This window comes from Centroberyx gerrardi, chromosome 8 (genome assembly GCF_048128805.1).
Source record: "Centroberyx gerrardi isolate f3 chromosome 8, fCenGer3.hap1.cur.20231027, whole genome shotgun sequence".
Taxonomy (NCBI): domain Eukaryota; kingdom Metazoa; phylum Chordata; class Actinopteri; order Beryciformes; family Berycidae; genus Centroberyx; species Centroberyx gerrardi.
In genome coordinates this window covers 24,633,752-24,764,783 of record NC_136004.1, presented here as the reverse complement: position 1 = coordinate 24,764,783, position 131,032 = coordinate 24,633,752, and the positions used below count along the sequence as shown (strand labels likewise).

Sequence of the window (131,032 nt, the reverse complement as noted above, 5' to 3'; positions counted from 1 at the left end):
TTGGGGCGATATGGTTCTTTGGGATAAAAAACCAAACCCCTCCATAGTATATATTGTGCAGGCTATACAAGGGCAGATGAACAAAAACACAATGCAGGTGTCTAAGCAAAGAAATGCAGAAATGGTTCTTTAAAGAACCTTGGTCCTTTGTGGAACCAGAAATGGTTCTTCTATGGCATCACTCCGAAGAACCATTTTTGGTTCCAGTTCGCCCCTCTGTCTGGTGGGTCCACATGACAAGGGGATGTGTTAATAAGCCAGGGTCCCAAAATACTGGGTGTTTGGGTGTCAGGCTGAAATAAATTAACAGCCCGAATCCATAATTGCAATATGGTGTCCTCTATTAAAACACAGTCGCCTCATTACTGGCTTTGCTAATGCTGAAGTTTGTTTGCATAGTGATAACACACCGACACAGAGTGATAAAAAACACAAAGTGATAAAAGGTGGCGATTAATAGCAATAAAAGACGCAATCCATAATCTGTGCAGGTAAGATAAAAATAAATCAAAGGGCTTATGAAAACATGTCACTTCAAAACAAACAACAAAAAATCAAGATTATTAACTGAGACATAGTTGCATTGGATAACAAAATCTGAATGGCAACAAATATTTATATCATTTATTATTGAATATAAGACTTTTTTTCCCCTTACCAAACTATTTAGGGCCCATAAACTTAGGAAAGCCAACTCAGCGACTTGTTCTTTTTCTTCTCCTCAAAACACATTTTTATGAAGAGGCTTTATTTTAATAATGATATTTATTTTATTTATTTTAATTTGTGTTTATTTCCTATGTCTTGTTTTGGATTTGATCCATTTTTACTTCATTGTTCTTGTTTCTGTAGTTGTCATTTTATTGATACTACATCCTTTTGGTTTTTAGTATTTTTATGTTTTTTGTTAAGCACTTTGTAACAATGTTTTGAAAGGTGCTATATAAATAAACTTTATCATAATTATTATGATTTTTATTATTATTATTATTATTAGTTTTACATGTATTGTGAGGCTATAAAAGTTTTGTCTGCAGCCATAATAAGTCAAACCTATATTTTAAAGTCCCAAGAAATGTGAGGAAAACTTATAGTATTTTCTAGGTAAACTCTAACAATATACTGTAACAATATACAGTATATGGATATATGTTTTTAAAATATATATGGCCAAATAAAATGTGAGCTGGGGCTTTAACCTCTGTTGTAGGACAGGAAGAGCTAAGCTGACCCTTTTTGACATTTTGAATTTATCTCTCTCCAGTCTTGTCCACATCCAGGTAGAGAAAGTTACATTAAAAAAATACTGATTATCTGTTTGTTACCAATGTTACTGTGTGCTACTAGTGTTATATCAAATGTCAAATACAACTAATTGTTACATTTATGTTTACATTTTCATAATAGTTCCACTATTTCAGATCTTATGATATCTGTATATTTCATAACACTGTGTTTATACATTTATACACATATACATTCAGCAAAGGTATTCACTTATATTTACTTATATATCTTATCTTTAGTGTATTCTGTTCTGTCTATTTGAGCATTGTCTAATTCTGTGTTTTGCCTTATGTGTGGTTTTTCAATGATGAATTTCCCACTTTTGGACAAATTAAGTATTGTCACCACTATTACCATTAAGTTAATCTTCTTAAAATGTAATTGGTAACATTGGTAATTGTGTTCTGATTACTCACAGTTACTTTTGTATTACTTTGCCTGCGGAATTACCTCTAAAATCTACAAAACTTTAAAATAAAACTGTATTCCAATTTACAGACTGTAACCTGAGTACTGCTGCCATCACTTATGGCCAGGAATAAACATAATTTCAATTTGTGTGAAAAGTTTATTTCTATATTCTTGCAATCTTTTTTTTCTTTCTCTTCAAACATGTCAGACTACAGTTAGAAAAGATTTGAAATCAGATTCCTTCCTGACTTATTTAGTCTGTTAAAGCCCAAAGTATTTAATGAGACTTTGAAAACCTATCTATTAGTTACCAAATTCTTTTGCAGTCAAATCATGATAATTCTGCTATATTTAATCTGTTAAATTACTCCCCAATGCTGTCCACAATGCAGCACTACAGTTACAGTATATATGTGACTGTGGTACATGGTACAGTTTCAGTATATGTGATAACTTATTGTAACAGTATATGTGATTCACTGCTAGCAGGCAGCCGGCATACGGCTACATCTGCTCCTATCTTGGTAATGGCCGCCTGGCTATATTCACTGCTGCTGGTCTTTAATAGCGGGACGAGGGGACAGTTAGCTGGCGTGTGTCGACGGGCGTTAGCATCGGCCAATGAAAAGGCCATCTGAGGTGAATTAGCATATTGGCATCAGGCCTGGAGACAGAGAGAAGCTGTCAGGGGAGAGGGTCCTAACGACAGGTCACTCCGGACCGCCGCACATTACTATAACTCTTCTACTCTCTCTTTTCTCCATAATGATCTCCCTCTCTCTCTCCTACTCTCCCTCCTTTTCCTCTTCCTCCCTGTCTCTCTGTCCTTCTCACTCTCTATTGCTGTCTCTCACTCCCTTGCTCTTTCTTTCAATCTGTCTCTGTCCCTTTCTCTACCTTGTAGCTCATTTGATCCCCAATCCTTTTCTCGATCTCGTTCTCTATCTCTGTTTTTTTTCCCCTCTTTCTCTCATTCTATCTCACATCCATTTTTTCTGTTTCGCTCCTCTAATAGAGCCTCCACCTCCATGTCCTCCCCACAAAGTGTTTTTTCTCCCTCCATTCCTTCCTTCGACCATCTCTTTTGCACTCTTCTTCTTTCCATTGTTCCTCCCTCTCTCTCTCTCTCTCTCTCTCTCTCTCTCTCTCTCTCTCTCTGTTTAATATCAGGCAATGATTCACTGCTCTGGGGTCAAACTTTATCTGCCCCCCTGGCTGAAGTGAATTGTCTCTGCTCTGTCCTTTGAGTAAGGTCCTCTGACGCAGCTCATATCATCTCCAATCTGCCATCCGTTTTTATTGGGCCGAATTATTATACCTTATTAGCCATTATTAGATTTTATCACGGATTCAAAACAGGTCAGTGGTTCAGCCGTTCTGGCCTCCTTCCCACCGTTTCTCCTTTCCAATTCCCCCTCTTTCTCACTTTCTCTCTGGAGTCCAGACAGAGAAGAAGTTTGGTTTTTGACCCTGGCCAAAAAACTTCTTGGACTTTTACAGGAGGTTAAGTGCATTGTGATAGAGAGAGTGGCCCATTTAGGCTCATCTGGCTGCTCAGCAATAGAGATTAAAGTGAAATGGAAGTTAACAAAATGTGTCATCGGCTTTGACTCCGAGAGTTTGTACTTGGAATTTTAAATCTCATGGTAATGTCAAAACATAATGATTGGCAGTGTTACAGAGAAAACCTTATAACAAAGATTTGGCTTAATGGCACAGCCTTGGATTCCCTGGCCTTTTCAGTTGTGTCCAAGTGTAGAATGAAAACACAATGTGATTGGGTCTTGGCCTGCCAACATCAGGCTAGCAAAGTCGGACTGCTGTGAAACACTTGTATAAGCCTGTGTGTAATCCATAGATTTACGAAGTACCTTTTTAATGTACCTAATTTTGGTCTTTCATTCCATTTTGTTTACCCAATTCTTCTTAAATACTTGTAACAAAGTTAATGGAGTAGAATTTTACATGCAGGTCTCAAACCGCCACTGTGACATAAAGATGACTTAATTTCATGTGTGTCATTCCCTTTACTGATGCTGTCATGGTTTTTAAACTCTGGAGACCCACTTTTCCAAAAGATTTTTCTGTGTGACACAAATCTGAGTTTTGTGTTTTGTGGGCTTACCCAAACCTGTTTTCAGCTACTAACTCACTGGTGTACAGTTGTTTTTTTCACCTATTTTACACTGAAGGGACTTGGGGAGGTTTTGGCCAGTAAGTATTGATACTAATTTGTAAAGCGTAATTTTGGAACCCATTTAATCTTCCCATCTTAGCGTGTAAATCATGTCTTTGAAAAACACTGATGTAAACCACAAAAAGCATGGTTGTGCATGGTCTGATCGCAGCTTTTTTGTGCTATAGATGAAAAATTGTTAGTGATTTCTTATGCGTTCACTATTGATAACTGATTCAAAATAATGTGTTTCCCCATTATCTTGCAAAAACTGCCAAACTGCCAATTTAGCAGCACAAAAAACAAGTATGAAACTGAGATTGGAAACAGTTGCTTTCAAGGAAGAATAATCATGTAGAACTATGAAAGACTCGTTTGATTGATTGCTGCGTTCATCAGTCGCCAGAAGTCTTCCCTGCCCCATTGAGCAATTGAACTAAACGAACAAGGTCATCCAAAAGAGTCATTCTTTGTTCTGAACAAGTTTGCAAGAGTCAACTTCCAAAAGAAAAAACCGAGTTGAAGTTTCCATCGTGCCTTTGTGTGGTAGGAAGGTGAAAAGGTCTCTTCTAGCTCTGGGCTAGCAACTAGCAGGATGAAGTTACACAGCCTCCAGTGGGGAAAGACGTGTAATGGCATCAATCATAATGTACACAAACGCAGAAGCAATGTGTGCATTTTTAGCAAAGTGGCTTTTGTGTTTGGTATAGCAGACTGGCGATGACACGGTACAAGTGCGAAACCCTATTCAATTTCTATTAACAAAACAATAAAAAAACATTTTCTGTGGTTGCTTTTTATGTGTTCTAATAATTTACGTGAAATGTATATGGTGTAAATAATTTGTCATCTTTTCACGGTCAAACAACAGCAGGATCATTAAAATCCTCTCTTGCACAGAAGTTTGCTAGCTTGTTAGCATTTTGTGACGTCCAGATAATTCAATTATCAGGATCATGCAGTTGTTTGACACAGGTGAAAAGGTTATGGGCAACTATCAACACCATATACATTTCACATAAATTATTAGAACACAGAAAAAGCAACCACAGAAAATGCCGATTTTTTGTTTTGCCCATAGAAATGGAATAGGGTTTCACACTTGTACCGCACCTTGTAGGTGGGGCCCATTTGAAACTTCATTCTTATCTATTGGTTTTGACACTGTGATAACCAGAAGGTGGTCGCAGGTTCAGTCCCTGCAACAGCCACTGTGTCACCCAACAGCCATGAGTCCTGTCCAAGTCCCTTCAGTGCTGGTTCAGTTAGGCTTGAACTGTAAAGTGCTTGTATGAATGTTTGCGTGATCCATCAAAGTGTACAAGTACAAAGTACGGCATTATGTGTGTTTGCACGCATGTGTGTGTGTGTGTGGGGCCTAAAATGTGTATGAGAGAAAAAGAAAATAGTTGAGTTTGCAGGGTAGCCCTATAGTGAAAGGGTGTTGAATTACTGTACACTTCCTCAGTATCAGTTGAGCATTAACCTCACAGTACACTCTACACTGATTCACTCTACATCAGTGAATATCAGACCAGTAGATCAGTGTTTTTCAAAAAGTGGATGTGGACCTAAAGATGGCTCATTAAAAGATAGAAATAAGTCCTGAAGTTATTGTGAAGAAACCGATATCCAAATCTATTGTCAAGGTTCTGTTTTTGAGCCCTTCCCAAGTCCTTAGGCTGAACAAAATACAACGGGCTTATAGGATAATAGCTGAAAAACATTTTTGCTTGATTAGCTAACTCAGTAGTCCACAGAATGAATTAACAAAATGAAAAATAATGAATCATTATTTTGAAAATGTAGAGCCCCGGAACAAAAAGGTTTTAACACTAATGCACTAAATAGCGGAAGAGCATTTGGCAACAATGCACTGTTCTCTCGTTAGCGTTAATTGCAGCTGTGACAGCGGTTAAAGGCAAGGTCCTCCTCTGACTCCCAATCATTTATCTCTCCATTACGGAGAGCACTCTGGGTTTTTATTGGCGTAATAAAGACGATCTTCACTCCCACAAAAAGCCACCTGACCCCTGGGCGCTCCAGAGGCCCATGGCTCCCTCTATGTATTCATCATGTTCATATTCATTCACACACACACACACACACACATGCATGCATGGCAGGCACGCAGGCAGGGATGTTGTTCCTCAGCATCACTTGCTTACTGTTGTCTTTAATTAAGAAAACAAGGGGGGATCACATTAATGAACAAGGGACCAGTGTCTTCAGTGTGGATGTGTTTTTGTGTGAGTGTATTTGTCTGGATGTATATTCAATAAATAAGAACAAACCTGTTATACCTTTTGTTTTGAAACCATTCATTTTCACAGATATTAAAATCCAATGCGGAAATATTAACATGTATATCACACGGATAACCAAGACTAGAAAGAAGTTTGAGGTTGTCCGATGGTAAATCTAATCCATGTATACCCTCTAGTGGTGGAAAGCATTACAATCTACCAGGAGCTGCAGAGGAAGACTTCTAGTAGTGAGAATGGATGTTGTTAATAGTGTTCGCACTGCAGGCTGTTTTCTAGTGCCGTCCAGTTGGGCAGGATGCGAATGTTTGACGCTGTGCCTGTTTTGCCAAAATAGCTGTTGGTTTCCTCAGGTGCGTAAGTTCAGATGAATCATACAACAACATTAGATGACAGAGGAACCTGCGGACTGATTTGCTAAGGCATAAAAACGCCTCATAAAAGGAAATTATCCAAAATGTTCAGAACATGCAGCTGGATTCATAAATGTACAATAAGTCGTAGATAACCTGCTCAACAAATTGTAAATAAGCCTTCTTCAGGCCAGAACTGCTGATCAGGGAAGAGTGAATTTCCAATATGTCTAATACAATCTAGTTTAATGATGGGACAAAACTGAAATAAAATAGTGTGTGAAGTAATGTGTGTTGAGGCCATGATCCATGGGCAACATTAGGCAGCAATAGCAGCAGAGTGTATTACTTTCATCAGGGGTGGGGATTGACAACTGGGACAAAATCAATACAGATAACATACTGTTGGCCATTACTATCATTTCCCATGTTTCATTGCCTTAAAAAGGTTTTAGCTAGTTTGACCTAGATCAGTGTCAGTGCCCAGATCAGAGCTGTCCAGTTCAAATCAGATGAGTTGTGTGTCTGTGTGCATGCATGTGTGTGTGTGTGTGCGTGTGTGCGTGTGTGTGTGTGTGTGTGTGTGTGTAAGAGCGTGTGCCACTGCTCGCCCCGGACCGCCTGCTGTGCAAAGGTCAGTGGGTGTTTGAGGTGGTCGGTGGTGTCAGTGGGCCTGGGGCGATCCTGTCTTTGACCAGAGGTCAGCTCTCTGAAGGCAGCTTATGCTTATGTCATCATAGCCACACTTACAGAAATCATAAAACAACACACATTTCAGTACCAATGAGTTATTACCAGTGTTTGTCCAAAACAAATGTTCTTGGCTGTGGAAATAGCTGGAAGTAGCTTAAAATCTATGATATGCTTGATGTATGTTGTTTTTTTTTCTGTATTTTGTCCTCTTTTGCTCTGTTTAACACTTAATTATCATCCTGCATTGTTAAAAAGGCTTTAGAAATATATGTGACCATACTTGACTGATTTAGATCAGTTGCCCAAATGCTAGGGCATGGATGGCTGAAATGTAACTTGGGTAGTGGGCTGGGAACCAAAAACAGTATTGTACATTGATTATTCAAGTAAATACAAAAAAAGTTAAAATTCTACCCCAGATATTAAAATGTATTGTATCAATATAAACCAAGTATAGGGTATTATCACCCTTTGAAGGCCCAAAAAGTGAAGGGCCATATTTGTCTCCCTGGTAATGTGGGACACTGGGGTGCATAAGACTACAGACCATAAACTGTAAGAAAGCCCAATCAAGACATACTTAAAGAGTATATATAAACTCTTTAATTTTCAAAATATCAAGTGGTAAAAAAAATGAAGACACTAGTTTTAGCTATTTCCAGTCAGGAATCTACACTGGGTTTGGGTTTATATAACTTTTCATGACTCTGGCAGAACATTTCCATGACTTAAAAAATCTGTCCCAGAATGTTTGTGGCTTGAAATTCATTATGCGTCTTCTGAATTTATCCAATTTTGAATTTTTATAATTTTAAATAACAGTAACATAACTTATAACACTTAATTGCTAATTTACAATATAAAGCCCCTGATCTATACCTGGTAAGGTAATTTTCATGACAGTTAGTTGATATACATTATACACGTTCCAGTGTTGATGTAAATTACCCTGAGACTGTTGTCATATTCCACACAGTGTATAATCTGATGTGATCTTGCAACACACAGTCACCCTCCGCCACACTCACACAAATCCACACCCGAGTTCACATCATCCCACCCATGCAACACAACTAGATGCACACCAATGCGCACCATGCAATGGTAGCATTAAGCTGATTCTGAATGCCACCCACCCACCCTCCCATGGTCACTGTGTGAATGTGCTCAAACGTGTGTGTTACGTGCGAGCCTATTGTGTGTGTGGACCCATGTGTATAACCTTTTTCCTGACTGCAGGCGGGGGCGGTAGACCAGTGATGCAGAGACATTAGCCTTTAAAAAACCATCATTGGCACATCCATCACACACACACAGCTCTCTCCAGAGATGCACAGAACACAACTTCAACAGGTGAGTGGAAAATTCTTGTCCTCTCACCATTTGGCGAGACGCTGCAGCTGTTCTGAGCAGTGGTGGAAAGAGTACTAGAATGTCCTATTCAAGTAGAGGTACTGTTACTTTGCTAATATTTTACACAAGTAAAAGTACAGGTGTAAAAACCTACTTAAGTAAAAGTAAAAAGTAGTTAATTTAAAATGTACTCAAATGTTACTGAGTTACTTTTTTAGAAAAGAGAACATTGTTACATGTGATCTTTTCCATGCAATTCTAAAAGGATTAGAGGACAGAGTTCAAGTTTGATACTTTTAATTTGAAAAATAAAGTGCACTAAGTAAAGCCAGATTCCTCTTCTCACTGTGAATGGCTCCACAATTGGCCAATTTATGATGGTCCAGTTTCTGTTGCTATTTGCACTCTGTAATGGATGGAGTCAAATTACTGACTTAAAAAAAGAATACTCAAAAAAGTACAAGTAATCATTTTCTCTTACACACTTACATACACATGAGATAGCCAGTTGGATTCATTGATGCATAATGTTGTACAATGTTCCTATTCTAAACACTGCTTAACAATGTACATGTCAGGAATTGTCTGCAACCATATTATAGGTATCTATTTATTTATTTATTTTTCTCCACTGAGGCCTTGGGGTGGGGGGGTGGGGGGGGTGGTTGTTCTATGCTGTCAATGTTTGTTTTTCTTTTGTAAACTGAAAATCTATAAATAAAGTGTTTAAAAAAAAAAGTACAAGTACACAAACAAGCTACTCAGTTACAGTAACAGGAGTAAATGTAATTAGTTACTTCCACCCTTAGTGTTGAGAAACATCTAAGTTATCATTTTTGTTTTACTGGTAATGAATTCATGTCATGTTATGCATGAATTGTGGTTTTCCTGCTTCGTGTTTCATGCTTTGGTTGTTTTGATTAGCCAAAATATTCATTTATATTCTTGTTGCCCAAAGGAATATGCATATGCATATTCTGTGTAGGGATTTCACACTGGTGGTGATTTCTCATTGAGAAATAACAATGTGGCTCCTGGGGAAGATCAGGGAGAGCATGGAGAACATCCCCCTAGAGCTGAGTCGTTATGTGGGGAAGAGTGAGGAGGATCTCTGCCTCTCCCCCAGTCTGCACAACAACATCCTCACCCCAGACAAGATCCCCGAGTTCTGTCTGCCGCCGCGCCTCTGCAAGAGAAGCCCTCTGCTGGCAGCTGAGAGACCTCCACCTCACCTGTGCAGCCAGGTACGCAGGAGCCCCACTCCTTCACACACTACACATGTTAAGACGAAGGATGTGGGTGCTGGAAGTCCAGTGCCTCGGAGGGCTAAAAAGAAGCCGTTGCCGTTCTCCGCAGAGGGATACGGCCTGGCAGGGATGTATGAGAGCCCAAACACTCGCCGCAAAGAGTCTCTGTTTCACTCAAAGCGTCCTGCTTACGTCTTAGATAGGCGTAGTCCTATAGCAGCACCCAAATTGAAAAATGAGAGAAACCTGCCCAAGACAACCTCTGGATTCTTCCCTCTGTTTTCATGCAAGAGCCTGTCAGAGACAGGAAGCACAGAGAGCGAAACACCTTCCTCCGATGACTCCTCTCCACTTGGCTCCCCTTACAATGCTAATTCCTCCCTCTCCATGTTTTCAGACAGTGGCTCTCTTAAAGGGGCATTGTCCTGTTCTTCACTAATTAGTACCAGAGAGGAGAGAGGGAGGTGGAGGAGGAGGGGTTCAGCTTTAACAGGCTCTCCCAGTAGCTCAGAGGGAGGCTCGCTCACCCTGCGCCCACCCATCCTCTTCCCACTGGATGCTCTGCACTGCCAGGAGCGGGTCCAGCGTGAGCACATCCTCCCTTTGCCGGCGGGCCACGGCAAAGTCCGCCTCGCCGCCGAGCACACCGCGTCCTCCAACGCCTCTTTCTCATCCCTGTCCACGGTCCGGGTGCGCCTGGTGTCTGTGGAGGGCCTGAGGGACGACGACGACCGACGACCTTTGAACTGCACAGTGAGTGTGTGTCTGATCCCGGGGAAGCTGCAGCGACAGGAGAGCGCCATCATCAGGAACTGCCGCAGCCCCGTGTTCAATGAGGATTTCTTTTTCACAGAGCTCAGTCAGGACAACCTGCTGGTGCTGGAGCTCAGGCTGAAGGTGATGGACAAACCCAGTACTGGGACACTGAGGCGGGGGACCGTGATGGGAGTAATCAATAAACCACTGTCTCAGTTACTGCCTCTGTTAAATGGGTAGAGGAACACACGGTCCATTTCACTGAAATTCAAAAATACAACTGCCATACAACTTATTTTGTGTGCCGTGGACCATTAATTTGATGGGAAGGCAGCAGATAATATGTATAGTAAGAGTATGGTGTTGTAAGATAATTGTAAGCGTATGAGCAAAGCTGGGTTTGGAGAGTGGGGTTGAAGAGAGGGACAAACACTGAGACAAACACTGAGTCACTAGCCCAGTTACTGTGTCTATGAGTGTGTGCTGGGGAGAGACAGATAAAAAAAACAAAAACAGAAAAGAAATCTGTATCTATTATAAAAATGTACATGTTGCAGCTGTCGTGCGAAATTCCCTTCCCTGCTTTTGAACTACTAACCTACAAGCACACAGTATTTCAGTAAGTTGTAGGCAGCATAACTAGTAGTCATAGTGTACATACTATTTTCTTCAGAATATTTTGAGTATCGCTTTTAATCTCCCACCACATGCACCTACATACCAAGGCAAATTCCTTGTATTGTGAAAACTTACTTGGCAATAAACCTGATTCTGATTCTGATTCTATGAGGCCTGACACAATTTTTTGAGGGAAAAAAAATGCTCTTTCAAGCAAGCTGCAGCAGCCACACTGCAGTGTGAACAGTGTCATGTCTGTTAGGTTAGCTTGCTCTAAGACCATGAACAGACAGCTATTTTAGATCTGCAAGTCAAATGAGAGATATTGAGTTGTTAGTTTACATATGACCAGATACAGGTGCATGTGACTTATTACTGTAATCGGTTATCTGCTGAATACTGGCCTTTTGGCTTTCAACATCTGAAGGAATGGTTTAATAACAAGCTGAAAGCCTGTAGCTCTACTGTAGCCCACTGGCTGGCACACACAAAGATTGCTGCATTATGTTGTAGGCCCTGGGCCACCATGTGTGAAAAGAAATAAACAGATAAAACTGCATTACCTTTCCAAGTAGGCTACACAGTATACAATTCAAATAAGCCTCAAGGAATTCTCCATTTATTTTCCCTTTGACAAACACAAAATAATTTCTCATGAACAAGTAATGGCATGAAGTTTAGCAGAACAGTTGCTTTTGAAAAAAGGGTGGTAAATTATTACCTACAATAACATTAACTGCAATGAAACTAAATTGAAACAAAAATATTTTGTAGCACCGCACAAGTAATTACAATCAATGAAGGCTTATTCTTTTGTTATTTTATATTGAAATGGAATCCCTGTCATGTTTAATTCAATGTACTCTGTAATATAATTTTAGATATTAAAAATCCCTTTGGAGAAATTATGCCTTTCTCAGTACTTTGTAATGCTACTTTGTAATATTGATTTTAAACTGTCATAGAGTTTTGTCAAAGCTTCTTGTAGTCTGTAAGTCTAATGTGTAAATGAGGTTAACTATGTTTACAATCTGAAATGTATCAACTGTTTGTTTGATTTATGCTACAACTACGACTACTACTACCACTATTACCAGTGATGCATGCAGTGGTGAATAAGATGGGCAAACTATGACTTCAAGTGGTGATCATAAGGTATCACCACCAATATAAACAAGAGTCAATTTTCAGAAAAGCATTAATTTATGCTTTTCCCCTTAAAAGACCCTACCTTTGTGTGAAGTGAACATCAGAGAAAAATGAAGAAAGGTTGAAGAAAGTTGTTGTTTTTTTTTAACAAAAAAAGATCGAGGGTAGCCTATTTATTGTCCTCCATCCCACCCTTTTACCTGTTCCACACTTCCCCAACTTTTCAACAGTGAGCATATGGGGAGGGCATGACGTCACCGCAGGTCACGTCGAGGCACCGCCCACCGCAGCGACGGGAAGCGAAGCAGCAGCTGTCATCATCCAGTCCACCGAATGTAAACATGGTGACAGAGAGGTGAAAGAAACGGCAACATGGTCTTCGAAAGCGTGGTGGTAGATGTCCTCAATAGATTTTTAGGGGACTACGTTGTCAACCTTGACAGCTCACAACTCAAGCTCGGCATATGGGGAGGTAGCTAAACATCTGAATCACGATTTGTTGTGTTTCTTAGTGTACTTGCCCGCTCACCAAGCTAGCTAGCTAATGCTAACTTACGTTAGCTAACAGGCGTGTGTGAGAGGGTCCTGCAGCTGTCAGCGTCAGTTTATCTGTCCAAAACCGAGTTTAGCTGTCCGGTGTGGACTACAGAGCGCACTCGATTGCCTATAGCTGGTTAGATCAGTCAGCTTTGTTAGTTTCCTAGTGAACCTAGCTGATTTGCTACTGCTAGGCTACTTGCTCAATGCTTTCATGTTCAGAGCTTCAGAAAGATAAACAGGCAGTCCGAAGGGGTCACACCCTTTCACACACAGCCAAGTTGTGACTTGCCACAGTGTTTCATTCAGAGTCCACATTACCAGCTCTACCAGAAAGTCAGAGACACAGGCAGTCCCATACACCATATGGCGAAAGGAGAGGATTAGAGGAAAGACGTCAATGGTGTCAAAATACCTTCCAAATTCAAAGCTTAATGTTGTCACTCCAACAGTCAGCAGTGTTTGGTTCATCTGAGAAGTAAAACAAACGTGCAAGAGTGCAACAATTACAAATGATACACTAAGGTCACAAATTAAATTCCAGTGTGGTCCTTGATTGTAAAAAAAACACCTGCTAGCCTATAATGCAATAAAGGCATGGTCAAACCTGTATCAATTTCATGGCAAATATTCATGTGTTGCTTTTAAGTACAGTCTTGATATAAGGCTTTGCCAGGCAGTGTGTTTTGCCTGTTGAGTCTCAGCCAGTGGAGTGATATCGCCTAGTCCAAAATACAACGCACACTCTGCACAGTAGGTCTCTGGTGGCCTATAGTAATGATTGGTACCTGATGAATGGCCTTAATAATTGATGCATCAGACAACCCTAACTGTTGACCTAAGCCAATAGACAAAGACCAAAGGCCCCCTATTTTGATAAGACCCGATTTCTAGTAGCCTTGTAACACAATACTAATCTATTTGACTTCACGTGATTAGTGAAATGTACATAGTAAAAATACACTAAACAAGTATTCCCTTTGCCACAGGTGATGCTATTCTCACAAATCTTGAAATCAAGGAAAATGCCTTGGTAAGTTGTAATAAAATGCTTTAATCGCAATAATAATAAGCACAATAATATAGAACAATAATTTCATGATGGTTTCATATTATAATAATTGAATGTTCTTTTTTTGCAGAGTCAACTTGACATTCCTTTTAAAGTTAGAGCGGGACATATAGGTGAGGTTCTAGTCACTGCTCTCTGACACACTTTTCTTCCGCTACAGAAGAACACTTTCACTTTGTGTTTCTTTTAACAGGACGGCTAGAGCTGAAGATTCCATGGAAGAACCTTTACACCCAATCAGTGGAGGCGACACTGGATGGTGTTTTTCTCCTGATAGTTCCCACAGCCAGTAAGATCATTCTCTATGTCCTGCTAACTACAACTATAAGATTAAGTACTATGGTAGTCATACTGATTATAGTGTGTACTGTTAATACCTACTGTTTCAGTGAGGGTTAGGTGAGGTCATGCGGTGCTTGAAAAATACCAACCTGCTACATGACAATGCCAACACGATTACTCATGTAACATAGCATTATGGCAGTTTTTTTTTTAAACACTACAGCTCATTTGGTAGTATTTTGCACAATGTCAACTCATTCAGACTCAGAAAAAGAGAAAACAAATGCTAAACAAATTTCAAATCCAGTCTTCTGATTAACAGGCACAACATAATTTAACACAGTAGTCGGACAATGGAACTCTTTCACTTGTTCATGGGGAACTTAACCTAAACACTTTTGTATTGTGTGTTCATGTGTGTTTGTTTCGGTATATTCTGTGTGCTGTGCAGACATATAATCATTTATATTGACCCCCTTCTCTCCAGGTATAAGGTATGATGCAGAGAAGGAGGAGAAGCAGCTGCAGGAGGCTCGTCAGAGGGAGCTGCAGAGGATAGAGGAGACCAAGCAGAAGGCTGCCGAGCAAGGTCAGGGTTCAGCTCCAGCGCAAATTAGTTTGTGTGTGTTCAGCGTGTGTGTGTGTGTGTGTGTGTGTGTGTGTGTGTGTGTGTGCTTTTGCGCACACATGTTTGTGCTTGTGTACCTGCATTCCAGAGACTTTTTTTTTCACAGGTTTCAGAGACATTTTTAGTTTAGTTGTAAAAGAGAATGGGCAGTACACTTTAAGCATTTTACTGCTATGTCAGTTAGCCTAGTGGTTCTCGACCTGGAGGTCGGGACCCCCCATGGGGTCGCAAGATAATTTTGGGGGTTCGCAAGATGATTTATAGGATAGAAAAAAACATATTTCTACTATATACATTTATTATCATATTTCATTTTCGGATTTTTCGCTAATTTTTGCTTTTTTTTCTTGTAAAACACTGAATAGTTTTCAGCCTCTAGGCCTCCTCTGATAATGAAACAACCTGAAAAGGGAAAACTAATCTTTGGTTGAACTGTTCACTACCATATGCAGCCTGTGATGGGGGGGTCACGAGTGGGTATCGTTTCATTTTAAGGGGTCACGAGCCAAAAAGGCTGAGAACCACTGAGTTAGCCAGAAGGGTAGTAAACAGCAGAGAAAGTAAAAAGCAGACAGAACACAGTAGTGTGCAGTAGATGCAACAGCATAGCAGGAGCAGAGATTTGAAGCCATGCGGTCACGGTTTGTCTGGCTGCGAGGTCCTGTGTGATATTTTGGAGCAGCTAAGCCCACAGGTTTCACACATTTATATTTCCTATTTCCTATGGTTTGACACTGCTGAGCCAAAACACGCTGATCTGAGCTGTTTTGTGTGAGCCTGGTGGCAACACATCCACCATGGTCCTGTGCTGAATACTAAGAGAACTGTGTGAATAGGACTTCTGGCTAGTGGTTTTTGGTCCTGAAGTGGAAAACAGTGTTAGGACCTTGCAGTTCATCAGAACAGTTTTTGGGAATAATTGCAGTAAGATAAAAAAAAAATTGAGTTCAGTAGGTTTCATGTATCTGTGTACTGTACTAAGCATTCAAATTTTGAGTCTGTCAACTGATTACTGGTAGGGTGAAAGGATGTAGTGTTTGTGTGTGTGTGTATGCATGCATCCCACTTTGTTTAATTGCAGTTTGTGCACCTGTTGAATTACTCGATATAGTTTCATGTTGCCACAAAATATCCCGTCATTGTAATATCATATTTGTCTGTGTTTTGACAGAGAACCCTAAGATAGAGAAGCAGGACACCTTTGTGGAGAAGCTGGTCACTCAGGTCATTAAAAACCTGCAGGTCAAGATCTCTAACATCCACGTACGCTATGAGGATGATGTGAGTATTCAAGCTAAGTTACCTTAGTGTATGTAGAACAAACGATATATGTGAAAAAAGAGGTAAAAAAGCTCAGCGTGTTCAGACATGATGTCCATATAAGAACAACATGGATCATGCAGACAATAAAAAAAAGTAGCCTTAACTAGTCTATAGCCTTAGCTCTTTCTTTCTTTCCTTTTTTCTCTCAGGTCACTAATCCCAATTGTCCCTTGTCATTTGGAGTGTCACTGAAAAACCTCAGCCTCCAGGTAATGTGTTGTGTTGTCCCTACAGTCAGATAATATGATGTAATAGACAATTAGCAGTTAAGTTGTATTTAATCTTTAATTTAACTTAATTTAATACATTTCATAAATCAAGTTAATCTATTGAAGGTCTTCCTAACTCACTGCTTGTGTGATCTCACAGACCGCTGATGAGAACTGGAAGCCTTGTCTTCTGGATGAGAAGGCCAAGCTTTTCTTCAAGGTTGAAGTTCAACTACTATTTCTGTCAGCTACACCTGTATTTTATAGCCTAAGCTTTTTATTACCGAATTTTGCAGGAAACAGACACCAGACACAGAAAACTCACATTTTCAAAACAGCTTCTCTTGCAATCTAAGCTGATAGAGCCTTTTGGTTACTGGGAAAGGTAATCAACAAAAAGTACCCTGTTTTTTAGGGTAATAAAATACCCTAAAATAATAATAATAAAGTCTACTTCATGTTGTAAATGTTTGGGAAAACCATGACATAACATAGTTCATACATAACATTTAGCAGCCTAACATGCATCATAACTTCATACAAGTTTAGAATTATACAAATTATCAAAAATTCTTTAACTGTTGAATTTGTCAACAATTCATTTTGGGGACCCATTTTATTCTACTGAGTCAATTTTGGGCACAGACCCAGACACTGAAAACCATTACTGCCCTCAGTCATTACTGCTCAGCTCAATATCAGCACCATGGCAAATAACTGCTCTACACTAATTACTTTGTGCTTTAATTCTCAGCTGGTTCAGTTAGACAACTTGTTTGCCTACTGGAACGTCAACTCGGTGCTCTTCTCCAATCACAGTCCAGATGAGGCCCTGGTGAGTCAGCATGTTATTACTGTGAGGCAACAGGACAGTGTTATGCCTTGTCTCCACTGGCTGATTTAGCCCTGTCTCTCTCAAAGCCAGAGTCTCTCTTATGGCAATGCATATCTGTTTCACAAATAAGTGATTGGGAGAAGAATAAAAAAAACTGACATTTCTCTTATTTATTTTGCTTAATTTGTACACTCTTGTCAAGAAACTAAATATTGATTTGCGATGCACAAATGTTCTCATTATTTTCAAATCTGGCTTATTTAGGCCATTCTGCTAATCAATGGAGATGCAACCCAAACCATACTGTACTAAGTCTATCCGCAGATGGGTTGAACAAGTTGATGGAGACAAGGCAATAGTCATAATCTCAATGTGGGCCTGTAGAACAGCGTTAGTCAGCCTGTCATCATTATTGTGCAGCAGAATGGTGTTAAAGTAAGAAATACAGTATGAAAGCCTTTTTCTTAGATCCTTGTATTGCCTCTAACATTTTTCTCTCAGAAATTGCTGGTGAATATTGGAAAGAGACTTCTGCACACCCAGATCAATGCTAATTTCATTGACCATTCTTTTAAACCGCAAAAGCACTTTGCCAGACATAATGGATAAAAGGATTTGTGGATGGGATATTATAATAGTTTCCTTCAGTGATCGACTCTACATCCGTTTATTTTTTAAAGTGTAAATGAACCATCTCTTCCTGTGTGTTTGTTTCTATAGCGATGTCTCCAGAACAGCATGGCGGTCCACAACTCTGTTCCCGTCATCCATGACTTCAGTGAGTGTCGCACTGTCATCCCCTTAGTTAGAATCAGAGCCATCAATTCAGAAGGAGTTGGGCATTTTGGGTCAGCAAGGTCCCAGTAGCTCCTAATGCTTTCTGGTATTATGTTCTACCCTTCAGTGTTGCATCTATATTTTTGGTTACAATGCTTGTGTTTATGCTCAGACTGTGGACCACTGGCTTTGTTGTGAATGCATTTAATTTGCACATCAGATGCTTTTTTTTTTAATTAACCAGATTTTGACACTTCCCTTCAGCCTGCTCACATTGAAAAGCCCACTCAGGCCACCAAATGAAACCCACCCACAGCCACCTGTCACTTGCACTGGCATGACATAAATATTTTGCATGTGCAAATAAATTATGTAAGCTAACTAAACACTGACACGACATCATGAATCAAACAAAATTCAATACTCATATGCTGATTTGCACCAACAGTACAATGTGTGAATCATGCAGTTTGAATCACCACCACCAACGCTTTTTAACAATCTGGATTTTGTTTTGAATATCAATCATAAGCATATGCTACCCTACCCTAACTAAAAATGTAGGTCTGTTTTCCTCCAATGGAAACATAAAGCCTTTTACAGCCCCAAAATACATTAAAACATCATATGTTCAGTACAGTTGTACATTATGGTTTCAATGTACCAGGATTTACACTTACATGTATTTTCTTGTTTCTTGTCCACAGTTTTTCGTCCCATCACAGCAGATGCTAAGCTGCGGATGAATCCGAGGTCAGATGTGGACTTCTCCTCTCCTAAAGTGGATCTGGTGGTCAATCTCAGTGAGGTGGCCATTGAACTCAACAGATCACAGGTAGGTGTGTGTGTGCGTGTGTGTGTGTGTGTGTGTGCGTGCGCGTCTTTGTGTACGTATGTATGTGAATGCCTGGTCGAAAGAGAGCTTTGTAAGAGAGAGAGGGAGAGAGAGAGAGAAGGTAAAGAAAAATGAGATGAGAGAAAATTAGATTAAACTTAAAAGAGGCAAAGAGTTAAAGAAAGAGTTGCTCAGTCATAGCAGCACTTCTGTCTGTACTTGGTGTCATTGATTATCTGCTCACTTTCTGCCCTCTCCAGTACATCAGCATTCTGGAGCTGCTGGGCTCAGTGGATATGATGTCACGGAATCTGCCATACAGGAAGTACAAGCCCGAGGTCCACGTTCACACCAACGCCTACATCTGGTCAGAAAACACTGTATTATAATTCCACCGTTCGCTTTTGGGTGCTAAACACCTATTGGTAGTTGTCATTCACACTCTGTGTTGCATCTCCTCTCTGATCCATTTGACCTTTTGAATTAAAGTGATGTCGAACTTTGGTAGTACCTTGGGTTGTGTTGCTTCCTGGCCATGATATAACCCCAAAATCGGTGATTATCTGTTATCTGTTTCTCGGTGCTCCATGAGAGGCGATTGGAGAATTGCGGTTTTTCCTCTCCATTGTACAGCGAAACAGGTCTCAAAAAACATATGCCGATGGAACAAAGAAAATAGTATGTTTACCAATAATTGTAAATAGGCAAAAATTAGTGAGAGGCGCATTTTTTATGTATTCAGAATCTACTTTATCAAAGTCCTGTCTCCCATCTTTTTTGCTTATTTACAATTATTGGTAAATGTATTATTTTCTTCGATCCTTTGGCACAAGTTTCCAATGATTTCCTCCAGATTTTGGTGTTACACTTGTTCAAACTGAAATGTTTAATAAACATAAAGAAAGCAATTCACTTAAACACAATTCAGCAACATGACTAGCTTTTTATATATATATCTCGAATCTGCTTTGTTTGCATTCATTTATGTGCTAGAAGTGTGATTTTGAGACCTGTTTTGCCATACAATGGCAGTGAATGGAGAGAGAAAAAAAGCAATTCTCCAATAGGCCCTTTTCACATCGTCATGGTAACAGCTTCCATCCTGAGAAACCGGTGCATTACAACTTCCTGTGGCAAGTTTCTTTTTGCGACTTATTGACAAACCAATCCAACAAAAACAACAAAATTGTAATGGTTACTAGCACTAGATACATAATGTAACAAATTTAAAATATTGGGCAGGTTGTGAAGCAATTTAGTGAAGAGGAAGTTGTAATGCACCGGAGAAACAGAATGTGAAAAGGGCCAATCGTCTCTACCGGAGCAACAGTAACACAGAATCGCCGATTTTGGGGTCATGTCACGGCCAGGAAGCTACACAACCCGAGGTTGTGTAGCTTCAACATCACTTTAAGTGGTAGCGAGTGTGCATGATACTGTTGGCTGCCACCATTTACACTATAATTACCACTCGTGTGATCAATGTTCAGTTGTACTCTACTACTAGCATCCTTTATTGGTACACGCTATTGCCAATTGTTAATTAAATATAGTCGTAATTAGGGGTTCAAGCCCCGAAGGGACTGGAAGCCCTATTGTGCTGGTTTATTATTCACTATTGTTCTTCCACGTTGGCGCAAATTCCCATGAGTTGGTACATCGCAGAGACATCAAATTTGGCCCAATGACAGATATTGGTAACCATTATTAGGTCCAGAAAAATGAACCCAATCGGCCTGAAGGTGGCGGTATAATTAAAGGTTTTACGTTAAAGGCCATAACTTCCACACCGTAAGTCTGATTTTCACGAAACTTGGTCCATATTATACAGGTGACCATACTCTACAACTTTGCCATTTGCACACTCAAGGTCCGCCTGGAAAGTTTTTGAGATATTTTGAAAGTTTTGAAAAACACATTTTTAACATCTCCTCTTACACCGTTTGACTGATCACCACCAACATTTTTATGTAGCATCTAGTCCTATCTCATTAAAAGTTGTTAAAAGGTTGTTGATATCTACTGTCGTTTTGAAGATATGAATTTTTAAATTTGAGAGAGAGCGTGGCCTGTCAGCTAAATTGTCGTAACTTCATGACCGGTTGTCCAATCATCACGAAACTTTGTGAACCTGTTCTGATATCATCAATGACCATGTGTGCACAGCTGTTTTAATCTTGAACAGTAGGGGGCGCCACAAATGCGAAAAGTTTATATCTCGTAATCGGCTACATGGATTCGTACGAAATTTGGTTTGCACGATCTAGGGTCATGACACAGTCGATGCATAAAATTTGGTAATGATTGATTAAAGTAGGCGTGACTTATTACAACGAATCTAAATTTCTAGACATTTCACATTCCAAAATTCAAAAAATCTAAATAAATCACCCGTACGTCCTAGAGAGCTGAAATTTTTTCAGCACATCCACTGAATTGTGACAAAAGTTTGCCTCACTGCAACCTATGGTCAATTCAGAAGTCCGTCACTCTATATTTTTCAATATATGCAAAATCAATTAACATCTATATCTCCACAAGTCTTCATTCATATGCTACCAAAATTTTTTACCAAAGTTTTTCAAAGGGTGTTCAGATCGGTGAATCCGCAGTGATATTCAATATCTTGCTGTAATTTGTACTGTAGTGCACAACATTTTCTATTTCATCTAATTTTTAAACAAATTTCACCAAAATATTTGACAATACACTCGAGAAAAGCAGGTTGATGTGTGTGTGTTGTCCCCAACAGTCAAATTGTTGTGAATTTTTTTAGTTTTGTGACATCCCTCTCTCTACCTTCTGCTTGTGAGGTTGGTTTGGCTTACTGGCTCAGGAGCCAGTGGGCGGGGTTGGAGAGGGCGTCAGGAAACTACCTGCACCTGGGTAGTTGTGGCTTCCTTGTTAATATCCCAGTTTTGCACATGTGATGTCATTGTCTCAACTTGTGAGACGGTGTGTGGAAACCATGTCTCCCCAGTGGTACATTCAGTAAGTCACCTTCTCTGGGGATACAAAGGTCCAGGGTTCGAATCCCCAAGTGGCCAAGTCCTACTTGCCAACAATGTAGCAATTCATGCATGTGGTATGTAAATAAATAAATGTAATCAATTTCAATTTACATGTCAGTACCATTCAGAAAAGGCTTGAACCCCTTTCATGGCCGCTTGCGGCTATATTTTGCTTTTGCTGACTGTTTCTACGTGTCTCTCCCTTCCAGGTGGCGGTACGTGATCACAGGCATCCTGGAGGTGGACGTGAAGCCCCGTCTCCACATGTGGTCGTGGGAGCACATCCGCCAGCACCGGCAGACGGTGAAGCGCTATCGGGAGCTCTACAAGGCCAAGATCACCAACAAGAAACCCAGCGAGGAGCAGCTCAAAGAGCTGGAGGTGGGACAGGAGGAGGAGGGAGGTGGACAGGGAGGGGTGGAGGAGGTGGAACGGGGGAAGGAGAGGAAGACGGAGGAGGAGGGTTGATGGGAAATGAGGTTGTGGAAGGAGTTGGTTGGAGGCCGGAGTAAAAAGAAGTGTCCTCCATAAATTGATTATATTTGACCAGCTCGCCCAGCTAATCTTACCTGCCCAAATAAGTTTTGGTATATTTATTTCTGTTGCTGTGATGCACTAGTCTCCTGTTCTAACCTGCTGTTTATTGTCGATGATCAAATGATTTTATGCTGTCAGACACCGAAAGTTTGTTATTGAACTACGGTGACCATAATTCATTGCACCTGTGCCCATACTCGAGTCGCACTGACAGCGTTGACATACTGAATAGAGAGGAAAAGTCTGAAACTTAGCCTCTACAGTGTTAGCTGACTATTATACTCCATCTAATCGCTAGTTTGGTGAAGCAAATATGAGATATTGTACAGCTAATTATAAATGTGTAACCTTCCTAGCATGTCATGTCTTTCATAGACACATTTTATCCCAACCATAGCACTAGGCCTATTTTATTTTATTTTTTTATTTATGGCATCTCAGTCTTCTATGGTCTGTCTTCTGCAAGCCTGTTATTTTGGTACAATGTAATTACTTGCTACAAAAACATTCAGTTTCCACCTAATCCAGTATTCAATCCTACAAAGAGATTGAACTGAATTTTAAATCAATATTTTATTTACAGGAACAAATTATGCCTCTCCTCCTCAATTTATTGGATCAAAACTACCTTTTAGCTGAGGTCTATTCTTATTTTTTCCCCCTCAGTCTCCCAGTCTCTCCTCTGCTCTGCAAGCATAGTCTTTTCCTGATGTGATTGATAATGGACATTAAGTAATTGATGCATTCCCACAAGGAGTAGCCAGGAGCTGCTAAAAGCTCTAATCGATACGTCTTCTATCTCTTTCCTCAGGAGCCTGAGAGGACGCTGGATATTTTTAACATCACATTGGCCAGACAGCAGGCTGAGATGGAGGTAAAGCTTGCTGATCAAAGATACAGTTTCTGGATCTATATGATTATCTGGGTCTTGCCCTCATCTTTCATGTTGTATCTCTATCTCACATGCAGCTACAGTATGCATGTGCATGCACACAGACACACACACACACACACACACACACACAAAAATATCAATCTAGTATCACCGTTGTGTCGCAACACAATTTCTCAGCTCCTTGTTTAGCTCAATTCTATTTATTATTATTATTATTATTATTAATATCTTTTATTGTTAATGTCATCCAGAGTCCTTGTATCTCCAAAATTCTACTTTTCAACTTTTTCGTTTTTTCCCCCATTTAATGCCCTTAGATTTAAGAAATATTTAAAAATTTAAAAAAAGGATATATAATGCCTCTTCAGGAATCTGCTGCCATGTTCACACTAATAAACCACATGACCATGCCAAAGTGATAGAAGGCCGAGCACTAATCAACCAGTGTTAACACCAGTTAATAGCAGTTGCAGCTTGTGGTTGAGGTTTTGGCTCAAGTGTTATACTTACTTACTGAGTCTGACTTGACTTGAGTCTTGTCTCTCAACAGCTGGTTAGAGATTCTTACCTAATCATGGCTTCCCTGAACTTTGCAATAGACTGCTGTTATATATGCATACAGTGTTTCCCATAGAATGTTACATTTGGGCAGCCTGGCCAGCTAAATTAACAGCCTACCAAGTAAAGTTTTGTTTTTATTTATTTATTTATTTATGTTTATTTTTATTTAGCCTTTATTTTACCCGGAAGTCCCATTGAGATTCAAAATCTCTTTTACATGGGAGACCTGGCCAAGAAATGGCAGCAGGGGTTACACAATAAACATACAATAAAATAGAAAATACAGAAATAGTAAAATATGTACAATAAAAAAAGCTCACAATTTAGATCAGAAACAGGAGCACACATCTTTCATAAGACTGTGAATAGTTTGTTTGAACTGATTTAGGGGAATAAAATGGTCAAGCTTGAGATTGTTCTAGGACCAGGGTGCAATAATGGATTCATTTTGTTGTGCCATGATGCATTAAGCTGGTGATTCTCGCTGATTAAGTTTTCAAACAATCAAGATTTAATGCTGCCAAGTGCCAAAAGCGGTTTAGTGAACTACAGTGACTATAATTCATTGCTCGTATGATGCAGTGCATCTCTGCTCCTTCGAGTCGCCGTCTCTGTGCTGCTGACACAAACTGAATGGAGAGACAGTTTAAACGTAGCCTCGAGAAGCAGATGGAAGTATAATAGTTCCCGATGCCACTGAAGTAAACTGACAACCTGTAGGAAACACTGTATGCAGTTTTGTGTTTTAATAAATTTGGGTGTCAGGGTAAGACATTACATTTCTAATTTTGTCCCAGGGTGAAAAAATTGGGAGCTCCTGACCTAGTCTTTTTCTTCCCCAGGCGAGCAAGGCGGGCCTGCGTATCTACCGTCCAGGGGTGAAGATGGAGGAAGAGGAGTCTCCGGGTTGGTTCAGCTGGATGTGGAACTGGGGAGGAGAGGCTGATGCACCGGTTAAAGACATGAAGACTGGAGGTAGGATATAGAAAAATAGATATCAGGATATCGGGAAAGACACACAGACCAAGAATAATATACATGTCTGGGAAAATAAGATAGAAGCAAACTGCTTCAGTATATTTTTATAATAACAGTCTATCTAATTAATAAGTTAGCACAAGGTTAGATGGAAAAAAGGTTATCAAGCTAATGCTTTTCTTATTCCTCTATTTCTTGCAATTGCATTTACTCCCTCCTGTCTTGCCTCTGTCTCAGGTTTTGATGAGCTGATGACCTCAGGTGAGAAGTCCAAACTCTACACTGCCATTGGATACAGCGAGACCGCTTGCAATCCCAACCTGCCAAAGGATGTGAGTCACTACCTTCCCCAAGACCCAACCACCAACTAATATTACACTTTTCTCTTTTCACCCCACATTATTACTAAAATCAAACTCCTTATATTAGATGCATTGATTATGTATCGTTAACATATACACATACACATGCACATAAAATATGTGTAGTCATAAACTCTCATCATTTCTTTGTTGTAGTTTGAGGACATGAAGGTCAACTTCCACATGGAGAAGCTGTCTGTGTCCATCAAAGACGACAAGGACAAGAATGAGATCATCAAGCTGACTGTCGGAGAGCTCATGTCCATGCTCACACAGAGACCCGGAGCACAAGCCATCAAGTTTGTCCTTATTCTTCCGCCTAAAGCCTGGTTTCTCAGACTGGGGGTCTAGGGCTGTTGGTCATGAGCTTTTGTCTCTGGTAGGCCACTGCATGGCCTTGATAGTGCTAATATGTTTTAAAGAGCCTCGTCTCTAGGGCAAAGTATACGTTTGTGGTTGGAACATGTGCTGTATATGCTAGACGATTCTTTGGTGATCATAACAACTGATATGAAATGACAGTTGACACATTATTTCATTATATCTAAACATGTCTTAAAGAAACCCATCATCACTGGATAGACCTAGTTAGGCATTTATTTGCCCAAACCTGATGGGCTGATTTTGGCTGAATTTCTCACTTAATTGCTCGGGAGTGAGGCAGCTCAGATTAGAAAAATAATGCTAAAAACAACTGTTATCAGCCAATTATCATTAGAACATATCATAAGCGGTTTCTGGCATTAGTAGAGTTTTGCAAACATGGGAGCCACCCTCGAGTTGAAAGAAAGCAGCACACCAATAAAGTAATAAAAAAGAATATAACAAAAAAGACGTCACCTCATTTTCACCAATTTATTTTTTGGCCATTTATTTATTTTTTGCCTGGAGCCACCCTGTTGCCCCAAATACCAATACTAATATCTCCTCCTTCCTCCTCCTGGTGGTTCTGACATTCATTTTGTTTTTCCCCTCCTTCATCCAGACTCACAGCCAAGCTCAGCCTGTTCGAGGTGACGGGCCTGGCCAGTAACCGCCCCGCACCCACCCTCCTGTCATCAAGGAAGGCGGCCACAGGAACAGGCACCCCGCTGCTTAGCATCCTGTTTGAGACCAACCCTTTGGATGAGAGCGCCGACCAGCGCCTCCATGTAGAGTCACAACCCCTGGAAATCATCTACGACGCTGTGAGTGGTGTGTGTCGGTGTGCATGTATGAGCATGACGAAACATGACAGGGTACATGTCATATTTTTTCTTTGTGTGTGTTTGTCCCCGTAGGTAACAGTGAACAGCATGTCAGCGTTCTTCATGCCCCCTGAAGACCTGCAGCTGGACGAGCTAACCAATGCTACGCTGATGAAACTGGAGCAGTTTAGAGACCGGACATCGACTGGTCAGTCACACATCCATGTATCCATGTATATGATATATCAGGGATAGATTTCTAGCCTGGTTCCAGCCCTCCAAAGCACCAGTGTTAACGTTGGTAATTCCTTGGTTTCACTTGTAATTCACTGTGGATATTCTGGCATTTTGATTGGGTTATTCAATTTATGGGCAGGGCCTTGATGATGGCCTAATCAAACAGCGCAATGGAAGAAACTCCATAAGCAATTGTAGATGAAGATGTAAACAACAGTCCTGCAATAGAAGCCACAATTAAAAAGCTAAATATATCTTCTCTAAAAGTCGAGCAGTATACACTTTCAGGAAAAGGATGCTTTTGGTATCTTGCCAACAGACTCTGCTAAAAGCTTAATCTAGTTCAAGTTTATTTATATAGCGCTTTAAAAAAAGTGCTTTACAGAGATTGGTTATAAAAGACAAGAATACAAATGCAAGGAATAAAACAAGACAAGAATAAAAATGCAAGAAGAATAAAAACACGTAAGATTTTTCAGACCCAGATTTTTCAGGGAGACTATTCCACAGTTTAGGAGCTGCTATGGAAAAGGCCCTGTCACCAGTTTTCTTTAGCCGAGACCGTGGAGGTCCACGACAAAGGTCCGCTAGCCATCCCACTAGTGCATGAAGACATGGGTAGAGAAAGGCCTACTGTTATGGCCGTGTCTCCCTGGAAGCACTCGCTACTAACAAACACATTCATCACATTGCACATTTCTTATCAGCACACGCAAATGCATTTTCTCTTACAGGCCAGCTCTCAGTCACTGAATCGGCCAGACTTTGGTGTTGTTATTGATTTGCTGGGAGTGTTTGCTGAAATTGCAAGCTCTTTTTCCACAATGCCCTGCGGCACACCGATGGTCTTACGCACATTCCACAGGGCTACATGATCAATATGTCATGTTGTGATTTAGTGATGCGCATTTAAAAGATTTTTCTTGATCGACTCAAGTTAATGAACAATGATCGATGTTCAGACAAGTTTGATCAACACGATTAGTACGATAAACATTTGTTGATCGAATTTCATGAACTTTCATATTGTGATTATATTGAAAGATACAATGTTTGCAGTATTATAGTGATAGAATTTTAATCTTGCCCAGATGTTCTGAACTGGCTACCTTCCAGTCATATGCCGACTGATCTTATATGTACTGACTACACACTGTAATGTTATTGTAATGGTGGTGTTGCTGGATGTTGTCATCAAAACACAGGAACTTCCGTAGCTGAACGTATTTGATCTGAAGGCTGTTTTTTTTTTTGCTGTTGTTCAGCTTGTGGTTATTACTGATATGTCATTGATGTTTTGTTTTTCAGGCCTGATGTATGTGATCGAGACACAGAAGGTTCTAGATCTGAACGTGAACCTGATGGCGTCCTACGTCATCGTTCCACAGACGGGCTTCTACGATGCCACTCAGAACATCATGCTGCTGGACCTGGGACACTTCAAGGTAAGAAAGGGTAAAGCTTTGACATGGGCCTGGAAATTTGAACCCCGCACAAAAAATTTGGTTCAAATCCAAACTGAACCCCACTAAAAAGCCTTTATTGTCATGGCTTCAAACCAATGTTGTATTGTGTTGTCAGGTGTCCAGTCAGAGCAGGAAGAATCTGCCCCAGCTGTCTGTGGGCAGCAACATTAAAGACATCATTTCCAGAGCCTACGACATCTTTGACGTACAGCTGAGCAGCCTGCAGTTTCTTTATAGCAAACCAGGTACACACACACACACACGAGAGCTTGCACACATCATGCCTCTCACAAACAATGTCTGCACAGACTATGCAGCACACTAGTGAATTCCCCCCCCCATAAATACTAATTCAGAGCACTGAAATAAACTGAATTGCCATACAAAGGTTTATATGTACACACATTCTGTAAAGTCCACTTCGACTGGAAAGCCTGTTAGCTGCACCTTGTATAAATAAAGAAAATAACACACGCAACTGAATACATTTTCTCACTGTTGCATTATCTGTTCATTATACCTGTTTACTAGACAGGTTTGCCTGGAAGTTTCACACTGGGGAAAATATTTGACCATCCATACACAACCTCACAACAGGAGTTATTTTTCTGTGTGTCTGTGTGTAGAATAAAAAGAGATGTCACTGAACATAAGCTGGTAACTGTTTTTGTCCTGTGTGTGATAGATGGGGACTGGAAGAAGGCCCGTAAGCAGAAGCAGTCGTCGCTCCACATCCTGGAGCCAGTGGATGTGAAGGTGTTGTTCAGCAGGGCCATGGTCGTCACAGACTCCCGCATGGCAAAGTATGTTTGGAGTGTTTCCACCTACGTACATCCAAAACTGTCAAGTAGTCTTTTTGATCCGCACTGAATGTGCTTAGAATTTGTATAATTGAGTATTAGAGGGACGATCTGCTTATCTCACGCACGATACGATTCGATATGCGATATGGGGTCCATGATTCGATACAACCACGATACGATGTAATAAATAAAAGTTCAATGACAACAAAGTATGACTGTCCAGAATTAGGTTTATTTCTGAGCCACAAATCTTTCTAGCAATGGCATTGGCTTGCTAGAATGTAAACAACAATTTAAAAATATTCTGTTAAAAATAATAGAATTTCCATGGAGAGCTTCTCATTTGTGATTACAACAGCAGAATAAAATGGAGCGAATATCGTGATTCATTCTTCTGCCACGCGATACTTATTGACACATTTTTGTATCGTGATATATTGAATTTTGATATATTGTCCCATCCCTATTGAGCATAATTGATAGTCATTTTGAGAATGTAATCCAGTGTGTAAATGGAAGACACCCAGACACACGCACACACACACACACACTTCTGACAGTAAGGATGTTTGGCAGTCTTTACTTTTAGAAGTGACCTTTTTAGGCTTAAGTTCAAGATCATAGGTTTGTATGTGCATCTATGTGTATGTGTTTACGTGTTTGCATATGCGTTCCAGGTTTAAGATCTCTGGAGAGCTTCCTCTGCTGTCTCTTCGTATCTCCGATGATAAGGTCCGAGGCGTTCTGGCGCTGATAGAAAGCATCCCACTGCCTGAGAGCAGACCTGCCCCACGCAGCGCTGCTCCACACTCCACTCCAAAGGTAAGAACGGCAGTGTTTCCCCGCAAAAAGTGCTTTTAATGTGCCTGTTTGGGAAATCAATACGTGGTGGACCTTTCTGAAATTGGGGTGGGTCACTATAAAAAAAAAAAAAACAAGCATTGGTACGCAAATACTCACCCACACCTACAAATTTATCACAAATCTATTAATTGACGATGTGCTTTAAAGGTGCAGTACCACACCAGCTTCACATCAGTAAATAAAATCATTGCTGACTGTGCCATATTTGAGTGACTAGTTTGAGTAGTCACTTGAAAATTTCTCTGTTAATTATGAACAAGAAATATATCCCATTATGCCATATAGTACAAACATCTGTTGTAACTCTTAATAGAGGATGCAGGAGTCTTAGGGACAGAGGAGAAGCAGTTCATAATAGAACAAATGAATATTGATTGATGATTAGAATGTAATTTGATAAAAAAAACAATTAAATGAATTCAGTGTGTTATTGTGAGCGCTTTCTGTTGGTGTGACATGGTTGGGTGTTATTTCCCCTTCAGCCAAAGCAGTCGTTCACCCCCCAGCTCACGCCCAGGAAACCTCCTAACGTAGCCGACCTGCGCTCCTCGCTCATTTTCGACTCATGTGAGACCCTCAGCATCACCTCATTAGGTGAGACTTACACACACACACACACACACACACACGCTCTGCACACTAAAACATAATCTCTATCTCTTTCCTTCACTCTCTGCACCCCACATGTGCTCAAACACACACACACATTGTGCCAAATACCTGTATCTTTAACATTGTATGTGTGTGTGCCTGTGCGTGTCGGTGTCTGTCTTTTTTTCTGTGTGTGTGTGTGTCTGTGTGTGTGTGTGTGTGTGTGTGTGTGTGTGTTTCTCTGTGTGTCTGGCCACCCCCAGGTTCTGAGGAGGACTTGTTCTACGATGCTCCCAGCTCTCCCATCGGTGATCAGCCGTTCTTCTCGGACAATCCCAGCCCGCTGCAGCGCTCCGACTCGTTCAAGAGGAGAAGTCTGGTCAAGAAGGATCCTCAGAAGAACATGACCGACTTCCTCATGAAGTTTGAGATCAGTGAGGTACGGAACAGTCAGAGGGGCTTTCCATTGCTGACCCAAGCTAATACCCAAGTATCCCGTGCAGGATTATTAATTAAATATATATTTTAAATAGGGATGGGATGGTATATCGAAATTCAACGTATCGCAATACAAAAATGGGACAATACGTATCGTGGGGCAGAAAAATGAATCGCGATATTAGCTACGTTTTATTCTGCTGCAGTAATCACAAATGAGATGGTTTGCCCATCACAATTTCACAAGCTCTCCATCGAAATTAGATTATTTGAATTTAGTAATAACATTTTTAAATTGTTGTTTACATTCTAGCAAGCCAGTGCCATTGCAGGAAAGATTTGTTGCTCAGAAATAAATATAATTCTGCCCAGTCACAGTTTGTTGTAATTGAACTTTTATTTATTCATATTGTATATTGAATTGTATCGTGAGATAAGCATATCGTCCCATCACTAATTTTAAATATATATAATTTTTTAGGCTTAATTGTCCTTTTTTTTTCTCCTCCACGTCGTACTCTATTCACTCTTACTCCTCCTCCTCCCCCGGTTTCTGCTCCCCCGTTTTTATTCTCGTCCTGTCCTTCCCCTTCTCCTCCTCTTCATCCTCTTCTGTCTGTCTAGTTGTCTGTGCAGCTGTGTCGTCTGTCCGGGGGTCAGGAGGTCACGGTGCTGCACTTGGACATCGAGGGTCTGGGCACGGAGCTGGAGCTACGCACCTTTGACATGACATCATCCACCTTTCTTCGAGAGATCTGCCTCAAATGCCCAGAGTACAAGGGTCAGTAGATGCTCACAGAGCTGTGGTTCACATCACTTTTAATTCATTTCAGGAGATGGATTTTCATCAAAATTCAAATATTGACTAAACTTTTGTGAGGAGAAGATTGTCATTACTAACTTTTTAATAAGCAATTGAGAATTTGTCAATAGTATTGGTTGCTATTGGCTGCTGTTTGTAGTTCTTATGTTTTATTTACTTGTTGTCTGTAGATTCTGAAGAGAAGGAGGTTCATCTGATCACCACTCTAGACAACACAGAGGATGACAAGCTCACCCTGGAGTACACTAAGGTACTTGTGATACTGTACAATACATGGAAATAGGAGCCATTCGAATGCATTCCATTTCATAGTCTCAAAAAGAGTCAGTGTCCCAAACAATTTCCATCCTCAAATGGTGTTGTTGGGTAAGTAGCTGACTCAGTGAGCATTGTGTGTCTTTTCCAGGCTGATAAGAATGGTCCCGAATTCAAGTCTCAACACAAAAATACAGAGCAGCTCATCAAGGTGAGGAAATCGCTCAGTAATTAATCAGAATTGGTCAAGTAATAAGATTTAGATGCTCTTATGTTTTTCTTTTTAACTATGTCAGGTATAGTCAAGAAAAATGAGGTGTTAGTTTATGCTGTATTCTGTTCTGTATTCTTATATATAACTGATGATAACAGTGAAACTTCAATATTTGAAAACCAAACTTAACTTTATCTTTATCAATTCCATTTCTCCACTTCGTGATTCTCTCAAATTAATAATAAAAATAACAATGAGACAAATTGTACTGTAGCATTTTTCAAAACACAGTCACAAAGCACTTAACAAGGTAGATGCCATTCTTTCTGCTCTTCCCTACTGTGCCTAACTGAGTATGAAAAAATGAGTCTTGGCATCCTTTAGTGTTATAACTTTATATTCCCCATCAGGTGAACTTCTCATCCCTGGATATTCATCTCTATACGGAGGCTCTCCTCAACGCCATGAACTTCCTCAACAGCCTTGTTCCTCCATCCACCAAGAAGGAGGGAGGGCAGGAGGAGCTTCCCACCATCCAAGAGGAGGACGAGGGAGAGGGAGAGGGGGAGGAGGAGGAGAAGAAGGAGGAGTCTACTGTGGCCAAGAAACGTAAGTTACTAATAGTATTGTTATACCCTGTTGTTATCTCACATTTTTTAACCTCATTGTTATACTAGTAAGATCAATGGAAAGCTAATAGAAATGTTTTGATGTTTCATAAAATGGTTTTGATGTGTTTTGTGCAATGTCAAAGGATATATCAAGTTAAGTTGATCGATAATAATTAACCCTGTCAATGCTGAGCTATTTCTCTTCATCCCCATAATCTCTTCTCGGTCTTGTTCACCTTCTGTCTCTCTTCACTTGTTCTCTTTCTTCTCTTTCTTTTCACCTTTTCACCCCAGCTTCTAAGAAATCAAAGTTTGAAGACGTGGTGAATCTGCACATCAGAGCTGATCTCAACTGTCTGAAGGTTTTCATCCGAGGACAGAAAGCCAGGATCTCAGAGATCAGTATTGAAGGTACAGAAGCCTCCCCCCCCTGCCATGTGGTCTGCCTTATTTGGGTTTCTCGTAATTGAGGAAGAAGCTTATCTGGATTATTGTAAACAGGATTTGGCATTTATATCCACCAACTCAAAAACAGAGTACTTAAGTATCCACCAAAATTGTGCGAGTGCAATCAATCAATTATCAGCAGCACACTGATTGTAAGCTGCATGCCAGAATCATCACATTTAATAAGCCCTAAATTTGTTTGTGTGTTTGCGTGTGTTTGTGTGTGCATGTGACCAACAGTAATTCATGCATCCACCCTGTTTTTGTCCCAGTTACCACTTCTCATCAAATCCTGAAGGCAATATTGCCTACCTCAGTTGCCTCAAAACGTTGTGTAATGTACAATGGTCTTAAGGTGCAACAATTTGCATCAAGTTTCTTATTTTTGAATTGCTCCACAATGCGTTGCACATGTCAAGTATGCCATCAAGTGGAAAATACAAATAAATGCTTTATCAGAAGAGAGAGAATTTATGTGAGTTATGAGTTTTAAGATTTCCAACCAACAAATGTTGTGATGTTGTAACTCTCCAGGTCTGGTTTCTGAGGTTCTGATGAGGAAGAAGGAGATGGAGGTTCTGGCCAACCTGAGGAACATCATCATCCTGGACTGTGACAAAGAGGCCCTGTACAAGAAGGTACGGTCAGCAATTGCAATGCAGTTTTCCTCTTACTTGTCCCTTTGTTCTGAAAATAATCATATTCTATCCCCGCTAGTCCTTAGCATTGTATTTTTTTTTTTAATCCCTTGCACTGTTTTTTACTAGTTGTGATTCTGGGATTTTATGAATGTTGACTTATTCTACTGTTGCACTTAGCACAAGTTGTTCTGGATAAGAATATTAGCTTCATTCCTACATTCTAACTTTTAAATTGTTAAAAAAACAACAACCTGCGAACACAGCTTGTAGTGATTTGGCATACAGTACTCAAGAATATACAATAATTTTGATTATGTTCTTTATTTATATAGCACTTTTTAAAAAAATCAATGTTACAAACTGGTTGATATTTAATAAACATCAAATGACTGATGATGCCATGTCAATATATCAAAAGTTCTGTAGTAGACTTCCTAGGTGTAGCAGCCAATTGACCATTCAGTTATAGCTCTATCCATTCTAATTCTGTTCTTGCTGTATTGTCTCTCATTTTCCAGGCGGTGTCCATAGCGGATAAGGAGGTGTTTGCCTTCCGCATGGTGAACTATACAGATGCAACAGAAGGAGATGCGTATCTGGACATGTGTAAAGTAGACACCTCTGTCACGCTGACTGTAGGATGCATCCAAGTCATCTTCCTCAACAAGTTTGTCTCCTCCATACTGGTAAGAATCTACGCACACATCCACACCATAACTAAAGAGTTTATAAGCGGGTCTTATGTCATTCAGTTTGCCTATGCGGGTGTTCGTTGTAGGACCCAACAGATGTAACTGGTTGTAACCCAGTTCTATTTTAACATGCACAAGCTTTGTCTATGTTTTTAACAATTTCACCATGAAATAGCCATCTGAATAAAGGCTTTTAAACTTTTTGCCAGAAGAGTGCCTTGGGCCTTTCTTCTTTTTTGACCTTTTGTGTTCCCTACCAAAGAGCACCTTCATCACACCTGTTTGAACTTCCGAGCACTCCGGACCTTTTCTTTCTGAACTCACAAAATTGAGTTTTGGCAAATTACATATGGTAATTTTATAGATATTTTCATTTTCTGTATGTTACACCATTGAAAGAAAATAGCAAAAAAAAACAATATGTGTGTTCTGGTCCAGGGTTTGAACCGGAAAGAGTAAGAGCAATGATTCATGTTAAATTATAACACTTTCAGATTCCGATCCATAAATGATCCATAAAAATTTGTATTAGTTGGGACTTAATTCACACTATAGTTTACATAAAAAGTGTACTGATCTTCTCTCATTAACTTTCTATTGAGGGATATTCACCACATATTTATACTTAGTCTTTTATTGTGTTTTTCAGTTTTCTATTACAGTAGATGTCCTGCTTTCCCATCTTATGACATAGAGGACTGTAGTGTAGATACATGTTAAAACTTTCATTCTCAACTTCAGTATGTTGCCATTTTGAAACAAAATCATCTTTGTAACCTACATGTTTCTTTTCCCCTTTTCCCATTTCTTCTTCCTCATCCCTGATTCAACTCCCATTCCTTCCCGTCCTACGCTCTTTCACTGGCCCTTTTTTCATCAGGCGTTCATCAATAACTTCCAGGCGGCTAAAGAGGCCCTGGCTGAGGTGACAGTCCAGGCTGCAGAAAAGGCGGCCACAGGTGTGATGGAGCTGGCGGAGCGCAGCACGCGGATCGCCCTGGAGGTCCACTTCAACGCACCCGTCATCTTCCTCCCCCAATCCTCCTCTTCCACCAATGTCATTGTAGCCGATCTGGGTCTGCTGTCCGTCAAGAACCATTTCGTCAAGGAGCCGTCCAAAACCCACGTTAAGATCCCGCCCGTTGTGGATATTATGACAGTGGGACTGAGCGACCTCAAGATGTATAGGTGAGAGTGAAGCTGTCTTTAATGTCCCCATGAAATGAACTCCCATTACTTTTACTTCCTGGAAAACACAGTATATTTAATGGTGACCTCATGCTGCACCAGTAGGAGTACATATACATTTCTAACCAATAAAATAAAAAAAAACATCAGATTTTTGAACAATCCCGCCTCTCCACCCCTCCCATCAAATAAAACTGCCTTTCTCTCCCTGACTCATATTCTCATACTCATAGTAAAGATGCCACTTCATGGGGTCTTTAAGATTAAATGTTTACTTCCTGAAAGAAAATGTTGTTGCTAAGCAGTAAAAGCCAATAATTTGTTTTGAATTACAGTATTTTGACTGTAATTCTGTTGTGTTGCGCTTGCTTCCAGAACGACGTACGAGGCGGGACGGTTTCAAGGAGAGACCCAGCTGTTGAAGCCGGTCAACCTGGACTTGTCCATCCAGAGAAACCTTTCCTCCACCTGGTACCACAGCATACCTGACATAGAGATCACTGCTCATCTCAAGCCCATGAACGTAAGTAGGGGATTGGCGGTGCGTGCGGTCGTGTGGTAGCATGAGAATTACTCACCAGCTGTATGTCTGGGTGGCAGCGTGTGTGTGCTTTGTGCGTATTTTGCCAGGTAGTTTTTATTCTAGCTGTGTAATCAGGGACCGTTTAGACCTGGGATGACAGGTGAATGCAATTAAATTAAAATGCTTTTCTACAGAATAGAAAAGCAGCAGTGTTCTGGCCCTTAGGACCAGAGTTGAGGACCATGGGATTAGGATATCGACTGCCCTAGTGTTCGCAGATTCGTACTAAACATGAGTGTTACACTTTGACAAATCAAACCATAGTATGATGCACTCCCAACAAAACACAGTAACATCAGGACTGTGAAAGAGCCTTGCGTCATTAGTGTTTTCCATGCATGTTAATCAGGAGATGTGCAGAGTTTCTCAATGTACTCTGGGGAAATGTGTACATTTGCCGGCCCACAGGTAAACACATTTACTGACTAATATAAATAGTGTTTTCTCATATTTACTGTAATGTCTGCATGTATATTTGGCTCAGAGTTGGTTTCTATCTGCCTGTTTGTCTATACTGATAACTGATCTGTTAGGGAATAAATGTAAATCAAGAAATGCCTTCCCGAGTATAGTACAGTTCAAACACGTGTCTGTTCCCGACAGCTGATCCTGAGCCAGGATGACATGACGGTGGTCCTGAGGACTCTGAGTGAGAACTTGTCAGAGACGTCTGACGCCGTCCCCCTCCCAGCTCCTCCGCCCTCCGCTGACCCCTCCTCCGACACCTCATCCAACAAAGAGTCCCAGGGCTCCGGAGCCACAGGACCAACCAGCAGTAAGGGGGCTGGATTTGTGTGTGTGTGTGTGTGTGTGTCTCTTCGGAGTTGTGATTGTGTTTGTCTGTGTGTGTGTATGGGCGTACTTGTTGAGTTTTAGACATAAGAACTTTATAGGGAAATTAGTAAGCTTTTGTCAGTCCTCGCACTGAAAATGGGACAGTTTAGGTCACAGCTGGCTAAATGATAGGGTGAGGATTTAGGTTAAGCATGCAGTAGAGGTAGTTTGTGTGTTTGTGTTCTTGTACCTTTACCTTTGTGAAGACATAACTCAGTGTCATCACAAGGATTTAAATATTGAATACTGATGTGTGCTGTGTGTGCGCTGTGATAACTCTTACTGTAATTGTAGGTAACACAGTGGTGACGGCTGCTGTTGTGGAGACCCAGAAGAGCAGCAAGCTGAAGAGCACGCTCAAGTTAGACTTCAAGTTTGACTCCATGACGTTGGTCCTATATAGCCCCAATGGGATTGAGGTAGCTCACACACACACACACACACACACACACACACACACACACAAACACACAAGTATGCACACACAGGCAGGTGTGTTGGTCCTGTGGATGACTTTATTACTGATACACAAATCATTCTGACGCTGACTTAACTCCACTGTTACACTCCTTTCCTTACACACCCGAAACCCTTCAATATGTCTAGAGCTCTCATCAGCTTTTTTTTATGTAAAAGAAGAAATCTGCATACTAATAAACACCAAAGACATCAAGTAGGGTATGAATTGTTGAGTTCCAAAAGTTGAAGCATGATCAAATAAAAAAAAACCAACTGAACAATCTCAGTCCACTAAATACTTTTTTGAATGCTTGAAATGTGTTTTTACGCACAGACTGGCAACTTTCTTGCCTCATTCCCCCACACCTTTACACCCTTTTTACAGAATTTCTCTCACACACAAGAGTGCACAAGAACAAATTAATATGAACAGGAAAAGAGGGTCATATCTGTAGGACAGTTTCAATGCAGATGCAATGAGCAATGCATTTGGAGAGTGGCTTGTCGGCGATTGATATGAAACTCATTTTGATACGCTATAACAAATTCTTTCTCTGATTTATTATTGGCACAAATGTGGAATAGTCACTTCAGAATGTGTAAAGTATTTTTTATTGGTTTTTTTTTTATCCAATTAATTTCTCAAGGACAAGTTTCCAATTCAATCTCCATGCACCATCATCCTAAAAAAAAAAAAATTAAAGGTGCAGTCAAAATACATGGAAAGGGGAAAAGTCCACTGCTCAATTTTCCGCCACACTGATGGGAAAGACAAAGAGGCCAAGGTTCAGAATAAACTTGTGTGCAAGCAAAGGCACGCTCAAAATCCCCACATAACTTCCGCAGGTCAAAATCCCCACATAACAGGCCCCATGTGTTGTGATCCAGGTGCAGCTGCTGGACTCTCGTGACGAGCAGCTGAAGCTGGCAGAGTTCACCCTGGGCACCATCTCCACCTCCGTCCACATGTTCTCTGACAGCTCCATGAAGGCCTCAGTGCGTCTGGTTGACTGCCTGCTGGACGACAAGAGGCCCAGGGTCAAGATGGTCACCCCAAGGTACAAGGGACACACGTGCACACATTTGTCAATACAGACGCACACATTTAAACATACATCTGTCTATGTAGGCACACACTCGCACGCACACAGACACATGCACTTGTGTACACTCGCCTCTCAAAACACACAAAACACACACATCACTGGATGAAATTACAATATTCAGTTAAAATTATACATACACTGCCAGTCAAAAGATTGGACACACCTGATTGAATGTACTATGTTTTTCATTATCTTAAAGCCATTTGATCTAAAGGCTTATGCTTAAATGCTTGAAATTTGTTTCTTAGACAAATATAAATAGTGAAGTTGATCCTATGTATGAATTTCTTTCCAAAGCCTTTGCCTTTCCATCAAGGCAAAGGGCGACTACTTTTAAAGAATCTAAAATATAAGATAGTTTTGATTTAACGCTTTTTTGCTCACTGCATAATTCCATTTGTGTTATTTTATAGTTTTGATGTCTTTACTATCATTCTAAAATGTGGAAAATACAATGTGTGAAAAATGCAATGTGTCCAAACTTTTGACTGGTAGTGTACATATATATCAATTCAAATTACAATATATGGCATCTTAAATGATGACACATCAACTCCATCTCTCCCCAGAAGATGGTGTAGCATGTCAGCTTGTGTAACTCAGTAGAATGTGACCTCACTGAAAAGACAGATGGTGGAAAAGAAATTGGGCTCATCAGTGCCACACAGTAACACGTAATGGTCATATGTGAGAATATAATGGTGCACAGGTTAAATTTTATCTCTCTGGAAGAGTGTGTGAATGGTGATTGCACTTACAGATATGGGGTGCTTTCAAACAAGATTTAATTGTCTGCCTTTCTATTGATCTCTGCTCTTTTACATCTCTTTCTCTCCCTCACACTCTCTCTCTCTCTCTCTCTCTCTCTCTCTCTCTCTCTCTCTCTCTCTCTCTCTCTCTCTCTCTCTCTCTCTCTCTCTCTCTCTCTCTCCCTCTCCCTCTCCCTCTCCCTCTCCCTCTCCCTCACACTGTCTCCCTACCCCAACCCACCCATTTCCCCTCCAGGATGATGGCGATGCGTCCCGGTGCTGAGCAGAACATGATGGTGGAGGTGAACTACCATCAGGGCCGTGACGGCACCTCTCTGGACACGGTGGTGCAGGATGTGTACCTGTGCGCCAGCATGGAGTTCCTGCTCACCGTGGCGGACATCTTCCTCAAGGCCTCCCAGCAGGGTTTCGCTCCTGTGCCTCAACCCAAGACCAGTAGCGGAGGGGGGGATAAAAAGAGCGCTGCCTCTGCTTCTGCATCTAAAGAGTCCAGTGGGTTGACAGTTCCAGTTTCAATTTAGTTAGCTGCCACTCTTATCCAAAGTGACTTTCAGTTGAACAGGAGAAAAACAAGCTCTAATCAGACACAGCCAAGTGAAAAGCAAGTGGAAGAGACAACAATAAAATTCTCTGTGAAAGGATAGAATACTTTTTTTGTTTTTCGTTTGAAGAGATGCATCATGAGTTTGAAAGCTTACTTTGACTTTCGGAATGAATCCGAATTAAATCAGTTCTATATTGAGTGTAGCTGTTTGTCTATAGGGAGATTTATAGGGTGTATATATATGTGCAGAAATAAATAAATATGTTGCATAAAGAGATTATGCATACCCTGTACTCAGCTTAGGACTTATGTCATACCGTCTCAACCATCTTGTTAGTCTCTGCTATAAACTGGTAGCAGACAAAAATACATATATATGTTTTTTTTACAAGATGTACCTGTAGTTGCGTATTTCTATATTTGCATCTCTTCCATCCTCCCAGCTAACCTCAGCTCACATGTTTTCCTCTGATACTCTTTGCTGCTCTCAGCTGCAACTGCAGCGGCGGTGTCGAAGATGGAGATGAACGTTCTTGTGCGGAACCCGGAGATCGTGTTTGTGGCGGATCTGACGCGCGCCGACGCCCCGGCACTGGTGATGACCACGCAGTGTGAGCTGGTGATGAAGAGTGACGCCGAGGGATCGCTGATGACCGCCGTCATCAAGGACCTCAAGGTTAATCTTTTGCACTGTAATGTAATAAAAGCAGAGTATTAAAGAGTAGATAAATGAACTTGTAATGGCATCTGAGAGTAACATCCGATGTAGATAGATAATAATGTAGATGATAATCTGTTTTATTCTGTTGCTGCAGGTGGTGGCGTGTCCCTTCCTGAGGGAGAAGAGGAGACACAATGTGACCACAGTGCTGCAGCCCTGTCAGGTGTTCTTCCAGAGCACCCAGACCCCCACCTCCCCTCAGGCGATGGAGGTCTGCATCAACGCTCTCACACTGAAGGTAGGTCTTTTATTACTATTACTCATTCTGTGTCCAGTCAGTCAATCGAGGAAGTTGGATTTCCTTCACATTCAAATAGGATTATTCCATCCAGTATCTAAACAAATGATTGAGAATGAATGCCTTGTTGTTAGTAAATGAAGATGAACTGACTCAGTTGATCCCAGCCTTGATTACTACTGCTGGGTATTCAACAATAATGTCATTGTAACATAGTCATAGTGTAGTAATAGTGGCACTATACAGATTCCCACCTCACCTCAGGCCATCAACAGTTTCATACAAGGTTTGTCTATTATTGTGACTACTGGTTGGTATACAGCCATTTAATTGGAAAATGTAGAAAGGGCATCTGCTATTGATCTATGCCAATTTCTTCTCAAAAAATGATGAGATATGCAGCGAAAGAAAACCGAAAGATGAGCAGAGAAAACCTCCATACTCCTCGATTAAGGTCTTTCTGTAGTCTAATGAGTTTTTATCTCTGTAATCCGCCTCTCTGCCCAGGTATCTCCGATCATCATCAACACAGTGATCACCATCCAGTCGGTGCTGACGCCCGCAGCGGAGACGCCCCAGGAGCTGGACAGCCCCGTGCCCCCGGAGCTGTGGGAGAGGCGGGGCTGGAAGGAGCTCAAACTCTGGTTCCTGGAGGAGGAGGGGGACGAGGACGCACAGTCACTGGCCCCGCTGATACCACAGGGGGAGTCATTACAGGTAATCCAGCACTGTTGGGACTGAACGGATAATATTCAGAGTATGTGATATGATGAGAATTTTGTTAGAATAGTCACTGACTCTATAGTTCTACAGCATTAAGTTAAAGGATTATGCTCCAATCCACTTACCATGTGTTGATCATGATAGGACTCTGTGAATACCTTTTGTTCTGATTTCTTGCGTTTTTTATTTGTTACATTCGGTCACATTTATATAATGAATCCTTTTTGCAGTGATATTTTAGATTTCACATGGGCAAACAGGTATTCCAGCTTAGCGTATAAGAATGGGGCGTTTGATTCCGCACACTGTTCATCCCTGCAGATGGCCATCAACTCTATCTGTGTGACTCTGGAGGCAGGAGTGGGGCACCGCACCATCCCCATGCTCCTGGCCAAGTCCTCCTTCTGTGGAGACGTCAAGAACTGGAGCACACTCATTAACCTGCGCAGCCAGCTCAACCTGGAGGTAACCCACAAACACACACACACACACACACACACACCCTAGCGCACTTATGAGCACACAAATCTACTGGCTGATGTGGGCATACACATTCACATTATATTTTCATACTTGTCAGGACTTTGTATTGCATTAATTCCCTAACCCTAACCTTAACCCTAAGTTCTAAAAGCCTAACCCTAATTCTGACTTTAACCTTAACCTTAACCTTTAACCATTAACTTTTGTAAAATAGCACTTTGCAAAGTGAGGACCAACAAAATGTTTTCACTTTTGAGTTTTTTTCTAATCTTTCCATTGTCTTGATGACATTTGGTCCACTCAAAGACAGAAGTGCATGCACACATTTTTAAGATGAATTATGATACACAGTTGTTATTTACAGTTGATGTCTCACATTGCCTTTATTCATGTCAACGTTTACCATATGTACACTCATTGGTAGCAGCCTATCTGAATATCAGACAGGCTCACCACAAGCTCATGTTTCTATATAGGAAATTGTGGTTTGTGTTGTGTTGTACCTTTAGGTTCACTACTTCAATGAGGTGATGGGAGTGTGGGAACCACTGCTGGAGCCCTTAGAGGACGAGACTAGAGACGGCTTCAGACCTTGGACACTGGGACTGAAGGTACACACACACACACACAAACACACACAACACACAAACACATCACACACACACATGCTCAGTGCACGCGTGTCTAACCATCTTACCGTCCTGTAACCAGATGAAGAAGAAGCCAGTGAAGTACACAGGTATGTCAGATGAGGTGGATTACAATGTACCGGACTATAAGACTGTCATCATCGTCAGCAGTAAGGACCAGCTCAACATCACGCTCTCCAAGTGCGGACTGGGCATGCTGGGTAACCTGGGCACGGTAAGGAAACAGCAGTCAACGGGTTAAAGGGGAATACCACTCAATTAAAAAATTCACATATGGACATCTGAGAGGGGGTCGTGGTTGGGAGAGGGAGGGGGAATCATGATGGTGGAATTGGAGGGAAAAAGGAATGGATGTTATTGTTTTATATTTCATCAATATTATCATCATTCATGATTGGGACACTCCTGTCATGAATAACTAACCCAGAGCTATACAGCTCGGCCTGTGATTAACCTGTGATATCCATTAATCTGGAGTTGCTTTGTAAACTGTGAATGGGAAACTTGAAATTTGAATTTCTTCAAAAACACATCTTTTTTCTGTTGAAACTATATCAATTATGAATACCGTATTTCCTCTAATATTGGCCCGGGCCTTTATTTACCTCAACTGCAGAGGGTACCAGGCCTTTATTGGAAGCAGGCTTATATTAGAGACAGGCCTTTATTTCTAATTCCCTCTGTTTGATAAGTATATTTGCTCCTATTTTAGTACGAAGCCTCCTTGTTTTCTGATCTGCTTCTGTTACGGTACGTTAGGTAGACGTTTTTTTGTTACTGCAATGCATTACGATAATTACGGTAATCGACGACGGCATGCTCCAGAGACTTCCGCTGGCCGAGCCATCTTGTGGCACTTGTACGTTACTACAAACTACAGTTACAAACAGGCACCAGCAGTTTACCCGTATCCACCGTTGTTTGCATGTAAGCTGAAGCTAACTGAAGCTAACTGAACCCGGGCACCGATGTGTTCCCGGTGATCCGGCCGAGATTTCGGCGGGGGTCCGGGGCTTGGATCGGGAGGATCAATGCGGGCCGTGGGCGCGGTGGAGAGGCAGCGGCGGAGAGAGGAGACGGACACAGTCCAGCCATGTACTAGGTTTTGACCTAGTTTTTCCCCCCGGCCTGTATTTGAGGCCGGCCTTTATTTGTTCGTGTCGACCACGGCCCCGGCCATTATCGGAGACCCGGCTTTTAATTGACTACAGGCCACTATTGGAGGAAATACGGTAAATAATCTATGCTTATCAACGGAAGATCTCCCTTGGTTCTCACTTAGTAACCTTTACCTTCTCTCTTCTATAGTTACTATATATATAACATTACAGATTATAGTCTTAGTTCTGTGGGTTTTGAGGAGAGCTGTTCATGTTCACAATTATTGATTACACGGTCCTACATCAAAGGGATATCATGAATTTCTGAATTATTTGGTAATCCCCTTTAATACCTCATCTTGTGCATGCGTATACCTGTGTGTACCTGTGTATCTTCATGCTGTTGTGTCTCCCCAGGCGTTTGCGGAGGCTGCCAAGCAGACAGCGGAGTGTTTCCAGAAGGACGAGGCTCCGTTTGTGGTGAAAAACCGGCTGGGCGTGCCGGTGTCCGTCCTCCACAGCGAGATGTTTTGTCCCATCGACCGTCAGAGCAGCGACCGCACCGTGGAGCTGCAGGACGGGGAGAGCCTCAACATGGACTACTCAAGAACCACGATGGACTCCGACCAGTTCTCTGCTATGACCTCCCTGAGTGCCAAGGACTACTTCATACAGCCCAGTAAGTTACACCGGATACGCATGTACATATATACATGCAAACAGTCAGATGTTGGTTTATGCATCACACACCACTGCCAACACAGTCTACTTGTATACACAGACTAGACTTAATGTGACTTTTATTAGTCCTATGCTAAACTAAGAATTAATTCATGTGTGCAGTCACTCTCAATTGAACCTTTTAGTATTAGAGTCAATAATGACATAGTAATATACTGACTTTTGAAGAGAAATTGTTATGTACCTGATGTTGCTTTGTCAGTATTTCAAAGTGTGACTCTAAAATGCGACTGTTTTGTTTTTGTTTGTAAGAAATGGCTTGAGATAGCTAATAAGTTCAATAGTATTCAAAAGTGAGTTTTACTTTCATGCCAGCAATCATTTTTTAAGAGTTGGGGTCACTATTTTTAGATAGTGGATATTTCATTTTGGAATGAAAATATTAATTTCTATATATGTCCATTTACACAAAGAAGTCTGAATGAGAAACAGTTTTGCCTTGCATACTGTAAGCTGTCTGTGTACAAAACAAATCAAACAGAAAACCCTAAAGCCAAATACACATTAACTGCATCTTATTTCCTCCGCTCTCCCCAGCTCCGGTGGGCCACACATCAGCCTGTGTGATCCCCCTGATCAAGGTGGGCCGGGGGTTGTACAGCGTGATGCACAAAGACTCGGGCGTCACTCGTTTCCTGGTCTGTCAGGTCTACTCTGTGGAGGGCAGCAAGTACATCAAGATCCGCTCTCCTTTCCAGGTGCATCGATCATCTCATACATTCTTAGTGAAAGTATCCATGGTTTTAGAACAGGCTGTACTTTGCGGTTAGGTGGCAGCAAATACATCAAGATCTCCCTTCAGGGTGCATTGATCCCCTTCTGAATCCCTAATTGACTTCATCCTTCAATTTTAGGGAGATACAAGGGAAAGTAATGCCAAAGCCTCAGATGGTACAGATGAAGGGCAGCATGCACTGTCTTCCAGATAATACCAAACTCACACTAAGATAAAAAAAAAAAAAAAGGAATAAATAATGATAATAAGCACCAGCCCTAAGTTAGATCTTAATGGATCAAATAAGAATAAGATTACAGTTCGAATTAAAATACCGAATACATTTTCCTTTTTCTCATTCTCTCTCTCCTTTCATGCAGATCATCAATCATTTCTCGATCCCATTCAAAGTGTTTGAAGGGTCAACTTGTCTGGGTACATCTCTCCCTACTGAGGAGTTCTGCGTGCCTCTGGACTCATATAGGTGAGGAAAACACACAAACAAACCCTTACATCCACACACATCTTCATGCACTCATCCTTATGCACACACACACACACTCTCTCTCTGTCTCTCTCTCTGTCTCACTCTCACTCCCTCTTTGCCTTTCTCTCATTCACACACAAACACACACACACTCCTTCGCCTCCGTCCACTCTCTGCTCTCTGCTGCCCTCTGCAGGTCTGAGCTGAGCCTGCAGCCAGTAACGGAGGAAGACACGGGCGATCAGGGCGAGCAGTTCGAGTGCTCTGAGGGCTTCAGCTACGAGGACATTAGGGGCCAGGAGCCCGGGACGCGCCTCCAGCAGACCTGCCGCCGTCGTGGAGACCAGGCCGGTGTGCTGATGGTCAACATCGTGCCGCTGAGGGACACTGTGATGTCCACACACACCGGAAGTGTCGGGGAGAACTTCGACGAGCCCTTCGTCCTTCACCTGTGGCCGTCCATCTTGCTACGCAACCTGCTGCCTTACCCCATCACCTACAAACTGAAGGTAGGATGGAACATACGAATGGGCCAGTTATAGTGCTACTACCACTAGCCGATAGTGTAACTAACAAAAACAATGGACGGCATACAGCTTGTGACATACATCCAAGAAAAATAAATCACTGTCATCTGTAATTTAAATATTTTGCGTTAACTTGGCATTGGACGTTAGCTGGACAGTTAGCTTAACTGCTAAATGGACATATCTTTCGTTATGTTAATATTACACCACAGTGAAGAGATTTAATTCGCTTAATTAGTAACTTTTTAACTTGATGTCAAAACAAAATAATGTTTGCTGTTGTAAAACATCACTTTCTCGCCTTTCAAACCTTTAAACTATTGTAGAACGTGTTGTTGTGTTTTGATTGCATATGAAATGCTTTGTTTAATAGTAAAGTTGCATGAACCTCATGCAACGTGCAACTCACCAACTCAACCGAGTTGCATGAATAGTTTTGCTGTGTAACGCCTGCCTTAGACTTGCATTAGTCACATACCTTTATGTCTCACGAGAAGCTCAAATTAAAGTGAGGAAAACAGCTTCACCTTCTCAATGTCACAATTAATCTTGTGCTTTCTTGGCAAACCAAAGTTCACATAAAGATTGCATAGATCTAATACTTGGGATTCATTGTTTTACTCATTGTCCCTCTCTGCCTGTTGGCCAACAGGACAGCGGAGACTCCGCCCCTGAGGCCACTCTGAAGCCGGGCCACTCTGCCCAGCTTCACACTGCAGTCATCAACCAGTCGAGTCTCGCTCTCTGCCTGCTGGACTACTTGGCTCAGGATTGGTCTGCTGAGTACAGGTCTGCCTTCCGTCTCATGCATCATATCTATACTTACTCGCCATTTGTTATTGTTTTGAATATGTTGCCATGAATAACATTTTTGTGGCAGAGTAATAATTTTTATACATTTCATTGATATGCTCTTACATTTATATTTTACATTTTAAGCTGACCCTCTTATCTAGAGCGACTTAAAATTAGTACAACAGTAGAATACGCTAATATTCCTCGATCACCAAAATTACAAGCAACCAAAAGAAATAGGAGACTAGAAAAGAGAGATTTGATTCAGCGGGCACAGGGCAATGTGTGGTACTTCTTGAAAAGATGAGTTTTTAGCCTACAACAGAGGATGAGGAAGATTTTTACCATCATCCTCATTAGAAAAAGAACAAGATGTCCATGAAAATCACCTTCATGTTGCCTTCTGCAATTAAATTTCTCTTGGGGTATAAATAAATGATCTTGTCATACAGTCTCCGCGGCGAGCAGGAGGAGATCACCTTCATCGTGTTCCAGTCTCTGCGAGAGGAGGAAGAAGAGGATGGAGAGAACGACGGGACGGAGAGGAAGAGGGCTGAGCTGGACATAGCGGTGCATGTTAAATATGACCCGGGACAGACAGAGGTGGCTATCCATTCACCTTATTGGATGGTGAATAAGACGGGCAGGTTGCTGCAGTACAAGGCTGATGATATCCACCGGAAACACCCGCTGGACTACGAGATGCCCCTCCTCTTCTCCTTCAAGCCTCGCAACTTCCTACAAAACAATAAGGTAAAGGCCGGTCTGATGTTGGACATCAAGCCAAAGGTCATTTAAAGAAAAAAAACCCTATTAGTTTAAAGTAAAATTCACATTTTCCCAGTGTGAGTTTACTGTATCTGTCAACCTATGGCATCGTCTGCCCCTCTTGAATGTGTAATTGACAATAGCATTCTCGCTTTTTAATCAGACTCTTAAAGTATGTATATGTTACATATATATATATATGTATGTGTATATATATATATATACTATATATACTATATATACTTTATTTTTAGGAGGACCAAGGACCAACACAACTACAAAGATATATTTCATGCACTACTGCACTAGTTGCTCTGTATTACAGTATTTTTGTGCTGTTACCTAGTTTCCAATATCTGTCCAAACAATGCAGAACAGGGAAAAAAATATTTGTCATAATATAATATTTCTCAATATATGCCAATGTGTTTGAAATACAATTTTATGAGGACTTAAAAACTGAAAACTACAAACATTGTACCAAATTGAAATATGGCTTGAAGTCACCTGGAAGTCGATGTGTTTTTGTTTGTACTTAGGAATACTGAGGTGTGCATAGAGTACACACTGTCTCTCTCCCTGACCCCTCTCAGTTGAATCTTACTATATCACTCTTCGTACTGAATGTCTGATCTGTGATTGCGTTCTCTTCATCCCTCAGGTCCGTCTGATGATCTCAGACAGCGAACTGTCAGACGATTTTTCCCTGGATACCGTCGGTAGCTATGGCGATGTGAAATGTAAAGGCAGATATAAAGATTACTTGGTAAGATTTTGCCAACGACGCTTTAACTTTGAGACTTAAAACCACATATGCTTTGATTAAAGAGCCAGATTTATGGGATGGAATTTTACTGAGTTAGTAAGACAGCTTTTGGTATTTATTGGTATATATTATTGGATATATTGGTACTTTAAGAAGTAATAATCAGTGTAATTCTAGAGACTATGGTGTGTTTTATTTGTTTAAGTATCATTGAGAATGGGTAGCTATCCCAGAAGTGTAACAAACAATACAACAGCAAATTCAGTTGATTGCTTAATTATCATGTTTTGGATTTGTGTGGTATCTGTCTGACTTCAGGTTGGTGTGAAGATAGACGCCAGCAGTTTCAGTCTGACCCGCATCGTGACGTTTGTCCCGTTCTACCTGGTGGTGAACAGAACCAAACACTTCATCTGGATAAGTGAGGAGGGACAGGATCACTGGACCCAGGTTCAGCCGGAACAGGTCAGAACCAAGTCTGGGAAGCTCAGAAACAATCCAACATAGTTTGCATCAGTGTTTCCCCTACAAAGAAGTTCAGAGACTTGATAAATATTGGCCAAAAGGATAGGACATTATGGAAAAGTTCTTAGCTAAGACTTTAACCTTTTTGAGGACTGCGTTTTTGAAATACTGAATGATGTATAACATTTTCAGATAAAACCCTTTCTGTATTATTTATGGTTTTGTTTTATTCCATGTTTAGTCTGCTTTTCCGTTCTGGCCCGAGAAAGACACCAAGAAGCTCAAGATCAAAGTGGAAGGTTGTGAATCGCCTCCTCGGACCGTTGACTTCACACGGCCAGAGAACTGCTTACTGCTGCATCTGGACAACACCGTGAGTGGAAGAGTAAACACACACGCATACACACACACATAAAGATAGTTGTGGTCCCATCCTACATGGGTGTTGATATATTGAAAAAAAAATAAAACCTGTCATTTCACATCAGGTTCCAGGCTAACAACATTTAAGAAATCCTAATATATTCCAGTATGTAGACTGTTGTTGGTGTCTGTTTTCTAGCTGGGCGGGATCACCGTAGATGTGAACCTATCAGAGCACTCGGCTGTGATCCGTTTCTCAGACTACCACGACGGCGCTGCCCCCTTCCTCATCATCAACCACACCAAGGACCAGATTCTGCAGTTCTACCAGAGGTGAGAACTGAAGATTGCCTTCCCTTAAACCAAATGCTTAATGGGTGGGATGCAAAATGGGTGCAGTTGAGGGAGAAGACAGGATAGAGGGTGAATGGTGAGCATGAGGGGGATGGAGCATGTCATGAATAACACCAAGGACAGGTTCTTAAAGTACCACACGTTTGAGAACAGAAGGAGAAGGATCAAGGTAGGAGGGCGGAGGAGGAGAGATGAACTTATGGAGAAGCAGGAGAGGGGAAGAAGGCAGGGAGAGGCTGAAAATAAACAAAAAATAAACGGAAAATGGAGATAAAGGGATGGCTGAGGATGGATTGTCACCACATACTCCATTTTAATTTAGTTGGATTACGTACTTATATTGTCGATTACTAAATCACCATGTACTGAACTAGTTATATCTAAATGTGTTCCCATCCCTAGATATAATACAACTGAGGTGCCTTCAACTAGCTGTTTGCAGGAAATTCTGTTTTCTTGGACCTGTCAGTAATGCAATATTCTCAGTGTCCCAACTTTAATTTGAAGTCAGACATCAACACAATATGTAAAACTATTCAAAAGTATGTTTAACGCCCTCCTCTCCAGTTTGTGAATGCCTGCAGATAATATTGGCTAGCATAAATACATTTGTTTATGTGAGCAAACAGTGAGCAAACGTTTATGAACAAAATACCTTGTGAAACGCATCTTGGCTTGAGGAGAAATCCTGCAGGTGAGAGAATAAGAAGGCGCTTATCTCTACGCTTTGCTTTACACAAAGATCTGGCATAAGCTGTTGTCAGGGCTGGTAAAGGGCAGAAATAGTGTTTTTATTTCTGCAACCGATCACAGTAATTTAAAAGGCATCCGGTTGCAGCCATATGGGACACAGAGGGTGTGGCAAAGGGATAGGGAAAATACCAGTCAGCTAACCAGTTGCCATCTCTTGAATGGAAGTAGAAATCACTGTTCCCACATGAATGTTCTTGTAAGTCGAACATGGGGGAGGCTCAAGGTGTAGATCTCAACCAGAGGTAAAAGAATAGGGAGGAGCAAGACAGGAGGGAAAAGGGAAGGCTGAAGACAGGAACAATCAAGTGAAGTGTAAAATCATCAAAGTATAAAGTTTTTCCATCTGTGTTTTATGCTTGTTACTGAAGCTTCTGTATTTCATTTTCATTTGAGGTTTTCTGCTTAGTGTTGACACATTTTTTTCATTTCATGTTTTATTTCAGTGTTATATTTTGTGTATTACTGTTGAATGACAATACTTTTTTTTCTCTTCTTGCAGCTACTTTGACATTTTGGTTTGTCATAACCTAGAAAGTTTGTTTATGTTGATGGCATTTTGTTTTGTTTATGTTTGTGTGTTGTGGGTCACGCAGCGGGCGGAGAAACTCCACGTGGGTGGCTGACGAGCTGCTCGACCTCTCCTTCTCAGTGGAGGAGGACAGGTAGAAAAATATCAGGAGGGGAAAACTGCTCTGACACACTCTGAACTCTGAGAGAGAGAGAGAGAGAGAAAGAGAGAGAGAGAGAGAGGAGTAATGGGAGGGGAGAAATGGGACAGAGAGAAACAAAAAGTGAATTTTCTAGAAGTGCCAAATAATATACATACTGAAAAATACTAAAGCGTAAAGTGAGGACACTCTGATATAAGATGGCATATACACTACCAGTCAAAAGTTTGGACACGCCTGATTGAATGTGCTATATTTTTCATTATCTTGAAGCCATTTTGATCTAAAGGCTTATGCTTAAATGTTTGAAATTTGTTTCTTAGACAAATATAAATAGTGAAGTTGATGCCTATGTATGAATTTCTTTCCAAAGCCTTTGCCTTTCCATCAAGGCAAAGGGCGGCTACTTTAAAGAATCTAAAATATAAGATAGTTTTGATTTGTTTAACACTTTTTTTGGTCACTGCATAATTATGTTTGTGTTATTTCATAGTTGTGATGTCTTTACTATTATTCTAAAATGTGAAAAATGGTAAAAATAAAGAAAAATGTGTGTTGCCAAACTTTTGACTGGTGGTGTACGCAGTGTTAGAGAGAGAGAAGAAAGGAGGAGAACGATTGGCTATAGAGGAGACAATTAATGGAGAAGTGCAGGGAAAGGAGGAAACACACACACACACACAAATGATTTCAAGTAAAAAGAATGACACAGTCACTACCAAGTGTCAGCACACTGAGTGCAGAGTGTGGTCAGATTGAGATTTCAGGTAACCATAACTATCGGGAGACTGCTTCAGCTCTGATTTGGATTTGTCTGTGTAATCTGCTCCTCATTCTTACCAACATACTTTTGACACTTCTTATGCATATACAGTATGTATCATGTACTACAGTATGTATATGTTACAAAACTCTTAAAATAATGACTGATTAAGTCAATTTATCTTCCATTTTGACGCTTATTACAAAAAGAGTAGGGCACTCTTTCTTAAACTATTTCTTTAACAAGGACCCAATGAAGGGCCCAAATATAAGAGAAGTATTTTTTCATGAGCTTTGGTCCCAGGAAGAGACCTATTGGAAATTCCTATTGGTCAGGTTTTTTCCTGTCTGAAAAGGTTTAAGAATCACTGTAGTAGAGTAAAAAGGAGCAGGTTAGACATCTAAACCCATTTATTACTATGATCCTTTGACCCCCTATCAAGTGTTTCATTACCTTTAGATCTGTTAGCTTTGGCTGCTGCTGATTGGATGGGATTCTGCCGGTGGAATCACACCTCTGCTTCCTGCAGTAGTTCTGTCGAACGGGCGGACTTGATCTCTCATTTCTTCATCCTCATCTGTATATTATGGCATCCCCACTTCCTCTCTTTCTGTTTTTCCATTTTCTCATGTTTGCCTTTTCTCTCTGATTAAAGGAGAGGTATCGGGGACTTTTGGGTGATTGGCCATTGTACTGGAATATATTGTCATGACAACATATGACTATTTCTGTCTGTTTATGGGAATCGTCTGTGTGCTTTGTAGAATGTCAAGCGGGTTCTTTGGATTTCATGGCTCTCATGACAGTCGATTCTTGGTGGCTGGGCTCCGTTATGTCGTCCTCTGTTTCATTGTAACTGTCGTTTTCTGCTTACTGTTGTCTGACGTGTTTGGAAAATTTTTCCTTGGTTTTTACTGGCTGTAAGTTTGGTTATGTCACTGCCTAATATGTATCTGTATGTGTGTGGGTTTTGTGTGCGTGCAGCTCTCAGAAGGAGACGGAGAAGGAGGAGCTGGAGCCGGGTAAAGCTGTTTACTACACCTGGACCGAGCCCACCGGGTCCCGAGAGCTACGCTGGAAGTGTGGCAGCTACAGCGGGGCACTGAGGAGCGAGGAGGTACTTTGTCTGAGGCAGAATAACAAATTACAGTTTCAGGGCCGTATTTACTAAGCGTCTGCAGTGGTGTTAATGCAGCTGCATGTGTAAAAAAGTGCCGATTCTTATCTATTAACCTGTAAGCACAAATATTTAGCATTTTGAAATGGGGTTTACACTTGGCATGGGACTTGATGCAATTAATATGTGTTTTGAAGCGTGGCAGTGATAGGGCTCAAATGGAGGAAATTGCGACTGACTTGATTTGCATAAGTGCTCTTGATAAATCAGGGTCCAAACTGGAGAAAGATGCGCTCGTTAAGTTTTTGCACATGGTAGTAATTAGCACACCGTATATACAGCCTTCACACTCATCAGAATATCTCAGTGTTGATGCTTCATGATGTTGAGCTTTAGATCGGTGTGTTACATCCATAGGGTATGAGAAGCAATCAGCTAAAAACACTGTCAAATTAGTTTCTACTGACCTTAAACCTCACATATCGTTTTATTATTGTTCATTTATTTATTTTTACATTTTCTAAGAGCAGGGGCAATGTTGTAGTAGCGCTGGACCGCCACTGCTGAACAAATGTAGGGCCAAACTGCAGCTGTTGTGGCGGTGATATGTTTTACTTAAGGATCTGTACGTGTATAGTTGATCTAGTTCATTTATTTTTCTGCCTTTGTATGTTTCAGGACCTAAAGTTGCGTTTGTTGTAGGATAATTACAACTGTAGACACACTTTCCACTTTGTCCTGTGTTTTAGAGATGAATCTCGCTCATGACGAGACTGTTATTAGATAGAAAAGAAGCTATGATAATAGTTTTTTGTGTGTGTGCATTCTGTAGGATCTGCGTGAGGACATGAGTGATGAGGGAAAGCTATTCCTGATCTCCTTCTATGAAGGTAAAGTACATGATAAAAAAGCTCTCCTAAGTTTTTAATTATCTTAACGTTTGTTTTCTTTTAATCTGTGTTTAGAACTATGTGTAGAAATATGGAAATGTGTTTACCACTATGTTTTATCTTGGGCAAGGAAGTCACTTACAGAATCCAGGTTCAAGCCCGTGTTGGCAAGCATCTTTCCTGCTGAAGTGTCCGAGAGCAAGTCACTGAATCCCCACCAGCTCCAGTACGGAGCCAGAACAGTGAATTTGGCATTTTTCTTCCTCTTCTCGTCAGTTTTACCAGCAGCCAGTATTCTTCCCAAAATATGCAGATTAGATGCAAATCACGCTCCTCTGCCCTCGACACCAAAAGAGTGACAACAAAACTGTCATTGAAAAAAAAAACTTTGAATGAAAAGATTGTGAGTGCATGGTCAAAACATGAGCAAGGGTGTTACATTCAGTTCGTTTTTTATGCCAAGTTTTTATTTTTTGATGCCAATGTTTTATTTTTCAATAAAAAAAATTTCAATGCCAAGATTTGTTTTTCTATTACAATAAATACTATTTTCAATGAAAGTTTTTCAATGCCAATGTTTTTTTTTTGTTTGTTGGTTTTTTTAGTTCAATTTTTGTTTTCAATGCCAATTTTTTTCAATTCCAAATACAATGCCAACTCTTTTTTTTTTTTTCAATGCAAAATACTAAAGTCACTGTTCTGACTCTGACTGTTCTGTAGTGGAGCCTGACCTCTGACCTCGCTGAAGTGGGGAAAGAAAAAAACGGAATTTCCTTTATCGGATTAAATAAAGTCTCATATTACTATCTAATGGTTTGGTTTTACTGTTGATGTGAAGGTCTCCAGCGCGTGGTGCTGTTCACCGAGGAGCGTCGCGTCTACAAGCTGCTGTGTGAGAGTGAGAAGGCGCAGCTGGCTGAGCAGGAAATCATCCTGTCGCTACAGGATATGGGCGTGTCGCTGGTCAACAACAGCAGCGGCCAGGAGGTCTCCTTCATCGGGATAACAAGGTAGACAAGCATGAATACATGCATCCACACAAATAAGTGCTACCCATACATACTTACTTATGGCAACCTAAGAATCTGCAAGAAACACAAGATACACACACACACACACACTCAAACAAACACCATGGTCACTCAAACATACACACTCTCTGTCTCTAAGAATACACAAACACAGACAATGTGACACTTAGCCAAACCTTCAAAACTCCATATTTTTTGCAAAATTACAATGTAATTTCATAATACAAAATATAATTCCATAGTAAAATATAGAGAAACTGATGATACTATTTTCAAAGGTATATTGTCACCAGTTACAATCTAAAGCAAAACATGCACTCTTGCAAACATAATCATAAACACATGTACATTTGCATGATGCTTGGCCATTCCTGATTGGTGAATTTGTACAGACTGCATTCCTTTGTGCCGTTCTCTGCACAGTTCTGATGTGGTGTGGGAGTCGAAGCCTAAGAAGAAATCTCGTTGGAAGCCTCTGAGCACTAAAGACGCTGAGATGCTGGAGAGCAGCTTCAGAGAGTACATCGAGTCCGGGCCCATTGACAATGACATTGTCGACCTGGACAACAGCTTCCAGGTTAGAGGCCCAATGTACTGAACACCCAGTCAGTCCTTTTCTTCCACTGGATTTCACGGCTCCCTTCACAAACTTTCAGCTATATTCATTCAGAAATTATGATCATAACAGCAGGAAAATTGCCCTTTTACAAAAACAAATAATTTAGACAAGGATCTCCTGAATTCATATACAAATATAGGGCCAGTGTTTACAATGTTTATCACATTAAGCTATCATATTTATAATTATATCACAATCAAGTATAATAAAATACATAAAAAATAACTATTTAGAGCTGCAAAATGCATCTGGACAAACACAGATCACCTACAGCTCCCATTTTGTTTTTATCCTCATAAGCATTTGGTCTGTTTCAATTGGTAGCTTTCAATCAAAAAAGTTTGATTGAAAGCTACCTATACATACCGTTAAACTTGCATCAAAGGGGCATCCTGGTGGCTCGGTTCACTCTACTTTGAACTGTCTAATAAAAGGCAAAAATGCCAAAAAATAATCTTAAAAACTTGCTTCAATATGTGTGATTCCTTCTTCAGTGTATGTGCAGTTTAATCAAATACAATGACCAGGCATTTATTAGAGACAGATGTTCATTTGTATTTGAGGTCAGGTGTTTATTGGAAATGTTGTGTTATCTGTGTTTGTCTCCCAGGTGTCCTTTACTCCCAATGGCATGGATATGCGGATGATGCTGCCGTACGACGCTCCTCTCAGGAGGAACTTCCTGCCCGGGGTGAAGGTGGAGTACAGCGTCTCACCGCGACAGAGCGCCTACCGCGTCCAGATCAACCGCATACAGGTGAAAAGAACGAGTCGTTTGAAATGGAAGAGAATATCTTCCTGACAGAGGTGAAAATGGATCACAGTATCAACCGTATCCATCTTCCACTTCCTTTACTCTTACACTATTACAAGTCGGCCCGAAGTTCCTTCCCTCAGAACTTGTCCTCGAATGCATCTCGAGTCCTGAGAGTGTCAGAGAAACAAATTCTTAAAATGTTTTCTATTCAACCTGATAGCCTTAATAATAATAATCTTTTCCTCGTACAGATCCAGAATCAGCTGCCAGGAGCCATCTTCCCCTACGTCTTCTACCCCGTAAAACTGCCTAAGTCCGTCACCATGGACTCAGGTCAGTCTATCCGCCTCATATATGCTGTTTAGATTAGCATTATGCGCTGTTGTATATATGCACCGCTTCAGTCTGTAATATTATTTTTTATTTTCCTTTTTCTTGCAGAACCCAAACCCCTGACAGATATCAGCATTGTTACCAGAGCAGCGGGACACTCTGATATCTCTCGCATCAAGTAATTATTTTCTCACTGTTTCCTCCTCTCTCTTGTTTGCTTTCTCTCATTTTTTTCTGTCACACACTCTCTCTCTCTCTCTCTCTCTCTCTCTCTCTCTCTCTCTCTTTCTCTCTCTCTCTCTTTCTCTCTCTCTCTCCCTCTTCCTCTCTTGCTCTCCCCCACCACTCTTATTTGTCATGAAGCACTATAAATTTGCTCCTATCGTACGCTATTTTGCCACGTGGTAATGATCCTATTACATTGTACATACCTTAGGCTTGGGCCGATATGCAATATTTTCTGAATATCGCGATATTTTGTGAATATCACAATATTTTTTGTGATATCGAAGCAATTGTGCAAGCTTTTAAACTTATAAACCTGTAATCTACTAGTGGCAGGATAGTAAAAAAAACAAAAAAAACTGACTGACTTGTTTTCTCAAGTTGGCTCCTAAATGGCTGTTGGTGTGTCTGTCCACCTCAGGTACTTCAAGGTGTTGATTCAGGAGATGGATCTGAAGGTGGATCTGGGCTTCCTCTATGCCATCCTGGACCTGTTCACCCCAGAGAACGCCAGCACCATGAGCTCCGAACAGGAGGTCAGTCCACACACACATGCACACACACACACACACACACACACACACACACACACACACACACACACACACACACAGTTATACTCCTGAGGTTATTTATGAGGTTCTATGACCTGATACAAAAAGGCTTTTTAACAAATTTTCACTATAACAAAGTACTGCACATCACTTTTTTTATTTTCTTCTGTTGTAAGTTAATACATGCCTTTTCAATATTTTGAAGGGTCATTGAGGTCCATCCTGACTTTTGTGTGTGTCTTTGCCTTTACATGCATATTTATGTGTGTGTGTGTGTGTGTGTGTGTGTGTGTGTGTGTGTGCTTGTGTTGTTCCTCTAGGTGGAACTGTTTGAGAAGGACATAGAGTATTTGATGACAGAACTAAACCCAGTCTCTGCTGCTGACACTTCTCCTATCAGCCTCTATGAGTACTTCCACATTTCCCCCATCAAGGTATGTATATGTGTGCATATGTGCACACACACGTGCACCTGCATGCGTTTGTGTGGGTTTTTATTATGTCTCTATTTTACAATAGCCCATATGAGTCCGTGACTTCAGTGCATCCTCCAGAGGGAAATGGTCAAATACATGCAAATGTTTATAGCAGTGTTTACTCTATTCATTTTCATTCATTATTCCATATATTCATAGAAAGTGAAAAGTAATATTATTACTTTTTCCACAATTGAGTAATGTAACAAATTACTGTTTCAATTTCAGTAATAATATTACAGGTATTAATCAAGAAGAGAATTCAATTCAGTTCAAAAAGAGATTATCTAAGAACTATTTCCCACCACCATCCCCTGATTTGTTTTGATCATGATTAATCATCCTCCACTTTTAGTAGTTCGCAGGCAGACCCTGAGCTAGTCCAACCTTCATGAGTGAAGCCCGTATGAAAAAATGTCACAAAAGTTTACTTTCTCTGGCTGGAGGTATTCCCACTACTTTGATTTTATTGAGCAAAAGGATGACAAGAACATTGGACATTTACACTCTTTGGTCACCCTGATTCACACTAAAGTACACAGGCGAGGCAATTAAGTTATTTGAGAGTGTAACAGAAAAGTACACATGGTGTAGTGAATAACTGCTCCCATGGAGTAATAATTAAAGTCATAATATTAATTATGGAATGAATAACGACTAATAAGTAACAAACTACTTGTCTTGTCCATCACTGCAAAACAATTGCCCGCAGTGCTTCAAAAATTGCGAAATTAAAAAATTAGGACTTGAATTTCCCCCCAAAACAGAAACAAGCATGAAGGCAATGTAATGGAGTATCCAAATAAGAATATTTTGTTCTTCTTAAAACTTTAACTACAACTTGAACTAAAACCGTCTAGATCCGAAATTGGGGCATAAACAGAAAATAATAAAAAGCCATAATGAATCCAAATCATCCCCAAACACCACAAATAGATATTGGCAAGACACCGGTATACAATATATTACTGTTGTGTATTTAACACTAGAAGTAGCAATAATTAATCATGTTACTGTATTTCCAGCTGCACCTGAGTTTGTCTCTGAGTACGGGAGGGGAGGACGGCTTGAAGGAGAAGAGAGACAAAGAACTGATTCCTGTCCAGTCCCTTAACCTGCTGCTGAAGAGCATCGGAGCCACGCTCACCGATGTACAGGATGTTGTCTTCAAGTACGGATGCACACAAACACTCAGATAAACTCACACACAGGCATTCACTTAGTCCTTTTTATTTGTGATTTGTTGTGGGATAAATTCAAACACAGCTATTTGTTCACATCCACATCACTGCTTCTGATTCTGTCATTTATTTCAGGCTGGCCTTCTTTGAGTTGACCTTCCAGTTTTGTACCACCCAGCAGCTACAGTGGGAGGTCGTCAGACATTACTCCAAGCAGGTAACACACACACACACACACACACACACACACACACACACACACAGACACACACTTGCATGAACAATAATAAGGCAATAGTAATCCACAGACTGCAGTGGCCCATAGTGTATCATGTCTTCTCTCAGGCCATCAAGTATGAATAGGTGCATGGACTGGACATCAACTCATCTAACTAGTCGCTACAAGTCCTCTTACCAGTGTCCATGTATGTGTATCTCAGGCTATTAAACAGATGTATGTGTTGGTGCTGGGTCTGGATGTCCTGGGAAATCCCTTTGGGCTGATCAGAGGACTGTCTGAGGGAGTGGAGGCCTTCTTCTATGAGCCCTATCAGGTAGGAATACAATGCTAGTGCTGACTAGCTGGGCATACGTAACATAATGCTACTGTGGTGTGAAAACATAACTTCCATTTTGGTGTTTTACTGTTTTTGTTACTTAAGTTGAATGTTTACATCATCCTTTATTTGCTAAAAACATTTCAGGACCGCAGAGGTCCTCAAAGGCCATTGAAAACCTACTGTATAATGAAGATGGATGATCAGTTTTACATTCAACAGCAGCGATATCATAAAGTAAAACATGAAAGTTTGCATTGTCATACAGTGGTTTAAAGCAGACTTAATGTGCCATTGTAGCTGAATTTCAGCATTAGGTTTGTGCCGACATTTCTAGCAGTATGGCTACTTAGAGTCCTGCTAATGTGAACATACAGTAGCTCGATGGCTCCTTTACCTGTAACTGTTCTCTGGGGTTTTATAGGGAGCCATCCAGGGGCCGGAGGAGTTTGTTGAAGGCATGGCTCTCGGGGTGAAAGCTCTGGTCGGGGGAGCTGTAGGTAAGAACTGGGCTTTGTCAGTATTCATCTTCTGTATTTATTCTTCTATAATTGCTCTTCTTCACCTGATGTACCATACCTTAATGTAGGCATTTCCATGAACACTGATAAGTGTTAATATTTGGAATAATCAAGTATTCTATTTTTAAGTCGGCCCATGTAAACATCATATTTTTGTACAATGGCCAGACTAGGGTCTTATTCCAACTAGGAGAAACCTTAATAAGATTTCCTGGGATATATTGATATTATCCTGGATACAGCTGCATGTATACACTTTATCCTACATATTGTTGGGTTTTGGTTTACCTGACAATGTTCAGAATATTGTGTTTATTCCTTTACATAGGAACAAAATATGCAGATAAGATGCATGTAAACAGTTTATCCCACATGACACCTTAATAATAAGTTATTATCCAGAATAGTGTGCATGGAAACACATTTCCTGCAATGTGTTATTATCTAAGATTTGTAAGATTTACAGAGATTTGTATCTGCCTCCCAGGGGGCATAGCGGGTGCGGCCTCCAGGATCACAGGTGCCATGGCGAAGGGCGTCGCTGCCATAACGATGGACGAGGAATACCAGCAGAAGAGACGAGAGGCCATGAACAAGCAACCGAGCGGCCTGAGAGAGGGGCTGACCAGGGGCGGAAAGGGACTGGTGTCTGTACGTAGGACCAGAGGAGACCAGGACAGAATTATAGAGGAATATGAACTAGTAATACCAGTGTATAACTCAGTGATCCTGTGGTAGAGGAACAAACAGACCAGAAACCTAAGAGAGGTTGCTTTTTACTATAACCTGTGTTAATCAGCAAAACCTGTTGTGTTGCCAGAAACATACCTTTGACCCTTGTTTTGAAATGTGTCTTGTTTTCCTCTTAGGGATTTGTCAGTGGGATCACAGGGATTGTTACCAAACCCATAAAAGGTATGTTGAGTCTCACACCTCATACAAATTTAAAGGGTGATGAGGAGGGGGCAGGGGTGTTAGGAGACACCCTCTAACTCTCATATTACTGCATGTCATATGTCCTAGAAGTACACAAATACATCACAATTCCCAAAAGAGATTTAAACCATTAGTGGGAGCAAGAAGCTGTAATTTTATTAAAACAAATTTATGAAGTTGCTAATAGATGCACATTAATGTCAAGATTTCCAATAGGATGGATGTCTTTCATTATAGCATGACTACATAATTTGATTTTCAGCTGAGTAAGTGAAAGGGCATAATACACTCTAAAAGATAAAGAGACTAGCTTGGCCTAGACCTACAGAGGCTCTTATTCAAGAGATCTTCATATTTTTTTTTCAAGATATGTGATGATGTGTGTTTGTTGCGCAGGTGCCCAGAAGGAGGGAGCAGCTGGCTTCTTTAAGGGCGTAGGGAAGGGTCTGGTTGGAGCAGTAGCCAGACCTACAGGAGGCATCATAGACATGGCCAGCAGTACTTTCCAAGGGATCAAGAGGTGTGTGTGTGAGGGTTTACATGCATTTTCATGTGTGTGTTACATGTGTGCGAATGTGCATGCCATTGTATACAAATTGTCAGTGTGTGTGTTTGCACTCAGTGGCTCTATAACGTTTGTATTTGTATCAAAAAACATACATTTGATTTGGATGTGTGGTGGTCTCACAGGGGGGATGGGACAGCAAGACATAATACAAAATGGCTTGTATAACACAATAAGAACATAATCACTTATTGCATACTGTTGCACTTGTACAAGAAAGCATTCAAGTTCAAAATGTCATCCCATCTCAGTAGCTAGTAGCCCCCAGATATAAAACAAAGTGTAAAGCCATATGCAAAGAAGAGCCATTTTGTTTAAGGTGTGCCTTGGGCCTGTGTGTGTGTGTGTGTGTGTGTGTGTGTGAGTGTGTGAATGTGAGTGTTTGTGCATGTAGGCATACTGTGTGCTCGCATCAGTAAGTGTGTATGCATGTGTACAGTGTATAGTCTGCTTTTGTGTGTGTGTGTATACAGTATGTGTGTGTACTAAACAGCTACAGTACTGTGCAAAAGTCTTAGGCACCTTACATTTTTAATATAAATTTTGTCTTAGATGTTTATTTGTTTTCTGCATTAGTGTGTCAGTAAACTGCTCTTTATAGTAACTTTTTTGATATTTAGAAACTTTTCATTTCATTATTTTTGAAAGCATCTTCGCTTTACGGAATCTTTTGTACATGTGCCTGAGACTTTTGCACAGTACCGTCCCACAGCGTAACGTGTTTGTACGTCCCGTCCCATCATCAGGGCGGCAGAGACTTCGCAGGATATTGAATCTCTGCGTCCTCCTCGCTTCATCCACGAGGACGGAGTCATACGACCATATAAGGAGAGGGAGGGCCTCGGCAGTCAGATGCTCCAGGTAGGGCAAAAGTCTCATCATCAGCCTGGCTTCTGCTAGTAAGACCTGGGCAAATATGTGTATGAATATTCAGTCAGTTTTCAGTTTTCACTTAACTGAAAGCAGGACGGCTCTATTTCACCTTTGCTTGAAAGGGATTTTACTATTTCTGAGGCTGTACAATGAGATAAATGAAGCGTCCCTCATGCACTTTAAACAAAAACATTTTAAACCGTCTTTAAATTTGCCCAGGTCCGCTGCTGTTGTGTGTCTACCTTGTGTATTTGTGTGTGTGTGTGTGTCTGTGTGTGTGTCCACTTTGGTTTCTCCCAGGAACACTTTCTTTTCATCCTCATATCCTCTCCTCCACACCCCTAATGCATTTTCTACACCATCCTTCCTTCAGTCTACTTGATGTTAATTATCGCTAAGCCTTTTAGCTATTTTAGCTGTTTTATTGGCCTTTCATGTTTATGGATTCAATAGTTTGTGATTCAACTCAACATTCAGTGATTAATCCACTTCCATGGCTGTATTTGTTGTTGCAAGGAGAGGTGGAAGTAAACACTCACAAAGGCAAAAATAGAGAGAAGTGCAGGGACACCCACAGTTCCAAAGCAGAAATTGACATTTATTGAGACTAATTATACAGATGTTGTCACCCTGTCTTGGTGAAAATGTTGTATTTTATTGCATCAGAGCAATAGTTGTGTGACAACCTCTCTGTTTTTGCCCTGTACTTCTAGTCAAAAAACATTATTGTTGTAGGGCCTTGTGATGTGTATCTGGCTTTGGCAAATTGTGCTATTATTTGGATGCAAGTATTGTCCTTTCAGGCAATAGCAAAACTGCCTGTAATAATGGCAGTGACTTGGCCAAGTTTATTGTTGATTAGCACATTAAGTTGAGTGTGAATGAGAGCCTGTGTGTCAGTAGCGTGTTGCTTGTTCTTGTAGATTTTACTGTAGCTTAGAAAAGGTTTTAAATTGACTTCTGTGAAGCTGTGAGCCTTAACGTTAACGTTATGGATCAGCATCATAGATGTTCCCCTCAATCCCCTTGCTGTAGCTGTTGAGTTGAACCTTTGTGGCTTATTTGGCCTCGGGCTGTATTTATCTTTTGACGATATTGAAGGATCATTTTGGTGTTTATTTAAAAACAATTGTCCAAAGACCTGTTGACCTGACACTGACATCTCAAATCATTGCCGACGTCACTCCACAACATCGCAGTGTGCCTCTCTGTACCACTTGAGAACCACTAGAGTAGATGAACGTAGCCCAGAGATGAACGGGTAGAAACAGGCTTTATTCCTCTCTCTCTCTGCTCTGACCTCGGCTCTGTCTTCTCTCTTGTCATGTCCACAGAGGAGATTGGCCTTCACTGAATGGAGTAGAACTGCCACAGAGGCTGAGGATGATGATGATGAAGGCAGCTAGGAGTGAATTGCTAAGTGCTAACCCTAGCGTAGCGTAGCGTGCTTATGCTTTGTCCGTCTAGTAGTCTATACTGGTGTTGTGTTCTGCCTGGTGTCTGTCGATTTGCGAGTGCTCTCATGGGAGATTTGAACAAACCAAAGAAAAGCCTTTTGAGTAATTAATTTCTGTCCCGGCCAGAGATTTGTTTTTATGTATAATTATAATTTTGGCTGTTTATTAACTTGAAATGTGTGTTAGACTTGACATTTGTGTGTGTCTTTGTGAAAAAAAACCCATATGTCATTCATTTGTTATTTAACTCCAGCACCCCCCCCCCCTTTTTTTTTGCCTTTCTTTTTTTCTTTCATCATCTTCATACACTCAACAGAACAGATCTTTCCTGTTGTTGATAAGCTTTCCATGAATTGGCAGAGGTCGAAAAGCCAAGTCGGATAGAATTTCATAGAACTGGGCTGAAAAATGGAACAGCAGCTCAGCATGTGTGCATTCATCAGATGGGATGCTCTGCCCCTCCTCCTCTTGGCTTCTCTGATCTCTCCCTCTCTCATAAATGTCTGTTCTCTTCACTCTGTCAGTCGTTCACTGCCACCTATCACTGCCCTCTTGTCCTCAATAAAATGTCCACATTAAAAAGTTTTTCCTTGCATTGTCTTTGATTCATCCCACCTTTCCCTGTCACCTCGGCAACATACATGAACACTTGTCAAGACCGTTTTTAGTAGAGTATGTTGTTGCACAGGTATGTATCCACTCGTGTTGCAGAGGATGATGGGATAGAAAATGATTTGTATAGCATGTGTATAAATTTCCATTTTAATTTGTGAAGAAGAAAAACACACTAGTTCTTGCACATTGGCATTATCTAATAGAGCATTGACACCTAGACATTCACCATTTAAATTGAATTCAGACGTACTGTATAATGTCGAGGCTATTTTTCGACTCCTGTGGGTCTTAAATGATTCAGTTGCTCTCTTTCTCTCTTCTTACAGAAAATTGAGAATGGCCGTTTTGCCAAGTATAGATACTTTGCCCATGCCAAGGTCAATGAGTCCGACTTCCTTATGATTACCAAGAGGTGAGTGTGTTTGTTGCGTGACTGAGTGCGTTTATAAGCACACAGTATTCTGCTCATATCCAGCTCATATAAGGTTGTATTTAAGACAAGCAGTTTATATCGTCTTCAAATCATGTTCACAAACATCCATGTATATGTGACTAAAGAAAATATTGTGAAAATCGTCACAGAAAATGAACCTATGCAGACCACAATTACAGAATAAGGTGTATAGATGCCTCGGATATATTTTTCAAGTTCTTCTTAACCAGGTCTAGAGCTTATCTGGGCTATTGTAAATGATATTTCTGTGCTCCTACTCAAAAGCTACAAAGGTAAATAAGCTAGTTGAGTATCCTGAACAGTAACAGGATAACAGTGTGCATGTAAACACACTCGGTATCGCTGTTTTACTGCCACACACTGTAGAATGTTCTTTCTCTTATTGTTTGTGTATTTTTAACCTTGATTTATCCATAGAGAGTTTGCTGAGAATGCATTGCTCTTTTTCCACAGCGGCCTGCTTCACATTCATAGTTAACACTCATTCGCACCTGGGAGCTGCCCAGTACAATAAGGGTGGTAGAGGTTTGCACATCCAAACTAGATTTAGGCAAGGTGCTGGATGAAAAGTCATGAAAAGTGATTCCAAAAAGGGGATTAAAGCTCCTTTCTAAATACTTTATTCAGTACAGTACAACATTTCGACCCAAACAGTTTTTGTCTTTTCCCAACCAATTGAGATCATCACTTATCCCTGTTTTATGTGATCTATATGAATTTGCCTCTCTTTCTGTCAGTTAGCCTGTCTAAGCACAGTGTGTCTACAGTTTATCTCTGCTGTGTCACTCGTATATTCCTTTATCTGTGGTCTCGTCGGAGGGGATTTTCCTTGCTTAATATAATCTTTGTTTCTGCTCTCTTTTTTTCCAGGGGTATATTCTTTGTGACCAAAGGCACGTTTGGCCAGCTGACCTGTGAGTGGCAGTATCTGTTCGATGAGTTCACCAAGGATCCGATGATCGTAGAGGACCGGCGGCTTCGCATCGAGGCGAAGGTACAGGAAAACCAGAAACTGTCATTCTTTTCGTCTGGAGACCAACATTTGCAAAATATTTTTTTATGAAGAAATATACATAAGCTGCTACACAACAATGTCACAGTGCTTGATTCAACTTACTACATTGCAGAGACTTGGAAAGGCCTTGGTATGGCCAGAAGTGTTGGTATCTAAAGTTCATGTATCAAATGCAAGTAGCTTCAGATACCCACTTCATTCAGTATATCATGGAGAGCAAGTTTAATCTCATCCTGACCCAGTCTTTGACAAACACTGGATGAAATCATTCTGGCACAACAGGTCATCAGTTGCTTTTTATTTGGTCCACTCAGAGCAAATCCACACTGCAATTCAGCAGGTGAAATGAGATGATTTCTGTCAGCATGAACCATGTTCAGGAGAATTAAAGATGCCAGTTGTGATTACCTTCCTGCCATATTCTGAATGAATTGTGTTGAAGAGAAATTCACTCTTATCCATGCCTCCTCTTAAAGATCAGTTCAGTCAATATTCAAATGAATACATTAGCCACAGCCATAGAAGCATCAGCTTACCGTACTTTACGTCTCTGTTTGATCGGACTCACCCACACAGGAAATTCACTGGTAGCCATTTGTCTCTGTTTGTCCCTGTGTATTCATAGTATTCACAGTCAGTGCAGCTTAAAGGGGAATATCACTTAATTTCAGAATTCAGGCAACACTTCTGTCACCTCTTAAAACCTCATAGCTCCATTTTATAATCTCCTACATTTTATAATCTCCTTTTTATTAAATTTCCCTTATTAAATCACCCTTTGATCTGTCAGGGCCATTCAAAATCCATTGTAGAATATAAAAAATCCACAGATAGCCGTTTATAAATACAGCTGCTTTTTAGTAATCCCTGAAAAGTTGACTTTGGGGTGAAACAATATCTCATATTCTACCACAAGGTTTCCAGCTTTGACTGAGCTTCCCTCATGTTCATAAATGTTGATTGGACTGTTGTGGTTTACAGCAATAATATACATGACTTCTGGTTGGTGGTATTCTCATTGTGTTTTTATGTTTTGCAGGAAAGAGTCAAGTCAGTCTTCCACGCCAAAGAGTTTGGGAAAATCATCAACTTCAAAACTCCTGAGATAGCCAAGGTAAGCTGTCTATTTGTAGTATCAAATTCACCTACTCATTTTTTTTATATATATATGTATATATTCAGCATTTCATTTTTAATGAATAGTTTGTTGAAGAATTGCATGTCTGTGATTGATATCTATGTATTATCTGTTTGTGCCCACTTGATTATTTATTCACTCATCCCCTTCCATCTAACATTTAAGCCAGGGATTGGTGCATCCAAGCTGCTTACCCCAGTTCATAGAACAAGGGACAGTTAAATTAGAGTTAGTTAATCATTGTGGTACAATATGCTAATATGTGTTTTCATTTGCTTACAGTGGGTTCTTACCAAGCTGGAGGACGCAAGGGAGAGTTTACACAAATACTGACAAGAAACCAGCACCAAGAAATGATAAAAACTAAACGCACAGCAACACACTCACACTCACACTCACACTCACATTCTCACTCTCTCACACACACGCACACACACACACACACACACACACACACACACACACACACACACACACAATGTGCCAGTGCCTTTGTTCTTTTACTGCATGCTAGTTTTGTTTACCTCCATTTATGACTAGTGGTACAAACAATGTTGTACTAACAGTCAGTCTGTTAGTATGTGTGTATGGGTGTGTGTGTGTGTGTGTGTGTGTGTGCGTGTGTGTTAGGGAGTGAGGGACAGAGTGAGTGAGTAGTTATGTGTGTGCATGCTTATAGCAGTGCTATAAATGTTTAATCAAGGTGTTCTCATCGACTGGTGACTTACATACATCTTAGAATGCATTGAACCAAACTTAGTGTCCTCATGCTCTGATTGCACTTCTTGTCCTTTTTCTCACATGTTTTCAAACACAGATGATTGTTTATGTCTTTTTCTGATTTCTTTTACAACTTGACATTGTAGAAAACTAACCCAAGTCTGAGTTAAAGAACACATCCTCTCAGTATCTGCGTCAGTGCCGAATGCTGGTGCAGTTGGTGCATTTTAAACTTCCTAGGCTTTTCCTTTGCAGTTGTTCTACTAGCCATGTTCAGTCAAGCACACATTAAGTCACTAATTTCAATTATTTGAACATATTTCAAATTGTGTTTGACTGTAGAAACTAGTCTGTCTGTCATTTTGTATTCAATTAGCATTGAGAGATGCAGCTAGTGAGACGTGGCAGAAAACACAGCTTGAATAACGGCTAATCAACCATGTTTGTTGTAGCACTGTTGATAACCTTAATGTGTTTTACACTAGTTTATTTTACTGGGTTATATAAAAGGGAAAATGTCTTACTAATTAAAAGGTTTGAGTATGGCTTTATAATATGCATAGTGCAAGATCTACTGTCCCCAAAACCCCTGTTTCATTTTACTTCCCTAAAGTTTTTCTATACGTTTCTGCAAGATTAAGACTGTTCAGTGTGTGATTTAGAGACGCATGCTATTTTTATACTGTACTGACATGTATCAATCTGCTGTATATTGATCTAAGATAATACCATATGTGTATATATCAATCCCCACACAGTAGTCTGTATTATGGCATTGCAGATTGTAATTTTGTGATTTTTATGTTTTTATACCGCTGGTATGTAATGCCAACTATGACAAAGAGTTATGCAGAGAAAAGTATATTTAAAAAAAAAAAACTAATGCAATTATTATTATCATCAGCTGCTATTTACTCTGACTTATTTTAAAGGTTTGCTTTTGGTTTTGGGTGCATTGCAATTAATGTAGCTAAATGTTTCTGTTGCCTTTATTGTTTGTCATTTATCTTTTCGGGAAGCAACATGATCACTGCAGTGGCTTGAATTATTTTGCCATTTTCAGAAAAATAAAATATCTTTGTTTCAAATAAGCATGTTTTGTCACAGAGCTTTCTGTCTCTATAGGTTTCTTAGAGAATCTTTGTCTCCCTTGTTTTCTCTGTTTTACCTCAGAAAATCTCAAACACGCGAAAGCACTTTTCATTAAACAACTATAATTGTTTATTGAAATTTACCATAAATACAATTTCAATTTCTCTTGAGAAGAAACAACATAGAAAAGAACATATTAAACTCCAAAAAATCACTCTCAAGATCAACAAGTTTGTTTTTCCAGTAGCACAACTTGGATCATATTTACATCTAAAAGAAGATAAACCTGAGTGGTTGTCTTGTCTGTGTTGGGTAAACAAGGCACTTAGGGGCAAACAGGTATGTGGCTCACTGTTTTATATGGGAAAGTACAGTGTCGTTTCTACACAATATCATATTGGAAAGTGTCAAAAAACAAACATCAGTCCAGTGAATTCTTATCACATACAAGCTATTGTATGGACTGAAACTATCTTCAATATTAGTTGAAGCACTAATGACAGATCCTATTTCTGATTGGTGTATTTGCAAAAGTGACTAATAAAATATGTAATCCACACAATAGGTCTATGATAAATGGGAGTTATTTTCCACTAATTTTCCACATAAATACACCTTGTAAACTGAGGCAACTAACATTCTTGCTGCTATACAGGAAAGTACCATTTTCTTACAGCAGATCTCGTGAAAGATTGGAAGGAAACATTTCCTTTTCACAATTTTTGTTACTACTCCATCCACTCCAAAATAACATACAGGCGTATGATCTCTATCAAACATGGCAAAGGTCAAACTTAGGTCAAACCTAGACAGAATCAGTAGTTTGGGTATGCCTATTACAACATGCTCATATTCTCGTTTTTGGCTGGATTTATACAGGCACAAAAGATCTTTTTTTAAAACTGAAAATCTTTAAAGCTTTGTGGCAAAGAGCTGATCTTTTCCCTGGCTGTCTAAACATGGAGAAACCACATGGAATCTGATTTTTCTCTGTTCAGACAGCCATGAAAAAAAGCTCATCTCCTCTCTCCCTCCTTTCCCCATCTGATCCATTCTTACACTCTCTCGTCTCCCTTCGTCTCGTCTCTCCTTTCCTCTCCTCTCCTGTCCTGTCCTCTCCTCCTCGTTCCTCTTCACACCAGGTTGAACTCTTTCAGGTTGTGCCTGAGGATGGTGTCTTTGACAGCCACAAAGACGAAGCGGATGTTTTCTGTGTCTGTGGCGCAGGTGAAGTGGGCGTACAGCGTCTTCTCCTTGTCTGGGTTTTGTTCCTGGTACATCTTCAGGATGAACTCTTGTGCTGCTTTAGGATCCTGCTGAGCTCCTGCAATAAAGGGCTGATTTTATTTCACTTTCAAACCAATCAAAATAGAAAAGAAAACTGCTATTTGTTTGATAAGGATAGAACATTAATCTTTGGTTATTCTGTAGTCTACTAGATGGGATGTGACAAGGAAACGTTTTGAGACTCAAGAGAGTGCAAAACACAATATAAAAGCAAACCAATATCTGAGATGCATCATAAGCTAAGCTCTGTTCATCCTTAACTCACATTTGGCTGCACTTATACTGGAGGACAAAATCCAATCTTCTCATTTCTCATTTTTAAATGATGATTGATGAGTAAATTAACCTTTGCACACCTTTTATGTGTAAATAAGTTGCACATTACCAAGTTTCAGTTTGCAGCTCTAAAATAGTTGAAATGAATCAAAGGACTCATTAATAAAAAGGAATCAGATTTGATCTTAGAAAATGTAGAAATCCATATTAACATTTAGAAACCTTCTCAAACCATTATAACCTCGAACCTTGAGGTAAAAAAAAGGTCCCATCTCGATGCCAGCTCAGGTGTTCAAGTGACCAATAGATTATGACAAAAATCCTACACTATTTCAGTCAATTTGGTCCATCAGTGAAGAGCTGCTCTCAGATGGTTATATTGTGGGAGCCCAAGGTCACTCATGTGTGTTCAAATTCCTAATGCACTTGTGGAACCAGATGGTGAATGGTACCATGAACAAAATGTCAATTCACATAATTGAAAGTTTCCTTACTCAGACTAGAGACTGGATTGGTAAACATTTGGCCTATTCAGTAATGATTTACACATTGGATGAAGACTAATGGACTGATGACTAATGGACTGTCAGCTGTGATGCTCAAAGGCATCCTGCTCAGGAATGGTTGGTAAAATTTGTCATCTTTCCAAAAAGACAACAATTTTGTTTCAAAGGGCATGTTGGAAGGTGACTCTAATCCTTGCACATTTTGCAATGTTGTGATGTTGTCTTGTGCCACACGCATGACCAATTGATCATAAGATCTTTGGCAAAATGAGTCATCTAGTGTCTCCTCCAGGTCATAGTAATGATAATGAAGAAAGGACTCAAGATACCTCACGTTTTCCTGTTAACAATATTAAATCAGATCTGACTGTTCGAACACAAATCCCGTGGCCCAATATTGGATTTGAGGCGCATGCAAATCTCATACTCAAAATCCGAAAAATATAGATTTCAGAATCAGAGAGCCTTCCTGAAATGAATGAATTCAGGGAAGTCGTCATAAATGTACTATTATAAACTCACTGCCAGTGTTTTACTCAACGCCTCACACACACACACACACACATACAGTACCTGTGAATTCAGGGAAGTAGTTGGCTACGTGTGAGTACATGATCTTCTCCTGAAGGATGTCAGTCTTGTTGAGGAAAAGTATGACGGAGGAGCGTTGGAACCAAGGATACGTGATGATGGTCTTGAACAGCGCCTTGCTCTCCTCCATACGGTTCTGACATCCACATGCGGCACAGAAATAGGTAACAGTGGGATTGTTGCTCATGAAATATTTTAAGGCACCAAAGTCAAATTACAAGCACACTACAAGAGCATTATTATCCGAACACGATGTGCTCAACAAGGGTGTTTTTAACTTAAGATCTGCTGCTTTGCAAGTGTAGTCCTGGGCTCAGCCAGTGATGAGCTGAACTCTCACCTCGTTGTCGCACTCAGCCAGGACCTGGTCATACTCGCTGAGCGCCACCAGGAAGATGATGGACGTGACGTTCTCAAAGCAGTGGATCCACTTCCTCCTCTCTGACCTCTGACCTCCTACATCCACCATCCTGCCACGCCATCAACCAAGCCCAACAACAACAACAACAGGAGAAAAGTCCTGAGTTTTGTCTTATTTATCTCTTTGTCTTATTACCTTAATTCAATATTACTTAGGAGGCTGGATTTACACAGGAATAAAAGATCACATTTTTATTTTGAGGCACAGATCTGCGTCTGGTTTTCCCTGAAGCCTCTTACTGTTGTCTTTGTATGTTCACTCATTATCAGTGGTGGAAAAAAGTGGTAAAAGTAAAAGTAGCAATACCACAATGGAAACATACTCATATATACTCAACATATTTTATGAGCTTAACGTATGTTTTGCATGTAAAACCTTATTCTGCAAAGTAATTAGTAACTACAGCCAAAAGTACAATATTTCCCTCTGAAATGTAGTGGAGTAAAAGTATAAAGTCTCACAAAATGGAAATACTAAAGTAAAGTGCCAGTAATTCAAAATTGTACTTAAGTAGAGTACTTCAGTAAATGTACTTTCCACCTCTGCTCATTGTGCTGTAGCTCACCGTGTCAGCAGCACCAACATGCTTTAACCTTTTTACTGTGTTACAGTATCTAAACCGCTAAAATAACATAAGTGATGCTTTTCTCCTCACCTGAAGATGACATTCTCCATGTCAAAGGGGTATTCTATGATGCCGGTAGTGGGCACTCGGACTCTAAGGATATCCTGCAGGTCGGGGACATAAGAAGGCTCTGCGATACGGTCCAGATCAGTAAGATAACTGAAACATATAGAGAAGAGAAGAGAAAAGAAGAGAAGAGAAGAGAAGAGAAGAAAAGAGAAGAGAGGAGAAGAGAAGAGAAGAGAAGAGAAAAGAAGAGAAGAGAAGAAACACAAAATAGCAGAATTAGGAGAATTCTGATGATTTTGTGGCTGTTTAAACAGGCAGAAACCAGATGGCACCTGACTCAGATTTAGATCAGAATGTGCAAAATCTGACATCTATTGGTTCACACAGCTGTAAAATGATGTGATGTGATCATACGAATGAATATCAGAATGAATATCCATAGATGTGGAATGCATACAATTAGCCTTGTCTAGTCAGTGAACTAAGTATTGATACAGTAAAGTAATGATTGATTGGTTTTGATATTTAAGGGACACAGTGGGGGAAGAGAAATCCATTAGAAGAGAGCCAGCTGTTTATCAGAATTTCTATTCAGGGCTCAGCTAGAATAGCACACAAATATTGTAGGTTACACTGCATCTGCATTGACAAAAAAGCAACTGAAAGCTAAAAACGTTGTTAGACTTTTTTTTATCAGGATCATCAATATCATCACAAAACAATGTGGATCTTAATAAATACGGTACTCGTTATTTGGGAAACCACATGCTAGTACACATCTATGTAGTGAAGAAGTGACATATCTATGTACTCACTAATCTGCAGCCACAGTAGCCTACTATCTAAGCACTCACTATTTGTCAGAGCTGGGGAGAGTAGTATCTCTGTGTGCTCATTATTTGGCAACTGATAAAACGGTATCTATAGTATGCACATTATTATTTGGCTGTATCAGCAACAGAGAGTACCTCTATGTACTGTCTATCTGGCATCTGATAAATGAGTATCTATAATGCATATAATACATTACATAGCTCTATGTATTCACTATTTAGCAGAGAGAGGAAGAGGTTGCATGCAATCTCTATTTGTCAGTCTGAGAACCAAGGGTATCCATTATTCAGGAGCTGGCATTTTCCCAAGCTAAAGTAGTAACTCTAATAGGTCTGATGTATTTGATAAAGCTATAGTTGTAACTCTAGCATGTCCAGTGCTCACTATTTGGTGGAGTCGGACAGCTGGTACTCTCTGCGTCGGTCGTAGCACTCCTGCACTCCTGTGTCCTTCCACAGGCTCCTGATGGCCGCCACCAGGCTTTGGTCTAAGTCGTCCACCTTATCCACCTCCACCTCCAGGACAGAGTTTGCATAGCTCTGTGGGGACACACACACACACACACACACACACACACATATATGAAGACAATTAGACCACCACCACTTCTCTTTTTGGAAATGGGCCAAGGAGAGGAAAAAAGCGTTAATGCTGGCAGATCTAACAGCACATGATAGCTACTCCTGTATTTCTCTGGATGTGTGCATGCTGAACATTTGAAATGTTCTTCCATAGTCAAATATAACAGGCTGCCTGATGCTCATTATGGGTTATTGTTTCACTTGGACTTGACTAAACAATTCAGGGATGCAGGGGATTGGATCCAGGCAGGATGGCACTCTTTCTACTACAGCTTGATATTTATGTTCAGATTTCCAAAGTTCTCTCACGGCTGTTTGAATTCAAATAGAAAATCCCATTGCCAGCAAAGTACTGGGCAAATTACAAGGTTAATTTCTCTTTGGGCAAATTTCTTCAGATTCCAGTTAGACTGGGCTCAAATCACCCGGCCCAAGTCAAGTCCTACTCTTTACCTGGTTCTGGGAATCAGAGAAGGATATACTGAGTGTCTCCATGGCTCGGATCATGGACTGCATGGATGTGTAGATGTTCTGGTAGACCAGTTTGGCATAGCCTTTCTTGTCTTCCTCTGTGTAGCCTCCTCCATGGATAATCCTCATCTGTTTGATAAAGGTGCTCTTTCCGCTCTCTCCGGTACCTGGGGGACATAGAGAGAATAAATACAAATAATACCTTTTATATGTGACATACTTTTACTAAAAGTAAATATTAAGGTGCTACAGAGACACATGATGAGTTATTTTCAAGAAAGGTGTGTTTTTATGTCCCATGGAGAGGAGGCTGGTCCTAAAGATGCAGTCAAACAGGATGCTGCAGGTTGCCAAGCCCTGATCTTTTATGCTAACGAGACAAAAGTTGTAGCTGCTCTGTTGATAATGTATTGCTGACATAATGACAGCTACTCTGTTAGAGAGAGAGAGAGAGAGAGAGAGAGAGAGAGAGAGAAAGAGAGAGCACACATTGCATCTATATTCATACAGAAGAAAAGAATAGAATCTGCACACTGGTTAGCTTCCAATACAAAATGAATATATTAACACTGCAGTAGTTCCATTTCAAGCTCTCTGCTCTTCATCAGATGCTCATTTCCTCTGCTTGAGTGACTTTTCTGTTGGATATGCACATTTTTAACCGCTGACCATCTACATACACACACACAACTGTGAGCTCACCCCTAACACTTCTGTTGCGATGCACACCTAGGCCACATTTCATTCCAGAGGGCTAATCCCTACGCCCTACACCCTGTGAAGTCACTTCCCTTCGTAGTGAAAACTCTGAAGGGCCGCAGGGAGTAGGGTTTCCAAGTAACGGTCGTTTGGAACGCCCTTTGACGTCATTTTTCGGGGCCGTCGCATATGTGTCAACAAGGCAGACGCTCATCAGTGTTGTGAGACTGTCCACTGTCAATGGGACAAACTACTTTCACCGGCCATTTATCGGTTTTGCAGTAAGTTATAAACCTGCTGCATAACTCCCATAAAGTAACAAATTATTGTAATGATATGGTCAATTTTCTAGCTACTATTTTGGCTTCAGGTCGCTACCGGTCGCCGCCATTGTTGTCGTCATTTCCTTGATTAGGCTTGTGACGTCGCAAAGAATTGTGGGAGCAAAGTGACCATCGCCTGCTCACTTTGAAAACGACCGTTACATAGGGCCTTTTGAAGGGGCGAGTTTTACACACTTTGGATTGGAATGCCCTTCAATATGGCGGCGGTGTGCGTGGCCCTCATTATGTTCACTTTAAAGTGAAGAGCCTTACATTTTGAAATACAGCCCTATATTTCTGTGTAGGTTGTGTAAGAGTCAAATTCTAGCAAACTTTTATAAACAAACAAATAAGTCCCACTGCTATGGCAGCTCTTGATTACTAACTTGTTGGTGCAAGGATACTCAGGCAAACTCTGACAGATTTGAATGCATATTTGACTTCCAAAGGGATTCCTGTCAAAGTCTGGGTGGGGTAAGTGAATGAGTAACACTCTCCCCACTGCAGCGAGCTTAAACCCCCAACTTGGCCAGCAGCAGAAGACAAAGGCTGCACTGCTCCCCAGGGTGAATGTGTATAACAGAGTGAGAGTGAAGAAGGGCATTGCTGAAATCAGATCATGGGAAAACCTTCCCAGAGTAAATAAAGGCAAGATGTGTATGTAATCTACCTAATCTTATGCATGTTTTAAATTACAACATATATGTTAATAAACAACAAACAAACGTGTCTTATCAAGTCACACAAAGATCCACCCATCAGATTCTATGAGCTGAGAATGGACGGGCTCAACAATCGACAATTGACCAACCAGCAAAACCAAGTGGTCAAATTTGGTCAGATTTGAAAAGAGAGCTCACTTATTAGCTGAGGTTCAGGAGAGGACAACATGAGAACAAGCTTCCTCTCTCTCCCATTCTCCCTTCCTTCTCCCGTCCAACCAGAGCCAGCCAACTCTTGCCAGCTCACCTGCGCTCAGTTACCTTGATCAACTACCCACACTTTGAAAGCCAACGTGTCACAGATAGTCCCAGGGCGACCGCCTCATCCAGACTCAAATCTATCCAGAGCCAAATATCCAGAGTCTGCCCTGATCCCCAGACCCTCCTCATCCCACTCTTCTCCTTCCCTAAACTTCCATTAAAATCCCTGCTACCCATGCACTGTTGTCCTGTCACTCATTCGAGTGTTGTCCAGCCTCATGAAATGAAATTTACAAGTCAGACTTTAAAAGCAGCTAGGTGTACCAAGGAAATACCAACATATAAACCAGTACTTCCACTTCTAGTGAATTGGGAGGGAGGCCACCATGCCTGGATTAGCTGCCACTACCATTCAGAGCTTTTGTTTCAATAGAAGGTTTAAGTAAAGTTTCACCCCACATAAAATATTTTAACAAAATAATTCCACAATTGTTGCCTTTGTTTGCTACTATATGTCATAGTAGGACAAAAAAAGGTAGATCCAATGTCGTCTTCTCTTAGTGCTGCGTTCAAACATGCACTTATTGTGTTAAGAGAGCACATCCCCCTTTTCCCAAAAGCATCCTAACACTAAGGCTGCATTTACACAGATGTGTGGTATCCAATTTTTAACTCTTCGGATTATTTCAAAGCTGTCTTAACAGGGAGAAATCAGATTTCATGTGTTTTTTCCTGATTAGAGACAAGAAAAGATCAGATCAGTGCCACAACAAGAAAAAATCAGATCCTTTGTGCCTGTTCTATCTAGCCAACAATCATTCCTGTGTATTGATTTGCAAAGGAACTATGATGCTCTTATTACTAAGATGTTTTGGGGAAACTGCAAACAGAAAAACATTTTTCTGACAAGGAGATTAATGTGGATGTTGCTGTGTGAGACCAAAATATCCCTTATTATCATCTATTTACAATAACCTTCATACCTGGAATAGATGGAAGTCTACAGTGTGTGTGTGTGTGTATATATATGTGTGTGTGTGTGCTTTGAGGGTTTAGGCTCTGTAGAGTGTCAGTGGTTTGTGTTTATTTAGACACATTTACTGGTTCTTTCAGCTGCTTGACACAACCAAACAGACGCACGCACACACACACACACACACACACACACACACACACACACACACACACACACACACATCTCTAATCATTCTAACTATTGAAAAATAAAGTCTGCACTTCTCATGTCTAGAATTCACACTGGTCCAAACTGTAAAAGTACAAAAACTCACGTACCATGAAAGTAGTAGTATCTGTCTCTCACATCCCTCTGCACTTCCTACAGCATGAGCTCCTAATTTTCTCCTGGAACCCACACGCTGCCAACCAAATCTATTTGTTAAACAAATGTGTGTTTGTTCAGAGCAGCACATTTGAAGAAGTTGCTGTGTGTGTGTGTGTACGTATGCGCGTGTGCATGAGTGGGTGTGTGTCTGCAAGTGAGTGTGTGTGCGTGTGTACATGCATGAGTGGGTGTGTGTGTGCGCGTGTGTGTGCATGCATGCATCTGTATACCTGTCTGTTTGTCTCTCAGCAAAGTGTGTTAAAGCTCTATGAGTCTGTGAGTCATCACTCCTCCTGGGAGTTTTGCATGACATCATGAATACTTTATCTTGAGTCTCCGTAAATGAAGCTTAGACAAAGTGACCCCATTTGAATGTACCTTGTTTACAAGTCAAGTTTCTTGGAGATGAGGGGAGCTCGGGTAAGACGGGCAGGTAAATACTGTGTCGGAGGCAAATCATGATCCTGCAGCTTTTCACTTGGTCAGGAGGGAAGGAAGCCTTGTTTGAGATTAAATGTCTCCAGTATCTCCAATGTTATCAGTGTTGCTTGTGAGTCCAGACAATGAGAGCTAGGACCTGCCAACAGGAATTTGATTCAGTAATTACAATGGCTGTCACATAAGATGCTTCTTTACTTCTTGTGGAACAGATCTGACCTTTTCATGTCTGTCCAAACAGGGAGAAGCCACATGCAATCTAATTTTCCCATTGGTTAGCCAACCATACACATATCTGGTATACACCACAAAGGGTTAAATATCAGGTTATCAGGTTGTACATAAGAATTCATTCTTCATTGACTGATAAAGGTTAAATAAAATAATTTAATAAATATTTGATTAGATAGAGTATCAAGGTCGACTGGCTGATTGACAGCTATGCTATAAAACCATTGCTTTTGTCATTAAACATCAATACATTTTTGTTGCGTTTTTTGGTCTCTGTACTGGTCTAGTGTATGTTTCTGTAGGTGCCTGCATGTCTGTTTGTATCCATTTGTGTCTTTGTATGTACAGTATGTGTCTGCACATGTGTGTGTGTGTGCATCTGGGTGGTTGTGGTGTAACTGAATGCTGACCACAGATCTGTACACACACACACTCACACATTAACACATACAGATTTGACCACAAACACAACCCCAGACACACACACACTTCCTGGTTGGGTGAGTAGTGACGTGGTGTCAGCTCTGTGAATGAATGCAATGACAACGTTTGAGATAAAAACTACTACACAAGGTTACAGTCTGGCTTTTCACCATCCTTTTTACAACTGGAACTAATATGGGAGGTTCAGGTTAGGAAGAATGGAGTGCACAATTAAAGAAAATGTAAAAATACTTCAAATTACATTTTATAGCATAGCAAGTTATTTGGGATGTTTTTTCTTATGGCCGCTATCACACTCACAAGCCAAAGGAGAATCCCTATACATTTCCCCAGTGATTTCTATGATTTCAAAGCATAAACATTCAACTGCTCTTCAACATGTTGCTCTTTGCATTTTCCGTTATAGAACAGCAACAACTGGGACAGGTTATTAATACTGATTGTTTCTCAGCTATTGCTATACATTTTGTTTTTTAGTCACAGTGAAAGCAACAAAAAGAAGACTGCTGTGTCTGTCAAACTGGGAAACAGACATCAAAATTGTCACCAACTAGGGGATTTATCTCCCGTAATACAAAGAGCAGCCTTTCACTATTATTAACCTCACTCCAGTTGCTCATTACCATGTTTTCCTACGTCTGAAGTCTTCCCGTTTGACTAAAACATATCTAATCCCTTTGTTCTGTCTTCCTATTTATGAGCAGGACCTTTATTGTTTGTAGTTCTTTCTGCATGTTTTGTGCCTGCATGTTATTTAGTAACTTGTTTAATTGTTTACATTTTATACTGGTGTTTCACCTGCTTAAATGTATTTGCTTGTTCTGTATGTCAGCATGCTACATAGTGGATGGCTAGGTATGGAGATGCTGCTTGTGCTTTCTCCCTTGTCCTGCTGTGTTTTGTGTTGTTTTGTATGGTTTCACAGTTTTCAGTCTCTTTTTTAATGTTTTATACATGATGTCCAGGAATTGCAGTTGAAAATACACTATAGAGCAGTGTTGATTTTTGTGCACTTTCCCTGTAAAAGCAAAGGAGACTAAAGACAAGTGAAGTCTAAGGCCACTAGATAGAAAGCCAAGGCAGAACTTGTAAGCGCTGACCTTTCATTCTGCTTTACTCCCACTCCCCCTGTCTGGGGACTTTGGGTTTGACCATGACCATCCTAATGAAACCCACTGAGACCAGCTGATTGGCTCACACACCTTACTGCTAAGGCTGGGGCTGTTACTTTATAAGTCACTCTGGTGACTATGTGATTGTAATTGTTGACTGTAACTTTCCAAATGTCAACAATTAGGCTACAGATGACTGATTATTTGAAACTGTAATCAGTAATGTAAGCCATTATTTTGTAATGTAATCTGATTCCTTACTTTACTTTCAGTTACCTCCAAAATCTAAAGGGTAAAGTCTTTAACATATATAGTATTTTTTTCCTCACTGACATAGTGTAATTTGGACAGTGTTATTATAATTATGTACAACCATGATTACACCTCATTTCAAGTTCTGAAAATGTTTGTCTATAATTTAATCACTTTTTTTTTCAAAAGTTAAAAAGTTAATAGGGAGGTTTTTATTATAGTTAGCACACTTCTGCAATCTTTTTTCAATTAACCTGTTACCCCAATTCCTGCTTTCTGCCTCTGCCATAATCAATCAATAGCCATCTGTAAACTGTAATGCAACTGTAGACCTGCCTATTGTATCGTTTCATTGATACAACATTGCATTACTGGCTCAGAGCTTCCCACAGGCTCTGATGATAGGTGGGTCATCTTTAACCAAGATGAACTGAAACACCATGTAGGACAATCCATGTTGTTTTTTCTTAGCCATCCATGATTGATTGCCTAAAATAATCTTTGGGCATCTATTGTAAGCATTTATGGCAATGACTGTGAAGATAATGTTCCAAACAAATTGGATGAGGTTTATAATGAATGTTGGTTAAGCTTTTGAATGTGGGCGGCAAACAGATCTGTGTTTAGAGGAAGCCCTTTCTAAGAGAGTGGTGGAGCCGAAGCCGCGGCTGATAGCCTACTCGCAGCTGCATTTGCATGAGTTTTGCATGAGACGCGGCCGCAGCAGCTAGTTATGGCTTTCAAACACACCACTGACCAAGGACTTGACAGTGGGTTGTTTCCCTGGGTGGCGTGTTTCCATAGTGCCGCATTATTATGGGTTGTTTCCAAAGCCACTGATAGAGAAAGCTTGGCCAGATGCTACTATGGGTGCCATGTTGCAACATTCTGTTTCCCTGTTCGCTAGGAAGTGTTGCCAAATCTACAAATGTAATGTAGATTGCATGTTGCATAACATAGTCGGATTTTGGCCTATTGGTGAGAGAGACAACCAAACAGCCTGGGTTCAAACCCTGTGTCGGCAAACATCCGCCCTGCTGAAGTGTCCTTGAGCAAGTAACTGAATCCTTGCTGTTCTGTAGCTGAACCTGACGTCACTGTGGAGGGGACAAGTGAAAATATAATTTCTCTATGGGGATCAATAAAGTATCACATTAGTATTAAGTTTTTCCTTGTCTTCACTGAGGGTCTAAGGTTGGTGGTGCTCAGCCAGGCAGGTTAGGAAGGCCGGTTATGTCTTTCCAACGTGTCTCCTGCCTTGTTCTGTTTCCTTGTGTTTTATTATGTGGCATACTGTACTGCATCATTTTTTTTTGTGATTGATTGTTTATTAGTTAGATCTAGGTAGGCCTGTTCTCTGTAAAGTCCTTTGAGACATGCTTTGTGATGATGGGCTTTATAAATAAACTTGACTTGACTATTAACAATGTCCTCCATAAAAGAGATGCCCATCATTCCAAACATCAGCTGCCAAAGCCATGAAGCAGGATTATGGACCTATGGGCATCCCTAATCAACACAGGGAATCTAATCCGGGACCTTCTTGCTGTGAGGTGACCTGTTATATCTCTATGGAGGTGACAATGCAAACTAACCACCTTGATTTCACTTCTTTGTTAAAAGTATCCCTATCTTATTCACTCTCTCTTCAATCATTACAGGGAAAAATGTAAAAACCGAAAATCTTCTGGCATGAAACGTTTGTAATAGCCTACACTACTCATTTGATATAACTGAAAATGAATGTGCTATCACTGGGGAATTAATTGCAGTTTCTGTATACATTTTAACTGGAAATGTATTGATCCCCGGCCTTGCCAGAATGTGTTCTCATCTTAAACGTGCCTGTCAGTCTGCCTCTGCACCTCACTCTTTCTCATTTCGCATGTGCCATGTGAATAGCGGTGATAATGAGTCCATCAGGCAGACTAGTCAAGGTTGAAACCCCAAAAGAATTGCCCAAAACTCACTGGCTATTATTTGGTGCGTAAAATCAATGGCACAACTACGGCGCAACCGCGCAAGCTGGGCCAGCGCGCACTGTGCAGCACATCCGGAGATGGTGCCGAGGAACAAGGAGAAAGGAAACGTAATGCATAGAGAGATATGAAACTGATGCCTACCCACCCATGGCGCTGATGACACGAATCCTTGATGCTTTCTGAACTACAACCTGATCTATCCGACCTATCATGTTATAAAATAGGGAATATTACAATACAGCTATTCTAAATTAGTGAGATCACAATATCTTTTTTAATGTTTTAAATGAGTATTGGGTGGGAGCGTCCTGCTGGCTCAGCGGAGCAGGGAGCATGAGCATGATTGCCTCTCCTGCCTTTCCTGTCACTTCCCATTATATATACAGTATATAAAGACTTCATCCTTGTTAATGGGATATAGTCAATATATGTAGTCTCTTATTGTTTATATGCCTAGTATAAAAGCCATTAAGATAATAAAAAAAAACCTTTTAAAGGCTACCGCGTGCTGCCCCACCCGACCTGACACCTGTCTGTAATGGTGGCCTAAATATAAATGTGTCCTTGATGACTGATCTCACTGGCGTCCCGTCAGTCATCATCATAAGGGTAACAGAGACCAATATAAACAAAAATCAATTATAGCCTACTGTCAGAAAAGCACACTGCTTGTTTTTTTCCCCTTAAAAACCATATCCTCATTAAATGATATCAGTTACTAGGCTGTATACTATGGTTTTCTGTCAGCCTAAAATGTGGGTAAACTTAATTACGTTGGGTAAGGTGACTCTGGGTGGGTCTCCATCCCTCCGCCCCAGTGATGCTCACCTAACAGCAGCAGCTTCAGCTCCCTGCGCGAGTCCTTCTTGTCTCTCCGGAGCTGTTTCTCAATCTCCTCATTGATCCTCTGGTTCTCTTTGTCCTCTGCCGATACACAACATCCAGCCATCCTTCAAACTGTCCAGGTCTCCGATGCCCCCGCCGCTCTCAAAGTGAAAATATAACTTCTCTTCCTTTCCCTTCCTTCTCTCCACAAATTCACTGCGTCTCAATGGGAATGGGCGCTGGGCATCTTAGAGTGAGGTTTTTGTCTTCCCACGTCCGGGATTAAAATATTAATTTGTTTTTTTAGCAAATAATTTAAGTTGTCCTCAGCTGTAACAGAAGAACCTTCATCTATTGGAAAGAAAACTCCTGTGAACTTTTTGTTAGAAGAAAAGCTGCTGACCGGCTGTGATGAGGTATGGTCGGGCGGTTGGTCTGACGCTGGAGGACACTTGTTGAACTTTATCCAGTCGCCCCAGGAGGGCGGGGCACCAGTTGCATATAGAAAAGGACAAACTGGGAAGTGAAAATCCATAGCAAGAATAGAATCATGGGAATCATCATCAATGGAATCATCATCATTTATGAATGGCAAGGTTTGATGGCAAACATTTGATCCTATAGTTTTTATCATTATAGCCTAGAAGAAGGATGAAGAAAAACAAGCACAGATCCTGTACAGATCCACAGGTGTGTTCAATTCTATGCACTGAAGCACTGCCACACGGGTTAAATTATTATTGTTATTTGTTCTTTTTTATATATATATATATTTTTTTCTCTTTATGCAGTCTTTGATGTACTTTTGACAAATGTATTTTCTTCTGACATTATTATGTGATGTGAATACATGATGAATAATAAAAAAAAACAACAACTGTGGAATGTTAAGTTTCACTTTTGTTTTCACACCGGGAGACTGTGGATTGAGTTCAGTCTGCTGATCTGCTGTCACATGTCATGACGCGATGCGACATCAGGCACATTAGAGATGATTTAGATCCATTTCTATACACTGAGCAACTTTTGATTTTGTGTCTCTGTATGGGAAACACTGCATCTCACAGTCAAAAACACCCTCTAGAGACCATCTGACGAAGCGCATCATCTCACGTTAAGCGTTACCTGACTGACTGACCTCGTGATGCCCTCAGCTGCGCCATGGGGGAAAAAAAATGCCAGAAATGTATTTGGGAACCATATCTAAAACAAGTGTTCATTATCTTACACGCTTGTCAGCTGTGAGCATCTTGGCAAAAAATTAAGTGTTTTTCTTTTTCTGTGGCACTCATGGATAAAAAGAAAACAACACCTCTACTCTTTTAGCAACACCACTTATTGGGATGACAAAGGGTTTGGAAGAGAAAGATGTCAAAGTCAATTGTTTACAGTTTTGGATAACAGGCAGCTAAAGCAACAGGCTGGCTGCTCATGGACTTGGAGAAAATAAGATAATCTACCGATGTGAAATATTGCTTTAATGGGGAAAATCCACACTAAAGCAAAACCCACATTAGGTTATTCCTGTGATCTCGAAAAGTTTGACTTACTGTCTCCCAAAACTAGAAACAAGAGAGCCAAGACATATTGTTCTTTCATTTTGTCTTTACATGTTACCTTTAATACATCCTTGGTTTCCAGCCCAGAGGTAAGTGCATGTGTGTCTGTGCGTGTGTGTGTGTGTGTGTGTGCATGTGTGTGTATGTGTGTAGTGTATACATCAGGGATAAACATGAAACATCATTCACTGACATTCTGAGATCTCCATATAGGCTGTGTGTGTGTGTGTGTGTGTGTGTGTGTGTGTGTGTGTGCCCCCTGACCTTAACCGGACCCCGTCATCTACTTCAAACAGCCAACACAACTAGTTCACTCAGTAGATGCTTTTCATTAAAGCATGTCATACTGGGAGCAGCGGCCCTTGACGAAATAACCACAAACAGTCTCAGGGCTTTTTGTGCAGTTTACTCTCTTTTTATCCACACTATTGTCCTCTTTTTGTACAACGTTCTCAATACATACATTTTTGAGAAGTCCAGTCTACTCGGTATCATCATGATTGCTTTGCAACAAGAACATTTACAACAACAGAAAGATCGAACAGGTTATCATCGGGGGGGAATAGTTTAGTACAAAGAATTCAGTTTTGTCTGGAGTGAATGCTCTGGGATGAAGGCGCCCAAAGTTAAGGCCGAGCTCCTCTATTCCCATTTTAAGGGGAGAATCTAGCCTACAACAATATCTGTGTTCATCCCTGTGATCTTGGATTAATATGTGTGAACATCAACAAGGCTCTCCCAAAACTAAACACCAGTGAACCAGGACTCTGAATCTGTGAGACAAAACTTGGAGTTGCTCCATTTACAATCAAAGAGAGGCTGACTTCATGGACACATTCAAAAGTTTGTCTTGCATGTAAATGAGCTTTATTGTACAGTAGTGCTACTAGTTCTAAACCAGAAAATAAATCCATATCGCTTGAAAAGCAGCTTGGTCATTGTCACAGCGCCCACACAGTTCTTCTCCTATTCATTCTCAATGGAGCAGCTCCAAGGAGTTGCTTGAGAAATTCACAGACTAGAGTCTTTGTCTCTGTTTTTTCCTGATTGTGGGAGTTTCTTCATGTAAACAAATCTAGACTAGACTACCAAGGATAATAGGAAGAATATTTGTGACTTCTGTTTCAGATTGGAAATGACATCGAAAAAAGGGTCCAAATCAACTTCTAAAAGGCTACTTCACCCCACTCCTATTGCTTGGCAATAAGGCTGGGGCATGATCAATTAGTGAAGTGTTCACAATATAATCTGAGACTGATTAACATTTTTTTTTTTTTAGAGTTTATGCTTTTACTTTACAAGTAGACTCTCTAAAATGTGATCAAATCATTGTTCAACCTACTACATTTTCAGTGCTTGACAGAGGTTGTGTAGTACAAATGAGCCAAAGATTGGAGTTCAAGTACAATTTGACTAAGGTCATATTATGACAGATAGTCACAGACCTGCACTATGGTGGGGAGTAATGGTATAAATTGAACAGCATTATTTTTATTTAACAGCAAGTAACCAGATTATAGTAATGGTAGATGTATTCTGTAATAGCTACAGAAGAAAAACTCTAATCAGAGTAGAGACACTTTTGAGAAGAAACAAATATCACTCAGAAACATGTTTGAAGGGAATACAAATTTCGGAGTGTGGGTTTATGGATACAGGCAACATTTACACTGTTATGCTTGGAGATCATAATACCACTATTCAAATGAGTCATTTAACTTCATGGCCTATGGATTTGGAGGTAAGGAAATAGGTGAACATCTCCCTAACACTGCACTGCTCTTGAACACACCCTATAAAATGTAAGGGGCAGCAGAGGTTGTCAGCACCAGCTGGAGTGTGTTCTCTCCAAAAGGAAAAAAACGCCCTGAAACACAACTCACACGCTCTTCCTATGAGTGTAGCATAGCCTTGATTTGTGAAAATGAACAAATCTCTCACAACAAAAACAAGAGTCAAGAGTATCTTGATGATGTCATCAAGAGACAAATCCTGGTGCTGCTCCACTGACAGTGAACTGGAGACTGACTTTGTGACCATTACTGAATTGAAGGGAATATGACTCATATCTGCTTGCGCTACATTGAAAGAAAGCTCATTGGGAACGCTATAAATCCAATTAGTAATTGTAGCTCTTTTTGTATTTTTATCATCACATTTTATTGCATTTTTTAATCACTTTGCCTTGTACAAATGCCTGTACAAATAAACTGTGAGCCTGTGCAAATAAACTAATCGAAAACTAAACTGACACGTCTCAAATTCACTGTCAGTCATCTTGCTCCAGGTTTTGTCCCTTAATCCCTTCACAGGAAGACTTATTCAGCCTCGCAAATATTGATTGGACTGTCGATGTTCAGTGGATTACGTGAATTGTTTGAACAAGGATTTTCCCTTTAAATAACTGGGCCAGTGTCAACAGCCACTTCACCACCGCAGGGACACTATGTCTGTATTGTGTGATCATGAACACTGATAACTTGAAACTTCAAAACATCCCTTCTGGCAACAAGAAGAATCACATTAACACCATTTTGGGCAAATTTCAGTGACATGTATAATGAGTTGTAGTAGTCAGTAGCCCTGTTAGGCCCTGCTGTTGATAAGTGGTTATTGAGAGACCAGGACGTTTGCACTGGACAGCGGTTCGAATGACCATTTACTTCAAGTACATTGAAAGCAGGGCAGGAAACAAACTTTTCTGACCAGCGGCTGCCGCTTGCCAAAATTAACCATCCATGTAAGCTATTTTACCAGCCAAACCAAATTTTAGAAAAGAATCGGACCTCCAAATGATGGTTAGTAACCTGCCAAAGTGGCCGGTAGAGTAGATGCCAAAACCACAGCCAAGCTTGGCAACAGCGTTCGGTGGTGGCCGGTGGTAAAGCTGCAGCCAGGTTGCCACACCTCTTAAGCACATTCCAAGCATATTGAAGTCTATATGCACATTGTTCATAATCACATCAGGAAACTCCATGCATTATAATGCATTGTGACATGCATTTTAAGACATTATGAATCCGATATGATATTAGAAATCGTGTTCTGATTATAATGCACTCATGACGTGCTTATGATGTCTTGTAATAATGTAATTGCTACATGAGCAACGCTTCAGCTGAAGTGTTACCAGGACTTGTCATAGCACAAAATAACAAATGGAGACCACCAGCCCAAACCCAAACACAGCCATCCTCCAGCTGCCCTACTATGTGACAGTATTGGCCATACTAGCTATACTCCTCCATAAAAACACAGGTGCCTTGCATGGGACTTCAGAGAGGCACAACTTATTCAATAAGGCAATATGTACATGTGAACTGTATGTATTTTTTTTCCTATGTTGTCATTTCATAAATAAAATCTAAAATAACACTGTACATTCTAATGAATGGTGGCCATCAAGATGGAACTGAAGTGAAAAAACAAAAAAACAAAACAACCATCTGTAAATGTACCGTCCTCATTAGGTTAGATGGTTGATTATTTTTTGCGAGTGTATGTGTGTGTATGTGTGCACTGCTCAGTCACTGATTCTAGAACACTTAATTCTGACAGATTCTAGAATACTGAGTTTGAGAGTTGTGAATGTTGAGGCAGTACTGTATGAAACAAGCTGTACAGTTTTCTATCAGAGGAGGTTAATTTGAGGGGGGTGGGGGGGTGGGGTTGATGGCATGCCCCCATGTCAGGACATGGGGGCAACAATCAAACACCCCAGATAATCACATCTCCTTGTTAACTGTAGATTTGAGGAAAAAATCAGTTAAAGCAACACTTTACATGCCCACCACCCACCTTGTGGAAATAAAACAAAATGTTAAGTGAAACAGTAGAAGGGGGGTTTGTGAGAGTGATGGTGTTTGGGGTCACAGGGTGTGTGTTAGACTAATGAATATTGTTTCTCAAAGTTAATTAATACTCATTGAGAAGCTGTATACATAAAAAAGAAAAAGGATCAATGAGTGATGTGATTACGCCTATATGACAAGAGCTCGGTTCCTGAAGCCAGTTAAGAACTAAACGGATACAATTAGCCCTGTAGATTGGATTTAGTCTGCAGTTTTTCATATAAAAGTCAATTTAACAAAACGGCTACTGTAAGTACTGGCATACCCATCAATCTGTTGTTGGATAATAATATTCCTCTTTATGCAGTTTTGAAACTGAACAATGTTTCTTTCTTTGCTGAGAAATAAAACTGGAAAAACACAAAATTTACATTCTCCTCTTAAAAAAAGGAAACAAAAACAAAGATGTAAATAACATATTTTTTTCTTCCAAAAATGAATTAGCCATTAGACATACAATACAATTACATAGATACATATTTTCAATACCGCACATTCAATCTGCCAAAAAAGTAATGATTACAAAGCCAACAAAGATGCTGCCATATATATATAGAGAGATGTATGTACAATGATTATAGCATTCATAATTGCACTATGCCTCAATAAAATGTAAATTACAGGCTTATGTTTTAGGGAACTGTTACAAAAAAATCTATATACTCAAAATGGGTATGAGGAGTTGCGAACCACAGGTGCCAATCAGAAACAAGAAGGGCTTACTTTGGTACAAATTGAACATCAACACTCTGCCCTTTTTACGGAGGAGTTAGCCAAATTTATTCTCCACTGCTACTGAACTACAATAGTCAGGCAGCCGGGCTGTGATTGGACAATTAAAAAGACACAGCTGGAATGTGACTGGCTAGTCTGCAGGCCAGGAGGGGGAGGGGCTCGCAGCCACGCACGCTGTTGTGATTGGACAGTTCGAAGCAGTTCAGCGCGCTGGGTGGCTGCCCCCCCTCTGTCAGCCTGCTAACTAACTGTAGTTTAAGTCAGTCCAAGCAGTGGGGGGTGGGGGAGGAATACCGTTGTCTGTGTTGAATACTTCAGAACCGCAGAAGTCAGTTGGTCAATCATTAAGTCGGTCGGTCAGTCAGTCAGTCTGCTCCTGTGTTCCATTCATTAGCCCCGCCCTTTCCCGTCCTCAACACTTCTCATCAAAGCAGTAAACAGCGCAAAGTGGAGTCTGGTGCTTGAGTTGTTTTGGCATTTGGCAATAAATATACATATTACCATAATAAAAAGCGTAAATGTGGCACAGATGAACATAATCATTTAACAACATTGTCTCATAAATTATTACGTCCTCAACTCCCCTCCCTCTATGTAAAGCGACCGCCATGACAGAAGCTCTAGTCGCTCTTCTCTCTCCAACAGGCAGGGCTTCCTCTCCAGCGGAAAGCTCATAAAAAGCACTTTTCTTTTTAAAGCCAATTTCTCTCACACTCCTCAACTCATTTGTTATGTAGTTGCTGGAGAGCTGTCCAGTGACCATCGCTCAGCACAGGACTCAGGCTTTTTTCCCCCAAACTGTAACTGTGGCAGCTCAGAGGAATTCACTATCACTAGATGGTACCAAAGTCAATGCACTGTAGTAATAATAATAATGGTAAATGTGAATCAATATCAAATCAATATCAAATAATTTAAAAATCACAGTTTATACCTATATATTAAGAGACCTGCCAATCAGTCCTTCAGAGGAAAACGGAAGCCTGTAATATAATTTCCTGCGGGGCAAAGGAGTAAACGCCCACAGCACAGCTTCGGAATGGACTGACAGGTAAGGAGGAGGGTCAAAAGGAATGAAAACCTTTCTTTTCTTTTTTTTTTTACAAAAAGGCAGAAGGGAGGGAGCACCTTGCATTCGTTCCGGCTCTGATGCATCAGACAGACTGACAGACAGACAGACAAACCCCCCAGCCCTCGAGTGCACAAACTACTTTCTTTCTTTCTTTCTTAACAAAAAAAAATGCGCAAAGCCTAAAAATGAGGATCGCTGCTGTAAATACTCAACAGCAACCCCCCCCCACCCCACTCCTGTCCCAGTCCTGCCCCCCTCCCTATATTTTATCAACTCCTTAAATAGTAAGATAACATTTACTTTGCTCACCCCTTGGGGACCAAGGGGCCAACAAATGGCAAATAAATTAGTATTATGCAACCATTAGATTTTTTTTTTCTCAGATCTTTTTTTCATGTGTGTATATGATTTATCTTTTCACAGATTGCGACAGTCAGTCAGTGTGTTGAGGGCCATTCTGCCGGCGCGCCCGGCCCCGCTCCGCTCCGCTCTGCCTCCACTACACCAGGTTGTACTCCTTTAAGTTGAGCTGCAGGATGGTGTCTTTGACGGCCGCAAAGACGAAGCGGATGTTCTCTGTGTCGGTGGCACAGGTGAAGTGGGAGTAGATGATCTTATCGCTGTCTGGGTTCAGGTCCACGAACATCTTGAGGATAAACTCTCGCCCTGCTTGGGCGTCCCTCTGGGGACCTGGGAGGGGGGCAGATGATACTCCATCATTACATCTGGTATAGAGTACCATGTGTTCTTTTATTATAAAAGTCTGCTTTCTAAGACAGAGTACAGCGAAGACCTGGCAGGGCAAAGACGCACCATATAAAACAGTAAGTTCCCTATTCATTCAGCGCCGGCGGCCCACCACAAGAAGACAAAATAGCTAATGATCAGGACACTCATCTATCTATTATCATAGGTCAATGGTTTTCAATTTCTATTCTAAGGGAACCGATTTTCCAAAATACCTTCTCTCAGGACACAATTCTTATTTCTGCAGGCAAGTGCAGGCTAATCTAATGAAAAAATAATAATATTTCTCAGGCTACTAACAGTATTAAACTTCAGGGAATTAGGTACATTTTCGAACATAATATAGTCAGATGAACATCAGGTACCAATTTAGACTTTGTAGGGAGATTTGTCCTGGGGTGCAAACTAGCAAACCTCCCAACATTGGGGCTATGAAAAATGCGCACTGATGCCTTCTTTCCCTTTGGGCTTGGTTTGGACAGAGATGCTTTCGGGTTTGGGTTGGCACCCACTGTGCTGCTGTTACTCACCATCATACTCTGGGAAGTAGTCGACCAGGTGAGAGTACATGATCTTCTCCTCCAGCAGGTCCTTCTTGTTGAGGAACAGGATGACTGAGGAGTTCTGGAACCAGGGGTAAGTGATTATCGTCCTAAACAGCGCTTTACTCTCCTCCATCCGGTTCTGCAGGGAGAGCGTGCGTGTGTGTGTGTGTGTGTGAGAGGGAGAGAGAGGGAGGGAGGGAGAGGTTAAGTGAGGGAGGGAGAGAGAGAGAGAAAGAGAGAGAGAGAGAGAGAGAGAAATTAATCACTTAATTAAACCACACTCTTTCACACTCATTAAGTACAGGTTTTAATAAACCTTTTACAGCACTAGAGGGAGAGCACTAAGGATGAGCGAGAAGGGCAGCCATGTCACCTTCAAGGGTTTAATTTCTCCCTTGTGCTTGATTTCAGTGTTTAATTGAACAAAACAACCGCTTTGAAACCAAGCCTTGGACATCATTACATTGCAAGTACTGTGGTGTATTAGCAGTACTACATAGTGTCTAATAAAAGCTGTTAAATGACAATAGACTACAGAGGACATGCAGCTGGCCAGTCTCCCCTCTTCCACAGTGCTGTTAAACATCCAAATCACAGATGTTGTAATGGTTTTCCTGCAGGTTGCAGGCCTCCAGTGAGACACACACACACACACACCCACATACGCATACAGTTTAACACACAGCCACAAATGGTATGTCCTCTTAAGAAGTGGATGTGGCCGGAGGCGGTATTCAAAACAGCTGGCTGATCATTTACAAATGCTTTCCAAGGGAAAGAGAGGTGGAGCAGGGCCAGGCAGGGGGAGAGTCTTATTTCCATTGTTTTAAATCAGGACAAGCTTTTCACCTTCAGAGCCACCGGGACAGACAACACAAGCACCGCAGAACTCTGTCCGCTCTGGTTTGACCAATGTGACCAATTCATCAGAAGAAACAATAAAGCATTCTGACAACTATGATCAGTTTTGAAAATGTAAAACTAAGCATAATGTCAAAAACAAAAGCACTTACGGTAGTTTTAGTTGATTGAATTTACTCAATCTTAGTTCATCAAATTAACGAAAGAAGCTAATCAGAGTTCTGTGTGTGTGTGTGTGTGTGTGTGTGTGTGTGTGAGAGCATTAATCCTAAGCCCAGGCCACTCACCTCGTTGTCTGATTCCACCAAAACCTGGTCGTACTCGCTGAGCGCCACCAGGAACATGATGGAGGTGACGTTCTCAAAGCAGTGGATCCACTTCCTCCTCTCTGACCTCTGACCCCCCACATCCACCATCCTGCCATGGAGAGAGAGAGAGTCAGTACTTTTTTAGCTTGTAGTTCTGTTTAAATGTCCTCAAGCATTAAGCCTTGTTTACATTTTTTTCCACAGCAGAAGGTCAAAGGTGAGTCAAATGTCATGAACCATTGTGAACCAGTCGGCTGGCATGTTGGGTGCATCTTCTCTCACGTTCACCAGTTTAAGAAGCTCACCCGGAGGCACAGTGAGGGATTCATTAAAAACTCATCAACTGAGCGCCATCTACTGTTGTATTTCCCTCTCTACACTTTGCATTCTCCCTTGATAACAAACCACGCCTATGACAGATTGGCAGAAGTACACAGCTGCTTTCAGTTTCTAAAGTAAATGTGAATAGAATTTGCAGAACTAGGTATGGACAAGAAAGAGGAAAAAGCCAAAGACATCGAACAAAGAATTTATTTAATAAACAGACACGCACAGGAGAAAAAAGGCTTTGAAAGGAAAGGAGATCCAGCTGATGATTCACAAGCTAGATATTTTACATGAATCACGTCAAGGACAAATAACTGTAAATCTACAGGTGAAGTTCTGCAGGTGGAAATGGGTACTTTGTGGTTCTAGTGGTGGAAACAGCTCTTGCGCTCTGAGCAATTTACCTCTATGGAATGCATTTAGAACGTGAAACATCCATCCCCTTATTCTGCTTCCCTTGCATTATCATGTGAATATAATGCTCAGCAGGTCAAAGGGGCAGTCTAGGGTAACTTTAATGTAGCATGACTAATTTTCAAACAGTTTGCAAGTTGCTGTAACACTATGGGGAGCTGTAAACAGTAGTGGAAGATACTCATGCTATATAGCATGTCTGTGTAATCTGTAATAAGAAAAGCATGTATACATCAAGGCAAATTCCTCATACATGTAATGCACTTAGCCAGTGAAAGTGATTCTGATATCTATGGAAATACCCTAAAAGTGACTCATGTTACCCATTAAAATGCCTCCATTTAAAATTCTACTTAAGTGAAAGTATGGTCAAGAAAGGGGAATCTGCTACAAAATGTACTAAAGCATCAATAGTGAAACTGCATGGTCAATATGCTGTTCTCATTTCAGTGCTTCAAGCTGAAGTAGGAAAGTGCATCATTATGGAGAGATCATTTTTTATGTGAGGCTCAAAGTAGCTACAGTATCTACATGTTCTTGCTGTAGAGTATAAAGTTGGGATATTGCAGTTCAAAGTAGCAGAGTGAAAGTATCAAGTATCTTTTTAAAATTAAATAATTACAACTCAGGATTCCTACTCACTTCTTCACTTAAGATTCTGGTCAGGCCACAATGCTTTATAGCTGAAGAGAGTGGGTCGATAACTACATAAAATGTGTAATCATATGTATATCAGGGCTGAACAACAATATATCCTCTGACTTTTCCACAATTTTTGTACAAGATTTTTCACAACCTTTTTTCAAATTATCATTTAATTTTCTGTGCTTTCCAAGACTTTCCAGACCTGCACAGGCACCACGACAACTGCAAAGTAGTTGTAAAGTGCAAGTGCCTAGAATGGTATTTTTTCACTTTCTAACCCTGAATATACTGTGCTCACCTGAAAATGACGCTCTGCAGGTCGAAGGGGTATTCGATGATGCCCGTGGTCGGGACTCGAACCCTCAACACGTCCTGCTGGGTGGGAAGGTAGGCTGGTTCAGCGATCCGGTCCAACGCGTTCAGGTAACTACAGAGGCAGAGGATGGAAATGAGTTAGGGTGTCTACATATTTCCCATCAGGGAAGCCGATCCAAATAGCGCTTCACTTCACACTGGACATGACATCAGTGGGTCACACTTTGACATACTGTAGATATGCGTCAGGTCATATTATCACAAGTTATTCTTGTTATACATTTTTTAGAACTTTAAAATTGTTTAAAGAAAAGTGATTTTGTAAAAAAAAAAAAAGTAGATGTCAGTGTGCAGGATTGATTGATTGAGTTGATGATGAAAGGTTTAGAAAGCCATTTTGGACGCAACTCTCTCTTAAGAAATTAATTGCAGCCTCTGCGATTTGGAAATTGCAGAAGTTCATATTGCGATTTTGATTTTTTCAATTAATTATTCAGCTCTAGTTGCTGACTTTTTAAAATCCTTATATTTGAACTTATAGCTTACATTTAGAAAACGATTGCTTGAGATTTCTACCAAGACTGGGTTCAATTCATATTCAACTCAGTTTAAGATGCTGATTCTGAATGCATTGTGTTCACTTTCTAAATTAACTGATATGAACGTGCGTTGCCTCTTAGCCCTGATTTTGACATTTGCTTCCGTTGTGCTCTTTCCCATTCTACTCACTATTTGGTGGAGTCTGAGAGTTGGTATTCCCTCCTTCTATCATAGCACTCCTGGATGCCCGGGTCGTTCCATAAGCTCTTGATTGCATCTACATAAGGATTCTCAAACATGGAGACCTTCTCTACGTCCACCTCCCTCATGATGTTGGCGTTGCCCTGGGGGAAGAAAGGAGGAGAGGAGGAGAACAGCGGTGACTTATTGAGAATCACGTCTTCAGTCAGCAGTGCCAAACAAGAGTACCAATAAATATAAGACTTCACTTTCTGCCAACTTTGACAACACAGAGAACTTTTGATATTCTAGAAAAATCAACAGCAGCTGTCTAAGACAATCAGCACACAGGTTATGTAATATGCAGTCCTAATTATCAATGGCCTTTTTAATCACTTGCAGATTCTACATCCAGCAATTTCTTTACACCCCCAGGCTCTAGCATGGACCTAATATCTGAAGCCCAAATCCTGGTGGGCCTATTAAGGGGAAATTTTTTTTTGGTCGCCCCAGATTCCCATTTAGAATTCTCCTGTGTCCCATGACAAGAGATGTAGACAGACATGCGCCCGCTCCTGAATGTTGAAACAGTTTGTTTTTCACATACTGGCAGTATACAGTATAGTTACTATGGATTATACTTAATGTTAGCATTGTGTATGTGCTGAACAGATATAGTTTCGTCATTGCAGTTTTCAGACAGCCATGTTAGCTCCACAATCTTAACCCATGGACTTTTTGGTTCTTGTCATTCTATTCCCACTGATTTGTTTCACCACAGCAATATAATCAAGGATATTGCAACATATTTGCATTTAGGAATGAATTCGATTCTTACCCACAGTTAGGATTTTGGATATTACAGATTCATCGTAATTAGCAAAATTCTTAAATGTGGCAGCCAGATTTTAGGACATCCAGTAGGGTATATTGGCAGGTCGACGGGCAGCTATTATCATAAAATAAAACTATTATTATATAACTACTATGTTATATTTCAGCCACTACATTTTCCACTAAAACTGCAAACTAATTTTAACATATATATGGTCATAAAGCATGATAGAATTTAAACTTTATGTAACCAATATCAACCAAAGATTCAGACATGTCTACAGAGCTACTGCATCAACTTTACTGAAGCATATAAAAAGTTACATTTTTGTTGACCCCTCACTGCAGACATTAAAGTAAAAACCAATGACGTCTCATTTTCACCTTCTGAGATCTGTTACGATGGGTAAGTAAGGATTTATTCTCTAATGTGGCTCCTGGTCCCATGTCAGCACCGTGGTTTGTTTATACTTGCAAAACCTGACACAACTTTTTTTTTTCCGACACGCTCTTACTCATCATTACATCATGAGAATGGAAAACAAACAAGCGGAAAACAAGTGACAGCACAGGTATAGGTGTAAACCCCTCTTTCTTCTTACCCTGTCATTCATCTGTGTTTCAGCCAATAATGATAACAGTTGTAAATTAGGCAGAATGGGTCTCTGACTACCATTTTTATGCAGGTAACCAGTAATCTGTAACTGGGGACATCTTGAAATCAACATTTGAACCTTATGTTCTTCAAGATCCACTTTCACGGGTGGACTTGATGAGCCAAGCCTACAATCTTGAAATTTACAGTAAATGAGGGGAGAGAGTGTAAGCATGACTGAACATTTTCATTTTCATTTCCTTTCAAATTTCCTTTCATTTCCTGGATTCTTTTCTCCTAGCTACTTCACATTGTAGCTCCATGTATATCAAAGCATGGGGAAGGTGGTTACAAAACATAACAAGCATTTGCTATTTCCACAGCATTGTAGTACATTACTCTAGGGATACCCAGTAGTCAAAATACCTCCCATCACACACACACACACACACACACACACACACACACACAAACCCCAAAACAATAAGAATGAATGTGCAGTAAGAAGAGTAATGGATGACTTTGTTTGTTTTTTAAACAGGAACAATGCTATTTCTTTATAGAGCACTGCACCCAAGCATCTCTCTAAGGAGAATCTGGAGCTACACTGACACTCCCCTAAAAAACAATGCAACATCTCAAAGTAAAGAGCAACAATACACTTCAGTCACAATCCTGCCATATTAGTTAACTGACAACATGGGCTGGCGGAAATCAAAAGCCGCTCTTTATTGCAGTCTCTGACTTGGAGACGGAGGACAAACATGACTTTGAATACTGAAATAATCAAAGCAATAGATGGAACACACTATCATAACGACACTGCCATTATTGTATAGTGAAATGAATGGGGGTGAATGACTGGTCTACTTCTTTTGATTTATGTTCATAGCAATGAAAGAAAACAATGCTGCCAAAATAAATTTTACTTTAACTGAATATTGATTATTTTTTTAGTTAATTTCTTAGCACTTCCTGATTAGATGGGTCTTTGGAGACATGTGTCACTCAAACTAAGCTCTCTAATTGTGAAAAAACTTGTTACTTGATGATAAAATCTAAATATTCTAAAACACAATTACATATACAATCATTTTGCATAGCATTACTATTTTTTAAATCTAATTTTTATCTTTATTTATTTATATCTGTTGTGCGCCCTAATCCTAACATCCCAAGTATAAAAACAAAAATGGTGGTGAATAATGTATCATCCCCTCCCACCCAAATCTCCATAAAACTTCACACTGCAATCAGCCCACTGAGCAATTTTATGTTGATTGTTGTTTAAAACACATTGAAACAGTTATAGATGTCTAGGCTAAAATGAGGCTACATAGGGTTTAAAAGTTTAGTAGACGTCTACATCATAGACTATGTCTTCTGGGCTAAAAGACAGAAATAAAGCATTATCTTGTATATATGGACTTCTCTGGAGCATATTTTTGATATTTAAAGCTGTTTATGCACTGTTTAAATAATGTGTTTACTGCTTGGTCTAAAACTGGGCTATAGCCGCGATGTTGAAATGACGTCTATAGCTCAGTGGGAGCGTACCGACTGGCTGTGGCCGGGCAGGGAAGAGCCAGAGCCACATGGTCAGCTGTCACCTCAAATGGTCTGATTTATGAAAAGCCCTGCCGAGGTGACAACTCCTACGCTCCGCTTCCTTTCATTTGTCACTCTCACAGGGAACAAACTGCGAGTAAGAGGTCACTGTAACAGCTCCCAAAGCTGTGAGTGCAAGGGCAACTTTCTCATTCAGTGAAAAACAGAGCTGAGGAAGTAATAGTTACTGAAAGCGAGGTCAAATTTGGGTGAGTGGTCTCAGCTGATGTGTGACCTGCCGTTGCATAAGATGGGCCTCTTCTGTGTGTGTGCATACGTGCATTTGTGTGTGCATTTGTGCGCAGAGGCACACACCCAAAACCAAATACACACAGGGTGTGATGGAGGGTCGGAGTGGTTTAAGGACACAGGAAGCGTCAAAAAGGACAGGAAATGATGATGGATGTCTGCTCCAAATAAGATAGACCGTAATCTAAAAATACACACGCATGCTGTGGCCACTTTCTAAGCATGTTTCCCACTGTTTCCCAAACCATTTGTCACCCACCCTACCCCAATCTTCACCCCCGGCTTTCACTTGATGTCACAGCGCATTTTTCAGCAGCTATTTTATGTCAGTCTTGGTAAATACTTTGTTTAATTCAATTGGGGATTCAAAATGGCTTGAGTGAAAGGATCCCATCTACCTTGTTGTGCTCATATTTGTAGGGGATCTTGAGCGTCTCCATGGCTCGGATCATGGACTGCATGGCTGTGAAGATGTTCTGGTAGACCAGTTTGGTGAAGCCCCTCTTGTCCTCCTCCGAGTATCCCGTGCCGTGGATGATCCTCATCTGTTTGATGAAAGTGCTCTTCCCACTCTCCCCAGTACCTGGGAAAACAGACAAATGAACGGACACGGTTTATTTATTTAGAAGGTTTGTGAGGCTTCATTAACTTTTTTTAACGCAGGAACTAAATGACAAATTTAATCTCTTGTCCTGGCATCCAAGCTCCTTAAAAAGAGGTATCAAGTACGACTTTTATCAACCTCTATAGCTGACCAAAGAATTGCAACAATGGACAGAAATTTAAAAGCCACATTTTCACAATAGAGCGAGTATTTAGCAAATCAGCTAATTAAAGCAGAGATCCAACAGAAACATCTGAAATAATACTGTACTGCTTCGTCATTTGCTTTTTAGGCTTGAGAGCAAAATGTGTTGTGACACCAGTCGTTGCCTCCCAGCACCGCCTTCCATCTTTAAGCGGTTGCAGAATGCAGAATAGAGAGTACGAGCCGGACCGCAAAGTGAGTTTTTGAAAGCCAGAAATCTCAGCGCCTGGCACAGTAATCAGTGAGTCATTAGTATTGATCCAACAACCCAATCAAACCACCGCTAATATACAGTATTATGGTCATTTTGTGCTATGGGACAGTGAAAATCTACTTAATGCACCTTTAAAACATACTGGTATTCTTGCGTTGCGGAGTCCAACCAGAACCCAGGTTCCACAGTAAGGTTGGTCCAGTAAGACACTGAAATGGGCCAGCTGATTGGTCAGTCACTGGCCCAAAAAAAGTTTCTGGTCTTACTATTTGTCACCCAGTGATAAGCCCATTATCTTCGACTCACTGCTCTGCCACTGGCATATTCCCCTCTATTCTCCTCTCTGTTGAGCTTTTTCTAACCAATCAGACTGGACGCCACCTCACAGTGAGTCAGGGATCAGAGTGTGTGGAGCGGCCATGGCGGTGGCTACTTCAAATTACAAAGCCAAAACAAAAAGGATGTTTTGTCATGGAAGTGACAATTTCCTTGGGTTGAACGTAATGAATCAATCCCCACATTGTTTTGTACTGTTTGTCAACCATTTCCACGTGAGGGGGAATCAAGCTGGCTCATTTTCAAAGGCCCCCGACAATTACAGCAACCACACCCTCAATACCCATGACAAGAGCGAGCAGCACCTATAGCCTGTAGGTTGGAAAAGCTGGCAACGTCTCATCAGGTCCCATTAATATACTGGCAAGGTAGATGAATGAAGAGACTTAGTGGAAAATCATTCCTTGTGTACAGCCAAAACCCTTCAGGCTTTCCAAAACTGGCTCCTAGGTGGTTAAAAGTAAAACGGTGCAACCCCTGAACACGTGGATTTGACAGTTTTAAGGAATCAAAATGCAAGTGAAACGCATGTGTGTATGAGGATGAGGAGACTTTTCCTGAGGAAAAAAAAGCTGAATCATGGCTTTTAACGCACAACATCCTGTCTTGGAAGACACATGCATGAGCCCACATAAACAAAGGCACACATGCACACACACACACGTATGCATGCACAAACACACACACACACGCACACACACACACACTCTCTCACAACGATATTATGTGGTATCTGCTTTCCTCTCAGCTCCTTAGTTTGCTTGGTCTGGTGGCGGACCAACAACAACATCTCTCTTCTCTGTGGTGACAGGAACTATTTGGGTGTGAAGAGCTGGAGGCTGGAGTTTCTTTTTGGTTCATTGAGAACGTTGGCAGACCAATTCAGCAGTCTAACTTTACCTCACCTCTAACTCCAAAAGGACTTTGGCAGGAAGGTGTGTGTGTGTGTGTGTGTGTGTGTGTGTCTGTAGTCAAGGAACCTGCCTGTGTGTGCTGCATTCCAGTGTAACCTACAGACTGTTTAAGGGTTTGTGTGTGTTGCACTCCTTCGTATCCCACAAACTCTATTTTAGCCAAATGTGACACTCTACTTTGGGCCCAAAACACAACTTAGCATACTTAGATATGTTTAGAAGTCAACAGCAGTTGGCTACTTAACAATATACTGTATATATGAACTATAAGCTCAATGTGAAAGAGCTTGTAATTGTGAGCTTGCCTGTGCTGAGCAGGGAAGGTAGCTGAGGGAAATATTAGCACTCCCTAATTATTAACACCTCCCTAAAAAAAAAACGACCCTTGATGTGCTCTTGTGCAAGGCACTTAACCCTGGAATGAAATCTTATTTACAATTTAAATTCTTTTAGCTGCATGAAAAAATATGAAAATATATTCTTCTATCACTGTTTTTTTTCCATTATAACTGTTTGGTGGACGGGATAGTTTGGAACTAAATGGAAGTTTGGATAAACTAATTTACCAAAGTTACTAAATTATTTGACATAATACATTAATAGCTTCCTTGATTTTCAATTCAGTGAAATTATAATTTTAATGCAGGAGGTTGTTAGAGTTATTCAAATATTTACTTCTTGCCAGGGCTATTAACTAGAATTGAACTAACCTTGTCAAATGAATGTCAAATAAAAATACACTTTGGCTAGTTTCATACAGGAAAAGTTTAACAATTAGTAATCTCAACAACTTAATTAACTATGCCAGTGGGACAGTCACAAAGGATCTGGTTTCTACTCTGTGTGGCACAGTTCTGCTCTCCTCATGGCTGTGGAAATTGAGAGAAAATCATTTCCCCCTGTATAGGCAGTCAGAAGATGACTGTGCCACAAAGAGTTTACAAAAAATCAGCCTTAGAGACCTTTCTGATCAGAATCAGCTTTAATTTCCCAAGTGCAATGGGTGCACAAGGAATTTGACCTGGTTAATTGGTGCTGACACACTGCAATCCACATATACAATACAGAATCAGATTGCACCGAATTTTGGGACAGCTGAGTCTACTTTAAAAGATGAGAGTGTGTGGAGGAAGCGTTTCCTCTGGGGATCCACTTTTTCAGGAAAAATGTCCTCATAGAATTAACCCTAATTTATGAGCTACTATCCTACAAGTCTACAGTATTTTATTCACGCTGTCTCACATTGCAGGAGTGTGGAAAGGTTACAGCTACATGGCATAGCCAGCCAGCAGCCGCATGCAACATAAGAAACAGTCATTCAAGATTCTTGAGACACTGAAGACAACAGTTTCTCCAAAGCAATTTAGAGACCCATGAACCACATCTGGGTCCTGATGGTCTCTGGTCAAACAGACGGCACAGAGAGTTCAGCAGTGACATCACTGAGAGAGAGAAAGAGAGAGAGAGAGAGAAAGAGAGAGACAGAGAGAGAGAGAGAGACAGAGAGACAGAGAGAGACACAGAGAGAGAGAGACAGAGAGAGAGACAGAGAGAGAGAGAAAGAGAGAGAGACAGAGAGAGACACAGAGAGAGAGAGACAGAGACAGAGAGTATACTAGGTGTGTGATATATGCACATATAACCATGTTTGTGTGTGTGTGTTTGTGTATGTGTGTGCATGTGTGTGTGTGTGTATGGGGGCCATCAGAGCCTGTTGAGTCACCAGATGTGTAAGGGGGTGAAGGGTGTGTGTCTGTCAGTGTGTGCCATCCCCTTAATGAGGGGAAATCACACTCTGAAGATCTGAGACAGAACATAGAATAAATCTGAACTTGAAGCAGCGTTGAGCAATTGAAAGTGTTGAATGATCTTTCATACAGCTAGCTCTAATCAGGGCTGAGTGAAAAAACAAAATCAATACAGCAATACATTGGGATTTTATTTTGTGATTCAGAATCGACTCTGATATTGATACATCCATTGCTTTACACAGGAGCAGGTTTTGTTTCTCACTTTTATAAAGAACCCCGCTCCTGTAGGTGTCACCGCCAGCACCAGCATCTCAAGGCACAACACAAAGAACTGACATGAACTCAATATAAAAGCAACGTTAAAATACTGTGGTACACACATGTACCTTACCAGACACCAGTCAGGTGCTATCCAACAGTCTGTGGTTGAATCTGAAGGAACTGAAAGTTGGGCCTATTCGGTGCGTATGTTTCCATGTTGTTAGTTCCAAGTTATTAACACTGGCACACAGAAGTTTTTTCTAAAAATTAAAAATCTGTTTTTGGCTCAGTTTGTCAATCAATAATGCACAATATGTCATGGTTGTGACTTTCTGCCTTTGTTCATTGTCTAGGTTTTGTATTTCTTTGTGTATTATGTTTCCCTGTCTAGTTATTTTAGTTCTACATGTACCATGTTTCCTGTCTGCCCCAGCTGTGTCTCATTTGTAATCACCCCCCATGTGTATATTAGTCTTGTTTCCCAGTCAGTCTTGGTCGGATCATTGCTTTCTGTTACATGTGTCAGTTTATGTGTGAAGAGCTCTCGTCTTTGGTTTCCTGTGTCACCTGCAACCTGTTACATTAAACACCCAGTCTCTGGGTTTAATCACCACCTGCCTCGCTGTCCTGCATTTGGGTCCTCACCACACCTCCACGTAACACAATAATGTATCACATTATGAAAAAGATACACTGTATAGTTATATAGTATCAATTCCCTGCAAATGCCAGTCACACTGTATAAAACATTGGTATTGTGTGAAGAACTGAATCATACTGTACTGTACTGTAACCCGTTGTATCAAAATGAAGATACAACAACAAAATGAAGGTCCTTGATAATTCCCAGCTCTTGTAATAATGGCTCTGTAGCATCCTGGCTGTAGAAGTCATTAGCCGTCATATGAGGAAATTTTGCTCTATAATTCAGCACTTTCTATTGTTGTTTTCTGTAACTACAGTACACATTCCATAATACAAGTTCATATCTATTCAACATGTTCTCAGATGTTTGGAGTCATCTCACCTCTGATTGTGTATGTGTATGTGTGGGTGTATGTGTATGTGTGTGAAGGGGGACAGGCATCATAAACTAGGTCCGATGTCACTAGAGGATTGGAGCCGGTCTGTGCCACTTTTCTAATTGTTAATTTAGCAGATGAAAGAGACAAGCCTGACAATTAACTGCCGAGAGACGTTTGAGACCTCAATGCTAAACAAATATCAGGGTCAGACAGAGAAAATCAGAGGTACAACTATACATATAAATTACTAGATATCTCTTTCTCTCACTTTTTATTTGATAAACTGTATTTAATGGAGGGTTGGCCAGCTAGCATGGCACCACAGGAGCAGGTACTACGGGGTAATGAATCTTGCTCAAGGGCATTTCGACAGGTTTGGCCTCATGGGGATAAAACCTGGTCCCTCCAGGTGGGGGACGACCTCGCTTAGCACTACAACAAACCTGCTGTCCCTTAAGCTTAACTTTGAATAAACTTTTGGGTGTATTCAACATAACAAGCTACTAAAACATATTGTCAGCTTCAGAGACCCTATATTGTGATCATCTGCTCCTTGTGTGTGTGTGTGTGTGTTAGTAGTCAATATTATAAATCACTATAATATTATAAATGAGATCTTGTAGCAGCTCTAATCCTGGCTGGTTGACACGCATGTAAACCTGTCCCGCTTGGAGCTTGGTAAAATAGACAGAAGGTACTCTTTGGAACTATTTTCAGTGGCAGAACATCTCCCTTCCCACGAGACTTTGAGCGTAAATTGTTTTGTTTACACAGGATTTTGCGCTGTTGATTCATTATGGACTTCACTAATGATGGGAGACTGAGACTTTGTTTTCAGAAGTTATGAATCTACAGGCCACAGAATAAAAACCAACACCAATTTTGGCTTACTAAAAGGTTTATCTTCATACTTTGTATAATGCTAGTCACCTATAATTACCTATCTATCTACTGGAGACACAGAGATGATTTTGGTGCGTGTCCTCTTGTCAGATATTGGGTAAGGTAAACAATGGGCCAAACTCCCAAAAAGTCAGTGTAGTCCTTTAAGAAGATTCTTACATACAAGCATGACCTGGCATTTCAGTTACACTGCAGTGTCTTGGATGCTAAATCACAATATAGCCATCAGTTTCATAGAAAACCTTAATTCTTCATTTCCAGTCAAAAACTGTTGTTCCTCCAGAGTGACTTGGAACTCCTTCTAATCTTCCTGCAACCCAGCTTCGGGTCCCGACCCAGTTTCTAAAAAAACAATGTGCTTTTCAGTTTTAACATAGTTTCAGGAGAAGAGACTGATTTAATTAACTAACCTACTTATCATAATTAACACCAACCGGTGCTTTTATGAATCCTATTTCTGTCTAGTTCTTATTTTCCAATCACTTTGTAATCAGTCCCAGTATATACATATATTGCTGCTTAACCCTCTTCCCCATTCATCTGGAGCATCCCATGACTGCATGGGTTTGGATTCTCAGCTCATGTTATGCAGCCACACCTCGCACCTACTTTCCCACCTCACTTTATTTGCCCAAAACTAATAAAACATTTGAAGAGGGTAAATTATTCACTATTACACCAATATTTAACATACTTCGCTTCAAGCAAAGGTCTTAATGATCAAATGTCCATCTCACTTTTGTTTTATGCTGAAAGCCCCCATAACATCTACATTCTTTCACTGGGATAACAGCTGAAATACTGCTTGAACGTACAGGTTTTCAATTGGAATTTAATGGTTTGAATCCCCTGAACAACTAGGAAAAGTTTGGGAGGTGAATGCGATGTGCTCTTCCTCCTTCCTTACCTCAACAACTAGAGTCCAGTGCTCCCAAAGCTACGCTCCTCCACTGAGGCTGCTCAGTAGCTGGGAGTAAGAAACTATGTTTGCACTGGACAGCTTCTAGGTAAAGCGCTGTCTAACCCATCCTTCCACTGCAACAACTTATCCAAACTGTCGCTAGTTATGTATTCTCGACGAGCTAAATAAGGGTTAACTTTCATACCTCTCTCTTATTCATTTACTAAGCCTAATGAATATAAGAAGCACAAGGAGAATGGATTAAAAGCTTGCAAAGTTTTGTAAACTTGTTCAGTTTTGGTGTGTTGCGTGTGCAGTCCCCAGGGACACAAAGCAATTAGTGAGTTTGAAAGACTATAAAAATAGTTTAAAAGATTGGAAATTTTGTGACAAAGCAAGTATTAAATATGGACAGTTTGAAGAATTGAAAAAAAACTTCTAAGCTTTTTTGTGTTGTGTGTGTGCCTGACGGCATGAAGTCCTCAGGGACACAAAGCAATTAGCGAGTTTGAGAACCCTCAATACGCTGATAGCATATAGGTTAATGGAGCCATATAGTGCATGCACAACTTCCTCCAGTTAACTCGACCGCTATTAGTGGGAGTGGTAAGAGTCTATACGAAATGTACATACACAAATTGGCACACACACACACCCTCTCACTGTTAATTCAGAGTGTGTATGAGTTCGTATAATCGATGTGCACTTGCCTCGCTGAAAAAATGGTTGACTTGGCAATAATTGTTTTGTGAGCTCAGGCATGTGGATGTTGGTGTGTGTATGAGGGTCTATCTCCTGTCCATCAGGGTCAATTAGGTGTGTTATCCTGGTTTAGCCTAGACCACGTCCTATCACATCTCCTATCTATGCTCTGGTCAGACTCAGCCTCGTCATGCCACTACACAAATCATTCCCATGATCCCTCAGGACAACATCACACAGAAGGAGGGAGCCACTGCAGAAATGGGCTAAGTGGATGTAGAATACATGCTCTGTTCGAAAACTATACTCATGCATGCTGAATGGAGTGGTATCTATTCCATGCTAATCATGCTACATACATTCAGTAGGGCTTTGTGCAATTTTGATCACACAAAATGAAAGTGATGTGTGTCACAATGTTGCCTGCTATGGATACATTTTAACTTTACTCATACTGTTACATTACAGGAAGCTTCGTACCCTACAACTCGCTGTGTCAAATCTTCCCTGGGACTGCATATTCGAAGACAGTAATTGTACACATCCGGTCATTTAGAAGCATAAGTGTGCTACTAAACCACTTAGAAATCCTGTATACTGAAAAGGCCTACCGATTAGCAGCTACTACACACATAGAATGACTGTTGAATATGAATCATAATCACAGCCTCTTTGGTTTGGGCCTTCAATTTCATTGTATCACATGAGACGAGTACATATTAATTGAATAAATATGTCCTCTCTTGGCCCATTTTGTGCACTAGAGTGCAGGGTTTGAGCTGCACAAACAAGACACACACACACACCATCAAACACAGACTTTTTGGTTTGAGTCTCTGACTGAGTTTACATGTTTGCATAAGTAGCTGGGTATTAAGAGATTAGGGAGCAACACTGAATGATTAGTCCATATTTAACAAGGGAGGTGGCGGTCAGCTCCCGAAAATCTTGTTACAGGGGATTCATTTCATTTGTACTAACAAGAGGGAAAGGGGGAAACCTCCCTCCTTCACCCCCTTCACCCCCTTAAAACATCCTTCAGGTGGCAAAAGCCTCGGTCGCAGTTTGCCTGCATGCCTCTTTCACAGGATACTTTGGATGACGGGATGTAAAAGGTCCCAAGCCTGCTCTCAGACCCTCCCCTCCCATGCATTTTGAAAAGTCGGGAGGACACAGAATTAGGATAAGAGGTTTCCGGCACCACTCTCCACAACCACGGTCATCACATCAAATGGGCTATTCGTTCAAAATCTAATAAAGGGGATGGTGAGTAGATGACTTGTTGTTTTCCTCAAATTTCTCCAGTATGACTAACAATGGGTATGTGTTAGAGTGGATTGCCGCCCTCTTTTCACATCCCCCACCCCCTGAAAATGCACAGGTATGATAGTATTACTACCAAGGCATGAAAACAATACTACAACACCTTTGATTATTGATTGGGTCTTAAGACATTACTGATTGAGAAAGTGATACCAGTGGACATGGAGGGATCATCTTGGTGAACTTTTATTGTACCTCTGCTTTGCTTACTGCACGGCTTATTGAATCTGCCGCATGAGGTTTCAATTAGTTTGAGAAACATCAAATGAATGAATGAATGAATTGATGGGATGAATAAGCATACCATCACACACACGCCTTGTGTATTACAGGACACCATGCTCCCACTCCCTATAAACTATAACCCCCCTACTTTGCCCCATGGGCCTATAATATGACCACTGGCAAGGTTGGGTGTTAAGCTGCAATATTCTCTTGATTACTCCCAATAAAACGCTAGACTTTGGCCTAGTCAGTGTCTGACACACACAAACACACACACAGCACCTAAATGGGCCCTCCAGGTCTGCACAGGTTGCGGTTAGGCCGGCAGAAGCATGGGGAGGTTAGGGTTAGGCCCGTAATGTTTGTAGGCTATTGTTTCCTAGACACTGACCGACTGCAGTTATTCAAATCAGGTGGTTTTGGATTGGGACTGATAGGCCTGGCACGGCTACATTTCCTCCCTCTGGTATGCCTGCTGGCCTACCAATCTGTGCACACGACTCATAACACCAAGGTATTTCAACCTCCCACCCCCACCCCAACTTCACTCAGGTGGGCAGCCCATTAAAAGACACCCCCCCCCCCCCACCCCCCACCCCCCACCCCCACCCTCCTCCTCCCCACAGAGGTATTTTCGGGGAGAGGAATTTGGGCTTTGCATCACTCTTCACACACACACACACACACACACACACACACTCCTCTCCCCCCAGCCTTTCTACCCAGCCAGCTTACCGAGAAGCAACAGTTTCAGTTCCCGGCGTGCGTCCCTCTTATCCCGGCGGAGCTGCCTTTCGATCTCGTCGTTGATCCGCCTGGCTTCTTTCGCCTCTTCGCTGAGGCAACACGCCATTATGGATTCCAGGGTCATTCTCTCTCTCTTTATTATTATTTTTTTTAAACGCGCACTTTTCCGCCTTTTGCTTCTACTGATTCATCGAGATTTCAGATGGGTTGGAAAAAATAGAGGCCCTGTGAATGCCAAATAACGTCCTCATACAGGCCTGCTTGTGGTGAAATAGCGCGTGGACGCCCTTATAATAAGCCCGAGCAGCGCATAGATTGTGGGGGAAAGGAAAATTGGATATTTCAGAAATTATTTACCCCCCCCTCCCCCCCCGTTTCGGTTCGCTTTCTGGCCCTCCCGACAGTTTCAAAATAGTGTCCAAAGCGGTTTGAGTTGAATATCTGTGCAATCTTAATTGGTGTAATCTTCTTTTCCTTCTCAATATGATCAACAGATCCTTTTAAGACATATCCTCCGTGCTGCTCTGTGTGATCTCGCTAAGCATTGCCATCCGTGCCCGGCCACCCTCTCTTCAAAGTCTTCAATGTTGTTATTTTTGTCTCGACAATATCCCCGGTGTTCAAGTTATCGTCCGTAGATGAGGGCGGCGGGGAAAATACATGAATAAAGCTGTCCGGTTTATTTCCAATAGCTCGACTCCCGGGCGTGGTAAGGCAGAATATGGCGGACTTTCACTCCAATCCGCTAGGCTGGGATACAGTACAGTTATCTCTCTCTGTCTGCTTAGAAAACCAAGAAAGCCACACATAACATAGCATTTCGCCCGGGCCGTGCGATAGCTACTGCAAAGAAAATATCACCCATTAAGGCTTAAGAAGCGTCAGCGTCCGTGACTCAGTTGTTGGACGAGATAAAAGAAAATAAACGCTGTGTTGTTGCTTTCCCCCCCAGCCAGTCTTCTCCTTTTCCTCAATTCCCTTCATGTATTTTTATTACAGAGGCCATCCACTCCTCCGCTGGCAGGGTGACGTCGGCCTCCCATCGACTAGGGGGGAGTGTCACGTCAAACACACGCCACACATAAGTATTTATACCCCAACCTGTGGAACAGAAAATATGTATATATGTATATAAGAGCAGGTTGAACCCTATATATCAATGGACAGGCATGTACTGCAGGGTAAGCCCACCTAAATTCACTTTGTCCATTTTTTTAGGCTGACATAAAATGCATCCTAGACAGTTGTATCTCACTGATAAGTTATATGAAGATAGTATTTTAAGGGGAAACACATAAATTATTGCTGTTCTGAAAATATACATTTTTGTTTATCTTGGTGTATAATTATAACTGGAGGTCACAGGTAACGCACCTTTTTATTTACCATTACATCATTGTCTATACAGGCAATTCATAGCATTGTTGCCAGTTGCTATGTTCTTGTATTTGTTTACTGTTTGCCAACAGTTTTCTGTCACATAATTCTAATAATAGGCCTACACACAGCAGGGGTGGACTTGGTGATTTGGGGGCCCTGGGCAAATGCAAACATGGGGCCCCCTGAGTTCAACATTCACCCTTTTCAGTCCATCCTTTCAATACATCACCTTCAAGTTGGGGCTGAGCTTAGAGGCAGTAGTGATATTGCTAGCAGCAACACTAGCAACAGTTGATTCTTTGATCAAAAAAGTTGTCATCAAAACCTTTATTTTTCTCTCTTTTGTTTTTCTGCACAGCTTTGCTTCATTACCTCTGCCAAGGAGGTAATGTTTTCACCCGCATATGTGTTTGTCTGTCTGTTAGCAGGATATCTCAAAACGTTGGGCACAGATTTGCACAAACCTTGGCATGAAGGTTGGTTATGGGCCAAGGAAGAACTGATTAACTTTTCATGTTGATTGGCCAAAAGGGAGCGTGGTGGTGGGCGTGGCATATCACCAAAAGGTGCATAACTTCCTTGCATTGTGTTGTCAGGCATGGCAGACATGTGCTCTACTGAGCACATTTTCTAGTTTTTAAAGTCTCTTGCAGCAACTGGCATAGTGTCAAGAAAAATAAGCTTAATGTCAAGAGGCAATATAGTGCTAGAAGTGGAATAGCCCACTACCACTGTGGGAGTGGCCATTGAAATAATTTTTACTGTAACAAAAAAGTTTTTTTTCAGTAGGTCAGTTTCTTTTAAATGAAAAATATGTATTAGCTCTATTCTTGTCTTTTGGAGAGCCCTCTGCTGGGGCCTAAGGCAGTCTACCTTTGCCTAATGGTAAGATCAACCCTGGCACACAGAATGACAACTGTAACAACCATAAAGTGATGGATGGATGGATGGACATCAGAGCCCATATCATGTGTCCAAAGTTGTTTCACTATGACCATCCCACTGGCTATCAGTTGTATCTATGGCATTAGTTTATGGTAGTGTTATCACTGAAGCTAGCCTTGCACTCCTGCCTATTTCACAACAAAACATTCCTCTCATTAATCACAGAGGACAGACATGAGTTAGTGTCAACGATAAGTCAACAAAATGAGCTGTTGTGGTTTTGGGGCTCAAAATGGGTCCCAGGCCTGGAGTCGACTTCTGTCTGGTCCCTACATAATGAGAGCAGTAATGAGCTTGGGTCCCAGGACAACACACAAAATTTCTCATATGGGTCTCAGGCAGATTAAGGTTCAGAGCCCCAGCTGTAGGAGAGGTGCAAACCTGCTTCAGGCCAGTGTCGGTTAAAAGGCTTTGTGTTTAAGGCCTGCCTGAAAAACCTGCCAGCTTTGTTTCTCGGTAGGTCACATGCTGCGTTCACATCTATAATGCTGACTTCAGTTACAAATCATTTCTCTGCACTGCTCTGCTTTGCTACTTGTTTTGAGGCATCATGGAGCAGCAACACACCTCCCATCATTATGTAAAGCCTCTAAATGGGAATGGAAATCTTACTCCAACGAGCTGTGGGGCTGTTGAGGGGCAAAGTTCATGACTGTTTAACAGCATCATAAAAGAACTAGAGTACTTTGCAGGTCTGGGGGTTGGGACACAATACTTGCAGTACTCTCAACAGTGTGTGACAGAGATCCATGGGTATGTAACTCCTTATGACAGAGTGTGGGTGAGGCAAGTGCGTGTTGCACCATCAAGTCAGAGATAGGGATTACAGCCAGTGAAGAAGCTTGTCTTTATGAGCTGCTTTTGCTTTGCCAAGACTCATAGCTCTGTCACACATCTAAGTGTATCATAAAAGACATGACAGATATTTTTATGGCTAACATGGGTCTTTGTTTGTTGGGTCTGAGCAATATTTGTTCATTGCATTACAGTATATTATATAGTAGGCTATAGTATATCATGTTTTCTTAATAATGCCTTCATAATGTACTAATAATCAACCTTGCATTGTCATATAATGCCTAATGAGCAGCTCTTCAACAGTTTGACAGTAGTCTTACTCACTACTTGAATAATTGCCACAACTAGAAAGTGTAAATTGAGGTCATCTCACAGAGGTATTGAGCTGTGTTGATTGAAACCTAGCTAAGTGGCCCATTTAGACCTGTTAAATGGGGACATTCTGGTGACTCAATGGTTAGCGGCATATAATGCACTCCTGGCAGCGTGTATTTGAATGCTGCTCATGAACTATGTCCCATGCCATCCCCTCTCTATCTCTCTCATCTTTCCTGTCAGTATCCACCAAACTAGCAAAAAACAAACAAAAAACAGAAGTACCATAAAAATAATCAAACAAATAGAGCTGTAAAATGGTGCCAGTGGAATGAATGTTAGGTGTCCAGGGATCTATTTGATTCGTCCCAGATTTGCAGCTTGGGGAGGCATGTCAACCTGTGCCTGAAATGGAGGGCAACCAAACAACTCTCCAGAGGGGGCACCCAGCAACAGGTCAGTGACATTATAACCTGTCATCTGTTGCTCACCATAATCTTGTTTTAAGTATGAGTCCACCCTTAAACAAAATTTGCTACTCTTGAATGAAAACCTTGCATCACCAAAACACTTTTAACAGCTTGAAAACCATGCATCTTTAAAAACCCTATATGTTTTATTTTATTTATTTATTTTTTCTTTGGTTTGGCTTCATAGGTCACCAGGTCATGAAATTTGTCATGCAAATATTGTATGTTTTATAGATTATATGGTGCACCATACTACATATTCATATATAATATACAATTATTGATATTTAGATTATTATATGAAACTTTAATGATTGCAGTGGGGAATTTGGGTTGTTGCAGCAATAAATAATAGGATACAGTAACGTAAAAAATAGGTTAAGAATAAGAATAGAGAAAATGTGGGTATTAACCATAAGCTCCCAACAATTGCAGCACTAAAACATACCAAAATATATGACTGGAAATATCAGAAATTAATGTACAGCATATATGGAGGGTGTGCAAGATAATAGCATTAGAATGCACTGACACAAAAAAAATGAATGGAAAAATGAAAAATGTGTACAATATGAAAATATATTCAGTATGAAAACACATAAAAATATAAATATATGCAATATATAACAAATGAGAAAATATGAAAGAAATATGTGAATTAACAGCATATATACAGGATTTCAAAATGTGCATCATTAGCTCTCTAACCTACTATGTTAGATGTAGCCTGTGTGTACATACTGTATGTGAAGATACCGACTGTATATGTGTGCAGGAAAAGTGTCTAGACATGTAGATGTGCCTTGTAAAATAAAAAAAATATTCACCTTATCATATATATTCACTTTACAGATTTACATTTAAATAATATTATATGTAAAGAACATGCAGATGTAGGCTACATTATTAACTGTCCACCTTATTAAAACACCAGATGGAACTATCATATGCTACAGAAAAACTGACTGTACACTGGCGCATGTGCAGTGTTGTCTGTTCTCAGAAGATCATATTTATAGACTAGAGGGGCACTTGGAGAGCGCAGACCTCCGCCAAGGTTCGTACTATTATTGCTTGTTCGTGAGTCGGATCCGGATCCGCTCCAAAATTTAATGGGTTCTTCCTTGGCCCATGCTACACCCTTCCACGAAGTTTTATGAAAATCGGGCCAGTAGTTTTTCCGTAATCCTGCTAACAGACAAACAAACAAACGGCACCGAAAACATAACCTCCTTGGCTGAGGTAATGAAGGTAACATACGGACAGAAATGTGATCAGAAATTATTTGCAATTTGTATCTCAAGAGATAGCTCAGAGTCAGTGTGTAACATTCTCATCTGAACACCCATTCACGTGGAAGCTAGTGGAGAAATGTGCTCGCAAACGGAATGGGGAGTTTTATTTTGTAGGAGAGATTGCTTCAGATTGCTTCCTGTCGTATGCCACGTGACCTCGTGCTCGCCTAGTTACGGGTAAGCGTCGCTAAGGAGAGAAGGATGGGTCTGTCGCAGTTGGAAGTTTTCTACACTTTCCCACGCAATCTAACATAACTTACTGCCATGAAAGTTCATGGGAAAGGCTTCTCAGTTGTTTTGACAATGACTCTACCGAGGTTTAACATTAGTACGTTTCCGTTTTGACGCTACTAGTTCATTCATCTCTCTTGGCATGAGAGATAAAGCGAGATTAGTTAGCATGCTAGCGAGCTAGCTACCCAGCCACAGCATCCCAGCGACCACGCCTGTCGGTGACAGGTAAGAAACCTTGGGCCACTTTCTCTCTCAGGAACTCTCAGTCTGTGTTCCACGAGTCTCCAACCATTTTTCACTATCAGTAACTATGGTTACATTTCTGTTTGTGTCGCTGCACAACGATAGCCTGCCCAGTCCATAGCAGGTGTTTGTGTGTGTGACTAATTCCTTGTGACAGTAATGATGCGGCTAATAGGATTTTAGCCCTCTCTTTCCTGGTACTTGTTTGGGGAATACGCCCGGATAACGAGGGAGGAGCTTAGTTGTGCGTGCGTGCGTGCGTGCGTGAGTATTTGCGTGTTTGTCTGAGTTTGTGTTTGCGTGGGAATGTGTGGTTTAATCTCACCGTGTCTGCTGGTCTGACCAGACACTTACGCAAGGTGTGACAGAAACAGATATAGCCAATTCAGTTGGGATTGATGTAGGCGAACCTTAAATTGTCTAGGTAACTTGTTAGATACAAGGAAGTAATCGGAGCATAATTGAATGTAATCCAAATGAACAAGGTTGCACAGAATAATAAATCATAAAGACCAGTATGCTAGTCATTTTTTGGAAGTTGGTCAACAAATATGTATTTAGCCTGAAATATGTTGGCCTATGATTTCAGGCAATAATCCAAATGTATTTAAAGGCAATGATCTCAGTTGAAACATTGTAACAGTGTGCGTCATTGTTTTCTTATCATCAGCTAATGCTTTGCTTAATGTGATACTAACAGTATGTGATATAATTTTACTTACCAAGCACTTGTAAAGCATTTGAAAAGGTTGGGTTGCAAAGAAGGCTTGAGCCACTTCCCCTTTGGCCTGTCACTCAAAAAATGCCCTCTTAGAAAGTCTTCATTTATGCAGTGTTCGCATTTTAATTTATCATCACTTAGAGCAGGGAAGGATATTCATGCTACCGTACTTCAAAGAGCCTCCACACTTCAAAAAGGGCAGCATGCTTCTCCCCCTAAAAATAGTTTAGGTGCCGAAGTGTCTTTTTTTGCAGATGCTTTTTTAACTTCAAAACAAGATACTTGGCCAATATGAAGCCCATCCAACCATGATGTTTGTCCAGGTCTGATGGCATGTTTCTTTGTGTGTCTCTCTATCAGTGTGGCTGCAGGTTCCTAGGCAGACATGGGCAAATTACAGAGCAAGTTTCGCAAGAGGTCTGAACTCTACAGGTAAGACAAGTCTAGTACTGAAACACTGTCTGAATGGCGGCCTGCTACACTGCAAGAAAATTATCTCCAATTTTAGGGAAAATGTAAGAAAAAGAATAGTTTAATCATAAAGTTCTTCAGTTGTTATTGGTCTTCTAAACTGATGTTCATCTAAAGTGTTATCAAGAAGTATGACGACAAGGCTATCTGTTTAGAATGAGGATAGTTTTAGCATTGCAGCCTGCACAAGATCATAAACTGGGACCAAAACAGAGATGGATGTAGAGCTAAAATCAGTTACCTCCACTGCCAGTCACTGAAGAAAAGAAAGGGGAAACATTTATCTGAACATTATCTACATAAAGGTTCTCAGATCAGGAAAACATCTATTTTGATGGGCCAGGTGCATGAAGCACAGCAGCCTCATTGACTGACCTTCCTATGGACTGAATGGTACCATGTAACTGTAACTGTGTGTGTGTGTGTGTTCGAGTTGTGTATTTCATTTCTTACTATTGGTGTTTTCCTGTGCAGGGCGTCCCGGGGAGATGGGCCAGAAAGCACCTTTGATAGTCAGGTGGTGCAGTATGAACCTGCCCATCAAGGATCCATCAACACTGTCACCAATCTCAGCCCAGAGCTGTGTGTATCTGGAGGGACTGACCAGGTAAATTACACTTTGTACTAGTAGTGTTGGGCAGATCACTGCAAAATAACTGATTATTGTTAAAAGACTGATGATTGATTATCAGCTGGGTTTCCCCTGGCTTTTAGAAAGGTTTAGGTTATAAATTCACCTGTGTGATGGATTTTGTGTTCAGATAGAGGGTTGTAAGAGCATACAAATATCTTAATGAACAAGGATATTCAGAAACCCATCCTAAGTAATTGGAACTGAATCAAATGCTTTATGCAAGAGTTTAAAAGAAAGCGAAACCCCTTGAAAAGTAATCAGCCACTGTAATGCCACATTTACTATTTAGGGTTAGGGGGTTAAGGAATGAATGTAAGTCAGTGGAAAATACTTACAAATGTTGTGATTTGTGTGTGTGTGTGTGTGTGTGTGTATGCGTGCCCTCCCCTGTAGGCAGTGGTGGTGTATGACTGGAAACAAGGCCGGATGTGTCAGTCCCTCCAGGGTCACAACCGAGAGGTTACCAAGGTAACGTCAATACTATGTGTGCGTCAACACATATGAAGGTGTGACTGTGTGGCTGTAATCATTACCATTTTTAGTGTGTATTCTTAGCTGCATGTGGATCTTTCAATCATCCTCCTCTCCTCTCCTCTCCTCTCCTCTCCTCTCCTCTCCTCTCTCTGTCCCTCTATCTGCCAGGTCCTGGGTTATCCAGGCAGTACGTGGATCTTTAGTGCATCACGGGACAAGACTGTTCTGATGTGGGACCTAAACCAGGGGGACGAACCTATTCAGGAATTTTGTGGACATGAGCTGGTGGTCAATGGACTAGCTATCAGCCCTGGTAAACACACACACACACACGCACACACACACACACACACACACACACACAGTCTCACTCACTCACTCACTCACTCACTCACTCACTCACTCACTCACTCACTATTGGCTATTTTCACAATGGTCCCCGAACTTTTTTTATTGCTCAAGCTGAAGTTGCCAAACCAGGCTGCAATGCAAAATGTCAAAACCGATTCAATGAAACTCCACTAAAACAAGGTCATCATTTTACCATACATGTTCAAAATAGGCACTGCTATACCTTTGTACAGATTGCATCTGTATTTGTCCCAAAGCGTAGTTTATCTGCATATCTACATTTTAACCATGATCAACATTGTATATATGTTATGAATATACAGTATGTTATCAGTTTCTCAAATGTTTTAATTACTCGGAAGTTAATGCTACTGGCTTGAAATCATTTGCTTCCTTTGGATTGTTCTTTTTGGCAATGGGAGCAATAATTTCAGGTTTTGCATTCATATAATTTAAGTGAAAATTGCAACTGGACTTGGGTTCTTTGAAACTTTTGTCTGTTGATGTAATCTAGAGACTTTATGCACACTGAAATCTGTTTCAGACTACTGATTTTCAATTGTGGTCTGTAGAGGGAAGAAAGCTGTGCAGCGGTTCTCGTGACAACTGGATGTGCCTGTGGGATATAGAATCTGGAGAATGTGAACAAAGACATAACATCTCCAGAAACCTGGTGAGAAGAATAGTATGTGTGTGTGTGTGTGTGTGTGTGTGTGCGCACACCCTTACACTGAGAATTGTTATCAGCATGTTGGCTTGCCTAGGTGTGTACCTGAAAGTGTGAGAAACAACAATCAATAAGGCATTCAGTCTGACTTTTATTTCCGTAGTTCACACCCTGAACGCTTTAAACCTTCCCCACTTTCCTGTCTGTCTATCCAGGTGACTCATGTGTGTTGGGTGCCAGGCAGCTCTTCTATAGTCCAGACGTCTGAGGACAAAACCATCAGGTACAGAAAGACTCACTGCTGTAACACCCCCACACAGCAGGTAGAGCTAGATATGATAGTTACAGACTAGCTAACTAAAAACAGCCAAATATGTTAAAATCAAAATGGCTAACATCATGTCAGACTAACAAAAATACCAAATAAATGTTTCAATTTGGTTCACCAGCAATCTATGCACAGGATTGACTTAGCCACATGCCTCAGTGTGTATCAATAGATTACAGAATATTTAACTTAGTATACTCATGAAATCATACCAAAGCACTCTTACTATTTACTATTAAACTATTAAACCAAGACAAGCGGTTTGAAAGGATAACTGAAATTCTTCCCGGGTTTGGGGTATTCATCAATTAGCTCAGGTTTCAGGGTGTGGTGGAGATATGGTCTGCCTTAACAACCGTACTATGTAATGAAAGCCTAAAAATCACATCATGCCCACAACATTGGGACTTACAAGCTTAGCTTTTCATTGGCCCACAGCCTAATCAATTTAATACATAACTGCATGACACAATAGCGCCCACATCCTTAGCTGTGGGGCTTACATGCTTCCTATTTTAGTATATCCATTATATTTCAGAGAGAAATAAAGCATTACACTGACATGCCAACTTTATCTATTTGTGGGGCTCATACTCCCTCAGTTCATAGGCCTATTGTCAGCATCACTCTCATCCCCCTCATCCCCATCCATCAAAACACAGCAGAGAAAGACGATAAATACTGTGTTCTTACCTTTCTGTTTAATTATCCAAAACAGCCCATAAAACAGCCACGGAGCCCTCCTCCTCCTCTCTACTCTGTGCTTTACTCCTAAAGTTTAGTCCTATGTCCTTTTCAAATTCATGACCCTCACATAAAGAATAGCAGTGGTCCAAGAAGACAGAGGAAAAGAAGCGAGGAGATGTTTTGTTTGCAGTGCAGATCAAGTTAATCTGAGAAAAATGGGCTTGCTGTAATTGCTGTGATAGCGTTCGACTCTCCAGGTTTCTTACCGCACTCCTGAAAAACTCCCTCTGGTCCACGGTTCCGTCACCAGATCATCCTGTATTTAGAGGAACACCTTGAAATGTGTTCTCTTCAATTCCCCTCTGGCTCAGTTGGTCACGATGACCCGGCCGCTCTGACATTGCCTCAAAGACTTTTCCCTCATGACAAATAGCTCTATGTGCTTTGATGATGGCGCAGGTTCGTTTGTGGAGCTCAAGAGACGGGTCGGATAGTTCCTGAAGTGCATCATACATAAGATTGTTCACAAAGGCATGTGAGGATAGGTGCTTAGCCAGGTCCTTGTAGCTTTCAAGGGTAGTGCTGTCGCACGAAACGTCTTCTGCTGACTAAAGAAAATGTTTCAGGGCAGGGTGCTTCCCTGCATGTGTGCGTACATGCCTGCAATAATGTGTTTGTCTATGTGTGCAGGGTGTGGGACAGCCGTGCGTGGCAGGTGACCAATACTTTTCCTGCCAAGCAATACATCCAGACTCACTGTGACGTTTCTTCAAATGGAAACTACCTGGTGTCCAGCAGCAATGGCTTCGGAGGCCAGGGCTGTGAAGCCACGGTAAGAGCACTGGTTGTGTGTTTGTGCGGACGTGGTTATGGGCGGAGGTGGGAGGTGTAGGGCTGAGGGTGGGTGGGTTGGAGGTCCGCATATCCAAATTCTGTGTAGGTTACTTGGTTGTGTGTAGGTTACCTCGCTGCCCAGCCACTCCTGGCTCTCTCCGCCTCCTGACCGGCGCTCCATCCCTGCCCCACCTGCCACAATACTTGTCACACACAGCATGTTGTGGTACTATAGTGCTTACTGTTAGTATTGAGTGTATACTAAACAGGCATATCTTAACGCTGTTGCCGCATTCATTCAAGTAATTTTCAATAGTAACAGTATGATATTATACATAAGACTGTACAATACATAAAACTAATGTTGTGGAATATACATGCATTGGTAGGTCTTATTCCATCACTGCTAGTAAATAGTCAAAATCAAAATAGTTTGTAGTAGTCTGTCCAGATTCAGTACAGACAGTTTACCTGAGAATTGCTGAAAATTTTAACACCATTTGCTTGGCTGCTCTAGATGATGTTGCTCCTCTTAAATCGACAAAGAAGACATAGTGTAAAAAGCTTTCTATGGTTCAATGACCGGACTCATGCTATTAAAAGAGAGTGTAGGAAAGCTGAACGTAAATGGAAGAGTAGTAAACTGGAATTGATTACAGAGTGTAATATTGCACTTAAGGATGCTAGGGAAAAAAATGTTTCTGTGTTTGTATGTTGCTAGCTGTGGGACCTGCGTCAGCCTGGCTGTAAGGTCGTGGAGTACAGAGGGCATCTCCAGACCACAGCCTGCTGCATGTTTCTGCCCACTCCTCCTGGTGGCGCTGCCCGGGTGGCAACCTCTTCCCACGACAGCTCCGTCAAGATCTGGGACCAGAACACAGCAGGTAACGCACACGCACTCACGGATGGAGACGGACACAAACAAACACACACACTCATTGGTGTTTGATGTTTGTAAACTAACTCTCCCCCACCCCCTCTCTGTCTCATCCTTTGGCTCCCTCTCCTCCAGTCTGTTTAGGAACTTTGACTCTGGACGGTGCTGGTCCCTTGGTTTCTCTGGCTCCCAGCGACCCCACCGACCCCACCGATCTGCTGTGTGCCAGCTTCAACTCCGGCCTCCACCATGTCCAGGTGGGCCAGGGATCGAGTCAGGCTCACGGTTCTGGGGCAGGTTCGGGTGGAACCTGCGGACTGGACATTAAAGTGGTGGCGCGCTTCTGAAAACCCAGAAGAACCTGGTCTGACCCAACTGACCTGGGAACAACCAATGGCACAGAAAGCAGTAGCGTCGTTGGATGTGAACACCATGTCAATTCCTTTTTACAGATTTACAGATTATTTCTATAGGCATTTCTGCTTTATTGGACAGTATACAGTGGAGACTGACAGGAGAGATTGGCGAGAAGAGGGGATAACATGGCATGTGGGACGCACCCTAGCCCAACGGAGCCACCTGGATGCCCATCATGTCCATTCTCACCAGCATTATAAGGATCAGACACTAAAGGAATACAGTTTTTGGGAGATTGGCCCATTGGTCAATTTACCTGTTAAGTGATGAGAACATAGACATCAAAATCATCCTTGTGCTGGGGATGCCGCCTTCTTGGACCGAGCCAGTTGGGTGGGATTGACTCTCAGGTTTATCCTTCTAATAGGTGGAGCCGACTAGAGGCTTGATGCTTGTGTTGCATTGCTTCTGTTGACTGCAGGTTCTTGGGACTCCAAAATTTGGCCAGAACAACTTGCAAGACTCATCTGGCTTGCGAGGCTAGCTACATATTAGTAGTATTGAAAATTTGGCTGCAGGCTGCGCTTTTGGAACAAATGACAGAGGCTCCTTCTGTTCCTGTATATTTCTATATATAAATTCTAGCTGTAGTACCTAAGATAAAGGGTTGTAAACTTTTGGAGTCCCGGACTCCCTCCAAATTTGAAAACAGTCTAACCCTGGGACCAAAACTCATGAACACGTAGGAGGAAATGAAGAGTGAATGAACACTCATCTATTTGTGGAGGCGTTTAGGGGGGGACCCACATCGTCTGACAGAGAATTGTAAACCAAATAGCATTTCATAATAAAAGTATGATGATTTCTTCTTGGATATTAATTTGGTAGGTGCAATCTGGTATTTGTGAAACTCATGGCCAGTGGGTGTCATTACCTTTTCATCTCCAAAGCAGAGCAACGAGGAACAAGGCTGCAATATTGAGGCGGGGATGGCGTCTCCTGAATGCATCTCCTTGTTAATTAAGGATTTTAAAAGTTAAAAAAAGGTGGAAACAATACCCTTAATAGTTTTGAAACGCAACTTGGATTGGATGTGACCATTCTGTTGCTTCATCTATCCCAGACTAGGTGGACTTTTACTATGGATCATCATGTTTGGAGTTTGGACAGATCATGCAGACTAGCCAATAATAGCATTTTTTTAAATAATGGTTAATGGCAATTAAAGTACCATTGATGTGTACTAGCTTTAACCTGTCGACTATTAGAACAACTGAATACTTATGACGCAAGCCCATATAAACACACTTTGTTTTTAGGTGAGTGATGTACTCAAACGTCAGTTACCTTAAGAGTGTAACTTCAATTGTGTGTATTCAAAGACAATAGAGGGTGTGTACTCTCAGCTGATTCAAAATGCACTTGTATGGAATTTGTATCTGAAGGCATCAGTGAACTCAATATTTATCTTGTCTTGTTCCAAGCAGGGCTTACCAGCTGTACATTGTTGAAAACAGACAAGCAACATAATGGGAAAAGAAAGCAGTCTACAGTTGAAACACAAGCAGAAAGCAAACTGAGTGAACTGTGACATGTGGCAGTAACGGTGCTGAGGAGTACACAGTCAAATATGTAAGAAAAGACTATTTTTCTAAAATACAAGTACATTATGGAGCCAAAGAATAGCAGACATTTATTTTGTGGAAATTTACTGTTCAGATAAATTGGGTATTATTTACTCTAAATTACCCACAAATCAATGTCACCAACTGATTACATTTTAACCATCTGTATTTGATACATAATGATAAAACAATAAATGTATTTTTAAGACATTATTTAACGAGTGTTTAGTAAATCTTTGCTGTAGCTTAAGCATATACTATCCATTTACTGAGATTTTTCACTTTGTTAGCGTCTTACATTTTTAACATGCCATTACATAGTTGTCATAATACATAAATGTGTTCTTCATCCCCTTCTTCATTGGTGTACTACGGGTGGACAAAGGTATTCAGGGTGTAACCAACTCATTTTCTGAGAGCAGTGGGTCTTTGAAGCTTGACTGATACTGACAGTTTTGGATTAAAGCCACCGGTAGTTTTTTTGTTGCTATTATTCAGTATCTTTAAAAAAATCCCCAAAACAGCTGTACTTGGTGTTTGTTTCCCCAACAATTCTATTCTTGGCAGGGTGGAAAAGCCTCTCAAACAGCATTTACACCATGGGACACTACAACTCCACTACAATTCTTTATAATCAAACAAACTGCATCATATCGGAGGGGGACGACATGACGGGCTGATATCTGATTTTTAATAAAAGGTTAAAGTTGGCTCAATATATTGGCAAACTGATACTACCGTAGAGAATGAGCTTAGACTCATTCACTTGGATTTGAATTATTTGCAGCTTATTGAATTTGCACACCCAGTACTTGGGACTTGGACTAGTAAATAGCCACTTCACACACTCATTGTAAAGATTTAGGAAGATGTTAAGTGATGTTGAAATTTTCTAAATGTGCACACAATTGAATTTTGACTTGTTTCTACATGACAAATGGGAACTTGACTCAACTTGAGACTTGTTCCTTTTGACACATTTTTTTGAGATGATGCCAGATTATTCCTCAATTAGAACTAAACGCTGAAGTGAAGTCCTACTTAAAAGAAACTGAGCATGGAATTCTGTGGTGTTTAAGTTTAATTTATTCAAATCTGGACCTCATTTTCACTGTAAAACTTTTGAAAGAAGCATTTACCCATCAACATGTTCCAACACATGATACACACACACATACACAATGGACAACAGGCAGGCAGAAGGGTCTGGCGCTCCCCACGTCACTGAAGTACAGAAAATATTCAGATAGAAAATTGTCTAAAAACAAGTGGAAAAAGAAAAAAAAACCCCAAAAACTCAAGTCTTGAATAGAAACTCCTAAGTGCCGAAATTGAAATCAACGAGAAAACATAATATTATTGGCACAGCACATGTCAAGAGCAGGCGACATGGATGGAATAAACAGAATAGATGCATCATTATCTTTATGGAATGACTACAGTCACACAGAAGACATACAGTCTCAACGGAGAATGAATAGAATAATCTGAGTGTAGTATTCAATCTCGTTGACATTGCTGAGAAGCACAAGTACCAACAAAAGTTTCCACTGGCTTCTTTTGGCATCCAAGTGGTTATCTCAAGTGGTAACTGAGTATATCCAGTGGCAGCTTAACTTATACAGTATCTTTTATAATATACATAATCTCGAAGGGAAGGCTTAGGCGGCCTCTTAAGGCATTGAAATGTTTTCATGCTGATGCTTTTGTCTGAGAAATTGACATCACCTATCTGTTAGCATTTGGTAGCAATGCCAGTGCAAGTTATTGGGCAATGAAACCATTTCAGTGAAGGTTGCATGTCAATCCATTCACTTCCACATGCTAGTAACAGTAAGAATAAGTAATAACTGTTCAATTTTGAGAGAAATTGTTTCATTCCCGATTCTGTTTTCTCTGAAACAAACACCAGTGTGAACTTTTCAATGTCCAGATATAAGGTCTGTTAAGTGCTCCTGGAAATCCTGAACCTTTCTTTCAACATGCAAGGGAAATATCCCATATCATCTGATCCTGGTACTGAATACAATAAACAACCATCATTGAGATTTGGACCCCTTAAAAGCAGCTTAGCAACATCACCTGACCCCACTGATTTACAATAGCACCAAGATGATCTTAGTGCTGAGATGCACTGGGAAACCAGGTCAAGTCTTCCTTCTTCAATAACAACATACATGATCATTACTATTCACTTAATACCTTCATAAACCACACATAGCATCATTAGTAATACATACACAGGTTATTGGCTACAGACAGGGTAGATACACACTACAAGATGCCATGATCGAGCACCCAGATGGCCAAAGGAGTCAAATTATTAAAGATCCTCTATAACAAGCTCATCAAGCAATTCTCAAATGTTTTCTGAAATTACTCCCACAAAGTGACATACAATTCTCTCCACCAGTGACGACAACCCCAATCAAAACGACTTTCCAGTGTACAGTGGGCAACTCAAGACTTTTGATCTTTTTTATTGTACTCAGCCTAATGATTACTACATACTCCTAACAAATGTGGATTTATCAGAGAACAGGGGATTGAGAGAGAACCTCTGAAAAACCACGATGGGATTTGCATTGATTTCTGCTGTTTGTGTCCAGTTGGGACTGAGTCTTGTAGTGTGAACCTGCCCTCTGTAAGTGTGATAATTTGGTCTGTACAGTACAGTAATCAGTGCAAATGTTAACTCCAATCGTACAGAAAAATGAGACTCACTGAAATACATACACAACCCTCATTAGAATGAACTGCTGGGTAATTCATCAAATAAAACACTAACATTCAAATGCTCACAGTCAGCAGAAAATGACAAGATAAATAAATCAGTTACAGTTTGGAAGGTTTCTCAAACTAGATGGTCAACAACTTGTATAGAATGTAACATTTTAGGCATACAAAAACATACATTTGGCATGCAAGAAAATCCCAGATTGCTTTGGCTATACGGCCAAAAACTAGCTACCTGGGGAGTTAGAGGACAAACCGGCTATATCTGGACTAAATGAGAAAATCTTCTAAATCTTCTAAAATGGAGAGGATTACAGGCAGTCCACCCAAATAAAAACAACCTGCATTCAAATCTCCAAAAACTCCTTTTGTTGCATTTCGTTGACATCTAAAAGTCCTATAATATTGGGTGAAGGAAAAGATGCAAGGCAAGACAAAAGGTCTTATTTCTGACAATCTGAACTCACCATGGAGAAGGCCTGTCATCTAGCAGTGTAGTGTCCTCCAGTGGTCACACTCTGACACACCACAGTCACTGGTAATTACCAAAATATGCTGGTAAACAACCATAGGCTGGAAATTGCCATTTTCAGTAGAAGAAGTGCTACTTCTGCAGTCGTGCTCCATGCCAGTTGATATTTGGCATGCTGACCATCTCACCATGGTGATTTTTTAAGGTCATTATTACATATGTGCAGTTAGTGCTTCATAGTTTTAGAAGAGACAGCAATATGGCGCCCATAACACAAACTGGACAAACTCTGCCCATCAGTGACTCTGGGTTTACACTATAGTACTATATGGTACTCAGAGAAGAGGAACTTTATTACTGCAAATCACTGCGGGGCAAAAAGTGCAGCCTACAGCACACCGGAAACTGTACAATCTACATCTCTGGGGAGTTGGTTAACTCGAATGACAAGGGGTAAAGTTACAGGTAAGTTCTTTGGCCTTAGTATTGTCACGCAGTGTAAAAGCCCTCTGATCATATTATTCCAACCATTACATCTCACTGCCCAGCTAAGCTACCCTGTAACATCACTAACATTCTCACAAGGACTTTAGCGTCCCAAGCTTGTAAAGTAAATCTATTTAACGAGACACTGAAATTAACTACTTTTTTTTTTCTTTTTTTCTTAAATTCACACAGCGTTAGGGTCACTTGTATAAAAACATCTATGTTTATGTTGTCAACACTATCATTACATGGTCCAGATTCTAACAAATCAATTTAAAGGATTAATGTGTTCGAAAACTAGTGCAAGGGGGAATAGATGAAGATATATTTGTGGTGGGCATAATTAAGTGAGTGGAATGAAAAACAAAAACAAACAAACAAAAAAAAAAACCTCACACTAACAGGCCCTGGTTTCAAACTGTCAAAACCCAATCCCATAAAATAGTACATGATGAGAAATGTAAAAAAACATAAACATATATCAATAAAATAAAGGCAGAAGTGATCAATATCAAAATTCCCATCAAAACTAGTTGGCGACAGCCATGCACGCATGTGTTTGTGTTTGAAGCACTATGTCTTGAACAGAATGTTATACTGCAAATATCAGTCAGGCTAGTAGCAAATCTATTAAATTGTTGGCAAAAGCCTTTACGATTTACTAACATAAAACAATTTAACAGAATGTACAACAGCTCTCAATGTGGAGACTTGCAAGCCCAATTCACTCGTGAATTTAAGCCTCATTTTCCACTGCAGGGTCAAGTAGGGCTCGCCAGGACCGGCTCATTGTTGCCATGAGATCAAAGGCACTAGACCTAATTGTTTGGCATAAAAGTAAAGTTGACAAAATGCCCTCATTTACACCCGACATAAAATTCCCAATGCTAAAAGATGTATATTAGTAGGGTGAATTCATGTGTGACGAAAGTGATTTTTCTGTGATCATTGCTGTGGATGGTGCGCATTTACACCTGTGTTTAAATGTGGCTAGTACCCAATCTGAACATAGATACATTTCTCGGAAAGATATGTGACACAGATGACGTCTAAAAAGCCCCTGCTAGCCCTGTTTGACCCTGTAGTGAAACCAGGATAAAGTGGACAGAATTTTCCTCGTAAGCCTACCATGTAAAGGCAGCACAAACCGTACCGTTTACACATGGTCAGACACGACTTAAATTTCGCAATTCCAACATGATGCAAGAACGGAAATGAGTGCTGTAAATTACATAAATGATTTTGATATAGTCGATGTCTCACATCCAATTCCAGATATTTCGTGGTTGTGTCCCTGAGATATTGCTGCCTGTCTGCGTTTTCTCCCAGTCTGATGGTGACTTGACAATATTCAGTGCTTTTCCATTTCACAAGCTTGAAACACACGTACACACACGCTTGCACACTCACTCAAAGTTACACACACATGTGCGCACACATTCATGTACGTCACCCGCATGCATTTGCTCACACTCCCGCACACACACACACAAGAAAAAGAGGTCCTGATATCAACTATTGCTACTATGGAATGGTGATTAAATGACACTGACTAGACTTTTACATGATTTCAACTGTTTGGACGGAAAAATGCAATAAATAAATCTTACCATGAACAATTATCTTGAGCACTCACTGGATTTTAAATACTTAGAAATACGATGTCTGCATCTGTCCCCCGCATCATACACCCAACCCCTGTCCTACTTCAATAGTTTCCAAAAGGGAAAAAAATTGTGGATAAAATTGTTTAAGATTCATAACCCCCAGGTTATTCACAAGGATAAAAACAAACATACATATAGTATGCTTATTCATTAAGCACAAGCCTTGACAACGCTTATCCAAACACCAAAAATTCTAACCCCAACTTTCGAGTTCATCCAAACTAGTACAAGTGTAGTATTGGCTGCATTCCATTTAAGAAAGTGTGGACGTCTCCTTTCTTATTACGTCTTCACAGATGTAGCAAATATGTGAAAAAACAAAAACGTAGGCGCGCTTGATTTATCTAAGCTGCAAGTGAACTGTCCTTGCTTCTGAGGATTTTCAGGTTTATCTGGTAACTGAAATCAAGCGGAACTCAAGCAATTGAAATACTGAAGACTAATTTCAAATCTAGTTTTGCCCCAGATCTGACAGCAGAGGTGTATAAACCCAGTGGTTGTATTGCTGCAGATCTGATGGAGGAAACGACTTTCTGACACCAAACGCAGACGGTTCTATAATATCCCTTCATAGTAGCATCCCTCCCTCCCTCCCTCCCTCCCTCCCCCTTATCCTTACTCCAACCGAAATCTACTGCTCCCCGGTGCGTTCCAGGCTGTCTATGACGCGGCTCAGCCTGATGTTGAGCAGCCTGATCTGAGTGTCCAGGTGGTCGATTTTCTCTTCCAGCGAACCTGCTCCGCCTCCCCGACGCCAGTAGGCTCCCACGGGCCCCGTCATGAAGTACACCGCCATGATGAAGCACAGCGGCAGCACCGCGCGCTCGGGGTCGCCCTCGAACTTCTGCAGGATGTAGAGGCAGGACAGGGCGAAGAGGGCGACGCGCGCCAGCCAGAAGAACCGGCCAAAGACGGCGTGCAGCAGGTAGAAGAAACCCCCCAGGAACAAGGAAAGGAACCAATAGGCCAAGAGCACAGCGGCGACGAGGAGCAGGGCGCGTGCCGGGGAGTTGGTGAGGGAGGTGGGGCTGAAGTAGTGGCTGAGGTTGGAGGCTACAAGGGGAAAAACAGAGAGAGAGAGAAAAGAGATACAGATAGAGAGTGGGGAGGCAGGGAGAGAAGAGGAAAAGATGATTGTTGTTCTACTGAACACTCCTTGCTGCAAGAAATAATCTTTTTCTCATGTGGAACTATACAGCTGAAATGAATTGGTCAACACAGGCAAGCAAAAAATTAAAAACAGATGGGGAAACTGGACCTTCTGTTAAGACTGAATGAGTGTTGTCCAAATACTTGGTTACGTGGTAAAAAACAAAAACAAAAAAGTTACATCATTTGCCTAGAAGCAGTTGGTGTATCTTGCTCAAATCTGGTTTTTACAACCAATGTCACATGTCTCTCTCTCTCTCTCTATTTGTGTCCGTCTGTTTCTCTTCCAACATAAAAAGAAATGGCACAAATCTAATCTTGAAAATACGAAACTTACAATCAATGCCCATCACATCCAGCAGATCGGTCCAGACCTTCCAGATGGTGTCGAGGAAAGAGTCCACTCCATGGACGAACCGCTCCGTTGTCTTAGAGAAGAACTACAGAACAAAAGAGCGGGGGTGACGAGGGGGTTAACATTCACTCTGTATTCTGAACAAGCTAGGTACATGCACATTCATATAAAAGGATCATTCAGAACACTGTAATGGAAACAGAACTTAAGCAGGCAGTGAAAACCCACAGTAAAATGAATAAAGTGTCCTGCCTGACATCAGTGTATGCCAGCTAACTTCATCAGGCTTATGCTGGTTATTTTAAGTCAGATATGTTTCCACATGGCAACTGAAAAGCAATACCTAACTATTCAAAATAACAATGTTATGTTGGTGTGCATGTAACAAAATCCAACATCCAATTGTTTTTTTTTACTTTGGCGACATCTTTGGTGATAAGATGGACAATTAGGCTATTTATAAGCTATTTATAACAGTTCCATCAAAGTAAAGAAACAGTAGATCCGGGCCTGCAAGAGAGGTTTTTTTTTAAAAGGTCTTGATCAGGACCCAAAGCTGGTTCATGGGAAGAGAAAACTGGATGTCCAAAATTATTCTTGAGAAATTGTAGCAGTCTGAAGCTACTGGCTGCTATGTCATGCTGCCTAATTCTTCTTAAGTTGCTGCAATGTAGAATGGACTGCATTAAAAACTGGAGGCTGAAAGGCAGTACCTTAAACACAATTATGTACATTAGGTGACATAATAGCCTACAAAATCAGTTTTGGGTCCACAAGAACTTTTGAAAATATGAGTCTCTTGAAGAAAAAAATAAATAAACTAGATGCTAGATGTAGGCCTATAGCCTATGTCTAAGTGGCCTAACTGCTTAGAAAACCAGATCATAGAAAGGCCTACAGCGATTATCAGAGGCATGATGTGTAACCTCATTTTCATTTTGCTGCAGACAGGAAGCCACTGTGCTTAACAGTTATCAGTACGACTGATTAGAAGAGACCTCACTTTAGCCCTCAGCAGTAGTCTGGTGCCTGCCTGTATATGGATAATTCTATTTCAAAACACTATATATCCATTTATTAAAAGGTCATTACCTGACGTTCACCATTCAATATCACTAAAATACACAGGAAAAAAAGGTAGAGAGTTGTACCTTTTGTCGCTGGGGCTGTACCAGACTTTGTAAGTGGTGTCATTACTATCAATCACATTGTAAGAGTAGGTGTTGTTTTTCTTTTCATCATACGCTGTGATATTGCCTACCGACTTTAATTCCATGTCACTTGGCAGTCAGCATCAGTTGGCTAGCACACTAAGCATTAACAGTTGAGGACTAAGCTACATCTGTGCTGATCAGCCCTTTCACTGCTGAATCTCCCCTTGCAGAGGAGTCAGAGGGAATCTGGTATATAGCTTATTGCATGACACCCCTTCTTTCTCTCACTCTCACACACACACACACTGATTTCACCTGTCACTCCATTGCACTGTAACAGAAAAGCTGAGAGACACAGGAGGTTTATTACAAGGTCTTGTGAAATTCCATGTGAGGACACTTTTAAATACTGGCCATTTTTACATGTTCTCATTCACTGTAAGCCTGCAGTGTGGAGTCAGAAAGTGAATATTCACACATGTACAGTATAGATGTAACTGGAGAGCGCTCTGGCAGCTACATGCAGAGGAAG

The 131,032-nt window shown here is 40.8% G+C and overlaps 6 protein-coding genes across 7 annotated transcripts in view; 3 read left to right on the top strand and 3 right to left on the bottom strand.

Moving 5' to 3' along the window:
- The first annotated feature begins 9,451 nt into the window (after positions 1–9,451).
- On the top strand, positions 9,452–10,780 carry LOC139928040 (C2 calcium-dependent domain-containing protein 4C). Its single transcript, XM_071920383.2, has one exon. It carries the CDS (start codon positions 9,563–9,565, stop codon positions 10,778–10,780), a length of 1,218 nt encoding a protein of 405 aa, XP_071776484.2. The 5' UTR covers positions 9,452–9,562.
- Positions 10,781–12,647: 1,867 nt separating this feature from the next.
- vps13a (vacuolar protein sorting 13 homolog A) lies at positions 12,648–69,084 on the top strand. 2 transcript variants are annotated; one of them, XM_078284986.1, is made up of 76 exons: positions 12,648–12,779; positions 13,834–13,877; positions 13,987–14,029; positions 14,110–14,205; positions 14,686–14,787; positions 15,998–16,107; positions 16,299–16,358; positions 16,519–16,578; positions 17,113–17,193; positions 17,914–17,971; positions 18,678–18,805; positions 19,066–19,172; positions 22,026–22,197; positions 23,165–23,227; positions 24,652–24,784; positions 25,025–25,119; positions 25,306–25,448; positions 26,135–26,336; positions 26,430–26,544; positions 27,882–28,018; positions 28,155–28,284; positions 28,725–28,842; positions 29,520–29,664; positions 30,189–30,300; positions 30,561–30,736; positions 31,360–31,516; positions 31,729–31,808; positions 31,965–32,024; positions 32,438–32,636; positions 32,933–33,049; positions 33,620–33,723; positions 34,245–34,412; positions 35,299–35,606; positions 35,982–36,129; positions 36,793–36,964; positions 37,318–37,442; positions 38,371–38,540; positions 39,594–39,850; positions 40,394–40,578; positions 40,718–40,861; positions 41,369–41,578; positions 41,906–42,049; positions 42,577–42,678; positions 42,779–42,931; positions 44,235–44,496; positions 45,096–45,256; positions 45,654–45,757; positions 45,957–46,269; positions 46,940–47,076; positions 47,535–47,835; positions 48,512–48,616; positions 48,935–49,081; positions 49,323–49,454; positions 49,644–49,777; positions 51,145–51,213; positions 52,967–53,099; positions 53,932–53,989; positions 54,828–54,999; positions 55,444–55,597; positions 56,250–56,396; positions 56,648–56,729; positions 56,838–56,907; positions 57,376–57,490; positions 57,829–57,942; positions 59,010–59,155; positions 59,301–59,382; positions 59,606–59,719; positions 60,147–60,222; positions 60,731–60,894; positions 61,113–61,158; positions 61,576–61,699; positions 62,491–62,605; positions 65,016–65,101; positions 66,014–66,137; positions 67,198–67,272; positions 67,579–69,084. In XM_078284986.1, exons 1-76 carry the CDS (start codon positions 12,680–12,682, stop codon positions 67,627–67,629), a joined length of 9,846 nt encoding a protein of 3,281 aa, XP_078141112.1. In that variant the 5' UTR covers positions 12,648–12,679; the 3' UTR covers positions 67,630–69,084. The 2 variants fall into 2 exon arrangements, with proteins under 2 accessions (XP_078141112.1, XP_078141113.1); XM_078284987.1 differs by lacking the exon at positions 51,145–51,213.
- A 1,072-nt stretch (positions 69,085–70,156) lies between these two features.
- On the bottom strand, positions 70,157–83,580 carry LOC139928065 (guanine nucleotide-binding protein subunit alpha-14). The gene is made up of 7 exons (XM_071920420.2): positions 83,284–83,580; positions 74,692–74,876; positions 74,042–74,196; positions 72,845–72,973; positions 72,109–72,238; positions 71,751–71,904; positions 70,157–70,432 (listed from the first exon to the last, which is right to left on the bottom strand). The coding sequence occupies exons 1-7, from the start codon at positions 83,402–83,404 to the stop codon at positions 70,242–70,244; spliced, it is 1,065 nt and encodes a 354-aa protein (XP_071776521.1). The 5' UTR covers positions 83,405–83,580; the 3' UTR covers positions 70,157–70,241.
- A 7,161-nt stretch (positions 83,581–90,741) lies between these two features.
- Positions 90,742–109,748, bottom strand: LOC139928047 (guanine nucleotide-binding protein G(q) subunit alpha). Its single transcript, XM_071920397.2, has 7 exons — positions 108,764–109,748; positions 99,064–99,248; positions 95,389–95,543; positions 94,643–94,771; positions 92,938–93,067; positions 91,775–91,928; positions 90,742–91,187 (listed from the first exon to the last, which is right to left on the bottom strand). Exons 1-7 carry the CDS (start codon positions 108,897–108,899, stop codon positions 90,997–90,999), a joined length of 1,080 nt encoding a protein of 359 aa, XP_071776498.1. The 5' UTR covers positions 108,900–109,748; the 3' UTR covers positions 90,742–90,996.
- Positions 109,749–115,561: 5,813 nt separating this feature from the next.
- Positions 115,562–120,846, top strand: wdr31 (WD repeat domain 31). The gene is made up of 9 exons (XM_071920419.1): positions 115,562–115,608; positions 116,122–116,254; positions 116,675–116,749; positions 116,924–117,068; positions 117,679–117,779; positions 117,989–118,056; positions 119,479–119,620; positions 120,344–120,506; positions 120,635–120,846. The coding sequence occupies exons 1-9, from the start codon at positions 115,562–115,564 to the stop codon at positions 120,844–120,846; spliced, it is 1,086 nt and encodes a 361-aa protein (XP_071776520.1).
- Positions 120,847–128,473: 7,627 nt separating this feature from the next.
- bri3bp (bri3 binding protein) overlaps positions 128,474–131,032 on the bottom strand; it is a 3,354-nt gene continuing 795 nt past the window's right edge. Inside the window, exons 2-3 of the mRNA XM_071920418.2 lie at positions 129,329–129,431; positions 128,474–128,895 (exon numbers count right to left, since the gene is read on the bottom strand). Of these exons, the coding sequence (XP_071776519.2) occupies positions 128,474–128,895; positions 129,329–129,431 (525 nt within the window). The remainder of the gene's footprint in view (positions 128,896–129,328; positions 129,432–131,032) is intronic.

Bases quoted from the DNA above. Each gene is read 5' to 3' on its own strand.
- LOC139928065 (XM_071920420.2), bottom strand. From the start codon at position 83,404: ATGGCTGGATGTTGTGTATCGGCAGAGGACAAAGAGAACCAGAGGATC. The intron at 72,974-74,041 runs GTGAGCACTGGA...TATATGTTTCAG, and splicing joins CTGTCCGACTCCACCAAATA to TTATCTTACTGATCTGGACC. The intron at 71,905-72,108 runs GTGAGAGTTCAG...TGTGGATGTCAG, and splicing joins TGGCTGAGTGCGACAACGAG to AACCGTATGGAGGAGAGCAA.
- LOC139928040 (XM_071920383.2), top strand. From the start codon at position 9,563: ATGTGGCTCCTGGGGAAGATCAGGGAGAGCATGGAGAACATCCCCCTA.
- vps13a (XM_078284986.1), top strand. From the start codon at position 12,680: ATGGTCTTCGAAAGCGTGGTGGTAGATGTCCTCAATAGATTTTTAGGG. The intron at 55,598-56,249 runs GTTAGAGGCCCA...TTTGTCTCCCAG, and splicing joins ACCTGGACAACAGCTTCCAG to GTGTCCTTTACTCCCAATGG. The intron at 59,383-59,605 runs GTAACACACACA...TGTGTATCTCAG, and splicing joins TCAGACATTACTCCAAGCAG to GCTATTAAACAGATGTATGT.
- LOC139928047 (XM_071920397.2), bottom strand. From the start codon at position 108,899: ATGACCCTGGAATCCATAATGGCGTGTTGCCTCAGCGAAGAGGCGAAA. The intron at 91,929-92,937 runs GTGAGTGGCCTG...CTCTCCCTGCAG, and splicing joins TGGTGGAATCAGACAACGAG to AACCGGATGGAGGAGAGTAA. The intron at 91,188-91,774 runs GTGAGTAACAGC...CCCCCCTCCCAG, and splicing joins CTACTTCCCAGAGTATGATG to GTCCCCAGAGGGACGCCCAA.
- wdr31 (XM_071920419.1), top strand. From the start codon at position 115,562: ATGGGCAAATTACAGAGCAAGTTTCGCAAGAGGTCTGAACTCTACAG. The intron at 117,780-117,988 runs GTGAGAAGAATA...CTGTCTATCCAG, and splicing joins ATAACATCTCCAGAAACCTG to GTGACTCATGTGTGTTGGGT. The intron at 120,507-120,634 runs GTAACGCACACG...CCTCTCCTCCAG, and splicing joins CTGGGACCAGAACACAGCAG to TCTGTTTAGGAACTTTGACT.